Raw genomic sequence first — 144,179 nt, 5'->3', positions numbered from 1 at the left:
TATGTGAAACACAAGTTTGACGAGTAATGTAGAGCAAAAGCAGCCATTAAATTCTACAATGCTACAGGAAGGCTCCAGTGGACCTTTGTAGAATGAATGTGGTGTTCTTTCAAATGCTATAGTATCTTTAAACAGAATTCACAATCAACCTTTGTTGAAATAAAGTAACCGTGTGAAAGAAACAGTATTACATAAAGCAATCTAACAGTCACGGTTAATTAGTTCACCTGTTCCAGTCGTTAAATGTTAGCTCACACCCCTAAAGTCGACACATACAATTAATGCACGGATTAGGAAAAACAGCAGTTAGATGTAATGAGAGGAATGAATTCACTGCTGCTATGAGTATATTAAAACCAAAGTGGTGCTTGAAAAAGGCGTGCCAAGCCCAGAGTTAAACAGTAACTTGAACAGAAATAAAAAAAAAATTAATCTTATACAATGATGAGCAAAACTTAAATATTTTTCATTGATAATAATTAAGCATTTGCAAGCTTAGAGAAAGGTTTTGACCGAGTTGACTCGAGTATTCTCTTTGAAATTCTGAAGGAAGCGAAACTCTATTTAATAATTGTACAGAAACCAAAAGGCAGTTATAAGGGCCCAGGGGCATGAGAGGGGGACTTGGAAGAGCAGTTGAACAGAATAGACAGTGTCTTGACAGGAGGGTATAAAATTAATTTTAACAAAAGCAAGACATGGATAATCGAATGAAGTCGAAATCAATCGAGTGGTGCTGATGGAATTAGATTGGGAAACGAGACACTGAAAGTAGACGATAAGTTTTGTTATTCAGGCAGCAAAATAAATGTTGATGGCTATAGTAGAGAGTATATAAAAAGTATACTGATAATGGCAAAAAAGCGTTTATAAAGAAGAGTATATAGATTTAAGTGTTTGGAAGCTTCTTCTGGACGTATTTGTACGGAGTGTAGCTATGTGACGATAAACAGCTATAAGCTTTCTATATAGAAGCTTACGAAATGTACTACAGAAGACTGCCGAAGGTTAAATAGATAGATCTCGTAACCAGTTACGAGGTACCGAATACAACTGCGGAGAAAAGAAATTTGTGGTTCAGCTAGACTAAAAAAAGGGACCTGTTGTTAGGCCACATTCTGAGACATCAAGGGGTATCCAGTTTAGCGGTGGGGTGGAGGGGGGGGGGAGGAGTAAAAGTCGTAGGATGAGACCAAGAAATGAATATAACAAGCTGATTCAGAAGGATATAGGCCGCAGCAGTTATTCAGAGTTGAAGAGGCTTGCACAAGGTAGAATAGCACGGAGAACTACAACAAACCAGTCTTCAGAGTGAAGACCACAATAGCAACAACAATAATTTCGGCTCTTGAAATGTTCAACATTCTAAAAAGATTTCCTAACTTTATCTTACGATTCAGGGTAAAGAAATGCAGAAATTGAGATGAGAGCATTGGGATAGTCGTTTATTTTCTGAGTCATTCGAAGTAAAGTCTTTTAATGCTGTTACCGCTGCTTTAAGCACAATGATAAATCCATTATTGTGTACATTACGTCCAATAGCTCTTCTCAGGTACAATTATGCATAGAAGTCCACAGGATGAGTCATCACAATGCTATGAGCAAATGTGGGTTGGATAACTCTTTAGAAAAACTCAGCGACATACGAAACTATAATACCTGTTAAACTACACATTTAAGAAGAAACACCTTTAATTTAATGAAGTGTTTGTAAAACTTAACATTATTGCAGAGCTCCTATAGAAGTGGATGAGCAGAGAATTTTATAACAAATTAACAATCGAGTCAGCAGCAGAATTACAGAAGAAAATTACTCAAGTTCTGTGTAGTAAAGTATTATGCAATTAATACGGAACTACAAGTCAAAACTAGATGGAGTTTGTTTAACATCCAAAACTGCAATGCTTAACGTTTATTAACAGTGAAATTCTGTCGCAAAATAGTGCCTTATATGACCCATCTAGGCAAAATTATAGTTTAATAAATGAATAAAAATAATGCTTTCCATGCTACAGGAAAAACTTCTGTCAAATACCAGAGTAGTAGAATAAGAAACTAAACCGAGTGGTCTCAATCACAGAACATCCAATAAGCACTCAGTAAGTCATAGCTGCTAATAAATTTGTGACTTTAAGTAACGAAACCATAAGTTCTATCTAACATTGTTCTAATTTGTTATTTCATCTCTTAATTAACTGAATGTTGCTTTAATTATAGTTATTAATCAACAAATCTGAAAACAGGTCACAAGTGGTAAACTTTCTGCAGATACGAAGTACACAAGAAACATGAAAACGTTGCACCCTATTCCCAGTGGCAATCCCCTTGGGGATCCTCAATAAACAGACACAGAAATGTATGTGGTATAGAGTCGATCCCTAGTGCATGTCTAACACATCTGTATAGGGAACCCTTTGAAAGATAGCAGAGGCAAACACAAACACAGACGGTAAAATAAGCTATTGCTGTAACTCACCTCGTAGATTCATGTCGGAAACGCGTCGGAGATTTCGTCGGTTCTAAGCGAATGCGCCTACTATGGATAACCAGTGGCGGCTAGAGCTTATATATCACAGCGCGTATGGAATTATCACAGTGAAACGAGTTATCTTGATCTTATCTCGCAAAGTGCAACAGGTGGTATGCCACGAACGGGAAATGCCAAATTTCGGAAGGTTACAGTGCGAAAGCAATACGCCCATTCTTTGACACGCTCTTTAGATTGTATCTCACGTCATCTCATTACGTACGGAGATACGGGGATATATTTGGCTGGGAAATGCACTATGCGCTTAGTTACAGCAGTTGACCCCACCACAAGCACGTATTGATTGCGCATGACGGAAATAAAGATTGCTGTTCTTCACGCATATCAGATATTTCTGTTATTATGTAACATTTCAACATTTTGATATGTACCTGGAAGTCGGTTATGATTCAAAGGAATAATGGATATGCAGTTAACTTATTGGATGTTGGAAAGAGGAATAACATGCAGCTGCATGGGTTTATGCAATGTACGATCATACTTTTTTATAAAACGTACCTATTTTTTATAAAATGTAACAATAATTGTCGGGATGATTTTTTAATATTCACAGTAGTTTAACAACGTGTCTAGCTTAAAGACGCCATTGACTTAAGTTATTCTCCACACTAATTGTTCCTTCATCAGACGTATTAAGGTAGATAACTATTCTCATAAATCTTTTAGTAGACGTGACGGTCTAGCAAGTTGAGTTCTGGACTCCATTCCGAGATATCTCGGGTTCAATCCTGAGTGGGAGTGGGGATTTCTTCTCGTTCCTGTCCGTCCAGGATGAACACCTGTCCACTCGCCCTGTTATCAGTTTGAGTTAAGGGAGATCATTCCAGCGGATGAGGGGCCATTATACAATCAAGTTTGTTAGACAAAAAAATCCAATCAAATACTGGACAAAGATGTTTCACGCGGAGCAAAAGGGTGGAATTACACTCTCATCCAATATTTCGTCAGAGTTTCAGAATGATGGACAATGACTTTTTATTGTGGCCTGGAACTGTGTATTACGATTGGATTATGTTTGCATTTGGAAGAGAAACAGAGTCGTTTCACGGGGAGATAATAAAAGCCTCCAACAAAATTTGTTCACGGAAGCTGCAAGTCAAGAATGTAAAGTCGTATGAAACTTACTTGCGAATAAACGAGAGTACATTTCAATACGTGCTCAAGAAAGTGGCTTATCTATATCAGCAGATACACCGTAACATCGCTATTTCTTGCAGCAAGAGAGAGGTACTCTACAATACAGCGCTCGAATACCGCTGTGCACATTGACAAAAAGGAATACCAGAAATGTTTGAAGCTGAAGGCAAATACCTATTTAGTACTTACTAAGGCCATTAAAATATTTTTATTTCTACAAAAGTTGTAGATTTTCTGTTTTATACCCTGTGGATACATCCTGAACGTACTCTATGGTTAATGGCCATAACAATTTTCTTACAGCTCTCGTTTCTTCATATTGTGTTTTTGTATTCGGGATACAGTGCTTCATCTGCCCCGTACACCTCTATCAATTTCGTCGTAGATGCGACACACCATGTTAATTTCGAAGACATGTTAATAAACATCGGATGTCAGACAGCTACAGCGATGCAAGCGCTCCTAGTGGTTACATTTCTCATTGAGGGAAACAGAAGAGGAACAATTTCTTTGATCAGATCTAAGGCGAAGCGCTGGATTTGAGCAAATAAACTGGACGTTAGGCGACATTTGACGAAAGTTCCTTGTCACACTGAGTCCCATATACTGTACGAAACAACATCGTCCAGTACATTTTATAGTGTAACATCGCCCTAAAAGGTGGAATGACGGTCGACTAACCACCCTACCCCACATAATGCCGCTGCAGATGGAACTGGTGCACTCTACCTTCAGTCAGGCCAGAACCCAGTTTACGGATTGAGTGCCACGGACTTTACCGCAAATGTTTTATCAACGTACCTCAGCAGTGCCAATTTTTGAAACTTTGCGACGAAACGCAAAGGAAAAAATGCATAATCCGTGTACGAACAGACCGGAGCATACGAACTCCATTTTTCCAAAACAGAGTAGCGCATTGGACACTACATTACGCTGTAGCCTCAGGCACTGAGGGCTCTAAGTAATGTGGAAGGGAAAAAAAAATACAAGACACTATCGGCACCATTTTACCTTCAAAGAAGGTGAAGTTTACGAATCACGCAAAAGATCTACTGAAAACACTCCCAGGTTCACGGCTGTGTAGGGAGAATTAGAGAAGGGAAATACTTCGGGGATTTTCTTCTTTCAGCCTAACACGTTAAGCATGAAATCGCATTTGATTCGATCGTTCGGAGTTTTTCAGTAGGACATAACGAAACAGCCGTTTTTGCTGCAAATGCTTTAACGAGAGAGTTTGAGTCTCAGCTATCTACAAGTTGCACATACACAAACGTACATACACAAACTGTTATTCATCATAATTTATGCTTTGCTAGATTTTAGGAGTTTTCGAAAGATTCCTGTACGTATCTTGGTCTTCGACAAGTCAATTTTCACAGTTTCTTTTCCTAGAGCAAACATCTCGCAATATTAAATTTGAAACTTTTAGTGCACAGGAGCATAATTCTAATTGATACGCAAAATTAGCTGCCCTTGATGATGACCTCTGATATAAGAAAGCTTGTAGATACCTCGTAGCAGTTTCAACGCGGGATCTGATTCGAAATCCATCTGCACTACATGTGACTATCAACGAAAGTCAACTATAAGCACAATTATCGGTTGTTGAGATGACAGGAAACTGCATTACGGTTAAGAATCAAAGCTCCATTATAAGGTGCCCATATGATAACAACTAACTTGCTGGTAAAAGACTTTTCGTTGACGATGAGTTAACTGATTCGCCTCAACATAAACGTGATTCGTGTGGTCAACGACATCCTCATTAAAAAATAAATAAAAAAAACAATTATTTAATAACCTGATCCATCATACCGTATTATCAACATTTTCTAGTGAGCCCCGATAAAGAACTTACTTTTGTAGAAAACTGCCATACTCTATCGTAACTACCACGTATTTAAAAACGATGAAATATCCCAGAAATTGACGTGCGTTTAAACCTGTTACTTGTTTTAATAATTTGCACTATTAGTGGAGTTCTTTCCAGAAAATTACTAATAGGGCTACAATATACATTCCCGAAAGGAGAATAGTAAATAAACGTGTCACTGGTTTTGACCGTTGGATATCCACTAGTGCACATTCGGTGTGTCTTAGGGAACACAGTATGATACTGAACAGATTTACTACATAACTGTTGTATAACATTTCTGCTGATGGTCAAAATGATGCTTCTTTTGTTAATTTGATTCCGAAATTTATTTGTGTCTATGTATCTGATGTCTACATCTACATTACATTTACGTGATTACTCTTCAATTCACAACAAAATTCCTGGCAGAGGGTTCATAGAACCACCTTCAAACAATTTCTCTACCTCTCCACTCTCCAACGGCGTAAGCGAAAAACGAGAACTTAAACCTTTCATTGCGAGCTCTGATTTCTCTTGTTCTGTCGTGACAATCATGTCCCCCGTTGTAGGTAGGCACCAAGAGAATATTTTCGCAACCAGAAGATAAAGTCAGTGATTGAAATCTCCCAAGAAGATCCAGCCGTAACGAACAAATCTTTTGTTGTAAGAATTGTCATCTCAGTTCACGTATCATGTCCGTGGTACTCCCTCCCCTATTTTATAAAATGAGATTCCCTTCTTTGAACTTTTTCATTGTCCGAGGGCAGACAGGCCTGGTGCAAGCAGTCCCTTTAGTAGACTTGTTGCGCTCTCTAATGTTCTGGCAATAAATCAAAGTCTTTGACCTGCTTTATCCACAACATCAGCTACGTGGTAGTTCCAATTTAAGTTATTTGTAATTGTAATTCCTAAATGTGTAGTTGAATTTTCAGATCTACAGTCTTTAGATTTGTGTCATCTCTCGTGTAACCGAAATGTAATGGATTTCTTGTAGTACTCATGCGGATGATTTCATATTTTTCATTATTTACAGTTAATTGACACTTTCCGCACCATACAGACATCTTGTCTACATCATTTTGTAATTGGTCTTGATCATGTGATGACTTAAAAGACAATAATTGACTGCTTCATCTGCAAACAATCTAAGAGGGTTGCTCAGATTGTCTCCTATATCGTTTATGTACATCAGAAACACTAGCGGAGCGTGTAATACTGTCTTCGGGACTGCCAGATATTACTTCTGTTTTATTCGATGACAGTCCGACATCTGCAGTCGATATTACTCATTATTTCGCGAGAATAATAAGCTAGTTTTGTTTAACAAGAACGATATTTTCTGAATCTGTGCTGACAGTACGTCAATAAATCGTCTCCTTTGAAATAATTGATAAGGTTCGAACACAGTATATGTTTCATTAATCCTACTGCAAATCGACGTTAGTAATGTGGGTCTGTAGTTCAATGGATAACATCTACTGCCTTTCTTGAGTATTGGTGTGACTTGTGTAACTTGCAGGCTTTAGGTACGGATATTTTAACGAGCGAGCGGTTGTACATGATTGGTACGCATGGAGCTATTGAATCAACATATTCTGAAATGAACTTGATTCACGTACAATCTAAACCGGAGGTCTTGCCTTTATCAAATGATTCCAGCTGCTTCGTTACACAGAGGATATCTAGTAAGTGACTCATATTGTCAGTTGTTCATGATTCGAATTCTGGAATGTTTACTTCGTCTTCTTTCGTGGAGAAGTTCTGGAAAACCATATTTAGTAACTTTTCTTTACTGTCACTGTTATCAGTGAGGGAGCCATTGTTATCGTGCAGTATAGGTGTTGATTGCGTCTTGGTTCTGGTGTACTTTGTGTATGACGAGAATCTATTAGCGTTTTCTGCCAGATGTCGTTGTAGAAACTGTTCGAAGCATCTCGCACTGAAATTGACTATAAATTTAGAGCTTCTATAAAGTTGATCAATTTTGAGGATTTCGCGTTCTTTTAAATGTCGCATGCTTTTTTCGTTGCTTCTGCAACAGTGTTCTGCCCTGTTTCGCGTACTATGGGGGATAAGTACCATCTCTCATTAATTTAAGTGGTATGTATCTCTCGCCTGACATCGATAATATTTTTTCGCATGCCTATGCTTACATTAGCAGATCGGAAGACATGCAAGTGGTCAGTTACAAAGGCGTCCAATCAGCTTTAAACACGTATTTTTGCCATGTGGTTTAAATATTAAAAAAATAGCATGTTTTAAGGACAGTGCCACGTATTTCTTACAGTTGCAGTACACTACTAATATCCGTTACAAATAATTCATCAGACGGCCTTTAGAAACTTCTTCTGAATCGACTGGAGAGAATGGAAATACGTTGTGAAGCAGTGCACTATTTGGGACATCACGTTTTTCTCGGTGACAAACTTCTTTTGTTCATTCACATCACCCGTACTTTGAAGCAGTAGCAAACACATCATCTTGGAGGGAGCACTATATCGGTAGAGCAAGACGGGAACGCAGTGGCATTCTTCCGTCTTTGTGGAGCTAGACGCAAGGGACATCCTATTTCGGAAATCGCCAGGGAATTTAATATTCTGAGATCCTTAGTGTCAAAAGTTTCTCGAGAATATCAAATTTCAGTCAATACCTCTCACTACGGACAACGCATTGACCGACGGCCTTTGCTTAACGTACGAGAGCAGCGGCGTTAGCGTAACGTTGTCAAAGTTGACAGACAAGCAGTACTGGGTGAAATAATCGCAGATTTCAATGTTGAACGTATAATGAACGTATCCGTTAGGACAATGCGGCAACATCTGGAGTTAATGCCCTACGCCAGCACATGACCGACGTGAGTGGTTTTGCTAACAGCACGACATCGCTTCAGCTTCACTCCAGGGCTCGTGACCTTATCGATTGGACCCTACACGACTCGAAAACTGTGGCCTGGTCAGATGAGTCCCGATTTAAGTTGGTAAGAGACTGTAATTTTTTAAAAAAGTCGTGATTATCCCTCCATGTACATCTACCCCCAACGGAGTGTGTCGGAGGGCACTTTACGTGCCACTGTCATTACCTCCCTTTCCTGTTCCAGTCGCGTATGGTTCGCGGAGAAAACGACTGCCGGAAAGCCTCCGTGCGTGCTCGAATCTCTCTAATTTTACATTCGTGATCTCCTCGGGAGGTATAAGTACCGGGAAGCAATATATTCGAGACCTCATCCAGAAACGCACCCTCTCGAAACCTGGACAGCAAGCTACACCGCGATGCAGAGCGCCTCTCTTGCAGAGTCTGCCACTTGAGTTTGCTTAACATCTCCGTAACGCTATCAAGCTTACCAAATAACCTTATGACGAAACGCGCCGCTCTTCTTTGGATCTTCTCTATCTCCTCTGTCAGCCCGACCTGGTCCGGATCCCACACTGATGAGCAATACTCAAGTATAGGTCGAACGAGTGTTTTGTGAGCCACCTTCTTTGTTGATGGACTACATTTTCTAACGCCTCTCCCAATTAATCTCAGCCTGGCACCCGCCTTACCAACAAATAATTTTATATGATCATTCCACTTCAAATCGTTCCGTACGCATACTCCCACATATTTTACAGAAGTAACTGCTGCCAGTGTTAGTTCTGCTATTATATAAATCATACAATAAAGGATCCTTCTTTCTATGTATTCGCAATACATTACATTTGTCTATGTTAAAGGTCAGTTGCCACTCCCTGCACCAAGTGCCTATCCGCTGCAGATCTTCCTGCATTTCCCTGCAATTTACTAATGCTACAACTTCTCTGTATACTACAGCATCATCCGCGAAAAGCCGCATGGAACTTCCGACACTATCTACTAGGTCATTTATATATATTGTGAAAAGCAATGGTCCCACAACACTCCCCTGTGGCACGCCAGAGGTTACTTTAACGTCTGTAGACGTCTCTCCATTGAGAACAACATGCTGTGTTCTGTTCGCTAAAAACTCTTCAATCCAGCCACACAGCTGGTCTGATATTCAGTACGCTCTTACTTTGTTTATCAGGCGACAGTGCGGAACTGTACCGAACGCCTTCCGGAAGTCAAGGAAAATGGCATCTACCTGGGAGCCTGTATCTAACATTTTCTGGATCTCATGAACAAATAAAGCGAGTTGTGTCTCACACGATCGCTGTTTCCGGAATCCATATTGATTCCTACAGAGTAGATTCTGGGTTTCCAGAAATGACATGATACGCGAGCAAAAAACAAGTTCTAAACAGATCGATGTCAGAGATACAGGCCTATAGTTTTGCGAATCTGCTCGACGACCCTTCTTGAAAACTGTAACTACCTGTGCTCTTTTCCAATTATTTGGAACCTTCCGTTCCTCTAGAGACTTGCAGTACACGGCTGTTAGAAGGGGGGCAAGTTCTTTCGCGTACTGTGTGTAGAATCGAATTGGTATCCCGTCAAGTCCAGTGGACTTTCCTCTGTTGAGTGATTTCAGTTGCTTTTCTATTCCTTGGACACACATTTTGATGTCAGCCATTTTTTTCGTTCGTGAGAGTATTTAGAGAAGGAACTGCAGTGCGGTCTTCCTCTGTGAAACAGCTTTGGAAAAAGGTGTTTAATATTTCAGCTTTCCGCGTGTCATTCTCTGTTTCAATGCCATTATCAGCCCAGAGTGTCTGGATAAGCTGTATCGATCCACTTACTGACTTAACGTAAGACCAGAACTTCCTAAGATTTTTTGTCCATTGGGAAAATATTACCGAATCATCACCCATTCGGATCTCCAGGAGGGTACTACCTACGGAGAAGTGGCCATGAGAAAAAGACTGAATAACCAACGACAGGATAACGTTCTGCGAGTCAGGGCGTGGAATGTCAGTAGCTTGAACGTGATATGGAAGTTAGAAAGTCTGAAAAGGGAAATACAGAGGCTCGATCTGAGTTTTTGAGGGTCAGTGAAGTTAAATGGAAAGAAGACAATGATTTATGGTCAGCTGAGTATAGCGTAATATCAACAGCTGCAGAAAATCTTATAATGGGAGTAGGATTCGTTATGAATAGGAAGGAAGAGGAGACTGTGTGTTACTGTGAACAGTTCAGTGAGCCAGCCCGGGTGGCCGAGCGGTTCTAGGCGCTACAGTTTGGAACCGCGCGACCGCTACGGTCCTGCCCCGAGCATGGGTGTGTGTGATGTCCTTAGGTTAGTTAGGTTTAAATAGGTCTAAGTTCTAGGGGACTGATGACCTTAGAAGTTAGCCATTTGAACCATTTTGAGTTCAGTGATAGGATTGTTCTAGCCAGAATCGTCAGCAAATCAACATCGATAATGATAGTTCGGGTATACGTGCCGACATGGCAAGCTGAACATGAAGAGATAGAGAAAGGATATGATGATATTGAAAGGGTAACAAAGTACGTAAAGGGATACGAAAACATAATAGTCATGGGGAATTGGAATGCATTTGTAGGGGAAGGAGTAGAAGAAACGGTTACAGGAGAATAAGGGCTTGGGAGAAGGAATGGGAGAGAGGAGAAAGACTAATTCAGTTACAGACTCAGATCACAGTGTAGTAGAGATGAAAATTGGGCTGAAGTTAAAGAGATTAGTCAGGAAAGAAAGGCGAAAGTAATGAGAAGTAGCAGGAATGAGAACATCGAGATACTTAACATCAGAATTCATGGTCACGAAGTAGGTGAAGTTAAGGAATTCTACTACTGAGGCAGCAAAATAATCAATGGCGTACGGAGCAAGGACATCAACAGGAGACTAGGATTGGCTAAAAGGGCATTCCTGGTCCAGAGAAATCTACTAGTATTAAACATAGGCCTTAATTTGAGGAAGAAATTTCTGAGAACGTACGTTTGGAGCACAGGATTGTATGGTAGTGAAATATGGACTGTGGGAATACCGGAACAGAAGAGAATCGAAGGATTTGAGTGTGGTGTTACAAACGAATATTAAAAATTAGGTGGACAGATAAGATAAGGAATGAGGAGGTTCTTGCGTAATTGGTGAGGAAAGGAATATGTGGAAAACACTGACAAGGGGAACGGACAGGATGATAGGACATCTTTGAAGAAATCAGGGATGACTTCCATGGTACTAGAGTGAGCTGTAGAGGGCAAAAAGTGTAGAGGAAGTCAGAGATAGGAATATATCTAGCAAATAATTGAGGACGTTGGCGGTCGCAGGTTCGAATCCTGCCTCGGGCATGGACGTGTGTGATGTCCTTAGGTTAGTTAGGTTTAAGTAGTTGTAAGTTCTAGGGGACTGGTGGCCTCAGATGTTAAGTCCTATAGTGCTCAGACCCATTTGAACCATTTTTTTTGAGGACGTTGGTTGCGAGTGCTACTCCAAGATGAAGAAGTTGCCACAGAAGCCGAATTGGTGTTGGGCCACATCAAATCAGGCAGAAGACTGATGACTCAAAAAGAAAGAGGGCTGACGTTACGGTTCGAGTGTGGTGCAGACTCCACGAAGCCATGGACCCAGGTCGTGAAAAATCCACTATCCAAATGGTGATACGTCCATAATTGTGTTTACATGGAGTGGACTCGCTCCTATCATCCAAGTGATCCGACCATTGCTTGGAAATGATTACGTTCGGCTACTTGACGGCCGTTTGCAGCCATTCATGGACTTCAACGAGGATGGAACATTTATGGATGATAACGCGCCATGTAACCGGATCAAAACTGTTCGCGATTGGTTTGAAGAACATTCTGGACAATTCGAGCGAATAATTTGGCCAGCCAGATAGCCCCACACGAATCCCATCGAACATTTATCAGACATATCGAGAGATCAGTTCGTGCGCAAAACCTGCACCTGTGACACTTTCGCAGCCCTCGACGGCTGTAGAGGCAGCATGGATCAAAATTTCTGCAGAAGTCTCCCAGCGCCTTGTTGAGTCCATGCCACGTCGAACTGCTGCACTTCGCCAGACAAAAGTAGAGATTAGGAGGTGTCCCATGCATTTTTGTCGTCTCATTGTATATGTAAACTGCATATATTGCAATGGCGTGGAAATTATAACAGTGGTAGTGCCAGAAAACAGAAAAAGAATATTCAGCTTTTCTTTTTGCGGCGTAAGTGTTAAGTGGCGGTAAAATTCCATTCACATAATCCGTAAATGGGACCGAGGCTCACCACGAAATTACTGAAATAATTTTCTTTTAATTCCACACTTTCTAATTTGAACTTCTCTGTGACGACCATATAGCTCACAAATCTTTGCTTATTTCTTGCATAAATCTTGATAAAGTTACGTTAATAACATAATCCGTCTGTTACTAGTCCATTAAAATACCCACAGTTAACAAAGAACTCTACGACTCACTGCCTCTGGGGTATAACACTGACTACTGTCATGTAGTGACATCTAATAACAAAGGACTATCATGTTCAAACAAGTATCTTCAGGGAAATTGTATTGATCGATTCTGTGACATTAATATGGTAAATTTGAAAAATAGGAATTCATGTGTTATTGCAGTATGTAACTTGTAATGCCATTAATAATTATTTTTGTCAGTATTCGTTTTAAACTGAGATTCAAAATGCTGGATGACTAATTTTTCAGAAAGTACGTACTTTTGGGTAAAATGCATGTAGAACAGTCTCGTGATTACCCAGTAGAATAAAAGAAGGGAACAAATGAATAAATACAACAAAAAGCACACTCCCAGCAAAAGCTGAGAATTACGTGAATATCGAGAAAAAGTAGTTACCGTAATTCATTAACAATGAGACGGGTGTCGATAGAGTCAATTTGGAAAAGAAAAATCACTCTGGGGTTGTAACAGTAGGCAACCGCAACATTTCCCCATGGAGTACTGACTTTCTGGTCTTGCAGAGAGATAAATGTGTTGACACTTATAGCGATTACTTTTGAAATAATAAACAGTTTACTTACTTTTTCCGCCTGTCTCGTTTTCATTTGACTCCTCCAGGAAGATTGACTGTTAGCAGCGGCGAGTCTATTTCAATTCTTGTATAGTCTACAACCATCACGGCTGAAAGATTAACGGAGTATGATTAATCTGGTACCACATAATCGCTACTGTTTCTCACGACCAGTATGCCTTGGTCTCTGAAACATCACGATAACCATAATCAAAATATTCCACGAAATACACTTCCTTTCTAACTCTTACCCACAGTATTCTAAATTAGTACTCCACGCGTTAGCTTCCAGTACACCGAATTGGTGTACCGTAATAGAGAGTACTGTTATTGTCAGTTCAGCTACTCTATGCCCCCAGCTGGTCAATTTACAAAATCATCAAATGGCTCCGAGCACTATAGGACTTAACTTCTGAGGTCATCAGTTCCCTAGAACTTAGAACTACTTAAACATAACTAACCTAAGGACGTCACACACATCCATGCCCGAGGCAGTATTCGAACCTGCGACCGTAGCGGTCGCGCGGTTCCAAACTGTAGCGCCTAGAACCTCTTGGGCACTCCGGCCCGCTGGTAAATTTACATATGTTGAGGTTCCGCAATGGTGCGAACTGCTCAAGGCTGCCACGACGCTTTTAAGAAGAAACCTTTCATTCATGTATTCACGTATGCTGTAATAAAACGCCGCTTACTATTACAAAAATGCGTTTGTACGTTATCTTCCTTCCGTTTGGTACGACTATGGTACGGTTTCTTATCCTCTGTGCACCACAAAGGAAAACGGGACAGGAGAAAGTCCTGGCAGTGAAATGGCGTAAGGGGGCTTGTAGTTGTGCGACATGATAAACACGGCCCTTGTTCCACGAAGTAGCTGATAGTAGTGCATGAGAAAAATTTTTCCGGTTTCTATGCTGTAAACAATAAAAGACCTTTAAATTGTAACAAAAAAAAATACTGCATCTAAATTAAGGAAAGCTATATCAACTCTAGGAGTTAGTTTTTCGGTAAAGGTTCGTCTTTTGCTTTAACACACTAAAAGTGACTTGTTCGGAATTTACGCGTTTTCCTCACTACTATAAATAACACCTTCCATTTGATACTAAGGACCTTAGTTAGTGCACGAAGCCCATTTCTTTCGTTTCTTATAGTTTCTCATCACAACTCGATAATGAAGTGACTCTTTTTTCGACATTCGTCGTAGTTACTGTGATAATTTATTTTCTAGACTCTGCAGCATTAAATTTGCATGGCTTTCAATGAAAAATGTGATCCCTGGCTCCTTTAAGTTTTGTTCATTTTAGGTGGTACGATGCTGTGATCAAAATGTAGTTAACATATTGCAACTGTTTTTAAGTTGGAAGCAAATCCACATCTCACCACCGTATGGAGGAAACAGAAGTTTGTTTCAGAGTGCTAGCTGGCGGCGCCACTTACATGTACCCAGCAGCTCAGGCGTGAATAGATCGTGCTTGTAGACGCACATTTTTAAAATAAGTGACCGCGATTTATTGTTGTACTTACAGCTAGACCAAAATACTGAAGAAGGAGAAGAAATTCCACACCAACAGTTAGATAATAGAGACCTCAGACACATATCATATTTTGAACAAAGCTGCCAAAAGTTTTTCTGCGATACTTATAAACTGTCACCTACACACATCACACATCCAAGAACTCCAAAAGATAGACGTTGACTGTGGATATATCACAGATATAGTCCCTTTGACTGTTTAGAGATGTGACTAAACCCGCCCAAAGATGTAAACAAAGATGCATGAGCCTATTACACTGAGGGGATCCCACAGCCGATCAGTTCCAGTCATTCCACCAGGAATGAGGTACACGGCTCGTGTTGTCTGGAGTTCAACCGAGTCAATACCGCAGTTCGATCGCGTCAGCATTGTTACTTAGTGCCAGGAAAGCTCTCAACAAGGGAAATGTCAGGCGTCTCAGAGTGAACCAAAATGATGTTGTTCGGACATGGAATAGATACAGAGAGACAGGAACTGTCGATGACATGCCTCGCTCAGAACGCCCAAGGGCTACTACTGCAGCGAATGACCGCTACCTATGGATTATGGCTCGGAGGAACCCTGGCAGCAACGCCACAATGTTGAGTAAAGCTTTTCTTGCAGCCACAGGACGTCGTGTTACGACTTAGACTGTGCACAATACGCTGCATGACGCCAGATTCACTGCCCACGTCAATGGCGAGGTTCATCTTTGCAACCACGACACCATGCAGCACGGTACAGATGGGCCCAAGAATATGCCGAGTGGACCGCTCAGGATTGGCATCACGTTCTCTTCACAGATGAGTGTGTATATGCCTTCAAGCAGCCAATAGTCGGAGACGTGTTTGGAGGCAACCTGGTCAGGCTGAACACCTTAGGCATGCTGTCCAGAGAGTGCAGCATGGTGGAGCTTCGTTGATGTTTTAGGGTGACATTACGTGGTGCTGATGTACGCCGCTGGTGATCATGGAAGGCGACGTAACGTCTGCACGATACGTGAATGTCATCTCCCGACCGATAGTGAAATCATATCGGCAGCAAAAAATTGTTCAAATGGCTCTGAGCACTATGGGACTTAACATCTATGGTCATCAGTCCTCTAGAACTTAGAACTACTTAAACCTAACTAACCTAAGGACAACACACAACACCCAGTCATCACGAGGCAGAGAAAATCCCTGACCCCGCCGGGAATCGAACCCGGGAACCCGGGCGTGGGAAACGAGAACGCTACCGGACGACCACGAGCTGCGGACTATCGGCAGCATATTGTCTAGGCATTCGTCTTCATGGACCACAATTCGCGCCCTTATCGTGCACATCTTGTGAATGACTTCCTTCAGGATAACGACATCGCTCTACTGGAGTGGCCAGCATGTTCTTTAGAATGAACCCTGTCGAAGATGCTTGCGATAGATTGAAAACGGCTGTTAATGGGCGATGTTACCCACCAACCACTATGAGGGATCTACTCCGAATCGCCATTGAGGAGTGGAACAATCTGGACCAACAGTGTCTTGGTGAACTTGTGGATAGTATGTCATGACGAATACTGGCATGAATCAATGCAAGAGGACGTGCTACTGGGTATAAGAGGTACCGGTGTGTACAGCAATTTGGAGATCTCGCTGTATGGTGGTACAACATGCAATGTGTCGTTTTCATGAGCAATAAAAAGGGCGGAAATGATTTTTGTGTTGATCTCTATTCCAGTTTTCTGTACGAAAACGTTTTCTCATGTGTGTATTAAAAGAAATTAATTCATATTACAGATTACGTGAGAGTGTACATATCTATTTGACCCTATATCAAAACGTTTCTCTAAATTAAATTTTAATGCTGCCTAAGGTATTCTCTTAAAGTAATACCAATATTAATCAGAAATAAACTCGCTGGCTGCGAGTATCTAGGAGGCAGCTGTGCTAGGGATAGTGACATTACATTCGTCTTCAGATAAAACAGCACAGCTTGAGCTACTAGAGATATGACGTTCATATTCACCGGAATGGTACGTTAATATGTTCTGCAGAATTTATAGCACTTAAACTATGTATTCTCATGGGTTCAAGGTCAACACTGAAATCGCGGCGCAGCACCACCTATCGATAAAATGTACCGGCCGCTCTCGTTGTCACTATAATCCGAAGGTAATTTTCAGTGTGACTTGCGCAATCGTGCAGGTTGCCTCGCAAACGTAAGCGTGAAAAGTACTGTCAAATCAGTGAGTTTCAAAGAGGGCACATAATTAGCATGGAAGAATGTGATGCATCCATCCGGGAAATTGCTGCTCGTGTGGAACCAAGTGTTTCGGCATTATCACGGATGTGTGCAGAATAGTTCACGGAAGGCCGTAGAATAAGGCGAGATGGATCAGGTCGCACCACACAGACCACTCCCCGAGAAAATCAGCACCTCATCCAATGGGATTGCAGGACAGATCTGCGTCCTCCTCGGCTCTGGCGCAACAGTGGAACAGTGCAACACATCGTACACCATCAGGGATGCCAGTCCGTCGCCGTTTACTATGGCGTGGGTTACGCGCGCGTCGTCCACGTGTCCGCCCGTCTCTGACGAATGTACAGAACCATGCTAGACGCAAAGGTATAAAGAATGAGTTCACTGACCTCAGTGTTGTTAGACGAATCCAGGTTCTGTTTGTTTTCAAAATTATGGCCGCATTTTAGTTCACCGCAGACAGGATGATGCGGCATCACAGTGAGAGCATTCGCACAAGGCATACAGCGCCAACTCAAGGCCTCATGGAGTATTATGCTACTGGGTACAACCACACAATACAGTCGGTGCGTGTCCAGGGCACTGTGACCAGTGTGACCAACGTGAATGACATCCTGTGACTCGTAGCCATACCCTTTCTGCACATCACCACAGACGCCATTTTTCAGCAAGACAATGCACGACCACATGTAAATGCACGAACACGTGCCTTCTTGGTGTCACAGGAGTCACCCTTTTGCCCTGGCTCGCCAAATCGCCACACTTGTCGCCAATCGAAAATGTGTGGTTTGCGGTGAAACGACGGGTGCAGTGCTGTGTCACCGTGCCAACCACCACAGATGAACTTTGAAACCAGGTGAATGCCACATGGATGGCTATACCACAGGACACCATTCGCGCCTCATACGCGTCGATGCCAGCACGCACGCAACAAGTTATCAGAGCCCGTGGCGGACTCTGTGCCTAAGAGGCAACAGGACTCATGCTGAACCGAGGTGACTGAAATACTAACAGCTTCTGCGGAACATACTAAAGTACATGTCCTGTGAATATGAACGTCCTGTCACTAGTCGTTCAAGGTGTTCTGTTTCTTCTGAACACGAGACTAAAAATTTGTGCCAGACCTGGACTCGATTCCAGATTTCCCACTTCACACAAGCGGTCGCCTTAACCATTGCGGCTCTCCGTGTACGCAAATTAGAATTAATTTCGGACTCCTGTCAATCGTCGTTTATGAATGTTCATCCAGACACAGAAAAAAATAATACGTAAGTCTTAATTTCACGTCGAGAACATGAATGAAAGTTCCTGTACCGATACTAACACTGAGACTCTTGCAGTGTGTCTTATAACAGCTGTTCCTGTCGGAAATGAAGTTAATTTACTGGCTAAAAGCCCACGAAAAGAAAAATTAAGAAGCAAAATACAGTTGCTTCTAGGAAAAAAGCTATCTTTATTAACCATAGTTGTGTGAAACTAAAGACAGTGGCAAACCGCAACTTGCACATCTGAAGAGTAATTCATTTAAATACTTATAAGTTTAACTTATAGTTTATCACAACTTGTTACATTAGCGTTTCGTTATGTAAAAGTTTTAGTTTAGATGGTTAGATTACTTTCGTTATCTAATTACGTCCATTTCAAGCCATAGCAGTAAGCAGCTATCGTTTCGCGTTTTCTCTGTTTCAATATGGCATCGAGCGAAGTGTTCTACTTCAAGCAAATCAAAGAAACCGCCCACTGCTTCCATTTCTGTATACTGTTTATTATGTCGTATGGTTATAGAAGCACCCGATCTGATGACAGTTGCGCTTGTAGTAGGTGTAGCATCTACAGTGAACATAATACATCACTTAACACGTGTTATACAACGTTAAACAAGACAACATTACCAGCAAATGTATGTGACACGCTAAATATGCGATGTAATGTAGCGGTTTTCAAATGAAAGAAATAGAAAACATTGTGTTTTTTGCAAATGACAAGCCGTATATCATACATTAAAAATGCAATCACCAGCACGAAATAATTGGTCACGTTGTAAGGGGCAAAAATATGAGTATAACTGTCTTCTTTTGAAAGCAGTACTGTAGGGCTAATTTTTACTAAATAATGGGCAATTAATATTTCATATATCTACTGTGTAATATTTGTCACAGGCCTTACATATAATACATTTTTGAACTCTTGTAAATTAAAATCCATTTATCACTTCGTTTTCCATAGAAATCGCTTGAAAAAAAAATGGTTCAAATGGCTCTGAGCACTATGGGACTCAACTGCTGTGGTCATAAGTCCCCTAGACCTTAGAACTACTTAAACCTAACTAACCTAAGGACAGCACACAACACCCAGCCATCACGAGGCAGAGAAAATCCCTGACCCCGCCGGGAATCGAACCCGGGAACCCGGGCGTGGGAAGCGAGAACGCTACCGCACGACCACGAGATGCGGGCAAATCGCTTGAAGCCGAAATAATATTAATCTCCAGAACAATTTGTTTAGGCTGAATAATAAACGCAGTTGATGATATAAAAAGAACTGAAATATGTGTGAGTGAAAGTATAATAAATGAATTATGTCTTGCATAAGGCGGAAATTCTCTCCAACTTACCTCGCACTCATGAGCGAAATGTGCGTAAAGAAAATTGAAAATGAGAGAAAAACCAGAAAATAAATATAAGATCGCCATATCGTTGTCCTTCTGAAACCGGGTAGAGTAGTGAAAACATACAGCAGTATGTTTATCGGGTCGAAATGATCCATTTTAGCGCTATTATTATTACCCTTTTTAGATAATCTTTATACATGAAAGGAAATGTCTTGACTGACTTACATACTCATCATCGTCCATCCCTAACCGCAAAGGGCAGAAATTTCAAATATGGAGAGAGTATTGACTTTATACTGTGGGCATCGTTTAAGAAAGGAGTTTTCGAAGTTTCACATCTGAAGGGGTGAAGCAGGGAATGAAAAAAGTTCTAAAAAAAAGTATGTTACTACTCTGGCAGTTTTTAAGCTGGTCCTACGACGAAAATTGGTATTTAACTACTCGATTACAAATAAAAAAATACTTATCTCAGTGTTTCTGGAAATTCAACCCCTGAGAGCTTGAAATATGGTGAGACTGGTTCAATGGTTCATCATCGCTCAGCGGAAACCGATAAGGATAGAAACTTCATGTTGGAGAGGGTTTGATCTTAAACTGTAGCTACCGTTTAGTGAGCACTCCATCTTTAGGCCACAAGTGGCCCATCGGGACCATCTGACCGCCGTATCATCCTCAGATGAGGACGCGGACAGGAGGGGCATGTGGTCAGCACACCGCACTCCTGGTCGTTATGATGGTTTTCTTTGACCGCAGCCGCTACCATTCGGTCGAGTAGCTCCTCAGTTGGCATCACGAGGCTGAGTGCACCCAGCAAAATGGCAACAGCGCATGGCGGCCCGGATGGTCATCCATCGAAGTGCCGGCCACGCCCGACAGTACCGCTGAGTAAGGGATTGTTCGAAATCCCTCCCTAAGAAGTTAAACTAAGGGATGAAAAATATTTTCATATTATGTCGCTCTTTGGGCAATTTTGAAGCCAGAACTACGAAAATTGTTACTTGTTTCCTGGGTCACAAATAAAGTAATACTTGTTACAGAGTTTTGGTAAATTTTACTACTATGAGAATTAAATAATGGGTGAAAGTATTTTTTTTTAAATGAGTCATTATTAAACCATTACTAACGCATTTTTAAGCTTCATCTATGGAAATTGGTATTTGACTTCTCCGTTGGAAATAAAAAAAAAGTATGTGTTACAGTGTTTCTGGAAATTCAGCTCATAAGAGAATGAAATAGTGAATTAAAATTTTTAGGGAAATATTTAGTTCATTAAACATTTTTAAAAGTAAATGTATGAATATTCGAGTTTCACTCTTTCGTTTGCAATGAAGAAATACGTTAGGTGATGAAAGTTTCTTTAGAAATGTCATCATAAAACCATAAAACGTAAGCTTAACGAAAAGCTCCGACTCCGTCTTTCAGAATCGCCCTTTGGTAACAAGTTCATTCGGAAAGGACTATACATCTACGGCCATAATAAGCGAGAATAGCTTAGAAGACGAGGCAGTTTGTGAACAACGTAAAAATTCCACTCAAGAAAAATAAAAAAGTCTGCTCAGGCGTTAACACACTACGCGAGTTAAGTAGCGGGCGCTAAGCTAGTAAGTAATACGTTTCTAGAGCCCGAATATTGAAACTGCAAACACGCAGTCGTGTGTGACTAATCAAATTACTTTCTTTTATCTCTGTACAAGAGATATACATTTCATATCAAAGACGGAAAATACCGCTAAACTTCCAACCAGCATTAATTAAATAGGAAGGACCGTACGAACATTGTTTTCACTGCATGTGACCGCTACAACTGACGCAAGTTCGCTGACGTGCGCAGAGTGTTACATACATATCATTCCTTCATCACATAGGCATGTGTGGTGGTGTAGATGGAACAGTCAGACAATAATATTGCGCCACAAAAGAATCTTACACTGTTCACCGCATCCAGTCTGAACCATCTGGCTCCCTGTAGAATGAAATGTCGAGTCAGGGGACTTCTCCTGAGTTCTTACCCGTAACATTGAACTGCCTCCTTTTTACTCCATGGTACCAAATACGTAGCACAGCAATACGTCCCATAAAGTCTGACCTGCATATTGTAAATGTATCACTCGTAAATGTATCACTTAAATATCCCTTGTCTTTTGGAGAAAGCCATTGCATAATGTTTCAATAAATGTGCGAGTTGTTGTCGCTGTCTGCCATAGAGATAACTCAATCCGATCACCTTTGCACCTTCACTATGTGATCAAAAGTATCCGGACACCCCCAAAAAGATATGTTTCTCATATTAGGTGCATTGTACTGCCACCTACTGCCAGGTACTCCACTCAGCGACCTCAATAGTCTTATGACTGAGAAGCAGGATGGGGCGCTCCGCGGAATTAGCGGACTTCGAACATGGTCAGGTGATTGGGTGTCACTTGTGCCATACTTCTGTACTCCAGATTTACACACTCCTAAAGATCCCTAGGTCCACTGTTTCCCATGTGACAGTGAAGTGGAAACGTGAAGGGACACTCACAGCACAAAAGAGTACAGGCCGACCTCGTCGGTTGGGTTACAGAGGCCGCCGACAGTTGAAGAGGGTCGTAATGTGTAATAGGCAGACATGTATTTAGACCATCACACGGGAACTCCAAACTGCCTCAGGACCAACTGCAAGTATTATGACAGTTAGGCGGGAGGTGAGAAAACTTGGATTTCACGGTCGAGCGCCTGCTCATAAGCCACACATCACGCCGGTAAATGCCAAACGACGCCTCGCTTGTTGTAAGGAGCGTAAACATTGGACGACTGAACAGTGGAAAAACGTTGTGTGCAGTGACGACTCACGGTACACATTGTGGCGATCCGATGGCAGGGCGTGGATACGGCGAATGCCCGTTGAATGTCATCTGCCAGCGTGTGTAGTGCCAACAGTAAAATTCGGAGGCGGTGGTATTATGGTGTGGTTGTGTTTTTTATGAAGGGGGCTTGCACCCCTGCTTGTTTTGCGTGGCACTATCACATCACAGGCCTTCATTGATGTTTTAAGCACCTTCTTGCTTCCCACTGTTGGAGAGCAATTCTGGGATGGCGATTGCATCTTTCAACACGATCTAGCACCTGTTTATAATGCGCGACCTGTGGCGCAGTGATTACACGACAATAACATCCCTGTAATGGACTATCCTGCACAGAGTCCTGACCTGAATCCTATAGAACACCTTTCGAATGTTTCGGAACGCCGACTTCGCAACAGGCCTCACCGACCGACATCGATACCTCTCTTCAGTGCAGCACTCCGTGAAAAATTGGCTGCCATTCCCCAAGAAACCTTCCAACATCTGACTGAACGTATGCCTGTGAGAGTGGAAGCAATCATCAAGGATAAGGGTGGACCAACACCATACTGAATTCCAGCATCAACGATGGAGGGCGCCACCAACTTGTAAGTCATTTTCAGCCAGGTGACCGGATACTTTTGATCACATAGTGTACGTTTCTAGCGCCTGAAGAGTGTAACTGCAAACACGCAATCGTCTGTGTCTAATCAAATCACATTCTTTTATCTCTGTACAAGAGATATACATTTCAGATCAAAGACATAAAATACCGCTAAACAGCCCAATCAGCATTAATTGAATACGGAGTACCGTACGAACACTGTTTTCCATGTATGTGACCAGTACTGATGTGCGTAACGTGAAAATCATCGCTAAACTGACACAATATTTTTAGCGTAACGCAGTCTGACTCAATAATACGTACAAAAGAATGGGCATGACTAACAATAAACTATACCTTTCATGAATCTCTTACCTCACAAAAATCTTCGTTACTCGAACTACTGCAATACAGCAAGCGCCAATACTGCCAGCTAAATAAAAGATTCTAAATACTGAAGGGGATCAATACTAATAGGCATAGTTAGCAAATGAAAGATTTTGATACAGAGCAAACAATGTATTTGTCTTAATAGTGTTCAAAAGTCATTTTATATATCAGTTCATGACATCCAGTCTCACAGATTACCTTTTTCTGACGGACACCTGTCAAGATCGTCCGTTCTCAAAACTCTGGAATCACTCTCCCTACATCCACCGCTGCTCGCGGCTCACCTCCAACTGCACAACGCTATGCTCCGTTCACATCGAACTGCCCAACACTACACAAGCGAATATTCCAACAATGACTCCAACCAGCCACAGACTGCACGCAGCAGTCAGTGATTTTCATACAGAGCGCTACGTGGCGTTACCAACACAAAAACCTAAACAGCCTACTTACAACGAAATGGTCGGACCATAATTTGGCTGCACAAAAAAGAATATTACACTCTTCACCGTATCCGGTTCGATACGTCTGCCTCCCTGCAGAATGAAATATCGAGCCACGCGGGGTCTCCTGCGTTCAAAATGGTTCAAATGGCTCTGAGAACTATGGGACTTAACATCGGAGGTCATGAATCCCCTTGACTTAGAACTACTTAATCCGAACTAACCTAAGGACATCACACACATCCATGCCCGAGGAAGGATTCGAACGTGCGACCGTAGCTGTAGCGCGGTTTCGGACTAAAGCGCCTACAACCTTTCGGCCACAACGGCCGGGTCTCATGAGTTCCGACCTGTAGTAACTCTACAAGGTGAACCGAAATTCATACAGACACACGTCACGGCTTGTTTCTTTGCATACCAGCAGTACAAAAATTCTCTTATAAAATTTCGTCCTGTGCATATTTCCGTTAGGAACAGTGTGACAGGACAATAGTCATACGCACGGCAAGTACTGTATCTTCACACAGTAGTGTTGTCAAGTTTTTGGAAAACGAAAATAGAGTGACGACTAATTATTTGTCTAGAGCGACATTTTCCTAAATAACCTATATAGCGCACAAAAGATTACATAGCCCTTATATACATTTATGAGTGTGCACAAAACACTAACAGTGCGGAAGTACATATCTAAAGATATCACTTTCAATGGCCAGTCAGTCAAATTCAGATTGACTGTAATTTACTATAACGGACTTTTGGTACTTTTTAATAACTGAAAATCACTCTTTTGCGGAGCAGCCTTCGATGGATCTTCTTCGCCATCAAACATTTTTTAGCGTGAGACTAATTATTTTAGCAAAGGCTAACGGATCAATAACACGCTAGAGATAGCAATGTAAAGTACCATCGTTGATTATTCCTTCGGTTTGGAAGCTCAGCCGTTGACAACATTCACGAAATTCAACATAACTAAAAAATTACAACAAAGTCATTTATCAGGAAGATAAGTTTTAAGATTCTAATTATTCCATGAAATATAATTCTAATAGACCTGAATAAAAAGCAGGAGAGTTAGTCACTCCGTGTAAGAGAAATGAACGGAGGAATCTCTTAATAATACAGTGTTCGGTGATTACATCACTCAGTACGCAATTGCATCGCTCCCCACTTAATCCAGTGTATAGACTTTTTGTCAGCATACTCGAGTTCGTAAAAGGAAGGAAGGAAAGAAGGTTAATGTTTAACGTCAATCGATGACGAGGTCATTTGAGACGAAGGACAACCTCGGATTAATGAAGAATGGGGACCCGGCTTTTACCTTCTGATTTGCGAAAATAATGCAAAACTTAAAACTGAATGGTTGCACGGGGCCCGCCGGTGTGGCCGAGCGGTTCTAGGCGCTTCAGTCTTGAATCGCGCCACCGCTACGGTCGCAGGTTCGAATCCCGCCTCGGGCATGGATGTCTGTGATGTCCTTAGGTTAGTTAGGTTTAAGTCGTTCTAAATTCTAGGGGACTGATGACCTCAGATGTTAAGTCCCATAGTGCTCAGAGCCATTTGAACCATCTGAACCATTTGGTTGCACGGGGCTCTGAACCGCAGCCCTCCCGAATGCTAGTCTGTGGTTCCAATCATAGCGCCACCTAGCCCGTTTCAAGTTCGTTAATTCGATTCTGAGACTAGGTATAACTATTTTCCGTTTCCTTATTGAAGACTGCATCTGACCCTTTCATCGCTATACACTGACGTGATGCAAGTCCTGGATAGCAATAGGTTCATGTACGTAGTACCTTGTTCGTAATGTACTCAAGGACAGCACATTGGGGGAGCAGTCTTTTGTACACAGGTGATTCATGTCAAAAGATTTCCGATGAGGTTATGGCAGCACTTTCTGAATTAATAGATGCTGAACGCGAAAAAGAATAGGAGCTATACACATATGGCCGTCCATTATGGAAACCGTTGGGAAATCAACATTACGCGATCCACAGTGTCAAGAGTGTGCCAAGAATACCAAATTTCAGGCTTCACTTCCTACTACAGACAACGCAGTGGCCGACGGCCTTCACCGAGGGAGAGAGAGCAGCAGCGTTTTCGTAAAATTGTCAGCGTTAACAGAAAGTCGACAGTCAAACAGTGGCCAGGTTAGGTGGATTTCAGGTGGTAAGAGCTAATGGCAGAGTTCAAGCGTGGCATAGACCACACAAAGCCATCGACCCATGTTGTCAACAAGGCACTATGCAACTTGGCGGTGACTCTATAATGCGGGCTGCGTTTACATGTAATGCACTGAGTCCTCTGGTCCAAGTGACCGGACCATTGGTTGGAAATGGTTTATGTTCGGCTACTTGGAGACCATCTCCAGCCATCCATTCGTGTTCCAATTGTGGAATTTTTATGGATGACAACGCGCCATGTTACCGGCCACAATTGTTTGCATTTGGTTGAGGAACATTCAAGACAATTCGAGTGAACGATCTGGCCCCAAAGATCGACCGACATATATCCCATCGAACATTCGTTAGTTTTCACTTTGTTGATATATTCTTGAAATTATTTCACAAACTTTAAATAACGCTTTTTCTTTGTGGTTCACAATTATATAAAACACTCTTTTGAGCATTGTATTTACACATAACGGGCAACTTTCGCCCAAGTTTGTCGACATACGGCCATGCACAACTTCTCTCAGCAAACTACTTCTCAGCGACTATCTTATTTTATTCTCTGATAATCCATAGATTGTCAGAAGCAAAAATTACAACACACTGGTCAAATATTATTATATTTCTCCAATCTTACATACCTCTCTAACATTTACAGGCATCAAAGTAATCAAGACATTTTTATAAGCAATAATAATCAAAAAAGCGTATCCCAAAATGAGTGATAAAACACCTTGTATTGGAAGTTACACTTGCTAAGTGGGATGTAGCCAGACCAGTTTCATTACACTGCGCAGGTCGCACTTCCGTTCTTCCTCGGGTTGGTCCGCCAATCGCTCTTAATATAAAATTAATTATTTTGTTAACATTTGCTGGTCGTTTTTTTAATAACTGAAAGTGTAATTTCAGTAGGGAAGAAGTCGTCAGCATTATCAGATTGGTTCCTTAATCACTTTACATTAAAAATTAACATTAGAAGTTATGAACTTTGGGCCAAAACTGATATGATATCTGTTGCTATATCGTCGCTCGAGGACCATGCAGCCTCTTCTCATCGCTTTTCCAAATTCCCTGCTCGTACGGCTTGATTATTTATCTGGAATGGCTGACCTATATTTCGTACTCGCTCTAACAGCTACAGCAGCGTATCGATGTAATAAATCATGACCCACAGTGTGACATAAAAGTAACTCATTCACAAAATGTAATAGAAATTTGGTACATCGGCGATGTGTTGACATTAGACTTGGCCACTGTTTCTATGTTTCGGTACAGTGTATCGATACGTGGAACTGTTTCAATGTTTCGGAACGGCTGTAGTTCACTGTTTCGAAACAGTAGTGTTTCATTCCGCCCCTGTCTCGGATAACCGGACCAGATTCGATCTCGAGCCAGACACAGAAACTGTATCGTTGTTTCAAAATAAGGCTGTTCAGTCCACCTGTGCTTCGAACGGACTAATTGTATCGAAACAGTGATGTTTCATTCCACTCTGTGTCGGACGAGATTGGGGCTCGGCACAGGTATTGAAACACAACATACCACTTCGTGAAACACTTTCAAAAGTGTCGAAATCTTTTTGACAACCAATAGCATGAAGCTTAAGATATCCGAAAATAAAGCTTCATTTCTAGCTGACTGTCTTATTCCGAAATGACGTAACATCTGCTTTATAAACACTAACCAAACAATAAAACAACGCATACTATTCACATTCAAAATAATAAATACGAGAAAATCATTCAGTTAAATTACACTTTTTTTTATAACATACGCTTCTCTGTTCACGTACAGTAATCATATTAAGAAACGCAATAAGCCTACAACATTTTGAACAAAGAAAAGGTGTAGAGTGACAGTTATTAGACATATATACAAATTTGATGTAGGTATAAATTGCAAGCAATCTGTTTGACATATCACTGATAGTGTAATGGTGAACGGGAAGGGATGGTGCATTTATAGTAACGGTTCGAAACACCTTGAAAGACAAAATTTTTTCTGTTATATTTTGTTATTTATTCGAATTATTTGGCATTATTTGTGAGTCTATAGTCACTGTGCCTATTATCCACAATGATTCCCTTTGTGTGCATGGAAATTAACAGGATGAGTATATTACCCATACTAACGGAATGTGGGAATCCCAGTACCATGTCCGTTGTTCTGCAGTTTGCTCCCACCTCCAGTTCCGTTCGTGGTGGTTCTTCTGTCTTCAGCTATGGCTGTCCTCAGCCAATTGCAAAGTATGAAAGTGACACGACACGAAAGCAGCACATTTGTTGCATGAAATACAGAACTGCCGAAACGCCTAAGTGATAGTTTCATACTTTCTGCGATATGATTAGCGCTCTCGCGCCTCATTTGTGTTTATATGGACATACTTACACAGTAGGCATTCAAGATGATAAAATGTGTAGGTTTATTAAATTATAAAACACAAACTGTTTCACTGTTTCGAAACAGCGTATCGAAACATGACATTGTACTGTTTCATTTGTTTCGAAACAGTTACGTGTTTCAGTTTGCCCATCTCTAGTTGACATACTTTCACAGCGACGGGAACACAATATTTCTTTGTCGGTCCGAGTGTTGTTGTATTGTTGTCTGTTTCATGTTGTACGCCTTGTCAATTATACGTTACAGGCTCAGGCGTTTTACTCTATAGGAAATTATTTTCACGGAAGGTAAGGGGCATAACAGCCCTCACTCACCCGTCAATGATAAGTAAATACTCAATAATATATCCCTCATTTATGACTCTTGTCTGTTACACGGTACTCTATCTTTGAATTTTTCACTCATTACATTATCCATAAAAACTGATTGCACGGAAATGCAGAGTTTCGCTGATTAATGATCCACATATTTCGAAGAAAAGACGCGTTTAAAGCTAATCATTCAGTTTCAACCCTTGGAACATTCTTTCTGAGAATAGATTCCTTATAGAGTAGCTGAAGTACACTGATAGGGGAAAACGTTATCATGCTCTTTTCTCATAAACTGACATTTTGAGACTGTGACTGTGTACAAAATATAGATTGCTTCTTTCAAAGAACCTTACACACAAACCCCAAACTTCAGCAGCTAGTCATTCACAATTTAAGGAACAGCAGCTTCCCACACAAAAGTCCGGGTAGGGCTATATATAAACTCAGCTGCAAAAATTGCCCCTCCTGTTATGTAAGACGAAGTGGGAGAATCTTTGAGATCCGGCTCAGAGAAAGTTTACATGCCATACATTTAAACAATCCATCAAAATCTGGATTCAGAATGCACACAAATGTCAACAGACAGTAGTAAAAAGCAGTGAAGAATATATCCAGATATTACATCGTGCTGATTTTGCATATTGTTGTTCCCTGTTGCTATGGGTTTATTTATCGATTGTAATTATTTATTTGTAGTTTACTGTTGCTATTTGAGTTTACATCTTGTTATTCTGTTATTTGGAGATACTAAGAGGGGCTGTGGACGCTGAAAAATGTAGTTCTAAGAGGAGAAATCGTAACATAGATTAGTTGATCTACTTGTAGAAAATGTAAGGGGGGCCACATGCACACAAGACAAAATACCTGTGATTACTGTCGTCAGAGGGACACAATTTTTAGGTTAGAGTCAGGTTCAGACAGAGAGTATTGAAAGAGATTAAAATAGAACAGTGCCATAATGTCTGTAGCAGTATCCAAAGAATTAAAATTTTTGTATTTCTTCAGAACATTAGAGGACTGAAAAATAAGACAGATAACCTTCTTGTATGCCTAGAAAATGGGGTAAATTCTGAAGGTATAGATGTTTTGTGTCTCTCTCAACACCATGTAACCGCAGGGATGGAGAGGTTAAATTTAAGGGATTACATATTAGCATCTTATTCATGTAGAGCCGACATGGAAAAAGGAGGAGTTGCTACTTACATAAAATCTGGACATAAAGTCAAAAATATTGAAACAAATAGTTTTTGTGTAGATCAGATCCTTGAAGCATGTGCTTGTGAGTTGCTACTGCAACATACTTCCATAGTAATTGTAACAATTTACAGATCCCCTCAAGGTAACTTTCAGCTATTCATGAAAAATATTGAGGCATTATTGAGCTACCTGTCGGACAAAAAGAAGCAGTTAGTGGTTTGTGGTGATTTTAACGTAGATTTCTTAAAAGATACGGATAGGAAAAATGATCTAGAATCTTTGTTTGGTTGTTTCAATCTAGTATCTGTTGTAAATTATCCAACTCGTGTGCAGCAGGATAGGAGGTCGCATATCGATAATATTTTCATAGACAGTGCTCAGGCAGAAAGAATTAATGTGTACTCAGTTGTTAATGAGCTATCTGATCATGATGCACCGTTAATGGAAACAACACATATAGCACCTTATATGATTCAGGCAGGTTCATACAAGGCAGGGAGGCTTACTAATGCGAACAGGATTTAAGTGCAGCCTGGAAGATGTAGAATGGGGTGAAGTATACACAGAAAATGATGCTGATGCCAAATTCAATTTAGTCCACCGTAAATATGTCTCAATGTTTGAGAGTGGCTTTCCTGAAACGTTATCCAAACAAGCTATTACAAAGTTAAAAGTACGCCATGGATTACGAAGGGAATTAAGATATCGTAAGAGGAAGAGAGAAATATATAGACAGGCCAGAATAAGTCAGGATCCGACGTTACTTGCATACTACAAAAGATACTGTAATATTTTAAGGAAAGTCATTAAGAAGTCGAGAAGCTTATGTGTTCTGACAGAAATTAATAATGTGGATAATAAGATTAAAACTATATGGGATATAGTGAAACGGGAGACGGGGCAGCCTGACAGTGCACAGCATACCATGGCAATAAAACTAAATGATGATGTTGTGAGTGGTAATTCAGAAGTTGCAAGTTTTTTTAACAATCACTTTCAGAATGTGGCAGCAAAAATAGGGTTAAATGGTTCAGCTAAAGAAGCAAAAAAGTATATTAAAATATAATTCTCTAGGACTCCTGCAAATCCAAATATTTTGTCAACATTCTACAGGAAATCGCAAAAGAAGACTCCTATACGTGAACTACGAGAAACAACGAAGAAGAATTTTACTGGCTAAGTACCATCAACATTTCTGAACTTCCCACCCTGTTTGCTCAGTGTGCTGTTACGAAGAACGAAGTAATTACGGGGTGTGGGGGCGGAGGGGGGGGAGCTTCAGAGAGGGCAGGCGGGAAACAGTAAGGCACTGACTAACTGAGTCGAACAGTGTTTTTCATACAGGCAACATGCGTGCACTATGAGTGGCTATTTCATTTGACTAAAATTAATTCAAAATTTAACTTTGTCTCAGAAGTCGTTTGTACCGTACCCAATTTATTGCTGCAATCGAGATTGTCAACACGTACTGATCACGTGTGGCACATTTCATTTAAGGAAATAATTCAAAATTTTGTTCTGCGACAAGGCAACGGAATGATATGGTGCCTAGAGGGGTATAATCAGGCTTCACGATCCCCGCGATGATTATCAGTTTAGACTGGCTGTTATGAAGGGTTGGTTGACTAAGACAATGCACTTTGCTAAATTCGGTTTGCATTCATAAATGAGGTGCCATTTCAGGCTCGAGATTTTACTGCAGCATTGTGGTGGTATTTCCGAAAGCCTCTCCGAAATACACTGACTTTAAATCATATGCTAGGAGCCCGGCTAACGGAGGAGAAATTCATTGGAGAGATCGAGATAGCTATATAAGAGTTGTGGTAAGAAAGCCTGCACCTGATTATCTTGGGAATAAACGAGTGCAGTTTGCTAGAATTTACCTTGCCAGTACATTCAAAGTAGCCCTCCACATACAACCTTCCGAAAACCTTCACCGTAGCTTCTTTTCAATTTTAAGAGGAGAAACGCAACAGATACACAAACGGTGTGCTTATCGGCTAACTCTTCATGAGTAATCTTATCTACTGTGTATATCGCTCTTAACGTACAACTAACACTGCAGGAAAAACAAGCCCATGACAATCCCAGCAGTGCAGAATGCAGGTTTTCACGATGAAGAGTCAAATAACAGGAGGGAATGCAACAAATAAGACCCACAGCAACATTTGCATTGATGTGAAAACATTTTCAGTGCAACACACTATTCGCGTTGAAAAGTACTTTTTATCCTTTTCCCAGTCAAGAACTTATGATGACGATTGCCACAATTGCCTGTCACATACTGCTCTTTCTTCAGTGGCTTCTACTTCTTACTCTGCAAACTATGACTGCATACAAATGCAGAGCTGTGCAGCTAAATGATCTTGATAGACGACAGCACAGACAAACGTCAGTATTTTAAAACAATTTTTATCAGTGATTCCACTGAATGAATCCACTGGCTTTTTGCAGACAACTCCAAGGAAATTTAACGGTGAATCGTCGATCTATTCGTAACACAGTTCCTGATTTTACTGCCCCGTAGCAAGGTTTTAGTGGTAAAGTTATTATCGGGACACACAGTTGAAACCCGAAGTATAAAGGTCCGAAATACGTAGTGACGCATGGGAGGTACACTAAAAGACAGGCCACTGTTCATTGCATTCCACAAAAATATTGAAGTTGAATCTAGATGTGAAGTAATCTGGAGGCCACCAGATTGCACTACAACACTTTCAGAACCATTCAAAGAAGGTCTACGCTCAGCAGTGCGGAAATACCCTGTTCGTGCTACGTTAATTGGAGGCGAGTTTAATCTACCGAGCATAGACGTCATTCGGAGCACAGACTGTTACATCTATGCATTTGTTGCAGGGGGGAACGAACAGGCAATCTTGTGAAGTAAGTTTGAACATGTTTTGCGAAAACACTCTTGAGCAGCTACTTTGAGAGCCCACATGAATCGGAAACATTTTAGACCTTGCAGCTACAAAGAGGGGTGATCTTATTGACAGGGTGATCACGATGTCATCATAACGATGAAGATTTCTAAAGTTAATAAAACCATCAACAAGGGTGGAAGAGCATTTATGCGAGAAAGAGTAGACAAGCAATTTCTAACGATGTAGGTAATAAATGGTCATAATTTTGTTCCAATACGATGGATGCCGAGGAGGAATTGTGGGCGTTAAACGGACTGTAAAACTCCAAACTGAGCAAGCAGTCACTAGATCGCGCCGATCACTGTCACCTAAAGACTGCCTGACTGGCGTCAGCAAGCGTGTCTCACACTCGGCAGCACGACCAGAGGCCTTTCTTCTTCCCTAGGAGGAGTGCAAGTTGAAACGACCCCTTTCGAAAATTATAAATTACTGTGCTGGTAATCTTCTACGATATTTGATAAAACTGTACGTACTCAGACATTTGTCTCTTTACTTTCTGATCATCACTAAACTAACACACAATATTTCTAGCGCAACGCAATCTGACTTTCAATAATACCTACAAAAGAATGGCTCTGACTAACAATAACCTATTCCTTTCATGAATCGCCTACCTCACAAAAATCTTCGTTACTCGACTACTGCAGTACAGCGAGCGCCAATACTGCCAGCTAAATAAAAGAGTCTAACTACTGAGGTCACTAACTACTGATAGGCATAGTTGGCAAATGAAATATTCTGACACAGAACAAACAATGCATTTTCCTTAATAGCGTTCAAAAGTCACAATATGGATAATTTTGTGACATCCAATTAAACAAATGTCCTTTTTATGATGGACACACGTCCAGATCGTGCTCACATAGTAATCTCTCAAAACTCTGGCATCCCTCTCTCCATATCCACCATTGCTGGTGGCTCACCTCCAACTGCCCAACGCTGCGTGCTGTCCACATTCAACTGCCCAAGACTACACAAGCGAATATACCAACAAAGAGTTCAACCTGCCACAGACTGCACACAGCGCATTCAGTGATTTTCATACAGAGTGCTATGTGGCGTTACCAACATAAAAACCCAAACAGCCTATAACACTACCGCCTGCTACTGCTATACCATAACCCTAAAGTACGAGGCAGGTCGTGAGATACAACTATCTAGTTAAAACAATTATGGTATAAAGCAACAGAGCAGTGTTACCCTCTGAGAGGAATTTTGTTGTGTTAACCATGTTGTACCTAACGGAAATGGCTTATCGGAAATGAAAGTCAGAATTACATAAATATTTGAACAGTAACAAACAATATTTTTGCCTAGCTATAGTGTTTAAAGAATAAGGAAAACGGTCGCCAGCCTAATTAGGAAAGAGAAAGATTAACATCCTCTTTTAAGAAAGTATGTATGAGTAACTTTAATGGACAAACACAACCTAGACTTGACCACACGCGAGTGCAATGAACTCTGACACAAACATATGTTTACGGTAAGATTGAAGCTAACAGCTAGAACAGCACAAACAATTTGCATAAATATAACAAATAACGAAACACACTATTACTTTCAGTGCTTATTCAAACTGAACGGTTTTTATAATGTTATCATTACTATTCACTGCAGAATCATTAATTGAAAATAGGTTCAGTATTATTGTTCAAATATTTTCCTAGCTGACATAAAATTCTAAATGCAGTTTACTGCATTTTTATGAACTGGTCACAGGTTAAATATCTCTCAACTAAATACTTTTCTATTTAGAATGAAAGTTAAATGGAATTCACTAACAGGTTACTTCTCACTGTCTTTTGAATAAAGAAATTATGGTTTTCATAAATAGTGGTCTTCCCATTACTTGTTACCTAGCATTAACACAGTAGACGAACTATGGATCCTGTTACTATTAATATGCACTTCAAATACACAAGAGAGACAAACACTTAGCACTCATGAACATATAATTTTCTACTATTGCAGTTTTCCACTTTTACTACAGTGAAACACAATGTTGACAAAATTGCAAGAAGCTGACTCACCTTTTAGAATTTACTACAGGCAGAAATGTGATCATTCACCAAGCAAAACTTATAAGAATTTTAGTCTTTAAAAGAAAGTGCAAATTGTCTTTATTACCACAATCTTCTACTTTCAAGTAAATGATTAAATACGAGACTTTGAAACTCCACTAAACTTTAATTAGACTGTTTCCATCCCTGGGAGGCTTTCACAAGACTGCATTTACTACCTCCCACAATTTCACAAAATCCATAGTAAATCTGAACACTCCCTTCTTACCAAAGGCAAACAACATTATTTAATGTTCTGAGGCTTTCATTTTTTCCACAAACTAGGACACTCGGTAATCATAGTTTAAATGGAGAGGAACCTGAAAGGTGTTGTGATAGGGAAAAATCAAGGTAGGTACATGAATTTAATTATAAGTTACCTTATATTTGAGCACACTAACACATCCAATAAATTGATCCTTCACTGTGCATTATTATAGCATTCCGTTTCAGTGATTGCGCAATGTGGTGGCAACTGCATGTTGGTAGGTGGATTTGCAGGCAGAATTGCTGGACTCTGTCCCTTCTTGGTGGCGATGATGGATACCAATTCCAGAATCGTTCCAGCTATTTATCCATCCATCCGAGGCATTGGGAAGCGGCAGAAAAAGCCTCTCTCGGAACCAGCAGGATATACAACTTTTACATGGCAGTGCACAGTTTGGTAGCTTGTCCCCGACTGACTCTTGGTTCCACCTTTTCTATCTAGGCCATCACAATTTGCGCAAGCTACACAGTTCCGTTCCCGAGGGGAACCACTACACCTTTTACACGCAGAATAACTAAGAATCCTAAGTGAAGGTCAGCAGTTGACATAACAGCAAACAAATACAACAAATAAAACAGAACATTTGCACATATTGACATTTCTACCAAAAATTATTCACACAAAATTACAATTACATACAGTAAGTTTTGTTCCCTCCAAACGGGACAAAGAATTTAAATAACAGATACATTACTTTGCATAGAACCAAACCATGACATCAAAGTTTGTACAAAGAAAGGAGTACACAATTTTGCGTTATCTATTCAATCAAACACATTTACAGAAGCTTAACGATGTAATATTAAATGAAACAAAAGCAAAATAAATCAGTAGAGCACTACAAGCCTACGTACATATCCCTCATGCTCCCCACAAAAAAAATTTTTTGGGCAGTGCTCAATAATTATTTGCTAATTTTTTTATATTAACGATAACACATATATCACATGCACACAATTATTGATACAATGTTGGTCAAAAGCAAAAATTGCTCTCATAAAGACAGTCCTGATCATTCATCACAGTAGTAATTGCAGTTTTTTTTTCAAAGTCGGAGGAGTAAAAGAAAATGCACACAGAATTAGTAGATTTCCATGCAGTCTTGAAGAAGTAGTGTTGTCCATCCAACGGATAGACAGTGCTGACTCTCGATATGCAGACAGGTAATAGGCCACAACGGAGCAAACCCACAGCAGAGTCAGTCGAAGTTTTGAAGAATATTGGTAGGTAGGTCATCACAGAACAGACCCACAGTATTTCCAGTAAAGTTAATGGTAATGGTGGGCCACCACAGTTCCAGACACACTGTAGTCCTTGTAGAGAGTATGGTATTGGTGGGCCATCGAAGGTGCACACCCAATGTAGTCCTTGTAGAGGTGATGGTATTGGTGGGCCACCAAAGATGCAGACCCATTGTAGTCCTTGTAGAGATGGCCAGTAGCCATTTGTTGCAACTGTGCAGGTGCACAATCACCATCAAAGAGTCTTGTGGATAATATAGCAAGTCCATAAACCACCACTTGTGCACTCATAAACTTTTTGGAATGTCCTTAGAACCAGCAATGCTGTTAACCAGTCCCTTGCTGAATTATCAACACACATTCGAGTACTAACTGTCCCCTTTTCTTTCTTCTCACATATTATGCTGATATTATGACTAATAGAAATGTGTGCACTGAAATGAATCCCTACAAGTTACTTAATTTGATGAACTGGTGTCAATTACAATTTTATGACATGAGAATACAGTTACAAAGATACAGAAAACACCATTAAAGAACATAATAATACAGATAACTTGTACTGTAATACAGGCTTTACAATAGAATAGAAATAAACATATACATCAGAGTAACAGGAATTATGACATAAGTAAATAAATAAAAAAGTGAGAAGAGCTTTTGAAACATTAACTCCAAACATGAGTATAAAAACAGAACAGAATAAATAATGTCTAAACATCTTTACAAAGTAAATAACATATTATTAATGCAAATTATATTTGAGGATAACAGTATTCCTCATTATAGTGAATCTAGCTTATTATTCGAAGAGAAAAATAAATTTAATGAAACAGCACACAGAGACAGGAAGAACACAAATACACAAGGGTACACAAACACATAGCCAAATAACACAAAAGAAAAGGACAGGGTTTGTTTTCAGTGTAACATTTGGTACTGCAGTATTTATACCAAGTATTTGATTTGCAAACAACATTTTCTTTACTTCTCGGAGATTTCCCTTAGATCATCATTATTCCAAGAAAATCCTACCTAAGCCCATTGCCCCTAAACCCTACTTTTTGTTCATATCCTCTTCCAAAATAATTATTCTTAATTATAAAATACTTGTTTGGCCAAGTCTTTTCCTTACAGCTTCTTACTGCTTTTCTTCCAGTTCATCATAACTCATTCTCTTATATAGCCTACCCCTCTTAAGCTCAGATGCATAAAATAAGGGATGAGGCAAGGCAGCAGCACATAACAATTAACACAAACAGCAATGACAAAAAAATTCAAATTAGCAAAGCAAGCAGCAGTATATCTAAATTAGCAGAGCAAATGCAACATTACAACTAATATGAGCCAATGTGCAGCAACAAGAAAAATAAATAAGTAGTAAAACTGGTTTAATACAACTCAAAATTCAGTAGGACAATGCCTGACAAACAGCTGCAGCAGATGCAATAACTTGTACCTAAACCCGACAAAGCTCAAGCAGAAAAAATGTTACAGTAAAGATAGGAAATGTTTAATACCTATGTCACATCTTAACACCAGAGTGATACATCGCGCTAACTTACTCTATGAAACAAGTTACTAAGTCCTTGAAAAAATTATATACGCAATTCCTGTGAAGGGAAGTGTCTATTTGTGCTCCCTTTTTAAAGAAAGTAGTTCATAAAATTATAATTAAATTTTATTTTAACCAATGCAGCAGTGCAGCTAGAAGCTAGATATTGAACGACATAAGCAAATATATACATAAAGCAAGACATGAAATGACATTCACTAGCCGTATGGCATTTCAGTAAATATTAGCAATTACGAGCTCCCAAGTGTAATTATATGTCTTGAAGTATGAGCGAGTCGTGTTTGCGATGATTTTAACAAAGAAATGTCAATAGCGAGGTTAATGGCCTGTTTTTCTCCACCTAATGGCATTTATACAGGCGACTGTCGCCCAACTGGGAACCCACAACACATTCCGTCAAGGCCACTTACCTTCCTTGCGGAAATATTTATGACAGTAGCTTGTGCTTCAGTGACAGACTCATATATATAATAAATTTCACAGGTTGAGAATTTGCATTAAAAATGTGTAGAAACTAAATCCCATAAATATAACAGGTCCAAAAATTTCCGCCAGCATTGTGATACATTCATGCATGTACATGTATTTCATAACTCTTAAAGTATGATTCTTAGTTTCCAACATCCTTTTCACAAACCAGTGTTCCTAACCTCTTCTCATTATTTGTGTACATATAAACATGTAATCACATTCCTCATATAGCATAATCTTATTGATCATAAACATATCTCAACAGCATAATAGACATTGTCATCCCAATAATAACATCATAACATCTCAGTCAAATCTCAAAATCTTTGTAGCCTTCTTCAATAATTTCAAAACCTAAAAAAAATCTCTGCTCATTCCAGTAGTGTCATCTACCTCAAATGTACTTCAAAAATCATGATGCCATACCAAATACACCATTCAAAGCTCTCATAGTATGACAAAGGCTCTGTAAAAATATGAAGAGTTCACAAAGTACAGACTAAATACAACTTCATAAGTGTGGAGTTATCCAACTGTGTAATTGCATAAACATGTGTCACTGAACTAGTAAAAAAAAGTTTGTTTCTCCGTTAAATAATCAGATAGCTGTGTAGTTCTGTGTTAGAGAAATATGGTACCGATCTGTAAAGTTGTATAAGCAAATACCATATTAGCTAGGGTTCCGAACGCTTGCCACACCCTTAATACACAAAGTAAACGTATACCCCCTTAGGATTAACATAATTATAATCTCTGGTGTTACAGATTACAGAAATGGAATGAAATGTATCACTGAAAACATTCTTTGTATCTTTGTAATTCAAAAATCTTTAAGAAAATGTTTTAAGTACAAAAATTAATCACACAAATGCGTGTCCCCTGTCATTTCTGGTTCCTGAGGCGAGCTGTTGCCAACCGATCGATCGACAACACTACCCTGTTCACTAGCTGTTTCAGAGTCTACATGATTATTTATTGGCTGGTCCACTCTCCTATTACCTAATTACTATATTGAACATTAGTTAATTCATTACATGGTGGTGCTAACACACTACTCTCGTCTTCACTATCATTTCTCAGTTTACTTTGGAGCCTAGTATTACGTTTTTCACACGCCATAATTGCTACAATATTACACACGATAACACAGAGTACCACAATTTGAAGAGTAAAATAAGAAAACACATTACCAGAGCCCTGAAAATAATATATAATTAATTGCAAACACAGTTGCGAAATATTTGGTGCAAATCTACATGCATGCCAAAACTGTTATAAAGTGCAATAAAGTAAAGCAACTACTACTAAGGAGATTCTCTCTACACTTACGTGCTAGCAATAAACAATAACAACACTAATTACACAAACCTACAAGAAAAATCAGAAGATTCCAGTGAAATATCCTCAGCTAAGGGTCGACATATTTAACGTCCCCTTTGAAAAATTATGAATTACTGTGCTGGTAATCTTCTACGTAATTTGATACAGAGACAGCTGAGTAAAACTGTACTCAGACATTTCTCTCTTTACTTATTCTGATCATCACTAAACTGACACACAATATTTCTAGCGCAACACAATCTGACTTTCAATAATCCCTACAAAAGAATGGCCCTGACTAACAATAACCTATACCTTTCATGAATCATTTGCCTCACAAAAATCTTTGTTACTCGAACTACTGCAATAAAGCGATCGCCAATACTGCCAGCTAAATAAAAGAGTCTAACTACTGAAGGCACTAACTACTGATAGGCATAGTTAGCAAATGAAATATTTTGATACAGAACAAACAATGTATTTACCTTAATAGCGTTCAAAAGTCTATATATATATATATTAAACAAATGTCTTTTTTCTGACAGAAACACGTCCAGATTGTGCTCACGTAGTAATCTCTCAAAACTCTGGTATCTCTCTCTCCACATCCACCACTGCTGGCGGCTCACCTCCAACTGCCCAAGGCTACGTGATGTCCACATCCATCTGCCCAAGACTACACAAGCGAGTGTTCCAACAATGAGTCCAACCAGCCACAGGCTGCACACAGTACAGTCAGTGATTTTCATACAGAGGGCTAAGTGGCGTTACCAACATAAAAACGTAAAACGCCTACTTCAAAGTGTCCAAAACTATTCTCTTTGAAACCTGACTCCATACTTTTTTAAAATACCACGTGAAAGGGTTAACTCAATACTAATGCTAACATAACCACCAAAGTGTTGCTTCACTTAAGCGGATGCAGGGGAAGCTTGCAGAAATTTTCCATTCTCGGCTTACAGAATGCATCTTAACACGCAAGAGGGTGGTATCGACTGCTAGCCACACTCCACTACTGGCCGATCTCTCCGCGCCGAGGCACAGTGGCTGGTAAGGCGTAGTTGACTGGATAACAATATCTGGAGTCTAAGTCTACGAATTTTCCCACAGTGGACAAAGACAGCAATGACTACCTGTTCTTTGATCTGAGTGGAGCGAGGTGAATTTGTCATGCTCAGTTATACGCTAGGCACATTCAATGGCTTAGTAGCAGACTAGCTTCAAAGTATCAAACTCCGTTTGCTGACAAAGCACGGAGCAGAAGGTTACCACATCTGTCTTCTGCAAACTGCAGTGCCATATTGAACCATATCCTTTCTCTAAGGCTACTATAACTATCCGCCAACGATCATTCCCAGGCCACAGAATGAACCTGCTCTTTTCTAAAAATAAAATATGAAGCCTTCTCACCGAGTTAGTAAATCCATGTTATCTCCTCAAAACCAGCCGAGAAATAAGCAGAAAAATAATGAAATATCGCACAACGAAAAGTGACTGCAATGTGAGATCAGTCTGTCATTTCGTTTTTGAAAAGAATAAAACTCCCGTTACAGAAATGGTAGATCGTCACTTCTATTCTTCATCTAAATGATCTAACAAGCATGGGATCCACAGCTAAATAATTATTCGCACTGAAAGATACACTCAAACAATTTAAAATATTCCGAGGTGTTAAAATGCTGGTAGAAATGATTGAAAGTTAATTTCCGTGATGAAATGTTTTATTGTAATTCTGGCATAACCGGTTACGTATCACGCAGGTACATCCTAAGGTGTATTTATGTGTAAAAAATCTCTATAGAACATTATAAAAAACTTATTAATCACTAGGTCCAGAATACCTAAATACTGAAAATTAAGATCCTGAAACAGCAATGATAACAAAAGAGATGATGCGCTGTCACAAAGTTACTTACGAGGTCTAATGTCCACTGTTATAAATAAATGTCTTAATGTGTGTAACAAGGTGCAATGAGGAGCACCACTATCGCAACCACCAACAGAAGTCAAACTTAGTAAAGCCAGCTGCCACGTTTAATTTACGTTCAGAGAGCACCAGACGTCCATAAAATAAAAGTGTCATAAAAGTAATGATGAGGAAGGCACAACAGAGGCTATAAGTATACCTCATATGCACCTTGAAACACGCATTAAGCCTTTTCGATAACACGGGGCATTAGATCTTGTAAGCAATTTTATGATACCGGCTCATGATTTTGTTATTAATTTTTGTACCATGAATTTAATTTTTATTGATAAGAACTCTGGATTCAGTGGTACAGTTCTTATAAAGTATTGTATAAAGAATTCGCAGAAATACACCTGAGAATGTACTTGCATGGAATGAAACTGGTTGCACCAGTCTCTGAGCTGCTACAACAAAGCAGCTAACGTGGCAAATCGGACTCTGAATCAATTTTACCAGCATTTCAACGCCTCAGTATATTTTAATTTTTGAGTATTCCATTCAGTCGTATTTTCATTCCAAAAAGAAAAAAAAGAAAGAAAAACGAAGAGAAAAGAAATTCACCTGCTTCAACCAACAATCAGAAGCCAAAAAACCAAACTTCAAAAACTCTTCCATCAGATCACATTGCACTATAGTGAGGCATTATTGTCTGGTTAGTTAAAATGACAGTGTAATGTAAAAAATAATTAGGATACCTCCAAATTAGTACATGTAAAATGTCTAAATAGTATTTACATATGAAATAGGGAAACTTCGATCTACATAGCATAGATGTAAGATTACAAAATTAGCTCGTGACTGTGTAAACTTTGCAGGTATCATTCAAGGCGCATGGTTTCATATCATACAAAATGTGTGTGCTGTTCCTAATTAGGTTGCTGACGAGTATGTTTCTTAAAATGTAAATTTACTGTAGCCTAATTTTGCATGACTTTACATTTTCGTTAGTTTAATTAATATCAGATTTGAGTAATATTGTAAAAGATCAGTGTGGATAATTTGTATCTAAATCCTATGTCAACGTTTTCCTCAACAACGAATCTCACTTAAAATTTACTTTTTTTAATTTTCTTTAAAAGATGAAGTAATGTTGCCTCACATCGAAAATCTTACAAACGGCTGTAGTTTTCAAAATATTTGTGTTACATTCATGTTATGACCGTGATGGTTCATAGGACTTCCTTTTTACTTCGTTTCTAAGTGATTGATGTTTCTGTATTCCTGTCTTTGTCCTCTTTTGTAGTTGTCTTGTCACCGCGGCTGACTACTGTAGTGGAAGACATAGGGGATCGAATATTAGAATTTAAAAGCTCACCGGAAGAGTTGAAATCAAATAAGGTAAAAGGTACTGACAACTTTTCGCCGGAAATTCTGAAATCAATGGGGGAGGTGCCAACAAAACATAGATTGAAATTGGTGTGTAGATTCTAAGAGACAAGTGACGTATCGTGAGACCTTCTGAAAAATATCAACCACACACTTCGAAAGGCAGCAAGGGCAGGTGAGTGCAATAACTATCGCATAATCTGCGTAACAGCTCATGCATCCAAGATGCTGGCAAGAATTATGTACAGAATAATGGAAGAGAAAATTGAAAAATTGTGAATCTGTTAGACAATGATAAGTTTGGCTTTTGCAAAGGTAAGTGTCCTATAGACTCAGTTCTGTCTTTGTGCTTGATAATGGAAGCAAGACTGTATAAAATGAAGGCACGCACATAGGATTTGTCGACCAAGGAATGGCAACTGATAATATAAGCTGTTCTAAGTTCAGATGAAATGGGGAGTAGGCTACATGCAAAGAAGGGTGGTGCAAATACGTAGAAGAGCAAAGAGAGTACAATGTGATAGGAAAACTAAGTACGAAGAGCTTGGATGAAAAAGGGTGTAAGGTATGTGGCCTTTCGCTTATACTGTTCAGTCTATACATCGAAGAAAGCGTGACTGAAATTAAAGAAAGTTTCAGTGGTGGGATTAAAATTCAGGGTGATAGGTTACCAGTGCTAACATTCGCTAATGACACTGCTATACTGAGTGGGAGTGAGTACAGAATATGGATTGAGAGCAAACAGGAAACAGACGAAAGTAATTACGAGTAACACAAATGAGAATAGCAAGGTGCTTAACATCAGAATCGGTGATCACGAAACGGATGTTTAGGAATTTTGTTGTCTCGGAAGCAAAACAACCCAGGACGCACAAAGCAGGGAGGACAGAAAAAGCAGACCGACACAGACAGAGAGGTGGGCCCGGAGAAGAGAAATCTACTGGTATCATTCATAGGCCTTAATTTGAGCAGCAGAATTAATTAATGCTTTGTGAGATATTGTTGTTATTTTTTAAACACTCGAAAAATAGTATTAGTCTTCACCTTTGTATTTTTTAATTTTATACAAACGATCTACACAATCTTAGGTAGACTAAAATGAAATTGTCAAACATAACATACAAAATATGAGGTCTGCATTACTTATACCTAATAATGTGTTATAGATATCTTGAGACTTCGAGTATGGGCCAAGGTGGAAACGCATAAAGCAGTATTAAATCAATAAGTACACTTGTCACGACTAATATCCGTTTTTGAAGTCTTGAGGAAGAAATTTCTGAGAATGTACGTTTAGAGCACACGGACTGAAGGAAAACCGGAACAGGAGAGTATCGAAGAGTTTGAGACGAGGTGCTGCAGAAGAATGCTGTTAATTAGGTGCAGTGGTAAGGTAAGGGGTGAGACTCTCCACGGAATTGGGGAAGAAAGAAAGATATGGAAAACACTGACGAGAAGGGATAGGATAATTGGACAAGTGTTAAGGCATAGGGAACAACCCTCATGGAGCTAAAGGGATCTATAGCTGGTAGTAACTGTAGGAGAATGCAGGAATTGGAAACATGCGGCAAATAATTGAGGACGTAAGGTGCGAGTCCTACTCTGAGATGGATAGGTCAGTGCAGGAGAGGAATTCTTGTTGGGCCGCATCAATCCAGTGACAAGACTGATGCCTCAAAAATGAAAATGCCATGTAGGAATTACTTTTACGTTATTTTGTCAAATATATCTCTTTCGGTTCATGCTCATTAAATCTACATGTACGTATTAGGTACAATTGTTTAGTGCTAGCCGGCCGGAGTGGCCCAGCGGTTCTAGGCGCTACAATCTGGGACCGCGCGAAACATCTGCGACACGTGCTGCTATTGATACAGATGAGGTGCTTGGCTCTATTATTGATTTGTTTTCCAATATAGACGACGAACCACAAGAGCCACGAAACGTTATTCAAGAAACGTCTGATAGTAGTGAATTAAACACTCCACCTATTGAGCAAACAGATAAACATTTTGGGATAAAACGGAAAGCGGAAGAAGATCTTCGGCCTGATTCGGCAGAACATAAGCAACCACGAGAGGAAACTTCAGGTAACGAAATAGAAATGGCTGAAGAATATTCTGCACAAATTCGTTCTGTAAATAGTGACAATGGTACTGATGGTGGTACTAGTAGTGTGGATCAGTCATCAAAGTTTTTTATGTGGAAAAGTGTAGATGCTATTAAAAATGGTGATATACATTTTATTAATACTCATTTGTTCCAAGTATGGGGCTATGGACACAGCTGGCAAGATGTTAAAGATACTCAAGGTAATATTCATGGTAAACGTTATGTAACGTCTGCAGCTCAATGGTATTCTAATCAATTATGCATCCATGCCCATCGGGCATGGATGTGTGGGATGTCCTTAGGTTAGTTAGGTTAAAGTAGTTCTAAGTTCTAGGGGACTGATGACCTCAGCAGTTAAGTCCCATAGTGCTCAGAGCCATTTGAACAATTTGTTTACTGCTATTCCAGTAGTGACCTTTCATAGTCACCATCTCTACAACCGACGTTTTCTTTTAGTCAAGTTGTATCATAAACTTCTTATCTTCCCAATTCGATTCAGAACCTGCTCATTAGTTATCCGATCTATACATCTCACCTACAGCAGTCATCAACAGTACCACATTTAAAAAAAATAATTATTCTGCTCTAATCTGTATATCGTCAACGGTTTGCTTTCCTATAACATTACACTTCAGGCAGATAATCTCAGAATAGATCTTCTGACACTTTAATTTGCATTCAATATTAGCAAAAGTATATAGTTTTACAAACGTCTTTCTTTGTTATGGCCCGTCTTCATCTTCTCTACATCAGCTAGCGTCGTCAGGAAGCCAATCATAATCTTTAAGCGCAGTACTTGGCCGCGTCGAGGGCTTCTTTCTTGTGAAACCACAAAACGTCGAGGCTGTATCTGCAGGGGTAATTTGGACAGGCAAGAAGGTGTTCCATATCTTGCACAGCGCCACAATCGCTCTTGTCGTTATCCATGTAACAATGTCCCCATCTGATTATGTTTGTTTTTACTGGGACCATACATGTTCTTATGCGTTCAGTGTCCTCCATGTCTTCCAGTTTGTTGCGGAGCCGCCCGTGCTAGTAGACAGGTGGTAGTTCTTCAATGCCTGCTTCCGAATCGTCGGAAGCTTTCACAACGACTTCAGATTCGTAAGTAATTCAGCATGTCTAGCAATAATTTCTCTTACGTCCAAAAGCATCAGCTAGTGTCATTGTTCCGAATTCTTGTATCTGTTCTAATAGATTTTAACCCTCCCCTCCCGCTCCGAATCTCTCCCCCATCTTTCCCCATAATCGTGGATCTTTCCGACGGGGAACATTCTCAGCATAGTTTGCACAAAAGTTGCAAGATACTAAGAATGACCAGTAATGCATCTCAGGTCCGCTTTCTACTTTGTTCAAAGAAATTAAGGACAGAATATGGTGCGTGTAGAATAGGTCACACACTGGTTTCATCTTACTTAAAGCCAGTGAAAAATACGTACATGTGCGGACACTTACATAATAACTCAACTCTGTAGCACAGGAAACGGAAGACAGGCTGCAACTGAGCTAGCACTCAAAACCTAAAAAGAAAAATACAAAGAAAGTGTAAGTACTATTGCATTTTCTTGCTCTAGCAAAAGAATAATACATATCTTTGACTTTCTACAAGGTTCTGGTTTGAAAAACAGACCACTGGTATCTTTAGGAAGGCATCTGAATTTTACAGTATCGATTGAAACGAAGTTTGTGTATAATTCATTAAAGAAGGGAAGGTACACGTACCCCCTAGAGCTACCTTCTGCCCTTAACATTAATAAGAAAAACAAGTGTATTTCGCGTAGAGACATCTCATCCCCCCCTTCAAGCCTTGGACTAATCCCATAGTGCGAGCTATGCTAGATATTTGCATTTTCGTGTTTGTTCAGGAAACAGTGGCAAAAAACTAAAAAATATTGTAGAAGACTGCTTGCAAATAATTTAAGTATCATATCCATGATTACTGTGGCTTCCAAGTGTTTAAATAAATCCTGGCGTGTTCATAAATAACAGATGGTTACTAGTGGATCCGTTTTTGCTCATGATTTGCTCAAGACATCGTGACAGGCTACTAGTGATTGGATTTTCACTTCAAATTGATTGACTATGACTGATGGAGCTTTTTATCAGTGGTGCAAATTGATTTTCAGTCGTAGTATGTTTTTCAGTAGTTTTTATCATCTTTTACTATAAGGTAGATTCTTGGTACTGTTGTGGTTGCTTGATGATAGATTTAAAATTTTGACTTGGCGGAATGTCTTTGACTGTGGCACCATGCACAATCATTAATAATGCGGGGGTGGAGTGATAGGATGGCTGAGTTCTAGCAGGGACCCAATCCTGTGGGATATAAAACGGAACCTATGCTCAGGGTTACGGATGAAGACCTTAATGGCAGCGGAGAAGAAAGACTTCGGCATGGCGAAGCTGGCAGATGAACCAACCCTCCTTTCTGGAGATTAAATGAGACGGTAAGCACTGACTTTTGGTGGAGGAGAAACTCCAAAGGCTAATCCTTTCTTGTGTTAGGCGTAGCAAGCCAGTAGGAATGTCTTCATATCCTATCACTTTCAAACCACAGACGAGACTCGGAACGAACCACTCAGGATTTAACCCTACTGTTTCTTCATGTATCGTTGCGAATCATGGGAGATCTGATGATATTCTTCAGTACAAGAAGATGAAACCAAATGGACTAAAAAATAACCTAAATATTGGCACCCTTAATATATTTCTTTCAATGGAAAAATGGAAGAAATGACAAATGTACTAACAGAGAGAAAGTTAGATATTTTGGGATTTAGCGAAACGAAGTGGAAGGGAAAAGGTGAGAAGAATTTGCCGGCCGTTATGTCCGAGCGGTTCTAGGCGCTTCAGTCCGGAACCGCACTGCTGCTACGGTCGCAGGTTTGAATCCTGCCTCGGGCATGGATGTGTGTGATGTCCTTAGGTTAGTTAGGTTTAAGTAGTTCTATGTCTGGGGGACTGATGACCTCAGATGTGGAGTCCCATAGTGCACAGAGCCGTTTGAACCATTTTTGAGAAGAATTTGAGAGGAGGAGGGAAACTGTACTGGAGTGGGAATAACAGGTTTGGAAGAAACGGCGTGGAAATGATGGTGAATAAGAATGTACTAAGCTGTATTGAAAGTGTGTGATGTATATATCACACAGGATGATAATCTTAAACTTAAAATTGTAAAACTAAACACTAAAAGTTAACCAGATTTATGCACCTCAAGTGGGATGTGGGGAAGAAGAAAAATGGACTTAGAAAATGAGTTAGAGAACAATATAGAGAGTGCTAATATAGTGATGGGAGATTTTAATGCACAGGTAGGCAGAGGCATAAAGGGATTTGAGCAAGTATTGGGTTGTTTTGGATATGAAGGCAGAAATGAAGAAGGGGAAAGACTCATGGATTTGTGCAAGAGGAATGGAATGAAAATAGCAAACAGTTGGTTAATGAAGAGAGAAAGTCATGTCATCACCAGATACAGTTGAAATGTAAGAATCAAGAGAGTAATTTATTATATTCTAGTAGATAAGGAATGGGGAGAGAAAGTAACAAATGTGAAGGTAATTCCAAGTGCCAGTGCAGATGGAGACCATAGATTATTGGTGGGTCAATGGAAAATGACTCATTGTGTGATTAGGAAACAGAAGAAAGTAATGACTATACACGATTGGAAACTGAAGGAGAGTGAAAGTGCTGAGAAGTACAGAGAATTAATCACACAAAAATTTCCAAAAGAAGTTTTCTGCGATGTAGAAAAAGAATGGAGTTTATTAGAAGACACTTTAGTCAAAGCAGCACAAAAAGTATGTGGTAGAACCTCTGGAAAGGAAAAAAGTAAGACAAACAAGTTGAGGGGAAGATACCATAATCCAAACAGTTAGAAGAAAAAAGGGAGCATAGAGAAAGTGATGGAAAACTAAAAATGATGAGGACCATAAAAGATATATAGAGGAAAAGAAGAAGTGCAAAGAAATAGTGGAAACAGCAAAGAAAAAGGCATGGGAAGAGTTTGCAAAAAAACTTTAAGAAGATGGGTAGAGCAATAAAAAACGTTTTGCAAAATGATGAAAAATAAAAGGAAGGCTGCTGAAGTACCAGTAAAGATGGAAACAGGGGATGGTACTGTTATTGAAGATCCAGGGAATATAAAAGATCTCTGGAGAGAACATTTTAAGAAAACGTTAAACGCTGAGGAGCAGGTACACGAGTAAACAACAAATAATCGAGAAATTAAGAGAAATTGGGAAAAAGAATTAGGACAAATTACACAGGAAGAAATGGAAATAGCTGTGAAGAAGATAAGTGGGGGAAAGCCCCATGACCTGATGAAGTAACAGTGGAAATAATGGGAACAGCAGGTCCAGTGGGAATGCTGTGGCTGTGTAGAGTACTGTCAAGTGTGTGGAGAAATAGAACAATATCTGACAATTGGAGAAGAGGAGACATTGTTCCCATCTTTAAAAAAGTCAATAAAGGACTTTGTAAAAACTACAGAGGAATAACCCTTTTGGGTCACACAGCCAAGATTTTTGAAAGAATTTTACTAAATCGAATAAGTGAGAAGATAGAATAGGAGCTGAGTGAAGAAGAGCGTGGGTTTAGGAAAGAAAGAAGCATGATAGACTTGATATTTTCTATCCGTCAACTAATGGAAAAAAGTTGGGAATATAACAAAAGTGTGATAATGGTTTTTATAGACATAGAACAGGCATATGACTCAGTTAACAGGGAAAGACTCTGGGAAGAAATGAGGAAGACACGTGTAGGAGTTGGATACATTAATGTAATAAAGGCAGTGCACAGAGGACACAATGGTAGAACTAGAACACCACTGGTGAACTCTAAATACTTCGAAATAACACAAGGACATAGACAAGGAAGTATTCTATCTCTTGCGCTTTTTAATGTTGTGATGGAGGGAATGAATAGGGCAGTTAAAGATATAGTAAAAGAAAAAGGCAAAAAGATGAGTTTTGCAGATGATATGGTAATATGGGGGATAAAGAGGTAGATGTACAGTAACAACTTGATGCGTGGAAGGAAATAATGAAAATGTATGAATTAGAAATAAATAAAGACAAGAGTGAAGCAACAGTATATGGAAGAGACAAAGGGATCAAGGGGAATAGTACATTGAATGGCGAATCCCTCAAAGTGGTAGACAGTTTGGCTTATTTAGGGAGTGATGGAAGAATAACCAACGAAATTAATAGGAGGTTACAGAAGGGAAGCAATTTCTACCAAACAATAAAACATCTGATTTGGAACAAAGATGTTTCAGAAATAGCAAAACTCCTTATGTATAAGAGTTATTACTCCCCTATTGTCATCTATGGAGGAGAAGCATGGACAATGACAGAAAGGGACTGGAGCAAACTGCAAGCAGGGGAAACGAAATGTCTCAGAGCAGTTAAGGGAAAAACAAGAACGGACAGAGTAAGGAATGTAGTTATTAGAAAGGACCTTAATCAAGAAAGTATGTGAGAAGAAATCGAAAAAAAGAGATTAATATGGTACGGGCATGTTACGAGTGTGCATGGGCGGAGACTTCCCAGAAGTATGGAAGAACTAAAGATGGATGGAAAAAGACCTAGAGGGCTCCCAAGAAAACGGTGGAAAACGGAAGTGGGAATATCTGTGGAAAAGAGAGGTGTGACCTGGCAGCAAGTGGAGGAAAAAAAGTAGTGCGAGGACCGAGGCAAATGGAGAGGACTTGTCAGCACCCAGACCCGGATACAACAATGCTAAGTATCTAAATCTACATCCATACTCCGCAAGCCACCTGACGGTGTGTGGCGGAGGGTACCTTGAGTACATCTATCGGTTCTCCCTTCTATTCCAATCTCGTATTGTTCGTGGAAAGAAAGATTGTCGGTATGCATTTGTGTGGGCTCTAATCTCTCTGATTTTATCCTCATGGTCTCTTCGCAAGATATACGTAGGAGGATGTAATATACTGCTTGACTCCTCGGTGAAGGTATATTCTCGAAACTTCAACAAAAGCCCGTACCGAGCTACTGAGCGTCTCTCTTGCAGAGTCTTCTACCGGAGTTTATCTATCATCTCCGTAACGCTTTCGCGATTACTAAATGATTCTGTAACGAAGCGCACTGCTCTCCGTTGGGACATCTCTATCTCTTCTATCAACCTTATTTGGTACGAATCCCACACTGATGAGCAGTATTCAAGCAGTGGGCGAACAAGTGTACAGTAACGAACTTCCTTTGTTTTCGGATTGCATTTCCTTAGGATTCTTCCAATGAGTTCAGTCTGGCATCTGCTTTACGGACGATTAACTTTATATGATCATTCCATTTTAAATCACTCCTAATGCCTACTCCCAGATAATTTATGGAATTAATTGCTTCCAGTTGCTGACCTGCTATATTGTAGCTAAATGATAAGGGATCTTTCTTTCTATGTATTCGCAGCACATTACACTTGTCTGCATTGAGATTTTAGACTTTTAGATTTAGATTTACTTTCATTCCAATTGATCCGTAGTGAGGAGGTCCTCCAGGATGTGGAACATGTCAGAAAAACAACAATACATGACAAATATTTACAACACATGACAAATATTTACAACTCAATTGCCATTCCCCGCACCATGCGTCAATTCGCTGCAGATCCTCCTGCATTTCAGTACAATTTTCCATCGTTACAACCTTTCGACATACCACAGCATCATTCGCAAAAAGCCTCAGTGAACTTCCGATGTTATCCACAAGGTCATTTATGTATACTGTGAATAGTAACGGTCCTACAACACTCCCCTGCGGCTCACTTGAAATCACTCTTACTTCGGAAGACTTCTCTTCATTGAGAATGACATGCTGCGTTCTGTTATCTAGGAACTCCTCAATCCGATCACACAATTGGTCTGATAGTCCTTATGCTCTTACTTTGTTCATTAAACGACTGTGGGGAGCTGTATCGAAGTCAAGAAACACAGCATCTACCTGGGAACCCTTGTCTATAGCCCTCTGAGTCTCGTGGACGAATAGTGCGAGCTGGGTTTCACACGATCGTCTTTTTCGAAACCCATGCTGATTCCTACAGAGTAGATTTCTAGTCTCCAGAAAAGTCATTATACTCGAACATAATACGTGTTCCAAAATTCTACAACTGATGGACGTTAGAGATATAGGTCTACAGTTCTGCACATCTGTTCGACGTCCCTTCTTGAAATCGGGGATGACCAGAGTGCCATTTTCCAATCCTTTGGAACGCTACGCTCTTCTAGAGAGTAGACTCGGTGTCTTCATGTTGTGTATGATGGGGAATAGGTTGCAAAATTTTGACTCGGCACAGTACTATTCACTCAAGATCTTCGGTACCCAGTCGTGTGGGAGTGAATGATCGGCTTGGAGATGCGGTGCGTTGCCCTCCCCTCTCCCTCCCTCTACAGTTCGCTGACCTCAGCCAAGCTCCACAGCGAGATCAGTCCAGTCGCAGCGGCCGTCGTAAAAAACCTGCCGACCACTTGTATGCCTGGCCGGAGTTGCAAGAGTATTGCTATCTCTTCCCATCACACGCGACAGTTACCGTGGAACAGATGAGAAAGCAGCATAAGTTTTATACAAGGTGTCCAGATACGGAAAAATGCCAAGAACATGAGCCCCGAATAAACTGTCTACCCTTCTAACATAACTCTCGATTAAGTAAAGCCCTCGTGGTCCATAACGGTGGCGACTTGACTTTTCACCGTATTTAGGTTGGTAGTGATCCGCTGACTACTGATATTTAAAAGTAAACAGACTCATGTTATTCTTAGCAAAGTTTGTAATTCAATTCCCCCTTACTTATAGTAATAATTTCGCCACATACTGTACGGGAGTGTCTATTTATGACACTTAGCTACACCCCACGCACAGCAAGAATTTTTTAACTTCGTACACGCCCTAAACTACGCATCGCATATTGGGTCCGTAGCAAGGCCTAACATTGTCGGCTGCCATATTGAGAGATGACTCTTCGCAGCAATCGCTACACAGTTCTTCCGCGCGTATGATTTTAGAAGCATTCATGTTGTTCACTTCCTGCAGATTCACAGGATTTTCAGTGTTTATCGTATTTGTTACACGTATCCACCCGATTTCCAGCTGGACGAAGGTGAGTACATCGCTTCTGTGCGCTCTCATATGTTTCACTCGCATTTTGTTTCACTCTGGTGATACATACGTGCTTTCTTCAGGAGGTTTTTGATAAGTTTAACAACGTTTTTTATCTTCAGTAATGTTACTTAGCGTCTTTGTTACCAGTTTTGAAACGTAGCCCAATGGTTTGAACAACGGAACTACTTTGTATGAATACAGAAAAGGACATGAAACTATGTTTCCTTGACCAGTACGTAAGTGAGATCCTAGGCGCCTAAACGTTTCGAAATGATTTAGAAAGAGTAATTAATTACACGTACACGAGTGACACACGCTTTAATGCACAAGGGAAGACTTCCTGATCTATCGCTTTCTCAAATATCTCCTCCTTATCAAATATCTTCTGCGTCTTAGTACCGTGAAATGACACACACACAAATTAATGACTGTGTCAGAAATACATATAACAAAAATACACCATTCACTTAAATCTAATGCAGGATCATGAAAATAATAACACATTTGTCTAATAACTAATATTATAATTCTCGTGGTGTGTAAATTAAGTAAAGTACTACGCGTGTGCATGTTACGCACTGTTGTTTGTATGGGCAAAGATCTGTATGCTTTCGCAACCATTTACGCTTAGAGTAAGCTCATGAACTAATTGTTCAAAATAACTTTCTGAGAAAGCATTCAATACAATTTCGGATGATATTTTATGCCTGCCGCCGGCTTTAAACGTATAATTTTTCCAGCATATCGAGGGTAGTTTGAAGTCACCACCGGCTATAATTGCATGAGCGGGGTACTTATTTGAATTGAGACTCAAATGTTCTTTGAACTGTTCAGCAACTATGTCTTCTGAGTCAGGGGTCGGTAAAACGATCCTATTAATAGTTTAGTCCGATTGTCAGGTATAAGCTCTACCCATACTATTTCACATGAACTATGTACTTCAATTTCGCTACAGGGTAAACTACCGCTGACAGCAATAAATACTCCACCACCAACTGTATTTAATCTATCCTTTCTGAACACTGTTAGATCGTTTGAAAACAAGTCGGCTGAACTTATTTCTGGCTTTAGCCATCTCTCTGTACCTACAACTATTTGAGCTTGGAGCTCCAGCACAGCTACGACAATTTACAACTGCAATACCAATCGTTTGTACAACTATCGTACTGTGTTTTACCCGCCTACTTTCTGGCGGACGCCCCTTCTGTGGTTCCCTGAGACCCTCTAACCTAAAAAACCACCCAGTCCCTTCCACACAGCCCCCGCTACCCGTGTAGCCGCCTCCTGTGTGTAGTGGACTCCTGACCTATTAAGCGGAACCCGGAAACCCACCACCAGATGGCGCAAGTCAAGGAATCTGCAGCCTACACGGTCACAGAACCGCTTGAGCCTCTGATTCAGACCCTCCACTCGGCTCTGCACCAAAGGACCACAGTCGATTCTATCGACGGTGCTGCAGATGGTGAGCTCCGCCTTAATCTCGGAAGCAAGACTGGCAATCTTTACCATTTCCGCTAGCCTCCCGAAACCATACAGAATCTGCTCCGATCCAAAGCGACACACGTCATTGGTACCGACATGAGCCACCACCTGCAGTTGGCTGCACCCTGTACTCTTCATGGCATCGGGAAGCACCCTATCCACATCCGGAATGACTCCCCCCCGGAATGCACGCAGAGTGCACACTGTCTTCCTTCCCCACCTTGGTAGCCATGTTCCTGAGGGGCCCCATTAAGCGCCTAACATTGGAGCTCCCAACTACCTCTGTGAATGCCCAGACCTTGCGGGCCGAGAAGCTTCCTCTGGAATGGGGTGGACGAATGCATCCGGCTCAGAGACATAGTCAGCCACAGATATCGCCCGAAACCTGTTCGTCAAACGAACCGGGGAGGCCCTTCGATCGGCCCCACGGAAAGTTTTTCGCTGCCTGGCAGACTTTGGAATGATCTCCCACTCGACCACGGGTGAGGGGTCAACCTCAGTGCAGGCAGTGCCCGCGGAGGTCACAGCAGTGGACCGATCGGAGGACACGTGGGACGTGCTCGAAGTCCCTCGAATCCCCGCGTCCGATCCTCCACAGTGACGCCCCTTGGCAGCAGCCTCAAGCTGTGTGACGGAAGCCAACGCAGGCTGAAATTGTGAGCGAAGGGTCGCCAGTTCAGCTCACATCTGTACACAACTATCACAGTTCCTATCCATTACTGCACTCATCCTGTTTGAAGCTCGTAATAATATGTAACAAGTGAACGGTGTACTCGCCTTAGTAGTAGCAGCAACTAGCCATGCGCTCTCGCTGATGGTCTAACTGACACTGATCCTCCCAAGAGGATCAATGATCTTTGTTACTAATTTCTACACATATATTTACAACACATAGAGTTCGCGAAGAAAATACTGTCTTGTCTATTTGCTACGCTTGTTACTTCTCTCAGACACACGTAAAAAAAGTTTTGCATCACCCGGCTTCCCAGAACTCCTGAAGACAGACGGTGACTGTGGATATTGTATTACAGACAAATCCCTTTGACTGTTCAGAGATGTCACCAAACCCACCCAAAGATGTAAACAACCATGCATGAGCAATGCCTATGAGACGGAGGGGTCCGACAGCTGATCAGTTCCAGTCATTCCACCAGGAAGGAGGTACACGGCTCGTGTTTCTGTAGTTCAACCATGCCTAGACGGTCAGTACCGCGGTTCCAACGCGTCCGCATTGTTACTTTGTGCCAGGAAGGGCTCTCAACAAGGAAGTGTCCAGGCGACTCGGAGTGAACCAAAACGATGTTGTTCGGACATGGAGGAGACACAGAGAGACAGAAACTGTCGATGACATACCTCGCTCAGGCCGCCCAGGGGCTACTACTGCAGTGGATGACCGCTACCTACAGATTATGGCTTGGAGGAACCCTGACAGCAACACCATCATTTTGAATAATGCTTTTCGTGCAGCCACAGGACGTTGTGTTACGACTGAAACTGTGCACAATAGGCTGCACGATGCGCAACTTCACGCCCGATGTCCATGGCGAGGTCCATCTTTGCAACCACGACACCATGCAGCGCGGTACAGATGGGCCCAACAACATGCCGAATGAACCGCTCAGGATTGGAATCACGGTATCTTCACCGATGTCGCATATGCCTTCAACCAGACAATCGTCGGAGGCGTGTTTGGAGGCACCCCGGTCAGGCTGAAAACTCCTTAGACACACTGTCCAACAAGTGCAGCAAGGTGGAGGTTCCCTGCTGATTTGGGGTGGCATTATGTGGGGCCGAAGTACTCCGCTGGTGGTCATGGAAGGCGCCGTAACGGCTGTACGAGACGTGAATGCCATCCTCCGACCATATTGGCAGCTTACTGGCGAGGCATTCGTCTTCATAGACGACAATACGCGTCCCCATCGTGCACGTCTTGTGAATGACTTCCTTCAGAGTGGTCAGCATGTTCTCTAGACATGAAGGCTATCGAACATGCCTGGATAGATTGAAAAGGGCTGTTTATGGACGACGTGACCCATCAACCACTCTGATGGATCTACGCCGTTTAGGAGTAGAACAATCTGGACGAACAGTACCTTGATGAACTTGCGGATAGCATGCCACAAAGAATACAGGCATGCATCAGTGCAAGAGAACGTGCTACTGGGTATTAGAAGTACCGGTGTGTACGGCGATCTGGACCACCACCTCTGAAGGTCTCGCTGTATGGTGGTACTACATGCAATGTGTGGTTTTCATGAGCAATAAAAAGGGCGGAAATGTTGTTTATGTTGATCTCTATTCTAATTTTGCTCAACACGTGGGGCGTGAGGTCTCCACAGTACATCGATGTTGTCGCCAGTGGTCGGCGGAAGGTGCACGTGCCCGTCGACCTGGGACCGGACCGCAGCGACGCACTGATGCACGCCAAGACCGTAGAATCCTACGCAGTGCCGTAGGGGACCGCACCGCCACTTCCCAGCAAATTAGGGACACTGTTGCTCCTGGGGTATCGGCGAGGACCATTCGCAACCGTCTCCATGAAGCTGGGCTACGGTCCCGCACACCGTTAGGCCGTCTTCCGCTCACGCCCCAACATCGTGCAGCCCGCCTCCAGTGGTGTCGCGACAGGCGTGAATGGAGGGACGAATGGAGACGTGTCGTCCTCAGCGATGAGAGTCGCTTCTGCCTTGGTGCCAATGATGGTCGTATGCGTGTTTGGCGCCGTGCAGGTGAGCGCCACAATCAGGACTGCATACGACCGAGGCACACAGGGCCAACACCCGGCATCATGGTGTGGGGAGCGATCTCCTACACTGGCCGTACACCACTGGTGATCGTCGAGGGGACACTGAATAGTGCACGGTACATCCAAACCGTCATCGAACCCATCGTTCTACCATTCCTAGACCGGCAAGGGAACTTGCTGTTCCAACAGGACAATGCACGTCCGCATGTATCCCGTGCCACCCAACGTGCTCTAGAAGGTGTACGTCAACTACCCTGGCCAGCAAGATCTCCGGATCTGTCCCCCATTGAGCATGTTTGGGACTGGATGAAGCGTCGTCTCACGCGGTCTGCACGTCCAGCACGAACGCTGGTCCAACTGAGGCGCCAGGTGGAAATGGCATGGCAAGCCGTTCCACAGGACTACATCCAGCATCTCTACGATCGTCTCCATGGGAGAATAGCAGCCTGCATTGCTGCGAAAGGTGGATATACACTGTACTAGTGCCGACATTGTGCATGCTCTGTTGCCTGTGTCTATGTGCCTGTGGTTCTGTCAATGTGATCATGTGATGTATCTGACCCCAGGAATGTGTCAATAAAGTTTCACCTTCCTGGGACAATGAATTCACGGTGTTCTTATTTCAATTTCCAGGAGTGTATATTGGTCTGATTTTCCGTTTCGGTTTCCATGTTGTACGGTTTCCCAAATTTTCTCATCACTGAGAGTTCAAAAATATTGTAACAGTAAAAAGAAAGTGATTTACTGCGTCACACACATATATTTTCAACACGTGAGCGCTGCAGTAATTATGAAGTAAGGTTTAAGACAAGGTGGATGCTAATGTACCAAAATATAAGAACGTCAAAATATGCTACCATGCCGATATGCAGTAGGAAAGCGGCCATGTTTTACAACTTTAATTAATAATGTACACTATTGCGCAAATAAAAATTATCATTAAAATTCAGGATGTGTCATGAGTTTTTCTTTAAAATTTTGAAAAGTTGTCGAGCACGTAAAACACGCAAATAATGATGGTACACCTTACCTTTCTATCTGTGTATCTGTGTGTTGCATTATGTCGTGGTAACAAAAGGTTTTTCCTTTCCCGGATCCAGTAGAGATTTTAATAAAATTACTTCAAGACAGATATCTTCCCTTTTTTCCTTTTGCAGTTATTGATTTCCAAGTTTGCTCTCAGACATTTGACATGAAGCAGAAACGATTTATAATACACACATAAAAAAACATTTCGCGTCCTTACGCTGGGCGTCAGCATGAATTGTTTCCCCCTCCTCTTTCTCTGAAGTAGTGAAAGCTTTCAGAGAAGCGAGTCAACTGCATTAAATTAATGACACGTATTAACAGAGACAGATCACAATAGCCACGAGACGACAACAATTAATATGACTGTGATAAGTGATTCTGCTACCGCATAGGGTTCCTGCTTCTAAAAGAAAGTGCATATCTTCAGTAGAGAGTGCTGGATGAGAATACTTGACATTTTTTCTACTAGCATTGGAAAAAATAGGGTAGCTGGGTCTATGTCTGACTGGTATTGAAGATCATTCTCAGCACAGTTTGCACAAAAGTTACTGCAAGATACTTTAAATATCAGTTATCCAGGGCGGTTTTGTACTTGGTTCAAAGAAGTATTAATAACTGAACACGGGGTATGTTCAGCCATTACGACTCGTAACAATTCGTTGCTGAATTCGCTGTTCCAGCCGTAGAATATTTCGAAAAATAATGACTGAATACATATGCAAGTCAAAGTTCAAGGAGAGGAAAGTGCTCCATAAATGAAATAGTGGCATAGATCAGACACATTAGTTTCATTCTTATTGAAAGCAGGCGAAAACTATGTACACGGGCAGACGCTTACAGAATAATTCAACTCGGCAACGCAGGAAACGGAAGACGAATTGGAAGTGTGTTAGCGCACAAGGAAATAATAGAAGTACAATTACACTTTTCTGTTTCAGCAGATGAATATTGAATGTCTCTGACTTTTTACAAGATTCTTACCTGAGGTACAAATCGCTGGGGCCATTCATACTATATCTGCGCTTTACAATGTCGATTTAAACGAAAAGAAAGGTGCACATACGCCCTAGAGTTAGGCTCTGTCCTCAACATCAATAAGGAAGCATGTATTTTTATAAAGAAGTATCTCAATGAAATAATCAAACTACCTGAAAACATTAAATTTTTAGTCACTAGTGGCAACTTCAGACGATTTAGAAGCTCGACGAGAAAATCGCTGTGCGATTTCTATATCTTTTCTTGCATTTTATTCACATCACACTATCTGATGATCGTCAGGCGGTTAACCGAGTCTCTCCTTCAGCGCATCATTTTTCGTGTCATTACCACGACGTCATACAACACCTCACATTGCTACATCTATGTAAAACATGAAAATTTTGACATGAGAAATTGAGAAGCATTTGAATATTATCGTCTGAAAACACATCTCCAGCTTCGTGACCACCTAAGTGCTTTCTGTATTCCTTCCATTCTAACCAAGAAATGAAATATCAAGTGCAGAGAACATTCTGCGAGCATCGTATCAGCTATGTGATGCATTCAGCCAGGTTTCAGTTAACGACCGTATAAAAATGTAAAACAAGAAATGAAATGCTTCCTCTTACTATCAAAACATGTACTCAAACATTCGTCAGCACAATACGCACTACACCGTACAATTTGAAGTGTGTACCGCAATATAATAAGATATTTTAAATTTTAAATAGTGCTAATGAAAATACTTGCATCGTTTATTTACGAATAGCAACATCACAGAGTCGTTCGTGCCCACTCTATCATTTTACTATAGTTTGTCATATACGTCATTTTGAAGCATCGTACAAGATAACTGCATACATGGAGCCTAACATTTTCTGGATGGAGTCGCGGCCATAATGTGATTTACGAAATAAAAAAAAATTATTAAAAAATTTAAATACCTAGACCGAAGGTTTTTTTCCTTTAGCAAATTGAAGGACAATAACTAATTTCGGTTGCTATCTACAAACGTCTTCCGATCGTCGCAACCGTAAAAAAGCGGTGAATATTCCATGAAAACTATCATCGTTACCTGTAATCATGCAATTATAAACATTCATGTTGTGGGCCAACAAGATTACTGTGATGAACAGAGCTCCTTATCATTAACAGTAAAGTGAAGTTGCTACTAGAACTTTGTTAAGAACAGCAATTAGGAGGAAAATCATATTAATGGTTTATTGCTTTTCCTTATGTCTCTTGACAATGCAGCTGTCAGCCACACATTACTGTCGCATTTTTATGCAGATTCTGCAGAACAGCCTACGTCACTTTTCATCCATTTTCATTTTCGATAATGTGATTGACATTCTGCTGGGAAGCTAATGCTGATTCATTAGTTTGTGGTGCTTGACGGAAAAAGTTTCAACAGCGCGGTACTTTTGAAATCACCGACACCTGTCAATCGAGCTCCGATTACTGTGGCCTATATACGTCAAGCTAAACACGTTTGACCATCTATTTTACGCTTATCAAACGGCCGATAAGTGGAGAAAGCATACGTGCAATCCAAATGTGGTCGTTGGCTGTCTTCTGACAATAGTTGCCTCCTACTCAGCTTACGTATCTCGTGATTTTACTGACAACTATTCCGAAATAGGTGTGTCTAATACCTTTGTGTTTTTTTCTTGCGTTATAGATCTCCGCAATAGCTATCCATATAAAGCTATAATTTAGTGCATGTTTAACTAACGCCGGCGCTCCTTATATACTTTACGAATCACGCTTTATTTCTAGGACATCCATTGTTAGCAAATTTCTCCTAGATGATCAGCCAAATGGCCACACTAGAATTTGATTTGACTAGCAAATATCCACATGATTACCGCTTATGCGTGATAAATCAGTCGGTTGTTGAATTTGCACTTCAATAATCTACAACATATACATGTAAATAGTTTTCATCCACAGAAGCACTCTGCATCTACATCTCTTTGATTACTCTGCCGTTGACACTGAAGTGACTGAAAAACTATTCATAGAACCACTTTTGAATCTCACATCCATCTACAATATCTTCAGTAAACTGCAACAGCAAAGCTTGCGCAAGACCTTTATTTAAGAAGTGTCCGCGTCACATCTTCCTCGGTCCAGAACTTGCTCTGACAAAGCGCATGAGACGCAAAAAAGTACCTTTCAAGCATTTTGGATATGAGACTCGATTTGTAGAGTAGGGAATTTTATATGTTGCTCTATAAATACGAGGGGCTGTTGAAAAGTTTTTAGCCCGACATAGTTACAGTAATGTCTTGCACAAATAACACCACCTACTTTTATGGTGACCCTTGTGGGTATGAAAGTCAAATATCGCGGCTCCAGCTTCGTTAGTGTTGCCTATAGCAAGCGTTGTGTACCGTAGTGTAAGCACAATGGCGAATATCGAGAGAATGAAGAACCGTGCTGTGATTGAATAAGTTCCTTTAAAGAGAATGACGACCAAGGAAATTGCGGAGAACGTGCAGAACACCCTTAAGGATAGTGCTCCGTGTTATACAACAATGAAAAACTTGGCGTCCCACTTGAAACGTAGAAGAACGAGTATGTAAGATGAGCCAAGGAGCGGAAGGCCTATCACCATTGCCACTGATGAAACAGTGACTGCAATTCACGATACGATTTTGTAGAATCGTCGAACAACGTTGCAGCACATTTAAACTACATTTGGAATCTCCCATGGGCGTGCTCGCGACATTGTTGGGGATATTTTGAGGATGCGGAAAGTTTCAATTCGGCGGGCCCTGAAAGACTTGTATGAAAAGATCAGAGACGGTAGCGTGTGCAGTTTTGTGAAGCAATCGTCCGCCAATTTTAAGCGGACGAAGGCGGCTTTCTTGCAAACTATGTGACAATGCATAACACGTGCGTTCACCACTTTGATCCCGATATAAAACAACAGTCACAACCATGGAAACATCCTTCATTCGCTGCGCGGGACTAGCCGAGCGGTCTTGGGCGCTGCAGTCATGGACTGTGCGGCTGGTCCCGGCGGAGGTTCGAGTCCTCCCTCGGGCATGGGTGTGTGTGGTTGTCCTTAGGATGATTGAGGTTAAGTAGTGTGTAAGCTTAGGGACTGATGACCTTAGCAGTTAACTCCCATAAGATTCCACACACATTTTTGAACATCTTTCATTCCATATCCCCAAAAAAAACCGGGTGCAAAAATCAGCCGTTAGAGTGATGGCATCGGTCTTCTGGGATGCAGAAGGGGTAATTATGGTGGTTTAATTGCAAAAGGCGTAATTATCGATGCATCATGCTATTGAACCCTCTTGCGCTGTTTGAGAGAAGGGATGAAGAAAGCCGCGCCGGGTAGCCACGCGGTCTCAGGCGTCTTGACACGGTCCGCGCGGCTCCACCCGTCGGAGGTTCGAGTCCTCCCTGGGGCATGGGGTTGTGTGTCGTCCTTAGACTAATTTAGATTAAATAGTGTGTAAGCTTAGGGACCGATGACCTCAGCAGTTTGGTACCATAAGACCACACCACAAATTTCCAAATTTCCAGAAAAAGAAAAACAGGTGCGGAAAACTGGCGCCGCGGAGTTCTCTTGCATCGGGACAAACGCACCGGCACACAAAATTCTCGTAACACTGGAAACTCTTTCTGAATGCGGATTCGAATTGTTACTTCATCCACTGTATTCTCCAGATTTCGCTCCACCGCACTTTTTTCTTTTCCCACACCTACAAAAAGACTCAAAAGACGACGATTTGACGTTGGAGATGCAGTGACTGATACTGTGAACGCTTGGTAGGACTCGAAATCGAAGACCTCTTACTTCAATGGTTTGCAGAAGTTATCTGAGCGTGCCCGCAACCCTATTAGTGTACACCATTATTACATTGGCAAATAAATTGGTATTATGAAATTTGTGCCATTCTTTATGTATTAGGCTAGAAATTTTTCGACCTCCCCTCGTAATCTCTTCACAACAATACTGTCCAATGCAACATTGATGGGCATAGACTTATTCTTACTGTCGGAGAGATTTGGTTAGGCTGGATGCAACCTCAGTGAAAGAGCGGAAAACTCAAAAGTTTCGTCTATTATCCGATCCGAGAACGATGACGTTATCCAGAGACAAGCTTATTGAGCTCTCATTTGAAAGGAACTGCGCTCGAATCCCCAAGTTTTCATTCTGCTACGTTTTCCATAGTGCATGCTGTCCATAATTAAAGTACCAATTTGGAAACTCTGTAGAAAGAAGAACACTGCCCAGAATGACGTCAAATTTGAACAGTATATTATTAACGCAGGGGAAACGTCATGGAACTAAAAAAGATTTAATGGAAACTTCACTATCAAATGGCTCTGTAAGCGTCTTAACGTAAATGGTGTGGGCTAAAAATGAGAGATGAATCGTATTACGACGGCTAGGGTTTGAGTTACACAATATTCCATTCGTAGTGCTTGATTGCACAAGGTCGGCAGTTGACAGTTGTGGCAGTGTTAGTTAAAAAAGCCCATTCACCACGACAGAGTCCTATCACATCGGGTGGGAAAATCGCTTTTTAATTTTCTTGAGGCCAAAAACCGCGTAAAAAGCAATGTGGCATCGGTTTCTAACTGCCGTGAGACTGGTGCAAGACATGTTTAATACGTTGTCCACCGTTTTCTATCACAAACTGAAATCGAGAAGCAGCATGTTTCAGAGCAGACCAGGAGCATCTCGGGAGTCACGTTCAGAATGTACTGCGCAATGCTTTGCCTTCACTTCTGATTCGTGCGTAGTTGGAGCACTGGACATATCTTTCAGATAATCTCACATCCACAATCACGCGGATTAAGATCAGGCGACCTGGACTGCCAGACTGTACAGTAACGATGGCAGATATGTCTGGCAGTTCGAAAATGCCTTTGCAGCTGCCGATTCACTGTCTGCGCGATGTGCGGAGGGGCGACATCTTGCAAAAAAAAAAAAAAAATGGTCCTACCTACATCTCGAGGCTGCTGGAGGGTTGGATGAAGTTGGTGCGCAAAAAAGTCTCATAGCGTTTATCAGTGAGTGTACAGATAACAGGACCCGCAGGACTCATGTGCTCGAAAAAATACGGCCTTACGATAAACAATGCCGTCAACTCGCACCACACAGGCAGCTCTGCAGAATGAAGTGGTTCTGGTTGATGTGTGTAGGGATTTTCCGTTGCCCCTATTCTGCATTTCTGCTTATTGACATGTGTCTGGAAATGAACATGGGCTTCGTCTGCACACGAAATGTTCCACGGCCATTCATTGTCAACTTCCATACGAGCAAGAAATTCCAGAGCGTAGGTTTGCTTGGTGGAACGTCAACAGGAAGTAACTCCTGAACCTGGGTGATTTTGTATGGACAGTAGTGCGGGAATTTGTGCACCGTACTCTCAGGCATGACCAGTGTTCGGGCAGTTCCCGGGCACTGCATGTTTGCACATCACCGCTCGACCCCTCCTGCATTGCTTTGGCCACATTTTGACTGACGTCTGATCAACTGCTTTCCTCTCTCTGTCAGACTGCACTTCTAAAGAACCTGACTTCTAAAATTTTGTAATTATTTGCTCCATACTCTTAGTAGACCACGGACCACTGCCTTTTTTTGTAACCTTCGGTGTCTGGAACTTCTGCAGAGTTACTGGTGACAGTCATCGTTCTTGTAAAGGATCTTTACCAGCAGCCCAGTTGTATTGCACGCATCGGGCGCAAACTGATGAACAGTGGTGCGCATATTCTGACGCTTACACCGCCATCTATTGGCCAAATTTTCGAAAAAATTTTATATTCCATGACTTTTCTCCCTGCGTCAATAATGTCAATAAAATGGTTCAGATGGCTCTGAGCACTATGGGACTTAACATCTGAGGTCATCAGTCCCCTAGAACTTAAACCTAACTAACCTAAGGACATCACACACATCCATGCCCGAGCCAGGATTCGAACCTGCGACCGTAGCGGTCGCGTGGTTCCAGACTGAAGTGCCTAGAACCGCTCAGCCACAACGGCCGGCTATTGTCAATAATATGCTGTTCAGATTCGAAGTCATTCCCCGCAATACCTCTCTTTTGCAGCGTTCTCAAACTGGTATTTTAATTATGGACTCCACTAACTCTAAATCAATGAACATAAATGCCGGCACGATCCCTTTGGGAAGGATACCACTGACTGCTTCGCCCTCGATGGGACGATAACCATCTTCTAGTCCAGGCACGGTTCGCTCTTCTACCTGGCTATTGGATCACTCGTATGACTCTGAAAAATTTCTTTCCTTTGCGACGGTATTACTAAGAGACTCAAAGTCACTGTAAAGGTCTGACAATATAGCATTCATAACTTCAAAAGAGAATTACGAAATCAATATACAGGAGCAGGGTGGTTTTCTATTGATTGAAGCGGTTTTCTGTTGTTTCATGGAGGAAAAGTAACATCTTCGTTGGGTTCTTCCTTCTTCAGACCGTGGACACGGCGGACGCATAAGTTACTGTTGTCGGCGAGAGACAGAAAATGAGATGTTAATACTAGTCAGTTGTTCTTGCAGCATTTGTTATTATGGTTATTTGGTTTCGTACACAGTCTACACGATCTTCAGCACTCAGCAAGTAAGCTGAACAGTTCAAAGAAAACTTAAGTCTCCTTTAAAATATGTACCCCACTCACACAATTGTAGTCGGTGGTGACTTCGATCTACCCTCGATATGCTGAAAAAACTATAAGTTTAAAGCTGGCGGCAGGCATAAAACGTTATCCGAATATGTACTGAATGCTTTCTCAGAAAATTATTTTGAACAATTAGTTCATTAGGCCACTCGAAACGTAGGTGGTTGCGAAAGCATACTTCACCTCTTAGCATCAAATAATCCTAGACAAATAGTGAGTATCGTGACGAATACAGGAATTAGTGACCACAAGGCAGTTGCTGCTAGATTGAATACCCGTAACACCTACAACCATCAAAAAGCAAGTCAAAGTACTATCTATTTAAAGAAGCTGATAAAAATGCTCTTAACGCCTTTTTAAGCGACAGTCTTCACTCCTTCCCATCTGATCATGTAAGCGTAGAAAAGTTGTGGAATGACTTCAGAAAGATAGTATCGTCAGCAATTGAGAGATATATACCACATAAATTATTACGTAAGGGTACTGATCCCCCATGGCACACAAATCGGGTCAGATCGGTGTTGCTGACGCAGCGAAAATTAGCATGCCAAATTAAAAAAAAGCGCAAAATCTCGAAGACTGGAAAAGTTTTGCAGAAGTTCGGAACATAGAGCGTACTTCACCGCGAGATCCTTTTAATAATTCCCATAACGAAATTCTCTCTCGAAATCTGGCAGAAAACCCAAAAGAGATTCTGGTCATACATAAAGCACACCAGTGGCACGACGCAGTCAATACCTTTACTGCGCGATAGCAACGGTGAAGTCACTGATGACAGTGCTACTAAAGCAGAGTTATTAAACACGGTTTTCCAAAACTCCTTTACCAAAGAAGACTATCTAAATATTCCTGAATTCCAATCAAGAAAAACTGCCAAGATGAGAAACATAGAAGTAGATATCCTCGGTGTAACAAAGCAGTTTCAATCACTTAATAAAGCTAAGGCCTCCGGTCCAGATTATATACCAGTAAGGTTCATCTCAGAGTATGCTGATACAATAGCTCCATATTTAGCAATTACACTCCTGGAAATGGAAAAAAGAACACATTGACACCGGTGTGTCAGACCCACCATACTTGCTCCGGACACTGCGAGAGGGCTGTACAAGCAATGATCACACGCACGGCACAGCGGACACACCAGGAACCGCGGTGTTGGCCGTCGAATGGCGCTAGCTGCGCAGCATTTGTGCACCGCCGCCGTCAGTGTCAGCCAGTTTGCCGTGGCATACGGAGCTCCATCGCAGTCTTTAACACTGGTAGCATGCCGCGACAGCGTGGACGTGAACCGTATGTGCAGTTGACGGACTTTGAGCGAGGGCGTATAGCGGGCATGCGGGAGGCCGGGTGGACGTACCGCCGAATTGCTCAACACGTGGGGCGTGAGGTCTCCACAGTACATCGATGTTGTCGCCAGTGGTCGGCGGAAGGTGCACGTGCTCGTCGACCTGGGACCGGACCGCAGCGACGCACGGATGCACGCCAAGACCGTAGGATCCTACGCAGTGCCGTAGGGGACCGCACCGCCACTTCCCAGCAAATTAGGGACACTGTTGCTCCTGGGGTATCGGCGAGGACCATTCGCAACCGTCTCCATGAAGCTGGGCTACGGTCCCGCACACCGTTAGGCCGTCTTCCGCTCACGCCCCAACATCGTGCAGCCCGCCTCCAGTGGTGTCGCGACAGGCGTGAATGGAGGGACGAATGGAGACGTGTCGTCTTCAGCGATGAGAGTCGCTTCTGCCTTGGTGCCAATGATGGTCGTATGCGTGTTTGGCGCCGTGCAGGTGAGCACCACAATCACGACTGCATACGACCGAGGCACACAGGGCCAACACCAGGCATCATGGTGTGGGGAGCGACCTCCTACACTGGCCGTACACCACTGGTGATCGTCGAGGGAACACTGAATAGTGCACGGTACATCCAAACCGTCATCGAACCCATCGTTCTACCATTCCTAGACCGGCAAGGGAACTTGCTGTTCCAACAGGACACTGCACGTCCGCATGTATCCCGTGCCACCCAACGTTCTCTAGAAGGTGTAAGTCAACTACCCTGGCCAGCAAGATCTCCGGATCTGTCCCCCATTGAGCATGTTTGGGACTGGATGAAGCGTCGTCTCACGCGGTCTGCACGTCCAGCACGAACGCTGGTCCAACTGAGGCGCCAGGTGGAAATGGCATGGCAAGCCGTTCTACAGGACTACATCCAGCATCTCTACGATCGTCTCCATGGGAGAATAGCAGCCTGCATTGCTGCGAAAGGTGGATATACACTGTACTAATGCCGACTTGTGCATGCTCTGTTGCCTGTGTCTATGTGCCTGTGGTTCTGTCAGTGTGATCATGTGATGTATCTGACCCCAGGAATGTGTCAATAAAGTTTCCCCTTCCTGGGACAATGAATTCACGGTGTTCTTATTTCAATTTCCAGGAGTGTATATACAACCGCTCGCTCATAGAACAATCCGAACCTAAAGACTGGAAAATTGCTCAAGTGTCACCAATAGCCAAAAAGGGATGTAGGAGTAATCCGTTGAAGTGCAGGGCCATATCACTAACGTCGATTTGCAGTAGGAGTTTGGAACATATACTGTATTCGAACTTTATGAAGTACCTCGAAGAAAACGCTTTATTGACAAGCATGGATACAGAAAAATATTGTTCTTGCGAAACACAACTAGGTCTTTATACTCATTAAGTAATGAGTGCTTTCGACAGGGGATGTCAAACGGAATCCACATTTTTAGCTTTATAGAAGGCTTTCGACACTATTAATTACAAGCGCCTTCTAACCAAACTGCGTGCCTATGGAATATTGCCTCAGTTGTGCGAATGGATTCGTGATTTCCTATCAGAAAGGTCACAGTTCTTGGTAGTAGACGGAAAGCCATCTAGTAAAACAGAAGTAATATCTGGCGTTCCCCAAGGAAGTGTTATAGGCCTTCTATTCTTCCTGACCTATGTAAATGACATTGGAGACAATCTGAGTAGCCGTCTTAGATAGTTTTCAGAGAATGCTCTCATTTACCGTCTTGTAAAGTCATCAGATGATCAAAATGAAGTGCAAAATTATTTAGATAAGGCACCTGTATGGTGCCAAAGTTGCAGTTGGCCCTGAATAAAGAAAAGTGTGAAGTTATTCACATAAGTACTAAAAGAAATCCGCTAAATTTCGATGACGCGATAAGTCACACAAATATGAAGGCTGTAAATTCAACTAAATACTTAGAGATTACTATTACAAATAACGAAAATTGTAACAGTCACATAGATAATGTTGTGGGTAGAGCAAACCAAAGACACATTCACTGGTAGAACATTTAGGAGGCGCAACAGGTCTACTAAAGAAAACTGCTTACATCACGCTTGTCCGCCCTATTCTGTAGAATTGATGTGCGGTGGGGGATTCGCATCAGATAGGACTGACGGATGACATCGGAAAAGTTCAAAGACGAGCGGCTCGGTTTGTACTAGGGGAGATAGCACCACAGACAAGATACGTGAATTGGAGTGGCAGTCATAAAACAAAGGAATTCTTCGTTGTGACGGGATCTTCTCATGAAATTTCAATCACCAGTTTCCTCCTCCGATTGGGAAAACATTCTGTTGGGATCCACCTACATAGAGAGAAGTGATCGTCTCGATACAATAAGAGAAATCGCACAGAAAAATTTAAGTGTTCGTTTTTCCCATGCGCCGTTCGAGAGTGGAACGGTAGAGAGACACCTTGAAGGTGGTTCATTTAACCGTCTGCCAGACACTTTATTGTGAACAGCAGAGTAGTCACGTAAATGTAGCTGTAGAAGATGAATTGAGTACTGAGTACTTTGTTATTACGACAACTGTAATGACTGACTTAAGCAGACAAGAGGGAAACAATAGAAACGACCGATCAACTTTGAGAGATGAAATAGTGAAGGCAGAGGAGGAACAAATAGACAAAAAGACGAGGCCCAGTAGAAACCCTCGGCTAACACCCGAAATATTGAATTTCCCGAATTTCATTTGATAAAGAAGAAAATATAATAATTATACGAATGAAACAGGCGAAAGGAAAAAAAATGTGGCTCAGCAGGAGTGTTCAGTATTCAGTGATTCGAATCAAAAAAGTCTAGTAAACATGGCCTCTAAGCTGCATTCCTGGAGAGCTATGACCACTTCTCAAAGTTCCATACTGTATAACGAATCTCTTCTAATGCAAGGTCCTTGCTTTTCATAATTTGAGAGGAGGTAGTACTGACCAAAACAAGTATAAGTTGCTAACAAACATGGGCTCTAAAGTGCATGCCTTAAGAGCTATAAGCAGTTGTCTTGGAAGAGGTGTTTTTCATGCTAGCGAAGAAGAACAAGTACTCATATCGCTTAAGGTATACACTTTAAGGACCATGTTTATTGGACTTTTGTTCTTTTTTTTCCCATAGTAGCACATCTCAAGATATGGGAAGCAAAGGTCTGGCAGATGAAAACGTTTGTCTCACAATGTCGAAGATCTTAAGCTACATATTTTAGAGCCCATAATAACAAGACTATTTTTTCATTCTAATTTTCGTTGCCGTCATATCCCTAAATATAGACCATTCCTCCTGGGACACCCTGTATAGACTTCTATAAAGGATATTGGTGTAATACACGAAACAGCTAAGGATATATTCCTAGATGACAATTGCAAGACAGTAGGCGAAAGGAGACTTTGAATAGGGGTAATCAGGTCAGTCTGGCTGGACATGAAAGCATTTTATTTCTTTGTCGATGAGTTATGTGATGTAACGATGACCTTTTTATATTTCATGAGTGACTACAATTTTATCACTAAGAGCATAGAACCAGTCTTAATTCTTGTGCTATTGCGTGAAAGATTTTTCGCTGAACTTGCTTTTCATACGTTCGGGTATGCCGGGTGCTGTCGTCAAGCGGGCTGCACTCAGCCCTTGTGAGGCCAATTGAGGAGCTACTTATGGGGAAGTAGCGGTACCGTCACGAAAACTGACAACGAGTGGGAGAGCGGTCTGCTGACTACACGCTCCTCCGTATCCGTATCCGCTGACTCCTCAGGGTTAAGGATACACGGCGGCAGGTCGGTACCGTTGGACCTTCAAAGCCTGTTCAGACGGTGTCTGTTTGCTTGTGTACAGCTGCTAGTTAACAATAGACGTGGTTTATACTAGTACAGTCAATTTTTTCAACCTGAGTCTCGTAGGAGTATGGTGTTGGTTGGTTGATTTGGGCGAGGTCATTAGTCCCATCGGATTAGGGAAGGATGGACAAGGAAGTCGGCCGTGCCTTTTCAAAGAAGCCATCTCGGCATTTTCCTGAACCGACTTAGGAAATCACGGAAAACCTAAATCAGAATGCCTGGACGCGGGTTTGAACCGTCGTCCTTCCGAATGCGAGTCCAGTGTGCTAACCACTGCGCCACCTCGCTCGCTGAGTATGGTGTAGAACGAGGCCCAGTTTTGTTATTGCTGTTACCCCAGATTTCTTATTCTTGTTCCTCTCTACACAAATGCATGTCACTACATGATGATTATTACACCTGGCCGAGGTGGCCGGGCGGTTCTAGGCGCTACAGTCTGGAACAGCGCGACCGCTACTGTCGCAGGTTCGAATCCTGCCTTGGGCATGGATGTGTGTGACGACCCTAGGTTAGTTAGGTTTAAGTAGTTCTAAGTTCTAGGGGACTGATGACCTCAGACGTTAAGTCCCATAGTGCTCAGAGCGATTTGATTATTACAGATACATCCAGTTTCTGTTCTACCTGATGTTAATATGGGAATTAACTGAAGATCTAGCTAGTAGTCGTACTTTAAGTGTTTCACGGAAATGCGATCTAGGTAGTAAAAGATTTTTGTAAAAAAAATTAAAACTTAACAAACCATCTTGGAAGATATGTTGAAGAAATGTGAACCTACTTTCATAGCATTTACAGATTTAGAAAAAGGCATTGAGAGTATTGACTGAATACACTCTCTCAATTTTTAAAGGCATCAGTGGTGAAGATATGAGGAGAGAACCATAAAAGATTACGGTTATATGCTGAAGCACACGAAAAGTAGGCAGTTGTTGAGAAAAGAATGACACACGGTTGTAGCTTATCTCCTATATTATCCAGTCTGCATACAGCTGTAAAGAAAATCCAGTCAGGAAGAAGAAACAAAATCTGTGAAAATATGTTTCTTTAATGTCAGTTCATTATCACATTGATTTTTAGCATAGACTGTAGTTAAAGAAACGAATTCTATATATCCTGGAATATGGTTTTTATATGGGTCTCTGTCGCAGCTTGTCAGATCGTTGCTGATGACTCTGTAATTCTGTCAGAGACGGCAAATGACTGTGCGCAGCTGTTCAACGAAATGGTCACTGTATTGAAAAGAGATTATGAAATGAACATCAACAAACTTGAACAAGCGTGCAGGAATGTCACCATCACAAGTCGTTTTGCTCACTGCCGAGTGTCGTGACCACTAACGCCCCTCCCGCCGCCCGTAAATCTGATAGAGGGTGACTTGAAGCTCCGCACAATTTAGAAAAATGCAAAGCCACGGGGTTGTCATGGAAAATATTTCTATCGTGGCTTCCTCATGCGTTCCACTGACTTTAGTGGTAAGATGTTCCGCGTTATATGGGAACTTCAACCTACTTTATACACTACATATGCTGTGTCTTTTTTACCCCATGGGTATTACGACGAGTCACTAATATTGAACGGATTTTCATCTTTCAACTCAAATGACGAAACAAAATCGCGAATGACACAAACACACACACACACACACACACACACACACGTAAATGCAACAAAACCGCGAATGACACACACACACACACACACACACACACACACACACACACACACACAAAAACACACACACACAAACATACAAACGCACGTATAAAAAGGCAGTAAGAGGGAGGGGTTGGGGAGAGAGGAAGCAAGGGATGAGAGCGAATAGCTACAGCTAGGGTATAATACAATTAAATTATAAACCCTCACTGTGATACTTGCTGCAAGGTATGTACGTGGAGAAAAGTATTTCATCCTCAAGTAACGATAAGATAATCACGTCACCACTGCCATCAGGAACATGTTATTGTTCTCACACGTTTCCGACACGTCTTTTTAGGGACGCGCCCTGCTAAACAAGTTAATTAACTTGTCGGTTGCTTATGATATGGCTAATGGCAAATTCGTGCTGTCTAAGTGTTTCCACATCTCGTACAACGATAGCGGGACAATGAAATTTCTCTTCGTTATCTAAGAAACTGACTATGCTGACACAATGTGTTATCAGTCGAGTGTCTTTGGACGTCAAACAACATGCAGAATACGGTTTTCAGATAGTTTTATATAAGGACGAGAAGACTTCGCACCCAATAAATAAGCCAAACACAGACAGCGTGAAACTAATCTGCGGATAGTGACCTGATGGCTGAATTGCTATTGTGTCTGGACAGTCATCCACATGATTTTTTTTTGTGCTTGCGGTCCACTTGTCATAATTTCGCGGCCCATAACGTTTACTATAAGTCAACAATGTCAATTTCTGCTGCGGTCTGAATCGCAGTTTACGTGGACTGTCAACGCGTAACCTGTCTACGTTTACCCAATGTTCCTATAAAGTTGCCAGTTATGAGGTCAGTAGAATCACACCTAGTATAACAACGTGAATTTGTATTTGATGTTATCTAAGTTTACCTTTGAAAATTCAACATTTCTCTTTTTGTTTGTTTTAGGGCGCAAATGACAACTACGTTCATAAGATTCCCCGTCATAACCTTTGATCATCGAGCAGTAAAAGAACGTATAGTGAAGCCCAATCAACAGGAGGAAAGCGAGTTAAGGACAAGGAGTTCCTTGTGGAGAAAGGTCCACACAATACGCTGTAGGGCCAGCGGGGGTCCCGAACCTAAGATTAAAAATCCCTGGTCATACTGCTAAGACGGATAAAATGTAAAACACCACCGACAGCCCGCGCGTCGTTCGTTAAAACAACCGATAACTCAGACGGCTAACATACATGAGAACATAAGCGGTTAAAAAAGGGGAATTCGGTCAGGAAACGGAAAACCGTTAAATGTCGACTACAATGAGCACAAAGTGGCGCGAGTCACCACTTAAGAAATGGCGGTGGCCAAAACGACAAGCCCAATACGCAACCTAAGTAATATGACCTCCTCGCGGCGAGATGGCCGAGATGAGGTCGGGCAAGCCTCTGGACGAGGTTTAATTCCTCAGAGCTGGTTCCTGCAAAGAGAAGACCAGTGGCGATGCCAGAGTGATACCACCTGACGACAGAGTGCAACACGGAGATCATCCGAAGGCGTGGAGGAGCTAGGGGACCGAGGTAGGAGGACTGCAGCCTTGGCAGCACAGTCTGCAGCCTCATTTCCCGTCAGACTGATGTGACCAGGAACCCACATGAACATCACAGTGGCTCCCTCAACAGGGAGAGCACTTGGAAGCTTTCTTAGACCCGTTGCACTAGGGGATGGACTGTGTACAGCACACAGAGGTTCTGAAGTGCACTGAGAGAATCGGAACACATGAGACAATTAAGAAGCTTGTGTCGCCGGATGTACTGGGTGGCCTGGTAGAAGGCGAAGAGCTCTGCTGTAAATGTTGAGCAGTGTTCCGGAAGCCCATACCGAAAGTGGTCGGTGCCAATGACAAAGGCACATCCACCATCGAGGTCGGTCTTAGAGCCATCAGTGTACACGAACGTGCTGTCACTAACTTGTGTGCGGAGGTCGAGAAACTTACTGCGACAGATAGAATCCGGAGTAGTTTCCTTAGGAAACCATACCGCAAGAGAGAGCAGCCACGCACAGATAATCTCTCATTTTTTGGAGTCACTGTAACAATGGGTGACGCACCATGTTTCCTTTTTCTGGGAATATTCAACATGTCAGCAACTTAATAATTTAGACCTAAGTTTTTATTGTTCGGTATGTAAGGCTTATGACACTGTTCATGACATTTTTGTGTGTCACTGAAGTTAACAGAATTATAAAAGTTTTCAAAAGCCAGAACTCATAAGATGTTGATAGAATTACAAACAGAATTCGAAGAGTTGTTGTAACTTAATAAGCATTGTCCTGAGTGATGCACGTAAAGCAAATGCAGTACAGGGAATTATTCTAGACTCCTTGTAATATACTCCCTTGTTAAAAGTAATTGTATTAAGTATTGCAAGAAAGACTTAAATAATTATCGTTGAAGTTTCCTTATTGACGTATTTTTCCAAAATATTTGGAAACATAATGTCCTTATGAGTAGTCTAACAATTAAGTAGAAAGAGTTTTTAGTTAGGATATTACAGTTTGGGTTCCAATAGGGTTGCTCGACAGAGAATATTACACTCCTGGAATTTGAAAAAAGAACACCGTGAATTCATTGTCCCAGGAAGAGGAAACTTTATTGACACATTCCTGGGGTCAGATACATCACATGATCACACTGACAGAACCACAGGCACACAGACACAGGCAACAGAGCATGCACAATGTCGGCACTAGTACAGTGTATATCCACCTTTCGCAGCAATGCAGGCTGCTATTCTCCCATGGAGACGATCGTAGAGATGCTGGATGTAGTCCTGTGGAACGGCTTGCCATGCCATTTCCACCTGGTGCCTCAGTTGGACCAGCGTCCGTGCTGGACGTGCAGACCGCGTGAGACGACGCTTCATCCAGTCCCAAACATGCTCAATGGGGGACAGATCCGGAGATCTTGCTGGCCAGGGTAGTTGACTTACACCTTCTAGAGCACGTTGGGTGGCACGGGATACATGCGGACGTGCATTGTCCTGTTGGAACAGCAAGTTCCCTTGCCGGTCTAGGAATGGTAGACCGATGGGTTCGATGACGGTTTGGATGTACCGTGCACTATTCAGTGTCCCCTCGACGATCACCAGTGGTGTACGGCCAGTGTAGGAGATCGCTCCCCACACCATGATGCCGGGTGTTGGCCCTGTGTGCCTCGGTCGTACGCAGTCCTGATTGTGGCGCTCACCTTCACGGCGCCAAACACGCATACGACCATCATTGGCACCAAGGCAGAAGCGACTCTCATCGCTGAAGACGACACGTCTCCATTCGTCCCTCCATTCACGCCTGTCGCGACACCACTGGAGGCGGGCTGCACGATGTTGGGGCGTGAGCGGAAGACGGCCTAACGGTGTGCGGGACCGTAGCCTAGCTTCATGGAGACGGTTGCGAATGGTCCTCGCCGATACCCCAGGAGCAACAGTGTCCCTAATTTGCTGGGAAGTGGCGGTGCGGTCCCCTACGGCACTGCGTAGGATCCTACGGTCTTGGCGTGCATCCGTGCGTCGCTGCGGTCCGGTCCCAGGTCGACGGGCACGTGCACCTTCCGCCGACCACTGGCGACAACATCGATGTACTGTGGAGACCTCACGCCCCACGTGTTGAGCAATTCGGCGGTACGTCCACCCGGCCTCCCGCATGCCCACTATACGCCCTCGCTCAAAGTCCGTCAACTGCACATACGGTTCACGTCCACGCTGTCGCGGCATGCTACCAGTGTTAAAGACTGCGATGGAGCTCCGTATGCCACGGCAAACTGGCTGACACTGACGGCGGCGGTGCACAAATGCTGCGTAGCTAGCGCTATTCGACGGCCAACACCGCGGTTCCTGATGTGTCCGCTGTGCCGTGCGTGTGATCATTGCCTGTACAGCCCTCTCGCAGTGTCCGGAGCAAGTATGGTGGGTCTGACACACCGGTGTCAATGTGTTCTTTTTTCCATTTCCAGGAGTGTATTTACACGTTCACCCACCAAATGTTAAATGCGTTAAATACACCTATTATATAGCGCCAGTTGAGCTTTTGATTGCGTATATCATGTTTATATCTTAGAAGAACAACAGTTTTATTGAGCTGAAGACTTTACAAACACTTAGTTTGACTCGTAACTAACAAACAGGACGCAAAAATTTGTCCTGTGGAAATCAAACGATATTAGAAGGAGAAAAAATTTTATTGACACCTGGGAGCAATCACGGAGGCAATAACAGAAGATTCTATCTTGGATCCACTACTATTCCTTATACAGGGAGTATCACAATTACTGGTGTAAACATATGCAGTCGAAAGCACATTGTACGAGAAACAAAAAAAATGTCTCGGTAAACATGGACTCTAAAATACACACATGGACTCTAAAATACATATCTCAAGAACTGTGAACAGTTCGTCATCTTTACTATCGTCAAGCAATCTCTTCTAATGGAGGCTCTCTACTTTCCATGTTTTAGGTCGATGTAGCATGGACCAAAACAAGCAAATAATATTCAATAAATATGGGCTCTAAAGTGCATACTTTTAGAGCCATCAGCAACTGTTCTGTAGAAGAAGTGTGCGTAACAGAAGCGGAGACGGGCAAGTGCTCATAGCTCGTAAGATATGCACTTTTGAGCCCAGGATTACTGGGCATTCCTTTTTTGGTTTGGTCCATATTATCTCCTCCTAAAATATGTACAGCAAAGAGCATGCAGCACACGAGATTTGTTTCACAGTATCGAAGATATGCACTTTATAGGCAACGTGTGCTGAAGCTTTTCCGCTTCTGGTATCGTGTGGTTACAGCTGTGTTAGTTTATGCCATTAGTTATGACACACCATGTACTCAGGGTGTCTTAACCCTTTTGAGTCAAATTGGAACAGGTGACATTGGGTTTACAACCGATTATACTGAGATTGGGAAGAAATGGTCAGAAATGTATATTTATTGTGTTACGAACATACACAACGCGCACCACGTAACAAAGTGGCTTATAATAATTGTTCAAAGCGACGACCGCGTCTCTCTCTATGTATTATAACTGCTCTTACAGTTCTGCCGCTCTCTCGCAAAGATCTGGGTGTCAGCTGTACTTTGGAAAAGGCAGCGTGTGACAAACAGAATACGCCTCTGACCGCCAAACAGATATACTGTACCCAGATGAGCTCATAGAATGTTTGTCCTGTGACGACCGCCTGTATCACACTGGTGCATTAACCTATGCCACAAATACATCGCTATTCCTGGTGTCAATTGTCCATTGCATCAGACAGCTTGTGCTGTGTCCATGGGGAGGTGTATTACAGTGTAAATTGCATGAAGTGTAGTCAAATATGGAACGTTACTCGTCACGAGAGTTGGCAGACACGCTTTTAATGTATGATGTGGCAGGATATAGTGCCTGTAACGAAACACGAAAGTACAGAGAACGCTTTCCCAACAGGCCTCGTCCTAAGTGGAAGACGCATACCTCCCTTCCACACAACCTGACGAGAGACGGGGTCGTTGATGTCGCAGAAAGCAGGCCATTTCCCCACCAAAGACTTGTCCGAACACCCGACTTTGAGAAGATGAGCCGGCCGCGGTGGTCTCGCGGTTCTAGGCGCTCAGTTCGGAACCGCGTGACTACTACGGTCGCAGGTTCGAATCCTGCCTCGGGCATGGATGTGTGTGATGTCCTTAGGTTAGTTAAGTTTAAGTAGTTCTAAGTTCTAGGGGACTGATGACCACAGATGTTAAGTCCCATAGTGCTCAGAGCCATTTGAACCAATTTGAGAAGATGATTTTGGATCACGTGGCCGACCACCCAAGAATAAGCACCAGTCCCCTTATCCATGGAACGCACATTTTAAACGGATACGGTATAGAGAGTAATTATGGAACAGAACTAGTGCAAGCATTGGAACCAATGGATTTTGAGCCCCGTTTTCACTTCTGTCAATGGATTACCCCCTCTGTGCTTTAGTGCCAATCTCTGTACAGTTTGTATTGCTCATGGATGAGGTCCCATTCACTTGTGGTGCTGTTTTCAACAGCCGCAACAGCTATGTCTGGAGTGAGGACAATCCCCAAGCCACCCACATCAGTGTTCACTAGCAACGATTCTCTATCAACGTATGGGCGAGCAACGTCGAAGATCACCTAAAAGGAATATATGTGTTGCCTCCCTGTTTGACTGGTCCACATTATCGGTTGTTCCTGCGAGTTGTGCTGCAACAGTTCTTGGAGACCATACACCTCGTTGTCAAAAAAGTATGTGGTTTGGACACGACAGTTCTCCAGCCCCCTTCGATGTTAATGTCAACGACAAACTGAACAACAGGTGCCTCATTGTTGGATTATAAAGGGAGGTCCTGTCCCAGGGACAGCGCGACTGCCGGATCTCACGCCTCTGGACTTTTTCCTCTCGGGTTAGTCAAGATGATGGTGTATGAAACACCTGTAGAAACGGATGAGGACCTTATTGTTAGCGTTGCCACGTAAGCACTGAGACTGGCGGCCGTTACTTGAAGAATTATAATGAGTTATGACAAGAAGAGAATAGAGGCTTTCGAAATATGGTGCTGCAGAAGAATGCTGGAAATTAGATGCATAGATCACGTAACTAATGAGGAGGTACTGCATAGAACTGGGGAGGAGAGTAATTTGTGGCACAATTTGACTAGCAGAAGGGATCGATTGGCAGGACATGTTCTGCGGCATCAAGGGATCACCAATTTAGTATTGGAAGGCAGTGTGGAGAGTAAAAATCGTAGAGCGAGACCAAGAGATGAACACACTAAGCAGATTCAGAAGGAAATAGGCCGCAGTAGGTACTTCGAGATGAAGAAGTTTGCACACAATAGAGTAGCATGGAAAGCTGCATCAAACCATTCGCTAGACTGAAGACCACAACAACAGTAACAACGTTATTGTTATGTGGTATACGCTGCGTATGTACACAATAATTATGCTTTTCCGACGATTGGTTCCCTAGCTCAACACAGTGGTAGCGGACGCAGTATCACCAGTTTCATTTTGACCATATAAATTTCTGACATGCTTTATTTGAATTACTTTGCACTTAACATTCACCGAAGTGAACTGGCACATTTTTCAGACGATACTAGTGTTGTAATAAACCTCATTCGATATGAAACAATAGAAGGAACTGTTAATATGTCTTAAGAAATTATGCCCGCATCTCGTGGTCGTGCGGTAGCGTTCTCGCTTCCCACGCCCGGGTTCCCGGGTTCGATTCCCGGCGGGGTCAGGGATTTTCTCTGCCTCGTGATGGCTGGGTGTTGTGTGATGTCCTTAGGTTAGTTAGGTTTAAGTAGTTCTAAGTTCTAGGGGACTGATGACCATAGATGTTAAGTCCCATAGTGCTCAGAGCCATTTGAACCATTTTTTTCTTAAGAAATTATTTGTTCTTATCTGAATACATGCTCTTCCCAAATTAAAAAAAAATAGACAGTTATGTAGAGCAAACAAAGTCGTACCAACAACTGATGTCACATATGAAAGAGTCCGTTAACAGGGTAGAATGCTCCAAATTATCGGGTATACGTATTGACGAAAACTTCACTGGAAGAAGCAAATTACTGAGCCACACAAACAAGGTCAGTTACTGTTGTCGTCCCCCCCCCCCCTTTTCATGGTTCATGTACCTTCTCGTTGGTGGGGAGGCCTTCGTGTCTCAGCGACATAGATAGCCATACTGTTGGTGCAACCACATCGGTCCGGTATCTGTCGAGACGCCAGACACACATGTGGTTCCTGAAGAGGGGCAGAGTCTTTTAGCAGTTGCAGGGGCAACAGTCTGGATGACTGGCTGATCTGGCCTTGTAACATCAACCAAAACGACCAGACTGTGCTGGTACTGAAAACGGCTGAAAGCAAGGTGGAACTACAGCCGTAATTTTTCCCGAAGGTAAGCTGCTCTATCTTATGGTTAAATGATGAAGGCATGCTCTTGGGTAAAATAATTCGGAGTTGAAATAGTGCCCCATTCGGATTTTTGGGCGGGGACTACTCAGGAGGAAGTCGTCATCAGGAGAAAGGAAACTGGGGTGGAAGTTTAGAGAATTTAAAAAGTAAATGGACAGGTTCAAGTTCGGGATAATGGGAGTTAGTGAAGATAGGTGGCAGGAGGAGCTGGACCTCTGGTGAGGTGAATGCGGGCTTATAAATACAAAATCAAGTAGGGGTAATGCAAAAGTAGGTTTAATAATGAGTAAAATTGTAGGAACGCGGATAAGCTACTGTGAACAGCATAGTTAACACATTACTTTAGTCAAGATAGACACGAAGGTCTCACCCACCACAGTAGTACAAGTTGATATGCTAACTAGCTGCACATATGATGAAGAGACTGAAGAAATATATGATGATATAAAAGAAATTATTTAGATAGTTAAGAGAGACGACAATTTAACAGTAAAGGGGGACTGAAATTCGATAGTAGGAAAAGGAATAGGAGGAAAAATAGTAGGTCAATATGGACTGGGAGAAAGAAATGAAAGAGGAAACTGCCTGGTAGAACTTTGCACAGAGCATAAATTAATCAGCGCTAACGCTTGGCTTAAGAACCATGAAAGAAATTTGTATACTTAGAAGAGACCTAAACACACCGAAAAGGTTCAGACTAATAATATAATGGTAAGAGAGTGGTTTCGGAACCAGATTTTAAATTGTAAGACATTTCCAGGGACAGATACAGACTCTGACCACAATTTATTGGTTATGAGCTGTAGGCTAAAACTGAAGAAACTGCAAAAAATAGGAATTTATGGACATGGGACCTAGATAAACTGAAAGAACCAGAGGTTGTAGAGAGTTTCAGAGGGAGCATTAAGGAACTATTAACAAGAACAGGGAAAAGGAATACAGTACAAGTAGAATGGGTAGCTTTGAGAGATGCAATAGTGAAAGCAGCAGAGGATCAAGTGATAAAAAGACGAGGACTTGTAGAAATCCGTGTATAACACGAGAGATACTGAATTTATTTGATGAAAGGAGATAACATATAAACGAAGCAGACGAAAGAGAATACAAACGTCGATTACATGAGACTGCGAAGTGCGAAATGGCTAAGCAGGAATGGCTAGAGGACAAATATAAGGATTTAGAAACATGTATCACTAGGAGGAAGATAAATGCTACCGACAGGAAAATTAAGGAGATCTTTGGAGAAAAGAGAACCACCCGTATGAGTATCAGGAGCTCAGATGGAGAACCAATCCTGAGGGTCTATGCAAGGCAGATGTGCTTGACAGCAATGTTATGGAAAGGAAGAGGACGTAGATGAAGACGAGATGGCAGATAAGAGACTGCGAGAAGAATTTGACAGAGCACTGAAAGTCTTATATCGAAACAAGGAGTACATAACATTCCGTTAGAGCTACTGATAGCCTTGCCAGGGCCGGTCATGACAAAACACTTCCATCTGGTGAGCAAGATGTATGAAACGGGCGAAACACCCTCAGACTTCAAGAAGAAAGCAGTTGCTGAGAGATGTGAAAAATACCGAACTACCAATTTAAAAAGTTGCGGTTGCAAAGCACTAACACGACCTGCGTACAAAAGAATGGAATAACTAGTAGAAGCCAACTTCGGGAAAGATCATTTTTGATTCCGGAGAAATGTAGGAACACGCGAGGCAATACTGACCCTACGACTTGTCATAGAAATTGGTTAAGTAAAGGCAAACCTACGTTCATAGCGTTTGTAGAAAGCTTTTGACAATGTTGACTGGAATACTCTCTTTCAAATTCAAAAGGTGGCAAGGGTAAAATACAGCGAGCAAAAGGCTATATACAATTTATACAGAAACCAGAATGGCAGTTAAGAGTCGAGAGGCATGAAAGGGAAGCAGTGGTTGAGAATGGAGTGAGGCAGGGGTGTAACATGTCCCCGACGTTATTCAATCTGTATACTGTGCAAGCAGTAAAGGAAAGAAAAGAAAAAATTTGTTGTAGGAATTAAAGTCCAGGGAGAAGAAATAAAAACTATGAGGTTTGTCGATGACATTGTACTCGTAATTCTGTCAGCGACGGCAAAGGACTTTGAACAACAGTTGAACGAAATGGACAGTGTTTTGAAAGGAGGATATAAGATGAACGTCAATAAAAGCAAAACAAGGATAATGGAATGTTGTCGAATTAATTCAATTGATACTGAGGGAATTAGATTAGCAACTGAGACACTTAAGGTAGTAGGTAAGTTTTGCTATTTGGGGAGCAAATTAACTGATAGTGGTCGAAGTGGAGAGCATATAAAATGTAGACTGTCATTGGAAAGAAAGGCGTTTCTGAAAAAGAGAAATTTGTTAACATCGAGTATAGATTTAAGTGTCATAAAGTTTTCGTTGAAAGTATTTGTATGGAGTGTAGCCATGTATGAAAGTGAACCTTGGATGATAAACAGTTCAGAGAATAAAAGAACAGAAGGTTTTGAAATGTGGTGCTACAGAAGAATGTTGAAGGCTAGATGGGTAGATCATGTAACTAATGAGGAGTTACTGAATAGAATTGGGGATTAAAGAAATCTGTGGCACAACCAGATTAGAAGAGGGTATCGGTTGGTAGGACTTATTCTGAAACATGAAGGAATCACCAATTTAGTACTGGAGGGAAGCGTGGGGTGATGCAAAAGTCGTAGAGGGAGGTCAAGAGATGAATACCGTAAGCAGGTTCAGAAGGATGTAGGTTACAGCAGTTACTCGGAGATGAAGAGGTTAGCACGGGACAGAGCAGCACGGAGAGCTGCTGAGTCCGCCGCTCGTGGTCTCGCGGTAGCGTTCTCGCTTCCCGAGCACGGGGTCCCGGGTTCGATTCCCGGCGGGGTCAGGGCTTTTCACCTGCCTCGAGATGACTGGGTGTTTGTGTTGTCCTCATCATTTCATCATCATCCAGGAAAGTGGCGAAATTGGACTGAGCAAAGGTTGGGAAATTGTACGGGCGCTGATAACCACGCAGTTGAGCGCCCCTCAAACCAAACATCATCATCATCATGGAGAGCTGCATCAAACGTCTTCGGACTGAAGAACACAACAACAACGCTTTTGTCGTTCGTGAATTTGCTACTTGGTAACATAGGAGTCAACCTTCTAACATATTATATTTTCAACATTTCCTCTCAACAATGTCTGGGATAGCTTGTCATTTAGAATATTCATATGTCAGCAGTAAAGGGAATATGTGGGGTTCACCTGCAGTTATCTTGCGTTCAAGTTTCAGCACATTCCGAAAGATTTGATCGATACATAAGGGAAACCAATGTGGACAAAATAGATAATCACAACGAGCGGCAATACTATGTTTCTGAAATGTCTGATTTTTACAGGTGAAGTGACATTTACCTATCGCTGTCAATCGAAGATGGAGATATAACTTTGCATTATCCTAAGGTCTTGTGTAACCACACTTTTCTGGCTTCGTTAGGTGCAGCAGCAACAAAAGTGGTCTGTAAACTTAACAGAGTGGCATGACAATAATTGAACTGTAGGGCCTTAATTTACGCCAGGCGAGTTAAATGGAAGGACATACGTAGAGTGCTGTGAGGAAGTGTGAGTACGCGTTCTCACACTATTCTGCCTCTTGGATCGAGAAAAGATATGACTAAACAATCAACAATGTTCATGGTTCCTTATCGACTGTCCAGATAACTCTACCTATCCTGCAATGCAACATTTGACCGTTACACACTCAACCTACCACGTAGCTCTATTCTGCGAATGAGACCGTCTAGATCACCTAATGTCTGTCTTTATTTATTACGTAGTTTCGGCTACTGCCACCCTCAAATCAAAACTAACGACGTGTAAAACAACATTCAGTGGAAGTGACAATAAAAACCTACGCTCCGATTTACACATAGATTTTATTCATACCTTGCCGTTGCGCATAGCGTTTATTGGCCAGACGATTCGTACCGTTCACGACATTTGTACGGTACCCGTAACCATCGCCACACACGATTGCTATTATTACAATATACGAAATGTATAGTGATGGAGCGCTGCCTAACCGAGGAACACAGAGTGATGTTTGAAGAGACGCAGGCTCTTGTTCCTACATCTCGCTACTGGTTCTGTGTATAATAGAAATCAACTGAATTTAGCCTGCCATATGATATTATAAATCGTAACAAGGAATGTGCTTTAAGTTAAATGTAGAATCCTGTTTTATCGGATATTTAAAACAAAAAGGTCTTTGACTGGAGCGGCAGAGTCACGCTCTCGTTTGAAATTTATCTTTCCTCTTGAGTTTCACCACTGGAGCGCTGCACCTTCTCTTATCGTTAGAGGGCTGCAGAGACAATTTCTAGCGAACACGTTGTTGGTTTTCTGTAGCGTACAAACTGCCGCCATTCACGGCAGGAATCTGTTTCGGCCATATTTAGCAAACAGCGTTCTCGCCTGAAGATGGCGGCCGGATGGACCGCTCAAGTACTGTGTAAGGATGATTGTATAATACGGCTGCCGACCCGACAAGAAAAGTTGTAATTTTACATGTCGTTCTGGCTGATGTCTTCAGTTTAGATACTGTTGTTGTTGTTGTTGTTGTGGCGATCTTCAGTCCGCTTCCTGCAACTCTCTCCATTAGCCTACCCTGTGCGAGCCTTTTCATTTCTGCGTATAATGTAAATTCATTTTAGCCTGGATACCATAATCGGTCTTAGACTCCTTCTACAATTTTATCCTGCACATTTTCCTCCACTATGAAGTTGACCATTCCCTAGTGCCTCAGGAAGTGTCCAATCAACTAATCCCTCCTCTCAGCCTCGTTGTGCTATAATTTTCTCATTCCTCAATTCGTTTCAGTTCCTTTTCATTACTTATGCGATCTCCCCATCTAATATCTGACATTCTCGTACAGCACCACATTTAATAAGCTATTATTCTCTCCTGGTAGGAACTGATTATCGTTCGCGTTTCAGTACCCTGAATATAAAGGGTGCTAAGGGAATAAGTAAAGATATTGTGCTAATTGGTACCCACTTCACAGTGTTAATAGTTTTTCCATGCTTTCTGCACGGTGGTAATGCACCACAGAGTGGAATACAACTGTCAGTACTTACAAACAGCTTTGCGTCCATGAATCCCTACTTCAAAGTTTGAACTGCTGCCTATTGGGAAATAAGCATTAATAGCTCGCTCTTCCCACACGTAGTTGAACGTTCTAACCAACCTAAAAAATATTACTCGTTATAGCTGTAATTATGAGTCTGCAAATGAAGTAAATATCGATGTAAAGTTGTTCAGTACACTGTTCTCAGTCACCAACAAAAATAGGGCACTTACACCCCTACCACTCTGGTCACCCTGATTATATATCTCGTACATATCAGATATAAAATAAAAATTGTGGGAGGTAAGAACACTCTTGGAATCTGAACAGCTAACTACAATCCAAGACGCTTCCCTTATAGCGTCTACCACTGATCTTCTCCTTGCACTCACGAAACTAACATGTGAGGCTGCTTTTCTTTTGTTGCCTTTATTTTCTGTATCAACCCTAACTGACAAGGTTCGAGTCTTAGATACAGTAATCAGGCATCGGCTGAACGAGGGTGCTGTACGCCACCTCCTTTGTGGGCTGATTATACGTTCTAGGCACTTTTTGCTCCATTTATATGCAGTTCGTGAAAAATATACGAAGAAACTTGCAGGCCACGTTGCTCACACTTCGGAGACCGTCTTCCAGATGGAAACGTCCACTTCTTCTTCGTCCCCGTCGTCATCATCATCATCATCATCGTTATCATCGTCTCGTCATCATCATCATTTCATCATCGTTATCATCCTCTTCTCCTTCTTCTTTTTCTTCACCTTCTGCTTTCGTAAATACAATGTCTCCTTCTTCGTCTTTGTCTGTCTCCTTTCGGAATAGCTGAACTTCTCGAACGAAACTCCGAGAAACAGGTGTATGGGAAGTTGTAGTGAATGCTTCTTGAATTACATCTACTCGTCTGACAAAACTCGGGTACATATACATATTTTTTGCCTCTAACATTAGGCACAGCTGGATTAGTGTCTGAGATAACGTCCTCTTCCATACCGATGTGTATGTCATCACTTCCTAGAATGTACCTATCAGTTTTATATAATGCCGGGCTGAGAATTTTGCTGTAATTTCGAAGAGCCCTCGTAACTCTTTTGGGGAGCTCTAATTTTAAACAAAAACAAACAAATACCATCCGAGAAGATCTTGAAGGCCCAGTGGTACCGTCCGGCCGCCGTGTCATCCTCAGGCCCTACTCATCACCACATACAGCACACATGTGGTCAGCACACTGTTCTTCCGGCCGTTGTCAGTTTCTGTGACTGGTGTCGCTACTTCTCAATCAAGTAGCTCCTCAACAGGCCTCACAAAGACTGAGTGCAACCCGCTTGCCAACAAGACTCGACAGACCCAGGCGGTGACCGATCCAAGTACTGGCCAAGCCCGACTTCTCTTAACTTCAGTGATCCGGCGGGAACCGTTGTTACCACTGTGGCAAGGCATTTGATTAATTTTAAACAATAGATTACATAATCCTAGTATTAAAATGAATTACCAGTCATCAATACCTTTGCTATCCAATCTAATGCCATATTGAGTATCAGGTCTGTCGGTTCAACGAGAAATCGTGATTCCAGTTTCCCTTCTTTCTCTGCTATAATTTTCTTTTGTGATTCTTGATCATCATTCTACATCACCTTTATCTACTTCTACTTTCAGAAATCGATTATTTTCTTTGTTTTAACTTTCTTTTTCTTGGTCTGTCTCCTTTTGGAACAGCAGTTCCAATGTCTGTAGCACTTGAGAAATGGGCTCAAATACACTTTCCCATATAGCTTGGCTTTTTTGCAAGAACACCGAATATTTGGTCTAGATTTCAATACCCAAACTTAGGACTACTCTCGCGTACAATGGAATTCAGAGTTATATTAACAACCGAAATGCTGAATCAACAACTGCAAATGGTTAGTTCTTAGCAGTCAACACCCAGCAACCAGTGGCCAACAGCCAACAGCTAACAGTCAATGGGAAACGGCAAGCAGGAAACAGCAAACAGCAAATGGCAAATGAAAAATGGTAAAACGATTGTCATGTACCATCTAGTGAAATCATCAATACATATTAACAAATGAAATAGTAATTTCATATGTTTCGTATCGCTTACCAGGGACATCATAAGCTGGTTCTGTGCTGTCAGTGATACGAGAATCCTGACGAGCAATGGAACACAAATGGATGTGAATCTGGATGCAGTCCACTTACGTTCGTCTACCGAGAGCACTCGTAGTCTAGATTCTATGGCTTTTTAGAATCTGGACACTGAGTAAGCTTCGTCCTCTGGAATTCTTTGTGGGGGTCGGATTTCATTCAATAATACAAATAAATGTTGGTGTTTTGAAACTGGCTTCTTATGTTAGTTTTTCAAATGGATTTCATGTGATTTGTATATAATACAAATAAATGTTGATGTTTTGATCTGTCTGTCACGACTATTTTCAGATTTAACACACAAAGCTATATCCTTCTGGCTAGGGCTCGGAGATAATGTGTGTGTGTGTGGGGGGGGGGGGGGGGGGCGGGCATACAAGCATTTGAGATCATGTTTCTCGGAAACGAAAGAAAGAGGACGAGGAGTACTCACCTGTTGGGATAGTCATGATGAATGGGGAAACTCGAGATTTTAGAAATGTGCTTGTGTAGCATCCGATTCAGCAGTAATTGATAAAAGAGGTCTGTGAGGAGGAGTCACCCTCATCGCAACCCTCCTATCGCAGCATGCTTGGAAACTCATGGGAATTTGTTGCGTAGGCATTTCTCATGAGATAAGCGATTGTGAGTAATCCATTCTGCACATTTTGTAGAGTATGAAAAGCAGAAATTCAGCTTACAGAAGGCGTTTATGGTGCATAATCGTAGCTGTCAGTACTGCGAGCATTTGGAGTGTGCATCATACCTGAAATCTGAAGAACCCGAGATGAGGAGTTCATATTTTCTCTATGAATATGGGTTTAACTTAGCTAAGCAGAAGGGAACTGTCCCATATGAATATTACAAGCAACGAATAGACTGTACTGGATGATCGCCTGCTGTCAGTTAAAAAGTACAAAAACCTAATTAACAGCCATACAGTAACATGGACCATGTATGAAAGAACTTGCTGTATGTAATATATTCAAGTGTAAAACCCTGGGAGACAGTATTCAGATTTATGTTAGAAAACTGACTTGCTGCTCCTTGCCAACGAGTCTGAAATCTCTCGCTGTGTTTGCCGTAAGTCATATGAACTGGATCGAAGAAATTATATTACTTCGCCTGACTTGGGGTGGGATGCTCTGTGAAAATTATTTAAGATGAACTGCAGTTCATTACTGATATCGAACAACTCCAGTTAGCTGAGGGTGATATTGGACGAGGAATTTTCCACGGTACCTGCAGAAATGCATTTGCCAGAAACAGATTCGTGACTGATTATCATAACCAAATTGGTGCATTTCACATCATTTATCTTGATGTAAATAGCCCATACAATTTGGTGACACTGCAGCACCTTCTGGTGCACAATTCTGATTAGCTTACTGAAGAGAATGTGTAAAGTATTGTGATGAAAGACCAACGATTCGAACATAGGATACATATTAGAAGTGGATCTTGAATAACCCAAGAGTATTCGCGATTGATTCGAATTTGCCCCTATGTCTGGAAAAAATGACACCACCATGCAAAAGCTAGAATTGGAAGAAATTGTTTTCGTCCGTAAATGTCATGAAAAACTATGTAGTTCATTATAGAAATACTAAACAGTATTTGAAATATGCTGCATGTAGTGATTAATGCACAAAAGCACATGCGTTCGATAAAAACTTTTCCGGTATGACGCTTTATTGTGTGTATGGAAAAACGTGGTATATGTTTTAAAGGCAATGGACAGAGGACGAGCAGCAAGCTGGGAAGGCAGATTGGAGACAGCTACAGTAAATGCCGCACCAGTTTTCAAAGATGTGTTACCTTCAACGAAAATTTAGTCGTCATTGCAGTGGGAAGGGCAATTTTCGATCTTTCAAAGACGCTTATTTTTAACTTCTACTTAGGATATGTATTAAACATGTTGCTGCCAGTATGATGTAAAATTTAGCTGCACAGACCCTGATACGCTAATCTGTAACATTAAATATCCCAATATTCTTGAGGATATCAGGAGTGATGTTCGCAAACAGTCCAGCATGTCACCTTACCCTGATAATAATATTTACAATATCTCACATCTCAGGAAAAAAGTATCTTGGCTTGATCATAAGTGAACTTAATTGTGAACTGCAGAATTTGGTGGCCTGATGACAAGACGCTATGCTCTCAAGATCAAATCTGGGTATATAATGTGGAGAGCAAAAGTCATAAACCATTCTTCTGTAAATAGGTTAACCACTATCAATAAATTATGGACAGTTTTTCTTGGATTCAGAAATGAAAAACACTGTGCAACATGAAATTCAATCTAAACAACATATTGTTTCAACTGTTAAAAAAGATAAACTTACTTCATTGGTACAGGACGACAAGCATCATATTATTCAGATAATGTAACTACAACGTGTCGGGGTCGTACTGTATGAAAATGGTGACTGAAAATAATGTGAATTTCTATAAGAATGTAAATACCTGTAAATATATAAACAACATAAATTGTAGTTTGTAGCTTTATGTGAATACCACCTTGCCGACTACACTCATGTTCTCATTATATTAATACAAATCTAGTGATCCATTGTAACTGGTCAGATGGTGAGAAAACGCACATAAAAATTTAAATACCTATAAAAATCTGAGTAACATAGGTGCCTGAGAAGGTGTATTGTAAACTTTTCGATAGAAATTACACAATCCTTTGTAATTGATCAGACAGAGAATAAACATTGCATGTCAAAGCAAATCTCTCTCTCTCTCTTAATAGAACCAGCTGAGTGAGTGAGTGTGAGTTTTCAAGACAGCTGAGATGTGCAGAGATGACTACTCCCACTGCGCTCTCTCTGTCTAGCAGAAGTGCTGTCCTGCACTCCTGCACTGGAGCCCATTGAATGAGTATCATATGCATGCGTGTGTTACCAGCGAAAAAGCTCAAGAGTTCAAGTCTTTGTATTTTTTTAAAAATTCCATTAAAAGTTAAGGATTTTTATTGTTCTGTGATGAGATTTTAATATAGAGGCAGAGACAGAAGAAAAAATATTTTAATATAAATTAAAAGAGATTAGAGAGGACAGTTTATTACAATGTCACTGAACAATTTGTTACAGATTTGAGCCAATTTGTTACCGAGTTGGGGGAAATTTTTTACAATATCCGTGATGTTTGTTACAGTTTAGTGCAATTTGTTACTATTTGTGGGAAATCTGTTACAGTTTGAGGGAATGTTTCACAGTCTGGGGTAATTTCTTACAACGTTGGGATAATTTGTTGTAAATGTTTTGGGGAATTTGTTAGAATTATAAGACAATTTGTTACAGCTATAGAGCAATTATTACATTGATGGTAAAAATCTTTTATTATTTACTGTAACTCATTAGACATTTTCCATCACCTGTTTTTCATTACCCATTTCCCGTAACCAATTTATTGTTACCCCTTCACTGTTACCAGTTTACCACCACCTATTTGCTGTTTACTGTTGCGCATTACCCATTACATTCTTCGCGTTCTTTCGTTTCCCATCCTCTCTGCAATATATTACAAAGACGCAAATGAAATTTACTGATGAGTAGCCAGTACAGTATTTGACATAAGAAGAGAGAGACATGAAATACCGTGATGATAAGGCAATACAGTATTTGACATAAACATTTGTGGAGGGTGAAAAGTGAGAAATCGGGAAAGAGATGGATGTTTATATCACCGACGAGGCAGATTTGAGATTCAGTTGTCAAGACAATACAGTATTTCACATATAAATGAAGTATGATGTAAGACATATGCTTTGCCGGCGATGGGCGAGGCATGACAGAGTCTCTGACCAGAGAGTAGTTTGTCGTCAGTTGTTGCTTCGCTAGTCTGCGCTTGTCTGTGCGAGTCGACTGTAGTAGTCTGGTGTAGTCTGCGTGAGTCGGCGGGAGTCGGCATGTGTCGGCTGTGTGCTCTGCTCGGTACTCTAGTCAGGACTCTGGAGGATGAGTATTGTTGTAGAAGGTAAAGAAGCAGAATAGCGCGTATTTAATAATGTATGTTAATTGTAATTTAATTTGTTCCAAAAAAATGCCCCAATAATAATTTTTATAATATAAAATAACTCTTTTAAAGAAAAGCATTCATTTCAATTTAAAGAATATTTCCAATGCATGACCATTCCTTCCAAGAATAAAAAAAAATATACGCCAGCATTGCACGAAGCTGTGTCGAAAAATATCTAATTAAGAGCAGATATAATTGCAGTTTTTATTGAGGTAAGAATTTTTGCTTTTTTTATTCAGAATACAGGGCCAGAGGGCAGCGCTGCTGTCCTCATAAAATTTATCAGGGTACTAAACTTTTTTATTATTTTGGTGTTTAGGAATTTCTCTGTTTCCAACTTGACATTAAATGAGAAAAGAATTTTGTGGGAACATTAAATGTGAATGCATTTCTGCACACGTGTAACCCCCCACAAAAAATGTAAAAATGAAAATGAGCCAAGTGTAGCCTGCCCAAAGAATTGTTTATATTTAAAATATGAACCATGCGTAAACTCCCCACAAAATAATAATTAAATGAATTTTTTTTAAATATTGTAACCTCTGAACAAAATTGGCTCCCATTTTATAATCTGTGTGCAGAAATGCATTCACATTTAATGTTCCCACAAAATCCTTTTCTCATTTAATGTCAAGTTGGAAACAGAAAAATTTTCTTTAAAAGTGTTACTTTATATTATAAAAATTATTATTGGGGCATTTTTTGGAACAAATTAAATTATAATTAACATACATTATTAAATATGCGCAAGGCTGCTTCTTTACCTTCTATAACAATACTCATCCTCCAGAGTCCTGACCAGAGTCGCGAGCAGAGCACACAGCCGACACATGCCGACTCCCGCCGACTCACGCAGACTACACCAGACTACTACTGTCAACTCGCGCAGACTAGCACAGACTAGCGAAGCAACAACTAACGACAAATTACTCTCTGGTCAGAGACTCTGTCATGCCTTGCCCATCGCCGGCAAAGCATACGTCTTACATAACCCTCCACTGGGGGGGGGGGGGGGGGCAAAAATTTGACAGCGATGGTGAGTCAATTGGACTTGCCATGAGCAACAAATTTTTCTTAATGAACTAACTTTACAATCACAGAATATATACATATATATAGGTGCAGAACATGAAATAAAATATAGTGCACATCCACTGGGTACAGAACATATCAGCAATGAAAAATGTATACACAATGAGTACAAAACATATTAAGAAATGGCAAAAGTGCACACGCACTGTAAAACTCGTTAGCATTTTTACATCAAATAAACATAATGAGTACAAATCATATTGACAAATGACAAAAGTGCACACGCACTGTAGTTCAGAACATATCAGCAAATCACAAAATGTATACGTAATGAATACAAATCATGTTAACAAATGGTATAAAGTGCACACGCACTGTAAAACTCTTTAGCATTTTTACAACTAATAAACATTTCAAGGAGTGAAATAAAGTGCACACGCACTGTATAAGTCTTTAGGATTTTTACATATCATGGAGTAAAATAAAGTGCACACGCACTGTATAAGTTTTTAGCATATTTAGGACAACTGATCTTGTTAATAAATGAAATGAAGTGCACACACACTGTATATGTCTTTATCATTTTACAACAATTTAAACGCATTGTATAAGTGTTTACCATATTACAAGAACTAGGAAAAGAATGGGAAGGATTGCGTCATGGTTGTAGCACTTGAGGTTGCACGCAGCTGCACTGAAAGTCCATATCTTTCTATAGAAGCACAACACCAAGTGAGACAATCTCAAGTTCTTTTCCTTGAAGAATTAATCAGTGTAGCCAAGACACTGAAATGTCGTAATAATATTCCATGCTGTCATTTTGGTAGTGCACTAGGTACACCAAACAGTGGGACCATAATAACATCTCCATTGCTCAAGGTGGTGGACAGCATGTCGTGTCAACACCACGTTCTTGTAAAGTACACCAACGTAGAATTAATGCAAAAACCAAATATAGTGCTCCATGATCATGAGGATAGACAGGACAAACGGATATTGCAGTAATTTCTGGTAATTAGGTCAGAAGGTAAAGGACATTAAGTCACATACTAGTCTTCATTGAGAATTACACTAGTCAAACAACTGATTTGAGTAATTGGTGGCACTCATCGCCCAGTTACTGAACATTTCTGTACCATGTATGTAGTATTACAGAATAATGTTCATAAATTATCTGAATATAGTAATTGTTGGCACTCATTGGCCAGATACAAAGCATTGTTTTATGCATTATTCAGAAGTCATCATTCAAAATGAGTTAATTATTGGCATAGAATTTATACATAATTCATCTAATTATAGTAATCATTGGCATCATAGGTCATCTCATTACAGTAATCAGTGGCATTCATTGGCCAGTTACAAAGCATTTTTAATGCATTATTCAGAAGTGATCATTCAAAACGTGAGTTAATTATTGGCATAGCATTTATAGAGTATAACAAAAATATTATTTACAGAAATTATGCACATAGTATTTATGCATTATTACAAAGCATCATTCAGTATTACTCAGAATTCATTATTCAAGTGACATACTACTCAGAGCTGATCAGTATTACTCAGAACCCTCTTAAACTGGTAGCATTATTTGGGACTGGTAATACATTTTTTTTTGTGCTAGCAATGCATTGCGTTGGGATCGATAATTAATTACTGGGGCGTAACAATATTTGCTTTTGAGTTATTGCTGCAAATGAAGATGTGTAACGTCATTCGTCGTGAGTCAGCTGTAGCAAGGTTATGAAACCAGTAGAGTATATGTGATCACATTCATAAATGACATAAGTTTAATGAACAACTGCTTATAGCACATTAATTTCATGAATAATTTCTCCTGCAAAATATACAAAAATGGATTATTAAACTGAAAGAAGAAACGCATATTATGCTGAAACGTAGTGAACTTCGAATTAACAGGTAGCGAAATGTGTATAAAAATGTATATATGTTCTCTAGCTGTCCTTTCCAAAACCTTCAGTCATCATACCATGCGTTATAAGACATACTGTCAAAACGAACTGCAACAAATACTTAAATAACTACATAGCATTTCTTAACTAACAGTAAATATATAAACTTCATCATTATCCTCATCTGTAAAGAAAGAACTTCATTATCTATATTATCATAACTCCATTATTATCATAACCTGTAAAGAAAAACTTCATTATCCATAGTAGCATGTTCTTCATCATTATTCATCACCATTCATTATCATCTGCAAAAAAAGTCACTTCATTATTCATTATACAACTATTCCTTATTTCTAGCATATTTCATCACTGAAACTAAGATTTGTAGTTTTGTCTGACAGCCTGCATCAATCGCCTCGTATTCTGAAAGAAAAAATTAGTTAATACTGCTATTCTACGATGTGTATAGTATATTATTGTTAATGCTTGTTAATTCTGATCCATTTACTCTTCGTCACGAGGTATTGCATCTTCTTTCGTTCATTCCGAAGGTGAAATTCCCATTTATGTTTAATTTATTTCTTTTACACGTTATATCTTTCTGAAAATGACGAACAAAGATTAATGTCTTGCATTTAAATCATATACCCATTAAATAAAAACTGGTTTATAGTAACATAATTGAGCATACAGCATAGCATGACAGAAAACGTAATATGTCAAAAACATAGACAGTGTTCAGAGGCAAAAATGTACACAGTGTACCACAATGTAGCAGCAAAAAAAAAAAAAAGTAAAGTAGTCACGATGTTGAGATATCATAAGGCAAAATGTTAAAGTCAACTGGTGTTTGTTCTATCTTAAATATTTAATAGACCATACAAACAAAATAGGAAAACAATCATGCATACATGAAAAATGGAAAGTATGCATGGTCTGATGTGTAACGACAAGAAGAGCGACCTGCTAACTTGACCTTGCCGGGCACTTGCCAAGAAAAAATACGATAATCATCAGTAAGTGTTCATGTGAATATAATTGCATAAGTGGTCATAAAAAATTAGGAAATGGCATTACAGTGTGATAAATCATAAAGTATGTTCATTCAATAAAAGGTTTGATGTTGGAGACGTGATGGTTCCGTTTGGTTTTTCTGGTTCTCAAAGTTTCGACGTGTACTACAATGGAGTGAGGAATGCTGCGAATTCGATATGGACCTGCGTATAGAAGCTCAAATTTACTGCATCTACTCTTTCCTCTGTTGGATGAATAGTGTGTACGTACTAATATCTTCTGTCCAATGTGAAAGTCACGGCGTGTACAAACCAGTTTTTGCTGTCTTCTCCGGCGCTCTGCGGCACGTTTGATGTTATTCAGCGCAATGTCAATTATTTCATGGTGTCGTAGTCGACGAGATGTAGGAAAGGTTACTAATTCTTTAATTTTGTTAGGTGGTTCAACATTTTTCAGTATAACAGACGGAGATAGCATAGTAGATTCATTTGGTATGGAGTTAATTACATCCTGGAATGAGAGTATGTATGTGTCCCAATCAATATGTTTTTTATGGCAGTATATTCTACACAGTTTACCAATTTCTTTCATTAATCGTTCAAAAGGGTTCGAAGAAGCATGGTACCTGGATATGTATATCGGAGAAATGTTTCTAGCTCGTAACATTCGTGTCCATATAGCAAATCGAAACTGTGATCCATTGTCGGAAATTACTGTCAACACATGCCCTACATGAAATAGAAAATGTTTTACAAATGCTTTCGAAACAGTTTTAGCAGTAGCTTTGCGTAACGGAGTGAAGGTAACAAATTTTGAAGTGAGTTCAACAGCGACAAAGATGTAGCAAAAACCTCTATTAGTTCTGGGAATCGGACCAAAAATGTCTACAGCGGCCATATGTCTCAATTTAACCGGTACAATGGGATGTAATGGAGGAACATGTGAAGTCGTGTCTGATTTAGCTTTCTGGCAGATTTTACATGACGCTAAAACTCGTCGTATACGTTTCTCCATGTTGACAAAATACCAGTTCTGTCTCAGTATAAGAAAACATTTTCTGGCTCCGTAATGTGTGTAACTTAAATGAGTAGACCAGATTAATTTGTTAACAAGTTCGTCAGGAATGCATAATAACCAATTGTTGCTGTCAGGATGAGAGTGGCGAAACAGAATGTCATTGCGTACAGTTTAATGGTTTCTAATGGTAACATTATTCCTATGTTGCCAAAGGTGTTTAATTTCTTTCCATACGTTGTCTTTACTCTGCTCTTGCGCTATGTCTTGTAATGACGACGAAATGAAATTTTCAAATGAAACTTGTTGAGTGTATATGACGCTGAAATTAGCTTTGCAGAAGTTGGTTGCGATGTCTTTCTGATTGTTGTTAAGAGAACGGGATAGTGCGTCTGCTACAATATTTTGTGTACCGGGAATGTGAACAATTGTAAAATTAAATTCCTGCAAATAAAGTTTCCATCTATTTAATCTATCGTGTATAAATTTAGCCGAAAGTAAAAATTGTATAGCTCTATGATCTGTGTAAACGGTAGTGTGTCTTCCATAAAGAAAATGCCTAAATCTGGTAAAAGCCAATATAACACATAATGTTCCAAGTTCTGTAACAGAATAATTTCGTTCAGCAGGTGACAGAATGCGACTTGCAAAAGCGATGTTTTTAATTACTGTACAACCATCTTCTTCAATTTCCTGAAAATATGTACGCCTAAAGCGGTGTTAGAACTGTCAGTGGCAATGGAAAAATGTCTGGTAAGATCTGGGTGCGATAAAAGTGGTGCATTCAACAAAGCATGTTTCAAATAACATTCTCGTGAACAAGATTCTGTGTGTCAAAAGTATTGCTTTCGTTACTGGAAGATGCAACCTATACTGTATCTAGTCAAATTCTATCTGACGTGTTATTATTTTCAGGAGGATGCTGTGGCATTTCCACTATTTGTACTGTTCTATTATTTCTTCCTGACGTATTACGTTCTGGATGATACCTACAGTCTGGTTCATTCATGATAATATGTTGTTGCTGATGTTTTTGCTGCTGATAAGATCGATTGTCATTAAATGTACGCTGAAAATTGTGCTCATTATTTTTTGCGTCTGTCATGATAGTCATTTCTATACGGTGCAGTGCGATAGGAGCTGAAATAGTGTGTTTTCTGTACTTACTGATTCCCTTGTTGCTGTGCGTTACTATTTGTTGGAGCTGATGCTATGCGTGCACGCGGCGAAACATTAAGGCTTGGTTGACCTTGTACATTACATTGTTGGTTAGGTATGCTAACTGGTTGGCTTTCATGCTGTTGCGGTGAAAAACGTCTATTGTTACCAAAATGTGGTTCCTGTTGCTGATAATTTTACACATACTGATGATTGAATTTTGTCTGTTATTGAAGTTCTCGTGGTTGTCTTTTGTGGAGCGTCTAATGAAAACTGTCACTTTCGGATAAAACTTGTCGTATCAGGTTTTCTTTACTCACTCTTAATCCTAGATAGAGCGATAGTTGAAGAGCTGTTTTGATAGATACAATGGATAGTAGAAGAGAAGGCAGTAGTGCAGAAAACTAAAGATGAAATAGCACTACTACGGCTCGGGGCCCTGTGCACGCTACGGCACATATTCATCGAAGCGTAATGAATCTCCTGAGGTCAATTACGCGCTGCAAATAAACTTTAGCTTTTGCGTTACAGGCAATGGCGGTAAAAATCCAGAAGCAAGTTGCTGTGTCCATGCTAATTCTAGTTTCTGCATTACAGGCAATGGCGGTGAAAGTACAAAAATAAACTGTCGTATCCAGTCCAAAGCGTGTACCTGTGCTCTATCATTTTTAAATACCTTAGATTTTCTCACTGATAGAAAATGTTTGTAATCAAAATTATCGTCTCTGAATGTGTGAACAGGTTCACGATTGCATAGGAATCTGTTTGTCTGTGTCTTTTCGGATTCTAAGTCGCGTAGTCTCTGTATATTACCTAAGGTACACTAGCTGTGTAAGTGTGACAAATGTTCGGAATGTGGCGTATGCTGTGACGTGTTAGTGACTGAAACATTTTTCATTTGTGTCACTTTAATACGTTCGTCAATGTGGCTGATCTGTTGTTCAAATTTCTTATCGACTTCCGCATCAAGAGTGTTTGAAACTTCTGCTGACATTAAATTAAACTCGTCGCGTATCAGTGTTGCGTTTTCAGAACATTGTTCAGTGGCTGCACTACTTTCATCTCTAACTGATTCTGTTGTGGCTGCATGTGTATTATTTAATTCTTGTGCAACAGATCTAATTTCTTCACTACTGTTACTAGCACAAGCCTTAATTTCCTCACATAATTGTTCTTTAGTATCAGAGCGTTGCACGGTAACGGCTGCAATCTGTTCACTAAGTTGTTCATTCTGTTCATTAAGGTTGTCGTGTTTTTCATTTGACTGTTTGAAACTTTCATTAAATTGTTTGATCGACCTGTCATATTTTTCATTGAGTTGTTTGAAATGGTTGTCGAAACTTTCATTAAGTTGTTTGAGACTGTTGTTTAGTTCTTCACTGAATCATTTGAATTTTTCATTACGTTGTTTGTATGTTTCATTAATTTGTTTGTAATGGTCGTTTTGTTCCTTCTTAAACTGTAGCAATACTGCCATAATTTGATCCAAGCTAACATTAGCAAGTCTATTCTCTGTGCTGTGTGATGGTGTATCTGCAATTGTCACGTTTTGTGTATCCACTTGGATATTCTGTGATTCTTGAAAATGTTTGCTAATCGGATGTGCACTGTTGGTCACTACACCGGAATTAAATAAATCTGTCGTACTCTGATTACACTGTTCATTTTCATTAGAAAAATTTGTCTGTTGATTACGTAAATTTTGCAAACCGGGTGTGTAAAGCTGGGCAGCGTTCATTGTAACAGAACGTCCCACGTCATCAATTGTCGTTAAATTAACAGACGACACAATTGAATTGATTTGTTCATCATTAGGATTAAAATCATTACTAGCGGTCGGTACGCATTGATTGTCTGTAAATGGAGGATTGTCATCATTACACTGCGTGTCGCAAGTACTATCGGTCAAATTATTTGAGTCGGCTATTTCACTCATTACACATCGCGATGTACTGTTAACAGTTTTTCGCGGCATTTTTCGCAAAACAAAATTAAGCACAAATGAAACAAGCACAATGCAAAAATGCAACAAACACAATTACAACAAAGAGCAACAAATTGCCGATGATCTGTGAAAGAAAGAGTGACAAATTAGTAAATGCGTTGCGCCAGATGCAAACTACATTTAAGTAAATAAGAGCAGATATATGACTACTTATCAGAAGATTAAAAAAACAATACGATCCTGGCCGGATGTCGCCAAGTGTAACCTCCCCACACAAAAATATTTTTAAAAATTGAAAATGAAAATGAACCAAGTGTAACCTTCCCACAAAAAATATAATTTATAATTAAATGAATTTTTAATATTGTAACCTCTGAACAAAATTGGCCCCCATTTTATAATCTGTGTGCAGAAATGCATTCACATGTAATGTTCCCTCAAAATCCTTTTCTCATTTAATGTTAAGTTCGAAACAGAAAAATTCCTAAACACCAAAATAACGAAAAAGTTTTGTAACCTGATGAATTTTATGAGGACAGCACCGCTGCCCTTCGGCCCTGTATTCTGAATAAAAAAAGCAAAAATTCTTACCTCAATAAAAACTGCAATTATATCTGCTCTTAATTAGATATTTTTCGACACAGCTTCGTGCAATGCTGGCGTACATTTTTTTTTTTATTCTTGGAAGGAATGATCATGCATCGGAAGATTCTTTAAATTGAAATGAATGCTTTTCTTTAAAAGAGTGACTTTATATTATAAAAATTATTATTGGGGCATTTTTTTGAACAAATTAAATTACAATTAACATACATTATTACATATGCGCAAGGCTGCTTCTTTACCTTCTACAACAATACTCATCCTCCAGAGTCCTGACCAGAGTCGCGAGCAGAGCACACAGCCGACACATTCCGACTCCCGCCGACTTACGCAGACTACACCAGACTACTACTGTCGACTCGAGCAGACTAGCGAAGCAACAACGAACGACAAACTACTCTATGGTCAGAGACTCTGTTATGCCTCGCCCATCGCCGGCAAAGCATACATCTTACAAGGAAAGTTAGTATACATAAAAGTAATGATACACATTGATGTGTGTGTATTCAGCTCAGTACACAGTTTTATATGAATAATGCATATTTTTGAAGCTGGCATGATTTTACACATCTTTTTAATACTACACTGATTGAGTACAGAGGTATGCAAGATAGAAACGGTTGAAAATGAAGCAGAATGTTCATTACATTACCATGTTTCAACTATGTCTGACATTATTAAGTGTTATATTAATTGTCAAAGTTCAGTATGATTTTTATAGTCTCTTTTTATATGTTTCGTTTGTTTTTATTTTCGTTCTCACAGTATGTTGTACTGATGAGACATATGTGAAACGGGAGAGATCAAATGGGTAAGGAATACAGTACTGACAGGTGAAATACACAGATGTGGGCCTCTGTGTGTGTGTTTTTGTGTACTTTACTCAGTACGCCATTTTAAGTAAATAATGCATATATCTTTTTGAACTTGGCGTCATTTGTGCACATCCTTATTACATAACGTTGATTAAATGCACACTTATGCTAATACCTTTGAGATTCAAGTGAAGTAGCACAGCTTGGTGAAGACATATGTGTGAGTAGACACCTTTGTGTAAATATTACAGAAATAATGCACACGTTCGGCTTTGACACCTTTTTTTATAGATAATTCCAGTATTAGTCCAGAAGTTTGCATGTGTTCAATATATCTTGACACTATTTTGCACATCATTTTATTACTTCACTTTGACTGGATGGAAAGAATAGGAGAAGGGGGGTATCAACCACAACTGAACAAATTCTACCAACTTGGATTTTTGTTAACTGTTTCATTTTAATGTTACTCTGTAATTTGCTGTAATTTGGAAATAGAAGGGGCAATGGCACCTGTCTGAAGGACGACACTGAAAAGAGGGTCAGGATTTGATGATATCATGTGTTCAAAGCCATTGCCCCTACTCCTGGATGTATGCAACCCATACTTACATTTGTACTTTTCAAGGTCATTTAAGTGCAAAGCTTCCCAGATTGTATCTTCATATAGTGCTGTACTGATATGCTACTGTACTGAACACACATTGATGTCTAGGTCACCAAATTCGCTTGATCTGAATCCAGTGAAATTCACCTAGGTCACTTTTGGACTCCAGCTCCAATGCTGAGAAACAACTGGGCCATAATTGCGTGATCTCTCACTAGCCCTAACTGCCTGCTACCATGCAGAATCTTTGCCTTATGGCATCCAAACTTGGATCAACACTTTAATAATCAAGTGTTCGTAGTTTTGGCTCATAAATGTATGCTGACTGTAAGAACTTACAATATAATCAAGATGAAATGGTGCCTCATCAGTGAAAGCCACTATTCAACAAAGAAAATGTCTGACACATCGCTGATTACATCATTCATAGAACTGTACACTTTGATGAAACACAGCTGCTGATATTTCTTTCTCCAAGTATTTGATGGTACAGAAATAGCATTTTATTATGAGACTGCTCAGAAAGCCACAATTATCAACATAATTTGGTGCAACGTATTGTCTTACGCTAGGGCGGCCGTCATGAGGAGTTTACTTCCCATGTGTCCTGGGAATCTGTATTTCTATATTTTTCTCTTTTGCAAATAGGAGACGTCAACGTCACACAGAAGGTAAGACAAGGATCAGTTGCTTCAAACATCCTCTTGTCCAGAAATGGCATTCTATAAATCTCTCAAAATACAAATTAAGAGTAGCAAGTCCTCTAGCATATGCTAATGAAAATATCTTACTGGTATCTGCTAATTCCTCACTTTTACATGCTTCCAATGATTGTGAGGAGAACAAGTCCATTATGGACACTCGTCCATAACTGTTACATATACTGGGAATGGTACATGGAAAGGCAATGAAGTGAGTCCCTCGCTGAGGCAATTTTCATGCTACCACAGTTCAGTATCTATTGAAATAAAAAAAAGCAACCAAAAACTTGCAGTAAACCTACGAAATATAGCTAGTCATACCATATTGTACATTTTGAACATTTTCTCTACCAAAGAATCTCAAGTGGTATTCTGATATGTTCTGTTCCTATGTATTTTTCGTGATTAATATACTTCTGATAGGTGAAGAACATTAGTTCTGAGTTTATATGTAAATTACGGGTAGTATAGCACATTCTGATTCCCTCGTGTAGACTGTATGGCCTGCAGACATCCTTCACTGTTTTTATTTAATTTAATTTTTATGTTTTTCACAAAGTGCAACACATAATAAGCTTTTTACGCTAATTAAGAGCATATAGGCATGGTCTTTTACGAATGTACTTCCGACCAAAAAGTGGTTCTGGTAGCTGGAGTCCAAAGTTCTTGTTAGTGATACCTTTTGCGTTCTTGTGAAGGTATTTCCATAGCAACTTTCATCCAGTAACAAATATTTCTTTATGTCTAACCGAGAAGTGAACTACTAGTTTTCATAAATTTAGATTAAAAATCTTTTTAACGTAACGAAATATTTTCAAAAATTTTTAATCTCCTATTTTTCAATTTCCAGAAACATCGAAAAACCTTTTTTTTATCGCTAACAGAGAAATCAAATACCAGTTGTCATAGATGTACCCTTAGAAACCTTTAGTAGTTCTTCAGCAATTATTTATTTTCAGAAACACGTTCACCCACTATTTTACCCCCAGAGTGACTGAATTTCCAAAAACACTGAAAAAAGTATTTTTTCATTTTCTGAGTGAGAAACCAAATACCAGTTTTCGAAGTCTAGCTTATAATTTCCCTTAATAAAGACATACTTTCAATAGCCTTTGATCCCCTGTTTCAGCCCATGTGGAGTTGAATTTCGGAGAATCGTTTCGTAAACGATGCCTACAATATAAGTTATTCACCCTCTCCAGACCTCAAGTTTCTATTCTCGCAGTATAGGCAGGCCGATGATGAGTCAGTGATTCAGTCTGACTCTATTTCACCCCCTTAGGGGCTGAATTTCTACAAACGGTGAAGCACGTATTTTTTCATCCATAATCGAGAAGCCAAACAACAGTTTTCAAAGATTTAGCTTTAAAAAATGCTTTCGCAATTAAATATTTTCATAAGACGTTGCACCCCCTATTTCACCTCCTTATGGTTTGAATTTCCAAAAACAGTGACAAGCGTATATTTTATTTCTAACAGAGATGCCTAATACAAAGTGTCATGGATTTAGCCTCAAAAATGCTTTCACAATGAAATATTTCCATACAAACTTTCATCCTGCGTTTCATCCCACAGGGGTTAAATTTCTAAAAACCAGTGGAAAAGTTTTCTTTTTATTTCTACCTGAGAAGTCAGATCTAAATTTTCGTAGATACAGCTTTAAAAATGCTTCCATAATTAAGTATTTTCTTAAAATATCTGATCACCTGTTTCACCACCTTATAGGTCCATTTTCTAAAAGCTCTCAAACACGTATATTTTTTTTTAAATTTGTAACCTAGAAGTCAAATTCCAGTGTTTGTAGATGTATCTTTAAAAATACTTTAGTAGTTCTTTTATAGTTACATATTTTGAAACAAAACCTTCAACTCACTATTTCACCCTCATAGGGTTAAATTTCCAGAAAGGTGAAAAGCGTAGTTCCTTATTTCTGACCGAGAAAGCAGATACCAATTTTCGTAGGTCTAGCTTCAAAATAGCTTTAATAGAGATATTTTTTAAAAGCCCTTCATTTCCTATTTCATTTCCTTAGCGTTGGAATTTAGAAAAATGTCTTATTCGACGCCTACACGATGATATCGACATTCAAATTTCAAGTTTTTATCCTTAGAGGTTTTGGCTGGGTGATGATGATTCAGCCAGTCAGTCAGTCAGGACATTGCCTTTTATATATAGAGATTCCATCTCTTGCCAAAGATGCAGTGCGTAACAGTGCCTAGAAATGCAGAGTGACAGTGGTGGGAGCCCAAATACTGACCAGGTCTGCTTTATACGATGGACTCTCTTTATATGCAGCTGTACCTAGTAACGTCCTCTTGGAATTTGATCTGGGCTCAGAAGCACGTGATCGGCTACTGCTTCTGCATGCAAGTATGTAGCATTTTGGTTCGTCATACATCTAGGCATAAGACTTCGTGTCTTGGTCTCAGTAATTGTTGATGTGTATTCCTTCTCCAATGAAAGGTCTTTTTTTTACAGAGGTTTAAAATGAAGTCAATGAACACACAAACCTGTGCCAATAATATGCGTTACACCTCTCACAGACGACAACAGCAGCATGTGAAACAAGCTATAGCTCTGATAATAAGCCCTTTGTCGACCAGTGACAAAAGACACAACAGTCAACAGTTATCACGAATACAAATGATCCAGAATGCCTTACGAATGGAAGTGCCTGGACTTTTATGAAATCTGTAGACTGTAAGTCTGATCAGTATGAAATCACCTGCACGGTGATTTTATCGTCCCCTGTTTCCTTACATTTGACAACTGGTCAACCATTATTTTATTGAATTATCTCAAACTGAAATCTGCTGTTCGCTTTCAAATGCAAAACTGCTAAATCAGAATTTAAATTCATTTCTCCCACAGACTCTCAATATATAAACCAACAAACTGAAATTTCATAGGAACATCAACATATTGGTATTAGAATTTTGCAACTTCAGACATTGTTGTACATCAAACACTGTTGCACACGTAAAAGTCTTCCTTCCCAAGGACGACTATCAACCAAAAAATCCAACATCAATAGCAGAATGTTTACTGGTACGTCGAAGATATAGGTTCTGTAACTTATACATATAAGAACTACCCCTTGGTAGAGGAACTGTTACGTGACGAGGACTCTGAAGAGCTATTTGATAACGTGTAGCCTTTGAACAGTTAGAAGCGGATGGGAATTCTTATATTCTGTATAGTACGTTTGAAACGTCACTAGAATTGTTTTTAAATTGTTAACAGTTACATACTTTGGCCGCGAAGGAATGATTGCAAAATCTTGATAATGCTGATTTCCTTTCGGTTAGTGCACAGAACTGGCAAAGTTACTGCAGGTAAGTACAAGAGCTGGGACGAGAGTATTGGACCATAGATGGAAATGGTGATCGATTAGGTTATCATAAATACCACGCACTCGAGCTATGATAATAATGATAATCTTGAATCAAACACAAATGATAGTGATCTTTAGTGAACATCGTTTTGACAGTTATTTCAGGCACGGTTGATTACACTTCGTAAACATTACTCGTGTGCTATTTTTAATAAATACAATATGCAAACAGATTCCAAAATAAGTTTTTGACTTTCGATCCGTTTTATCCAAATTGTACATTCATTTACAGGTTGATAATTACTGAACTATACAAAAAAAGTAAATCAGTTACAAAGTACTGAGTGCACACACTTTATTCAACAAGCAAACGTCACTACAGATATTCGGATTATTACGGTACACCTTGTCTTTAATATAGCCCCACAAAAAGGAGAAGCATGTGTTCCGATCTGGAAAATATGGCAGCCAATCAAGGCCCATGGCAATAGCCTCTGGGTAAGCCCGAGACAGAATGCGCTCCCCAAAGTGCTTTCCTTTTGAATGGGGTCGAGCTCCGTCTTTCATGAACTACGTCTCGTAGAAATCTAAGTCATTTTGGACAATGGAGATGAAATAAACTTCTAAAATCTTCACGTATCGTTCGGTAGTCACCGCGCCATCAAGGAATATCGCACCAATTATTCCGTGACTAGACATTGGACACAACACAGTCGCCCGTTAAGGTTTAAGAGACTTCTCGATGGCGAAAAGCGCATTCTCAGTCCCCCAAATCCGCCAATTTTCCTTATTGATGAACCCATCAAACTGAAAGTGGCTCGGTCGCTAAACCAAACTATACTAATTCCCATCATGCCCCGTGACCAACCGCGCAATTTGAACGTCCTAACGCAAACCGTTCAGAAATTATTACGTTTTTATTTCGTATAACTGTCAGTCTGTACTTTTATTTTTCATTGTTTGTAGCAAATAAATAATACATAAGTTACAGGTAAAACTGTCGAGCATGACTCTGTCAACAAATTAGATGACTTCCGGTCCGTCGGACGTGTCACATAATCGGGCAATATTTCCGTTAGCGACGCCTCCGATTTCGTGTTACACACAAAACGCGGGTAGTGGTGCCACCTCTCCCGACTCCTCTCCACACGGCAAACCGATATCTTGCCAGTATCAATGTCGATAACACGAAAGAACTGTCGAAATTTTTGATCCATGGGATGGATGAACTGTTAATATACATAATTATATTCGTACAGGATTCTCAGAGATGTAAGTAGATACAAATATCGATGATATTCTTAATTACTTTTGAGCTTAGTAGAATCACAATAATACTACACAAAATATTCCAGAATACTTAGTTTCTTAATCGCAACGTCACTGCGTCACTAATGTGTTGCATTTCTTCTGATTCCGAATTTATTGTTTGAGTCTTTCCGGGTCTGTAAATGTATAGCGTGGGAGACGGGGCTCTACAACAACGAATGTAGGTTAAATGAATTCGCGTTAGAATCACTGCCTACTTTAGCATCTGTCAGTAAGTCATATGTCTCATTATGTTCTTGGGAACGGCTTCTACATAAAGATCCTCGAAACGATAACTACCCGCAATACTATGTCAGAGTAGCAAAAGTCGGCATTGTTCGCACTGGAATAAAAGACTTAGTTGTGCATAGTACGCTCTAGCACACTATCTGCCTTTTGGGACAATATCGGTTAGCGATCATATCTGCAAGCAAAGCTAATCAAATTTATAGCAGTTGCTGTCAACTCTTTTTACAGTCAAAGGAAAGTGGTTTGCTTTATATCGGAGCAGTGCATTAAGATAATGATTTCAGAAGATTGTTCCTCGGATACGGCAAACACTTCTCTCGCTTTAACAGATGAGTAAGTTAGCAAACACTTGCGGTAAACTGATTTTCGCAAGTAGTTGAAGGAAAATACTTCAGGAGGAAGACATCAGATTGCTTATGACATTTACAGATTTCAGATACGGAAATATCAAGCCTAGAAAATTACCTGCGCAACAACCATTTTTCTCAAACTAAGGGTGTAGTTCAGTATGCAGGGCTGATGTTGTGCCCAATAGTGATAGCCTATGGAGTAGTCTGGTGTACCATGAAGAAATATTCCACAGGAATGGATATACAAAACATCAAATTAAGAGAGTTTTGCATGCGGAAACACCAGACCAGAGAAAAGGAGAGGAAGACGAAAGAAATGTTAAGTCTACGATTTTTCTACAAAATGTGGGAAATATTTCTTCAAAAATTGCAAAAATAATGAAGAAGAATAAAGTGGGTATGATTTTCCTTCTACCGGCCAAGATGGCAGCTCTTCTGGGATCTGTGGAGATTATCTGCCATTACGAAAGGCAGGTACACACAGAAAACGGGTACGCGCTATAAAAGAAACTCGCATTGAACACCAGCGATACGTTCGCCCATGCAGCTAAACAAATCAGCCGTGGCTGAGCAGCGTATTTCCACTGGCCAATCTATGAATTGCGGGAAAATTAACGCTTAAATGTATAATTTTTCTATTTTCATTTAAAAAAATAATTTTTAAGTTTTTAAGGAGTTCACAGAAAGGGAAAACAGAGAAATAACTCTTGGGTTGATAATTTTCTAGAAAAGGTCACCGTCCAGATGTTACATACATGGAACAACAAGTGTAAACATACGGTTGCCAGAGAATAAGCCACACAACTGAATATGGAAATACATCATTTCTATTATTTTTCTAACATGTTTCCTGAAATCTACTCACATAGAGACTCTATCATCCTTGTGACAAGTATAAGAATCTGGAATTAGCACAGTCTGCCACGTAACATCATGTCCGATTTGTGATCAGTGCTAGTTTAGCAGAGCACGGAGAGAAATTTTCCTGCAATTGATGGAAACTGATATACCAGTTCTTGTATTTTGTTGAAACAAATATACTCATCACATTTAATGCTGAAAACTAGTGTATACTCACCACATTTAGGATACTTGCTTCGATTTATTTTGGCTTTCCACTTAGGCCAGTGGTCCGTAGAGTCTGTTCGTAAATTTTGTGGCGACATAAGCCACGGCACAGTTCTTTTTTCTCGTCTCTAGTTGTTTCAGAATATTATTGTGAGGTGTACACCTCTTACGCCCAGCTCTTCCTATGCCAAACAGATATTGCACCACAGCAATCCTGAATTGCTTCAGATTGAAGGAAGTAAACGGTAAAACAACGTGATATCATTTTATCTTATCAAAATAATCTACGTTTCCTTTAAATTTATTTTGTTGATCAGAGAGGGAAAGGTTCTTTCTTTTCCGTGTACACTGACTGTGTTCTGTCACTTACTTCGATGCTTTTGGGTTCATCATTCTTGTACGACTGTTTGTGAGTACAGTTAACGGTTTTGCTGTTATGCTGATTGATAAATGGTATAACATAACAAGAAACATTACGAGGAACTTCCGGAAAAATGAAATAACTCAACAGTTTATTTTTATCTTCTGCTGTGGAATCATTTTCAAAACTGGTGTAACTATGTAACTCATTTGGATTTAGTGGAGAATCATCATCACTGCTAGACTTTAACTCTGTGAGATCATCATTACTCTAGAAGGTAAGCCTAATAGCCGTCCTACGTACCCTGCAACAACGTCGGTCTTCCAAAGATCATTGTAACTGAATAATCGATCCATAAACTAGAACTCAACCTTAAATAATAATAATTAACTACCATGATAACTGTAACACAACATAAAATAACATCCAACGTAAAAGCAAACCACAGATTGACAACATTTGTGCATAAATGGTGAAACCGCAAAATAAACTCGCGATTGCTGTGTGTCAGTATTCACGCAGTTTTGAACATGTGCAACACACACAAACTGTGATGTAAAATCCAAAGTTGAATGATTTGACAATTTTCTTAATTCTAAATAGTTGCTTTTATTTGTGTGATTTTTTCCCCTTCTTCTTACACCGACTCTTAATAAGGGCAACACAATGTGAAATTAAGCAAAATTCACACTGCAGTCATCCAAAGAGTTTATCAGAAGTCTGTTGTGAACCAACTACTACACATGCAGTATCAGAAATTCTCTCCAAGAACTGAGGTGCGCCCGCATCTCGTGGTCGTGCGGTAGCGTTCTCGCTTCCCACGCCCGGGTTCCCGGGTTCGATTCCCGGCGGGGTCAGGGATTTTCTCTGCCTCGTGATGGCTGGGTGTTGTGTGCTGTCCTTAGGTTAGTTAGGTTTAAGTAGTTCTAAGTTCTAGGGGACTGATGACCACAGCAGTTGAGTCCCATAGTGCTCAGAGCCAACCCTATATTTATTCCATACTGAATTTTTCTTTCCCCTTAAAAGATCTGTTATACGCCACACTCGAATTCGACGTCAGGAGAGACAGTATTCTGGTCAGCTGCAATGGATACACTCCTACCTATGGCATATAATCTGTCTTCTCGATATACATTCCACGAGTCGCTAGATATCTCCGACCTTTCTTGTTCATGTGTCAGACACCTCTCAGTAGTAAGAATATTTTGAGTGTGAGAAATTATCTGGATAGAAGCAAATTCGGAAACATTGTTAGGAATACTTCGACAATTTACTGATAAGATTTTGGCAGTCACAGTGTCTTCGAACATTCTGTGATTTCGCTATCTACGGGTCGTCAGGCAAGTGTTCACCAGAAAACCTCGTCCTACCACTTAGCCTTAAAAAAAAAAAAAAAAAAAAAAAAAACCATTTTCATTCAACAGGTACACTGCCAATCCGAGTATTTGCTTCCTTTATACACCACTGACTTGTCAAGGGGAATTCTACAATTCCCCATACAATAATATGGGACCAGAAATTTGCAATGAAGACCATCACAGAGTGGACGAAGCCTTTGGTTGTCACCCTCCACTAGACTCCAACCAAAAGGACCCCGACTGACCCTGGGAAAAATGATGCAATATTGGACATCTGGTTTCACTCCACATGGGAGGCCAGCACCCTTCACCACATCTGCCAGCCGCCCCTATGGCCTCAGAAACTAAGTGACAGCTGTCGTTGGTGCCCCAGAATGAGCCACAACTTGCAGCCGACTGCACCCTGCACGCTCGATAGCCAGATACAACGCCTCCTTCGCATCTCAGATGAGGCCCCCCCCCTCCCCCAACCCTGTCGGCGGACGTAGCGAGTGCACAATTGCTTTCTTTCGGGCTCTCAACGCTATCTGCATAAGGGGATTCATAACGCACCTAACGTTGGAGATCCCGATTACTAGTAAACAACTCCTCCCGTGTATCTGCTTGGACCCTGCTGAAGGGTCGGAGATCTGTTCACTCACAGGGTGAATGAGCGAGGCCACATGGTCAGCTTCCTCGCTGGCCCACGGCCTCGAGCGACATGAACGCGTTACCACCTGCCGCTCATCCTCCTGTGAGGGTGGATCCACCGCGTCGGGCACACTGGGAGGTTCCTTTTGCAGCAGAGGTCTTGGCTGAAACAAGCGGCACCTGAAGTATCTCATGCAACTCGCCAAATTCACTGTTACATCCAGATCCAACAACCTGAAGACGATTGACCGTAGCCGAAAGCATATTCAGATGTTCGCGAACTGCTGCTAACTCCCCTATGTGTCCGCACACAGCAAGCACACTCGGTATTACTAACTTAAGAATTGACTATAAAAGCGCAGAGAGAAACCTAGATATGCAACGTTCTAATCTACTGACGTGTCGCCTACGAAGGCTGGTGCCTTTTGAGCTGTGAAGCTGGCTGTTTGACAGAAACAAAAACTACACTACAGATTGCCTGAAAACACTTTAAAGTTACAAAAACATGAGATTAGACACGCATGAAATTTAATAAATATACTACTAAGAAAACACAGAGGAAGGGAAATACGTGTCTTGTAGCTTTCCAAGTGACTACCAGACGGCAGTAGTAATCTGACTGAAATCAGGTTGGTTATGATCTTCTTAAGCCAATCAGAGGACAGTACGTTCTTGTGTATTTTGTGGGCTGTAAAGAATTGCTTTGTGAAGTCCTCAAATTAGCTCAGTCATCATCACATTAGGAGCTCCGAATAGATATTATAATTTAGCGGAATAATGAGTAAAACTTGACCGTGGAGTGCTTTAAAGTGAACGCGAACGTATGAGAAGGGCGAAGAAGCAAAATTCCCCCTTTTGTGTGTAAACTGTGAGTTTTGGATTCACTGAAATCCGCGTGGCGCAGTGTGCAAGGCGGGACCATGAACTGAAGATTCAAACGGATCGAGCTGTGTAATACTTCAACAAGCATTCCGTCACAGTCTATCTGTTTTTGTGACTTTTTTGGAAACTGGTTCTGTTAAGCACCGTAAGCGAACTATTTACGAGTGACTGATCTCGTGTGAGTGTTGAAACTGTAACTTAAGACGTAATACGGGCTTGGCGTTGCTTTGGATTAAACAGCTAATAATATATTGAAGTTTTCTCTCCCAGACTATCTATCGTTTAATAGCTCAGTAACTTGATACCAGAAAACATTTTATGCAACTTATAGATGCGTTTAGTGCGTCTAGTTCAACAAAAGCTCACCCCGTCGAGAAACATGATCCGTTTTCTAACAAGGCAGGTGTGTGTTCGAGCTGAGGAATATAAGATCGCGGGATGGTGAGTGGACATTTTCCGTAGGTGGGACATGTCATAATAGCTCCGTTGCAAGCTGCCAGAACATCTGCTTCCTTCGTTCTGTTTGTTGCAGGCTTGCCCCTTACCTTTTGCCTAGTGCTCCATTGCCAATCCAATGACAAGTTTTAGTACATTCATTGTATTGTCATTCATGAAAGACACCATCTGTTGTAATACCTGTGTATGTACAGCTCAACTCCTCTCTTCGGGATTCTTGGACTTTCTCTGTAAAGAAGTAGCATATCTTATTTTGTCCGTACTTGAAATTTATTTTTGCAAACACCAGTGAACGATACGCTGGCCGAGAGATGTTTACTGGCTTAATTCTTGCCAGTATGAGATGGAGGATAAACCTTTCGATTGTTCCTCTGATTTTCTCGTTATCCGTTGTGTCAGTTCATGTTCCTCTGTCACTTTAGTTCTCCTTGTAACTAGTTGGTGGCCTTGTGGTTAGCGTTGCTGACACACGACCACGGGCTGCAGTGTTCGATTTCCGGTCGGGTAAGGGATTTTCTCGGCTCGGTATTGTGTGTGTGTGTGTGTGTGTGTGTGTGTGTGTGTGTGTGTGTCTTCATCGTCATCGACGCCTACTCACCGAAGTAGCTTGAAATAAAAGAATTTCACCAGGCACTCGAACTCCCTAGGAGGGGACATCCGGTAAAAATGCCAATTTCACTTTCCAAGTTCTTTTTTTAGAATGAAAATTACATTTGCTCCGTGCCACTTTTATACCGGTATATTGGCAGGGTAAACTATTGTTTCATCCTTATATCGTTATTTGAGTATGAAAACATCAATTTCCCGCAGAAAATAACGAAAGTTTTCATATTCAAAATATATAAATGCTAAATTATAAATATTGTAATTACTCCGAGACTAGTAATCAGACTGTAATGAGTCAAACGCCCCTGAATTTATCTCGTTTAGAAGCGCTACTAGCAGCAATAATTACCGCGTTTCCGTCTAAAAAACCGAAGTCGATATCAATATGATACCTTTACTTTACTTTTCCGTGTCCAGATCAAATTTTATTTTTCCAATAGTTAGCCACCGCTACGGCTTTGTCGTTGGCTTGTAGCAGGTCACTAAAACTGCAGGGCTCCGGCAGTAGTCGGCACATGAGCAGATGTGCCTCGTGTTGTACCTCTCCGCATACGCAAAGAACGTCGTCATCGTTAGTCAGCAGTCCTCACTTGCACAGATTAGTTCTGCATCTGGGTACAACAGCCCTCAGCCTGTTTAGTGCTCTCCTCACTGTATAAGGAAGTTTGTTTCCAGGTGCCATTTGCTCTTTTGGTATTATCTGCAGTGCGGTTTGTTCATTCTCCCATTTACGGACTCTATTATCTTCCTGTGAACCGTCAAGGATCTTGGTTCTTGCAATAAAGCTATTTCTAGACTTAAGCCTCCGAGCCTGAGTGACGCACCAATTCAGTGGGTGCCGAGAATCTGTTTCTTTCTTTGTTCTCTCAGCGTCTGCTGCCACCTGCCTTCTGATCTTGGATGGGGCAATTCCGGCAAGTAGGTACAAATTACCCGTTGGTGTGGCTCTGAGACAGCCTGTAACAATTCGCATTGTCTCATTCACACTTACATCAACCTGTTTAGCATGTGCAGATGTTTCCCATACTGGCGCTGCATAGTCTGCTGCAGAAACACACAGAGCAATTGCTGATGTTCTCAGTTCTGATGGTAGAGCTCCCCATTCATAGTTTGTCAGCGTGCGGATGATGTTACTCCTGAGCAGACAAGCCTTGGTGTTTTGGCAATGCTGCTTGAAGGAAAGCGTTCTGTCAAGTACAACCCCAAGGTATTTAGGTGTTGGACAGTGCTTTAGCTTCTTACCTTGCCATGTAACGTTGAGCTCAACTCCAGCATCTGTATTGCGCAGATGAAAAGCACATACTTGGGTTTTGTCAGGGTTTGGCTTGAGGTGAGTGGCGTCATAGTATTGAGCCAGTTCTTCAAGCGCTCTAGAGAGATTTCCAGATGTTGCATCAAAATTGGACCCCTGGACCACCACAGCTGTGTCATCAGCATATACGAACAGTCTTACATCTCGAGGTATAGGTTGGTCATTAGTGAACACATTATAAAGGATGGGAGAGAGTACACTTCATTGTGGTAAGCCATTCTTCTGCAGTCGCTATCTACTGTTCTTACCATTTAAGGAGACATAAAATCTTCGATTCTGCAGAAGACTACCAATAACCATCGTCAACCTACAGTCCCCTGTGAGGTGATATAACTGGCGCAATAGCTTTCTGTGGTTTACCGTGTCGTATGCGGCAGTAAGATCTATGAAAGCTGCTCCAGTTATTAATGTTTTTTTCAAACCCATCTTCTATATGTTGCGTCAGATTAAGTATTTGCCCACAACAAGATCTTCCTGGTCTGAAACCGGCTTGTTCCTTTATGAGCTTTCCATCTATAGTTTCTGCCACCCGGTTGAAAATCATCCGCTCCAGTATCTTATACAGATGGCATAGAAGTGACACTGGTCTGTAACTTTTGGGGTCCTTTATCTCCTTGCCAGGTTTTAGTAAAGCCACCACTCTCGCCTGCCGCCATAGTTTTGGAATATTCAGCTCTTTAATACAGGTGTTCATCATTTTAGTAACCAGTTTCGACCCTTGGGCCCAAACTGTTTTATCTGCTCCGTTCTAAGGTCATCAGTTCCAGCGGCCATTTTCAGTTTCATACTCTGAATGGCGTCTTCCAGTTCGGTTGCTGGGAATGAAGCATTGAGGAGTAAGTAATCTTTTTGTTCTTGGGGTATAACTCTTTCCCTTTCTCTTTTCCCTTTGGTTTTCCCATTCTTCAGAAGTTGGCTAGCAATCTGATTTGCTGTTACCCCGTTGTTCTTCTGCTGGTGGTCAGTTGGGTCCCCACTTAAGTTTTTCAGTAATTTCCATGCACGTCCGCTGTTTTGTTTCATGTCAAGATTCTCGACTAGTTTGCACCACCGTGATCTCTTATCCTCAGCAATAGCCTGCATTAGTTCCTCCCCAGCCTCCATCGTATCTTCGCTGAAGGGGTCCTGAGTGAACAGCTTTTGGTACCTGTCAAGTAAGACCTTGCTGCTGCCGGTCAGACCCTGGATGTACTGGGTACGGCAACCCCTTGGGATGTTTTTCCTTGAGATCCCTTTCACAAGATCGATAAATGTACCATACTCATCTGGTCGAGGAGGGATTTTCTCAATCTCTTCGTCCAATTGCTCTTTAAATTTCTACCAGTCTGCCTTTTTGAAATTAAACCGTCTTCGGAAAGGCACCTCCTCTGGTTTAACCATGGCATTCACAACACAAATGATGGGTCTGTGTTGTGTACTTGGGATAGGGTCTTCAACAAGCTTCATGCACTGTGCATGAAGCTTGTTGTTCCTACTCACAAAGATGTTGTCAGGATTATATCCCCTTCTCCATCTTCTGCTGTTGAACGATGCTGGCTGTTTTGGGTCATGAATGAGTTGTAGGTAATTAGTGTCAGCCCAGGATTCAAGCTGTACACCATTCTCATCAGTCTCATTGTATCCCCATGTTTCACAATGGCAGCTGAAATCGCCCATGACAAAATTAATATGGTCATATGTAAAATTGTTTGTTTCATGGAAAACAAAGCCCACATCTGGTGGTTTGTACACAGACGTCACAGAGAACTTCTGGGCGCGAAAGGTAAGTACTTCAATGTTATTTACTTCTGTCATTGCGGCTGACGTTACGTTGAGCCCGGGTCTGATGAAAATCGCACTCCCATCTTGTCGTGAGGTCTTTCAATAGTCAAATCCATTCCTGCTATTTTAGGTCTGTGGCTGGTGGCTCCCCGGTGTGTTTCCTGCACCAACAATACGTCGCATTTATGCTTATAGCTTATGTCTGCTAATAAAATATTCTTATGACTAGAGAATCCCTCAATATTTATCGAGATCGTCACAAGGGTTGGTCTTGATAAAGGCCATTGCATCTTGATGTTAATTTGGTTTTGGACTTTAACTTGATCTGGTGTTAGAAGGATTAGCCGGTGAAATCTTTCACCGTTTCCAGGGTACGCCCGATTGTGCCTGTCTTCAGTCTTTAGGCTCACAATCTTCTAGGAGGCTCCTTCTTTGTACCGCAATATGATACCGATACGAGCTGAGTAGCTTAGCTGAATCATCCTGTATTAAGGAAAACATATGTGCAGATATGATACCGATACGAGCTGAATAGCTTAGCTGAATCACCCTGTATTAAGGAAAACATCTGTTCAGATGCAACTGTTTATCAATGAAGAGGCCTACAGCCACATCCTCAGGTGTACATAATGGTTTAAGTCATTAAAGATATCGACGTTAGAAAGAAGCAAAGCCAGACCTTCAGTACTAAAACGACATTGTCCGCCAAATGCGGATAGTCAGCTAAGGGCCGAATGGTGCGCACTGTAATGAATGGTTCGCAGCACACAGACAGCACAAATCTGCCGTTTATATTACATGCAGTAATAAAATAAAATAAATTATGACGGGAAACTTAGGTATAATTTAAACATATATCTACATCTCTGTAGATTGACGATACAATGCTATTGCCCTTTTCTTCTTGCTGATCAAACTACCATCGTCTTTCACAATGCACCAGTAGAAGAAGAAATTGAATATTCAAAACTGTCATGAAATGAGGCATTGTAAAAACACCTACACCATCTTGCAGATTAAAACACTTCCAATTTCTGGGTAGCATATGTGAAGAAGTCCTCACAAACATAATGTTGGTAATTTATAACACCTTTTAAATGAAGCAAGTATTGAAAAATTGCCTCTTAACTTTTATGTCTATGTCAGATAAAATAGACTCTCAAATAGGCTCTCAAACAGAATCATTAAAACATAACATACTTGCAATGTAGATATTAAGAGCGCCTACATTTAGATATTACCAAACATTCACGTAGGGGAAGCAATGAATATAGCATAGTGAAATAGACATGTCATAGAGCCAGTGGAACTACATACATTAAACAGTGAAAAATCCAGGATGGAATTATGGCAATATTATGATAGGTATAGACCGCTACTCACCATATGGAAGGGAATGTCGAGTCACATGCAGGCAGAACAAAAAGCTGCTAACATATGAAATTTGGGTCAGAAGGGCTTCTTCTAATCTTCTAAAGTAGACCCTGCCCCCCCCCCCCCACACACACACACATTCACACAAACTCTACTCATACAAACGCATGACCACTGTCTCCAGCCACCACTGAGGGTGCCCAGTGGGCAACAGTGCATTATGGGAGAGGCGGTCTGGGTGGTAGTGGTGATGACGAGGCTATGGCGATACCATTCAGGGCTAGAGAAACTAAAATCACATTCTTCACCAGTGTTTTGGCTACCTCTCATTGTGCCTTATGATGATGAATATCCTACCCATTATCCTCCCCATCCCACCCACAGTAGTATTCTGCCACCCCTGAAGTCTGTGCGATATCCTTGTCCATCCCTACTCCACCCCTGCTCCCAACCCCTAGCTACACCACTGATCCCAGCCCCTTGCCTCATGGCTCATATCCCTGTAATGTGATTCAATCCTAAAACTACCACCACGAGCATCACCTATCCCACCAAAGACAGGGCTACCTGTGAAATCAGTCACGTGATATACAGGCTAAGTTGCAACCATTGTGCTGCATTCTACACGGGCACGACAACCAACAAGTTGTCTGGCTGCATAAATGGTTACTGTCAAACTGTGTCAAAGAGAGAGCTGGACCACGCAGTTGCCGAGCATGCTGCCCAACAAAACGTTGTTCACCTCAATTACTGCTTCACAGTCTGTGCCATCTAGATCCTTCGTAACAACACCAGCGTTTCTGAAACGCGCAGGTGAGAACTCTCCCTCCAGTATATCCTATGTTTCCACAGACCAACTTGGCCTCAATCTTGATAGTCCCTGCCATTCACACACCAATCCCATTCCATGCTCCTACTCCTGCACTTCACAGCCTTCTGTTCCACCAAATCACCCAAAGTCTCCTTTCGCCTCTCCTCTACTTCTCCTACCCCATCCCCTACCCAGCTAAACTTCTATCCATACTGACCTGCACTACCCTATTCCTATTACTTCCCTGCATGCTCCCACAAGCAGCACTTTCAGTCCCCAACTTCTAACCTGCTACTATCACTCCCCCTCTCCACCATAGTTTCCTCCTTACCCCACTATCCAGACTGTTTCTGCCATACACTGTTGCTCCCATACACTGGCCTCAGTGGCCAGAAAAAATGGTTCAAATGGCTCTGAGCACTATGGGTCTTAACATCTATGGTCATCAGTCCCTTAGAACTTAGAACTACTTAGACCTAACTAACCTAAGGACATCACAGACATCCATGGCCGAGGCAGGATTCGAAGCTGCGACCGTAGCGGTCACGCGATTCCACAGTGGCCAGAGACAGTGGTCATGTGCGTGTGTGAGTTGCCCACTTCAGAAGAAGGCCTTTTGGTCGAAAGCTCAAGTGTTCAGCATTTTGGTTGCACGTGACTGCGACTCAACATCTCCTCTACACCGTGAGTAGCAATGTATCCTTTTAATAATACGTACATACACCACAAACGCCAAGTTATAGCACTGGAATACGATTCAGGAGAGACAAAAGGAAAAGTCTCATTATGTTAAATACAATAAAACGTTGTTGCAGTCGCAATTGTGTTAATAAGCTGAGGTACCATACATAATGTGAACTGAAAATAAAAATGTTTTATTACTTTACGATTCACTGAATTACCTGTTGCCATTTTTAATGAATATGGTGAAACTGGAGTCTCATCTGCTCACAACTTTTTTCATGAACGCTATATAGCCCGCCAAAGGCCGAGCGCCGAGAATTTGAATTGACTGTGCAAGTGTATAGAGAGAGTGAGACAATGGAAGAGACGGAACGAATATAATTATTTGAAACGGAGGCGTCATATCGTCCGTCGTCTCGTAAATCAACTCATCACTGTCTGTTAAAACAGATTGGTAATTACTGATGAAGCTACCCTTACAAATCACGGATAGCTGAATGTAAGAAATATGCATTATTGGACCGGCGAGAACCCTGACTGGCTGAGCCAGTTTCGACATAACAGGTAGTGGGAAAGGATTTGTGCAGTATTTGTAACTGCTGCTCACTTCACTGAAGAAAGCTTAACAGGTAAGAGACAGGCGTAGTTTCTTGCCGAAGTCCTGCCCTACCCCTCACTTGATACACGTAGCTGTATGTGATACCCAGCAGGATGGATGTCTAGGTCACTACTCGCTTGTAGCTAGGAAAGAGCTCAGCCATCTCCATCCTGGTCGCTGGACAGAGCGTGAAGGACGCTGATAACCTCGACGGTGAGCGCCCGTAAGCTCCAACACGTGAAGACATTATTAGCTGAGATACTAGTTCACATGATTTGACGCCACTGGACTTCCTTCTCTGTTGCAAGCACACAGGATCCGACAACCCAAGAGCATTTAAAATACCGCAAACACAGTGATGTCAATGGAACCCCTTTACTCCGTCCAGAAGTCCATACTCCAGCGATTGCAAACAGGGAACGCAATAGCGGTGGGCGTTTCGAAAACTTGGTGACATAAATGTAATTTGAAGGAAGTGGTTATGACCACATTCTCTTAGAATTTACTTCGTTGCCATTGCTGATATAATTTACAACGTGAGTGAGTATCTTCACATTGCATTACTACGCGAAATTACTATTTAGCAATGAAATGAAATAATCGAATGGCATTGTAGGCCCGGTGGCACCATCCGGGAAAGTTCGGCCGCCGAGAGCAAGTCTTATTTCAGTCGACGCGACACTGGGCGACTTGCGTGCCGGTGAGAGGATGAAATGAATGATGATGAGGACAACACAACACCCAGTCCACGAGAGGAGAACAACTCCAACACGGCCGGGAATCTAACCCGAGCCTGCTGCATGGGCGGCAAGCACGTTACCACTCAGATAAGCGGGCGGACTACTATTTAACAATGTTTATACGTCAGTACCCTGTTTTACAAATGCGTTCAATTTTTTAGTTACCTTTGCTTCAAGGCTCTGACAGCAAAAAGGGGCAGAACGTTCACTGTAGTTACACTACGTGATCAGAAGTATCAGGACACCGGGCTGGAAACGACATACAAGTTCGCGGCGCCCTCCATCGGTAATGCTGGAATTCAGTATGGTGTCGGCCCACCCTTAGCCTTGATGACAGCTTCCACGCTCACAGGCATACGTTCAATCAGGTGTTGGAATGTTTCTTGGAGAATGGAAGATCATCCTTCACCGAGTGCTGCACTGAAGAGAGATACCGATGTCGGTCGGTGAGACCTGGCACGAAGCCGGCGTTCCAAAACATCCCAAAGGTGTTCTATAGGATTCAGGTCAGGACTCTGTGCAGACCAGTCCATTACAGGGATGTTACTCTCGTGTAACCACTCCGCTACAGGTCGTGCATTATGAACAGGTGCTCGATCGTGTTGAAAGATGCAATCGCCAGCCACGAGACGCTCTTCAAAAGTGAGAAGCGAGAAGGTGCCTAAAACATCAATGTAGGCCTGTGCTGTGATAGTGCCACGCAAAGCAACAAGATATGCAAGCCCCCTATATGATAAAAACGACCACACCATAACAGCACCGCCTCAGAACTTTACTGTTGGCCCTACACACGCTAGCAGATGACATTCACCGGGCATTCGCCATACCCACACCCCGCCATCGCATCACCACATTGTGTACCGTGATTCGTCACCCCACACAATGTTTTTCCACTTTTCATTTTCCTATGTTTACGCTCCTTACGCCAAGAGAGGCGTCGTTTGGCCTTTACCGGCGTGATTTGTGGCTTATGAGCAGCAGCTTGAACATGAAATCCAAGTTTTCTCACCACCCGTCTAACTGTCACAGTACTTGCAGTGGATCCTGCTGCAGTTTGGAATTCCTCTGTGATGGTCTGGATAGATGTCTGCCTATGACACATTACGATCCTCTTCAGCTGTCGGTTGTGTCTGTCAGTCAACAGACGAGTTCGTCATGTAATCTTTTGTGCTGTGCGTGTCCCTCACGTTTCCACTTCAGTATCACATCGAAAACAGTGGACCTAAGGATGTTCAGGAGTACGGAAATCTCGCGTGCAGATGTATGACACAAGTGACACCTGACCACATTCTAAGTCCGTGAGTTCCGCGTAGCGCACCATTCTGCTCTCTCACGATGTCTAATGACCACTGAGGTCGCTGATGTACAGTACCTGGCAGTAGGTAAGAGCACAGTGTACCTAATATAAAAAATATATGTTTTTGGGGGTGTTTGGATACTTTTGATCACATAGTGTAGATGCCACGTCCTTCATCTTCCAGTTGGTGTGTCGGTCCTATGAAGCATAGTGTAATATGCATCAGTTTTAAAAGAAACTTTTGGCCACTGTTCCGCTTGTGTATGTAGACTCTCCTAGGTATGACTAACTGGAGTACCCCATCAGATTGACGCCACAGTCCCCTGTAAATATAACAAATTCGGCGTAAGACAACAGTTTCATGTTCAGATCAGATAAACCTCACATTCTAAATATTGTAATTTCTCCGACACTACTAATCAGACTTTGTAGAGTGAAATGGTGCTGGATTTGTCGCTAAGGGCTAAGGTTGTATTTGAAATTAAGGGCTAAGGTTGTACTTGAGAAAGCGAAGTTGATACTGAGATCTCTGTGAAAAACTCATTTATGGAAGGAGAGTATAGTCATTTAGTGGGAACTTCTTCACAATTCGCTATGGTAATAACATAATTATGATATGTTAAGCGAGTATGGAGTCGTCTGAGGTGAGCAGATTAGCTTAATAATTCTGTGTACTTAATGCGTGAACATGCTAGTAAGTCTGGCGTGTTATTTCGACGGAACGGAGTTGGGTATTTACTACGGGTATTTAAAATTCTCTTTTGACCTATTCCTAATATTCTACCGTATATAAAATAATGGTGGTAATAGGCTGCGAGCTGCTCCACCACCTGCGGCGTCTAGAAGGTCACTCCAACAAACTATGCTCGCACGTGGAAGTTACGTCAGTTTCATGTATTTTGAGATTATGAAGAATATATGTGTTTTTAGTATCCAGTACCTGCTTGAATTCAGCAGCAGACACCTAGTGACTCATATGTACAAACGAAAAACAAAAACTAGCGTCTAACGGTAGCAGTTATAACAGTTAGAAGTCTACAAAATTACGTTGAATTCACTTTTTATATTAGAAATCCTTGTAGTGAAGCCCAAGAATGAGGTCCACCTTCTTTCATCTACGCCTAGAACAAACAACTTTAATTACTAGCTCCTTTTTGGGTTGTTTTGGTAAGCCAAGCAGGTTCCTTTCCGGGACGTAATTCTTAGTTTCGGAAACTATTTCTTCATCTTTAGATATCCCCCATTTGATGGCTTTGCAGCACAGCTCGTTTTCATTCAAACTAAAGGAATTTGCAAACTACGTAGGCAGGTGAGTGACAGTGGAAATTCTACATGTACATGACCCCTCTGCAGTAAAAACCAAAGTTCCTGATAGAGGGTTCATTGAACAACCACTTTCATACGATTTCTGTACAGCTTCAGTCTCGATCAGCGAGTGGGGAAAATGAACATGTTACATATTTCCTTGCATTTCGCGTATCATATCCGTGACACTGTCTCACCTATTTTGCGATAATACAAAACCAACTGCCCTCCTTTCAACTTTTTAGATATCCTCCGTCAATCCTATCTAGTAAGGACCCCATACTAAACAGAAACACTATAGCACAGGCCGGACAAGCGTAGTGTAGGCAGTCTATTCAGTAGATGTGTCGCATCTTCTAAGTGTTCTACCAGTGAAATGTAGTCTTTAGTTTGCCTTCTTCGTACGTTCCAATTTGTTTGTAATAGTAATCCTTAGGTATTTAGTTTGACTGACAACCTTTGTACCTGAGTGAATTAACGCGTAACGTAAATTTAAATGGGTCCTTATGGAAGTCATGTGGATGATCTCACGTTTTTCAATATCTATTGTCAACTGCCACTTTTCTGCTAGTCTGCTATTGATGTACTTGCTCGTTCCGTCATTGATTACTTTGCTGCCTAGGTAGCAGAATTCCTTAACTTCATCTACTTTGTGACCATCAATCCTAATGTAAAGTTCCTCACTGTTCTCATTTCTGTACTTCTCATTACTTTCGTCTTTCTTCGATTTACTCTTAGTCGATATTATGTACTGATTAGATTGTTCATACCATTTAGGAGACCATCTAATTCTTCTTCACTTTCACTCAGGATAGCAATGTCATCAGCTAATCGTATGATTGATATCCCTTCACCTTGAATGTTTACTCCACTCCTGAACCTTTTTTTTTAAATTTCCATCAGTACTTCTTCCATATAAAGATTGAGTAGTAGGGGAGCAAGACTACATTCTTGTTTTACACTCTTTTTAATCCGAGCACATCGTTCTTGATCGTTCACTCTTATTATTCCCTCTTGAATCTTGTACATAATGCATACTACCCATCTCTCCCTATAGCTTACCCCAATTTTCGTCACAATTTCGATCTTCTTGCACCATTTTACATTGTCGGGCGCTTTTTCCATTTCGACAAATCCTATCAATGTGTCTTGATTTTTCTTTACTCTTGTTTCAATTATCAGCTGCATCGTCAGAGTTGCCTCTCTGGTGTATTTGCCTTTCCTAAAGCCAAACTGACCGTCATCTAACACATGCTCAATTTTCTTTTCCTTTCTTCCGTATGTTATTCTTGTAAGTAACTTTGATGCATGAGCTGTTAAGCTGATTGTGTGACAATTCTCGCACTTGTGGGCTAGTGCGGTCTTCGGAATTGTGTGGATGATATTTTTCCGAAAGTCAGATTGTATGTCGCCATACTCATACATTCTACCCACCATCGTGAATACTCGTTTTGTTGCCACTTCCCCCAGTGATTTTAGAAATTCTGATGGGATGTTATCTATCCGTTCTGTCTAGTTTTATCTTGAGTGCTCCAAATTATGATTGTAGTACTGGATCCTCCATCTCTTCCAAATCAACTCCTGTTTCTTCTTCTATCACATGAGACAAATCTCCCCCCCCCCCTCTCCCCCCATAGAAACCTTAATATACTCCTTTTACCTACCCTCTCCCTCCTCCGCTTTAACAGTGGAATTCCCGTTACACTCTTAATGTTACCGCCGTTGCTTCTACTTTCGTCGAAGGTAGTTTTGACTTTCCTACATGCTGAATCAGTGTTTCCGACAACCTTTCGTTTTCGATTTCTTCATATTTTTCATACAGCCATTTTGTCTTTGCTTTGGTGCTCTACCTATTCATTTCATTTCTCAGCGACTTGTATTTCTGTACTCCTGAATTTCCCTGAACATTTTTGTACTTCCTTCTTTCATCTATCAACTGAAGTGTTTCTTCTGTTACCCACTGTTTCTTCGCACTTCTTCTTTGTACCTACGTTTCTCTTTCCAACTTACGTGATTGCCGTTTTTAGATATGTTCATTCGTCTTCAACTGTATTGCCTACTGACCTGCTGCTTATTGCTGTATCTATAGCCTTAGAGCAGTTCAAACATGTGTCGCCATTCCTTAGTACTTCCGTATCCCACCTCTTTGCGTCTTGATTCTTCCTGACTATTCTCCTAATGTTCAGCCTACTATTCATCACTACAACAGTTCAGTATCCGATTTCGGAATCTCTGTCTGGTCCAGCCTTTTCCATGTAAATCTTCTCCTCTTGTAAATCTTGAATAGAGTATTCGCTATCACTAGCTGAAATCTGTCACAGAACTTTCTCCTCTCTCATTCCTTGCCACAAGCTCATTTTATCCTGTAACAATTTCTTCTACTGCTTCCCCTGCTGCTGCATTCATAAGTTACGTAGATTAGAAACAGCAAAGGGTCTATAACACTTCCATATATCACTTCTGTTTTACTCGATGACTTTCCGTCAATTACTAGGAGTTGTAATTTTCTGACAGGGAAGCACGAATCCAGTGTCACAACTGAGGCGATACGCCGTAGGAATGCAGTTGCATCAGGAGCCGCTTGTGAATCACTGTATCAAAAGACTTTCTGAAATGTAGAAATATGGAAAGGATTTGGAAATGCCTTCGATAGCACTCATTACTTTATGAGAATAAAGAGCTGTGTTTCGCAAAAATATGTTCTGAATCCGTGCTGACTGTGTGTCAACAGATCGTTTTCCTTTAGGTAGTTCATAACGTTCACACACTGCGTATGTTCCAAAATCCTACTGTGAATCGACGTCATTGACATAGATCCGTAATTATTCAGATTACTCCTACTGCCTTTCTTGTGTTTTGGTGTGACTTGTGCAACTTTCCAGTCCTTAGGTACAGATCTTCCGTTGAGCGAGCCATTATGTTTGATTTTGAACTACAGGGCTATTACATCAGCAGAATCTGGAAGGAATCCAGCTGCTATTCAATCTGGACCGCAAGAGTTGATTTTCTCCAGTGATTTAAGCTTCTTTGCTGCACTTACTACTTCTAAATTACTCGTGCTGGAATCACTGTTCGATTAGAATTCTGACGTGCTTACTTCTTCCCCCTTGGCGAAGAAATTTCGGATAGCCTGTCGTCTGCAGCATTACCATCGCTAACACGAAGTGAACGTGTTGATTGTGTCTTGCCGCTGATTTACTTCACGTAAGACCAAGATTTCTTTGAATTTTTTGCTAGTTTCCGAGACAGAGTTTCGTTGAGGAAACCAATAAAATCATCTCGTATTGAAGTTCGCGTTAAATTACGAGCTCCTATAAAATTTCGCCAATATGAGCGATCTATACGTAGAGAGGGTAGTAGCCTGTTGTATACGCAGATAGCCAGAAGTTAGGTGAGGTATCCGATGTGGGGGAAACAGTGTGTTTCCCGAAAGTTTTCGACGTTTTGTGGTATTTGTTGACCATCTGTGTACGGGCGCCGACAGTAATGGCACACCATATCTATACTCTGCGAACCACTGTGAAGTATGTGGCAGATGGTACGGCTTTTTCCCATTCAGTTTACTTATGGAGGGCGACAAGAAAGATTACGTAAAGGCCTCTGTAATTACGGAAGCAAGACATAAGAGGTTGTAGTTTATTCCGAAATTCACCACTTAAATAAAAGCTATAAACATTCTTGCTAGCCTTCGATGTATATGTTCTATTTCCCCGTTAGTCTTATTTATTACGGGTCCCACAAACTTCTTCTGATGCGTCGCACATGTGTTTTGTGTGTAGTCTGTAACATACACCAATTGCATTGCCCTAATATTCCACCAATGAATCGCAGTCTGCCACCTGCTGTACCCACGACAAAGACTGTGTGACCGACGTAACTGCAAACTTTTACACCCTGATAGTTGTATTAGTAGACCGATTCCACCTGCGACTCTTTGATGTTGTAGTCATGGATAGTACGTTTTCTCTCTCGTTTCTTGAACTGCACAGTTTTCATTTCTGAATATTTGAAACAGGTTGCCGATCCTTGCACCACACTGAAATCTTATCAAGATCTGACAGAATATTTCCGCAACTTTTTGTCATACAGTCCTTCATTATAGATAACAGCATCAAGTGCGGAAAGTCTGAAGGGTAGTGTTAAGTCGTCTGCAAGTTAATTCTCCTGCGTACATCATTAACAGCAAGGGCCCGAAACACACTACCCTGACGCCCATCTTAAGTTACTTCTACACCTGTCGAAGCCATTCCTTCCAAGACAACATTCTGTAACTTCTCTGACAAATATACTCAGTCCATCCGTAGATTTCTCCTAATACCCCGTATGAGCGTATTATCTGCAATAGGCGTACTTGTAGTACTGCGTCAAATGCGTTTCAGAAATCAAGAAACACAGATTGTACCTAACTGCCCCGATCCATGGCTTTCAGGATTCCATGTGAGAAAAGGGCGAGTTGGATTTTTCTTTGCACGCCTGTATGTCATGTTTCGCTAAGGATAGCTTTAGTTATCCGAGACTGCCTTTGCACACGATGCATGTTCTCTGTCGCTTCGAACTAAGTTCAGAGGACGAGATGCAGTTTCTAAGCCGCTTAAGACGTGCGAATGGTGTTCAGTTGTATGTTAATACGTTGACTACAACTATCGTCTTCGATTTCAAAACAATAATTGTGGGAAGGAACAAATGACTTATTTTTCACACTTCGATGCATCTGTGCGTAGACGTCTTTGTTAGAGGAATCGTTTTCGATACAGAAATAATTCAGACTACAAAGAGCAACTCGCGTTATATGTTCTGAAATCACCCTCTTTTACGTTAATGTTTACGGCAATATGGAATATATTGATGACTGTGTGGTTGGTACATCTTTCCAGCATTTATGCTAAAAGAATAATCAGCTTCTTTCATAAATTCATTGTGACACCAATGTCTTACCGCTGAAAACAAAGGTGTGCTGGATGCTGCGATTTCTTGCTGAAGCTCGTTTCATGTTCAACGAGCTGGAAGTCATTTCACACATAGTGCTCGTCATTAATTAAGACACGAAAGTCACGTGGCTTGAATTAAGTGTTTCGGACAGAACTATACGGAGCTTCACTGGCACTGTCGAATTAATGTCATCCACAACGTCAAAATCTTTCTTGGTGTAATAATTTCTATACAAGAGAAGGTTTTCAAGCATTATAGATGTTACAGTTACTTTAAACAATCACCGTTAGCTTCGTTCAAAAACAGGAAACGTTATAATTCTATTAATAAAAGATATTGAAATTTATGAAAATGATTTATAGCTACCGATTCTAAAGTTCCTCGAGATGGAACGAGAACAAAAACTCAAATATCAAAATTCGTTATAAGATAGTAATCGTAACAAACATGGAAGACAGAGTTAGATAAAATTAGAAAGTAAAAATTTTTTAGGCTCAACCTAATCACACGTTTCTCCTTTCATTGCTCTGGCATCCATACACATAATACAATGGTTTCACTTCCTAGCAGACAATAAAAAGTTTTCTTTCTCCTGATGTCTCTAACAGTGATTTACTACCATTCAGTCAATTGTTACTGTTACATCTGCTTCCTTCGTCGAATTAAGTCATCTTAACGAAGTGGCACTGAAGGTTATAGCAGGCCATTGTTGATCCTGCGTTAAATATTGATCTCTATATAGTGACAACCGCTGAGCATTTTCTGACCACCAGACTGTATTCTAGTGTCAACAAAAGTCCGCATTTTACCGGTGTGTCAAATCAAATTAGTCAAGTCCCTCATACAACCCACATCAATTTGTTTTGTGTATAAAGATAAACAGCAGATACACTGTAAAAACATTACACAAGAAACTGTCACTGCTGTTGATACATATGTTGCAATAATGTCAGTCAAAAGCTAAAATACAGTCCTGCAATGAAACTAATTTTGAAGGTAGCCACCAATTAAAAATTCATATACGGCTGCTGAAGGCTTGCACCCAAGGTCCAGGGTCGAGTCTGCCGTCGACAGTGCTACCACGGTCACGAGCCAGCGCTTGGCTAGCGAAGAACATGTAGCGTGTTGTGTTTACTTCGGCTGCTGCTAAGTGCCGTCTTCCTTGCAGATCAACATGGCGCTCAGCTATCGTAAATGACCTCATTTTTTACCTTTCGTTCATACACCGTCTGCTCCAGGACGCTTGACTTCGATTTCTTCTCGACGACGTTAAAATACCACAACGAGATCTAATTAGAACCCACCTGTCCACAGATAGTAGTACCTTGTACGTCAAGATGATCAGCGACGAGGTTGCGACAGGGTACTGCAGGAGACCAAACGTGTACTAGGTTCCTGTCATTCCGGCGGCAACATAGCGCCCGTTAGATTCGATTAAGCCGATTTCAGTGTACGACGTATACCGCTCAAACTAACAGCGGACGCCGTCACTGCGACGTTCCTGTGGCAACGTCATGAAACGTGTCGTTAAACGATGGATAGACTTCCGAACGTATCCCGTTTTGAATGACGTCAGGAAGTTTCGTATGGATTTGCAGAGTCATGTGCCCTCATATTTTTGTATCGGAGGCTGTCAAGCCATTGTAATTTATGAGGGTCAGCCCCGCCCCCTTCCAACTGCAGGAAGGAGGGCCATTTGTTGTGTAGTTGCTTCCACAGACGTGTCGCACAGCTCCCATTGTCGTAAGCGTTCGTGCCGAAGTCATTGACTAGTAACTCACACGGTGGCCCTTCCTGCGCCCTGCGGCTTCGCCCACCCCTTCGCATGGTCTCTCCGACCGGCGCGGCCCGCCATCACACGGACCTTCGGACGGCGCAGTTGCTCCAGGCGACGACATGGCCGCCACCCGGACTTATGCGACGGGCGCCACGGAGACGGGTACATCTCCACAACAAACGCTCGACGCCTTCATTGTACCAACTGAGGCCTTCGAACCTAGTCGACGCTACTCCTTGCCGTCTTCCGACGCACACAGAAACATGTGCGCAAACGATTCTCACCGCGTGGGTGTAAACGTCTTCGCTACTCGCCCACAGGTCCTCACGAAACTCTTACCCAAATCGATGGAGAATCCGCTCAACCAACCAACGGTCCCTTGCAGGTGTCAGCGGATTACATTAGAGATGACCAACACGTTTTGCGATATGGGCAATCGTTGGAGGCCACCACAAGCATACGAGCGATATTCAGAAAGTAGGGAAAGTTTTGATATTAAAAAAAACTAAGTACAAGAAACACATTTTATTACATATATCTGAAAGAGCGACTGACATTCTACTTTTCCAGATAGTCACCTAAAACATTGAGGCACTTATCATAGCGATGGATAAGGTTTGAAATACCTTCGTCGTAAAATTCTGCCGCCTGAGACTTCAGGCCGTGAGCCACGCCCACCTGGAGTTCCACGTCGTCATCAAAGCGCTTCGTTGCAAGCCAGTTCTTCATCTTGGGAAACAAGTGGAAGTCGCTTGGTGCAAGATCGAAACTGTAGGGCGGTTGAGGGAAAATTAATATTTGAATGAATTAAGGAGTTCTTTAGTGAGGTTTGCCGTGTGAAGTCGGGCATTCTCGAGCAAATACAAAACTTTGGACGTGATCTTTCCTTGGCGTTTGTTTGGAACTGCTCTTCTAAGGCTGTGTCAAGTTTGACAGTACGGGTCAGAATTTATGGTTGCTCCACGTTCGAGAAAATCAATAAGAAGCACACCTTGCCTATCCCAAAACACTGTCGCCAACAACTTCCTTACTGTCAAGGTTTGCAAACATTTTCTTGGTTTTTGGGGGGACCTTGTGTGCCCCCACTGCATGGACTGTAATTTTTCCTCGCAGTTGACGTGTTTCGCCCAAGTCTCGACACCGGTTACGATTCGATCCAGTAATGAATCACCATGTTTGTGGTAGGCCTCCAGAAATGTCAACGTTGCCTCCATTCGCTGTTATTTATGGTGCTCTGTAAGCATTTTGGGCACCCATCGTGCACAAAATTTGTGGTAGCCTAGCTTCTAAGTGACAGTTTTAAACAAAAAAGTCCGTGAAGCTTGTGGAAAAGAAAGTGAAAGCTCTGTTATTGTGAAGCGACGGTTTTCACGAATCGTTTCATCAATTTGAGCGACACGATTGTCAGTCACAATGCTCGGACGTCCACTCTTTACTTCATCATGAACGTTGGTTCGACCAGTTTTAAACCGAATGCACCATTTCCGGACGGAACATTCACTCATTAAATTATTTCCGTACACTTCGTACAGTTCACGATAAATTTCGGTAAGTTTTAGGTTTTTTGCCCACAAAAACAGTATCACAAACCGCACCTCACAACTGGCTGGATTTTCGATTCCAGCGCACATTTCAAATTCGAATATCGAGAAAACCAGTCGCGCAGAGACCTTCCCGCTGTCACTGATGGATCCCGAAGGAGCTGCTGAGGACGCACATACCAAAATAAACGAGATCGACGCGCGCCTAACAGCGTCACATGGAAACGTTCCCTACTTTCCGAATAGCCCTCGTAGTACCGACTGGTGTGCAGGTTGGGACAGCTGTCTTCCTGCCGCGGCCTCATGATCTCTCTCAACGAGACGAAGTTCACATGGACATTAGACAGACACTCGGCACAGGGGCATGGGGTGACGATCTGCAGGGATGCATTGTCTTTTTCAGAACTACTGTGACCACAGATCTAAAAAAGGAGCTGTAACAGGGTGCTCTTAGCTATGAACCTGCCGTTGAGTCCGGTCAGTTCCACGAAGGAAGAACTGATCTTGGTTCAGCACCGACCAGTTCATCAACACGTGATCAACTCAAATCTCTTCTTGGGTAGATACTGAAGCGCCAAAGAAACTGGTATAGACATGCGTATTCAAATACGGAGAAATGTAAACGGGCAGAATACGGCACTGCAATCTTCAACGCCTATATAAGACAAGTGTCTGGAGCAGTTGTTAGACCGGTTACTTCTGCTCCAACGGCAGGTTATCGAGATTTAAATGAGTTTACATGTGGTGCTATAGCCAGCGCACGAGAGATGGGACGCAGCATCTCCGAGGTAGCGATGAAGTGGGGATTATCCCGTACTACCATTTCACGAGTGTACCGTGTATATCAGGCTCACGTAAGACATCAAATCTCCAACATCGCTGCTACCGGAAAAAGATCCTGCAAGAACGGGACCAACGACGACCGAAGGGAATCGTTCAACGTGACAGAAGTGCACCTTTTTCGCAAATTACTGCATATTTCATTGCTGGGTCATCAACAATTGTCAGTGTGCAAAACGTTCAACGAAACATCATCGCTAAGGGCTTTCGGAGCCGAAGGACCACTCATGTAACCTCGATGACTGCACGACAAAAAGCTTTACGCCTCGCATGATCGGGTCAACACCGACATTGGACCGTTGATGACTGGAAACATATTGCCTGGTCGGACTAACCTTGTTTCCAATAGTATAGAGTGGATGGACGTGTATGGGTTTCGAGACAGTCTCATTAATCCATGGATCCTACATCTCAGCAGGGGAATATTCAAATTTGTGGAGGTTCTGTAATGGTGTGGGGTGTGTGCAGTTGGAGTGACATGAGACCCCTGATACTTATAGATACGACTCTGACAGGTGACATGTACGAAAGCATCCCGTCTATCAGCTGGATTCATTCATGTCCGTGCATTCTGACGGACTCGGGCAGTTCCAGCAGGACAATGCGATAATTCTTCCACTCGTCGGCTCTTGCTGCCTTCGGAATTGTGTGGACGATATTTTTCCAAATTTCGCTGACACATCGCCATAATCATACATTCTTTACAGTAACGTTATTAGTCGATTTATTGCCACTTCACCCAATGATATTAGAAATTCTGATGGAATGTTATCTATCCCTCCTGTCTTATTTGATCTTAACATTTCTAAAGCCCTTTCCAATTATTGTTCTAATACTGGATCCCCTATCTCCTCTTCATAGATTCCTCTTTCTTCTCCTGTCGTTTCATCAGAGAAGTTCTTGGCTTTGTAGAGGCCTACAGTGTACTCTTTCCATCTATCCGCTCTCTGGCCTACATTTGACAGTGGAATTCCCATGCACTCTTAGTGTATTTCATTTGTACTTCATTTGTAATTCTGCATTCCCGTATTTCCCTGAATGTATTTGTACTTGCTTCGTTAGTCGATCAACTGAACTATTTCTTCTGTTACCCAAGAATTCATTGCAGTTACCTTCCTTGGACCTATGTTTCTGTATCCAACTGCTGTGACTGCCTTTTCTAGAGACGTCCATTCCCCTTTAACTGAACTACCTATTGAGCTTGTCCTTATCACAGTGCCTACAGCATCAGAGAACTTCAAGAGTATTTCTGCACTACTTACTGTTAACATATACTACATCTTTGTGCGTTCATTCTTCCTGACTAGTCTCTTAAACTTTAGTCAACTCTTCATCATTACAACATTGAGACCTGAGTACATATCAGCTCCTGGGTACGACTTACAAATACTTATCTGATTTAAAAATCGCTGCCTGACCATTATGTAATCTAACTGGAGTTTGCCCTGTATCTCATGGATTTTTTCCTCCTCTTGTGATTATTGAACAGATTATTCTCAATTACTAACTCAGATTTATTGTAGAACTTAATATGTCTTCTGTCTCATACCTAGTACCAAGCGCAATTTTCCCACAACATTTTCTTCCAGTTCTTCTCCTATTACCGCGTTCTAATTTCTCACGACTACTACATTTTAATCTCCCTTTACGTACTGAATCATCCGTTCAACAGCCCAACATATTTTCTGTGTCTCTTCATCTTCTGCTTGCGCCGTCGGCGTCTTTGCTTGAACTATTGCCGTCGATGATGGATTGCTCTTGATTCTGATGAAAATGACGCTGTCGCTATCACAATAACTCCCTCTCTGCTCTACCCTCCTTTTAATAACGAATACTACTCCCAGCATGCTGCTCTTGATACGAGTAATGCGGTATCCTTGTATGAACAGATATCCTTATATCCTTTTCTTATTACCATTTCACTTTACTGACCACAATATGGTATAGACTTAGCCTCCAAAGTTCACATTTCAGATTTTCTAGCTTTCCTGCACATTCAGACCCCTGAAATTCCACAACCATATTCGTAGAACTTTACCTTTTCGTTGATTACTCATTCCTCTTCTCCTAGTCACCTCCCACTTGGCAGCCACTCCTGGAGATCTGAATGAGAACCAGTCGAGAATATTTTACTAATGAAAAGGGTATGAAGACACATTTTCAATAATATACCACGTTTCCTCGGGATACAAACTATGGTTCTTCAATGCAGTGGTTTCCATTGCCTTCTACATCCTCACGCCGTCGACCACTGCTGATTCTTCCGCCTTTTGGATGCAGTTTCCCAACAAAGCGACAAGAGACTGCCCTGAAACTTTGACCACTTCTCCATCCTCCTTGACAAGGTCGTTGGCAGTAGGAGGGTGGCTTCCTGTCGCTGAAGTATTTGTCAGCCATTGATGATGATTTATATTGGAAATTTAAGTAATTTTTCCCGAGGGCATGCGGCTTTACTGTATGGTTACATGATGATGGCGTCCTCTTGAGTAAAATATTCCGGAGGTAAAACAGTCCCCCATTCGGATCTCCGGGCGGGGACTACTCAAGAGGACGTTGATACCAGGAGAAAGAAAACTGGCGTTCTACGGATCGGAGCGTGGAATGTCAGATCCCTTAATCGAGCAGGTAGGTTAGAAAATTTTGAAAAGGGAAATGGATAGGTTAAAGTTAGATATAGTGGGAATTAGTGAAGTTCGGTGGAAGGAGGAACAAGACTTTTGGTCAGGTGAATACAGGGTTATAAATACAAAATTAAATAGGGGTAATACAGGAGTAGAATTAATAATGAAAAAAAATATAGGAGTGCGGGTAAGCTACTACAAACAGCATAGCGAACGCATTAATGTGGCCAAGATAGACACGAAGCCCACACCTACTTCAGTAGTACAAGTTTATATGCCAACTAGCTCTGCAGATGATGAAGAAATTGATGAAATGTATGATGAGATAAAAGAAGTTATTCAGGCAGTAAAGCGAGACGAAAATTTAATAGTCATGGGTGCTGGAATTCAAGAGTAGGAAAAGGGAGAGAAGTAAACACAGTAGGTGAATATAGATTGGGGGTAAGAAATGAAAGAGGAAGCCGTCTGGTAGAATTTTGCACAGAGCATAACTTAATCATAGCTAACGCTTTGTTCAAGAACAATAAAATAAGTTTGTAGACATGAAAAACTCCTGGAGATACTAGAAGGTATGAGGTAGATTATATAATGGTAAGACAGAGATTTAGGAACCAGGTTTTAAATTGTAAGACATTTCCAAGGGCAGATGTGGACTCTGACCACAATCTATTGGTTATGAACTGTAGATTAAAACTGAAGGAACTGAAAAAAGGTGAGAATATAAGGAGATGGGACCTGGATAAACTGGAAGAACCAGAGGTTGTACAGAGTTTCAGGGAGAGCATAAGGGAACAATTGTCACGAATGGGGGAAAGAAATACAGTAGAAGAAGAATGGGTAGCTTTGAGGGATGAAGTAGTGAAGGCAGCAGAGGATCAAGTGGGTAAAAAGACGAGGGCTAGTAGAAATCCTTGGGTAACAGAAGAAATCTTGAATTTAACTGATGAAAGGAAAAATATAAAAATGCAGTAAATGAAGCAGGCAAAAAGAAATACAAACGTCTCAAAAACGAGATGGATAGGAAGTGGAAAATGGCTAAGCAGCCATGGCTAGAGGACAAATGTAAGCATGTAGAGGCTTATCCCACTAGGGGTAAGATAGATACTGCCTACAGGAAAATTAAAGAGGCCTTTGGAGAAAAGAGAACCACTTGTATGAATATCAACACCTCAGATGGGAACCCAGTCCTAAACAAAGAAGGGGAAAGCAGAAAGGTGGAAGGAGTATATAGAGGGTCTATACAAGGGCGTTGTACTTGAGGACAATATTATAGAAATGGACAAGAATGTAGATGAAGATGAAATGGGAGATACGATACTGCGTGAAGAGTTTGACAGAGCACTGAAAGACCTGAGCCGAAACAAGGCCCCGGGAGTAGACAACATTCCATTAGAACTACTGACATCCTTGGGAGAGCCAGTCCTGACGAAACTCTACCATCTGGTGAGCAAGATGTATGAGACAGGTGAAGTACCCTCAGACTTCAAGAAGAATATAATAATTCCAATCCCAAAGAAAGCAGGTGTTGACAGATGTGAAAATTACCGGACTATCAGTTTAATAAGTCACAGCTGCAAAATACTAACACGCATTCTTTACAGACGAATGGAAAAACTGGTATAAGCCGACCTCCGGGAAGATTAGTTTGGATTCCGCAGAAATATTGGAACACGTGAGGCAATACTGACCTTACGACTTATCTTAGAAGAAAGATTTAGGAAAGGCAAACCTACGTTTCTAGCATTTGTAGATTTAGAGAAAGCTTTTGACATTGTTGACTGGAATACTCTCTTTCAAATTCTAAAGGTGGCAGGGGTAAAATACAGGGAGCGAAAAGCTATTTACAATTTGTACAGAAACCAGATGGCAGTTATCAGAGTCGAGGGGCATGAAAAGGAAGCAGTGGTTGGAAAGGCAGTGAGACAGGTTTGTAGCCTCTCCCCAATGTTATTCAATCTGTATATTGAGCAAGCAGTAAAGGAAACAAAAGAACAATTCGGAGTAGGTATTAAAATCCATGGAGAAGAAATAAAAACTTTGAGGTTCGCCGATGACATTGTAATTCTGACAGAGACAGCAAAGGACTTGGAAGAGCAGTTGAACGGAGTGGACAGTGTCTTGAAAGGAGGATATAAGATGAATATCAACAAAATAAAACGAGGATAAAGGAATGTAGTCGAATTAAGTCAGGTGATGCTGAGGGAATTAGATTAGGAAATGAGAAACTTAAAGTAGTATAGAAGTTTTGCTATTTGGGGAGCAAAATAACTGATGATGGTCGAAGTAGAGAAGATATAAAATGTAAACTGGAAATGGCAAGGAAAGCGTTTCTGAAGAAAAGAAGAGAAAGGAAATGAGACACTTAGAGTAGTAAAGGAATTTTGCTATTTTGGGAGCAAGATAACTGATGAAGGTCGAAGTAGACGAGATATAAAATGTAGACTGGCAATGGCAAGGAAAGCGTTTCTGAAGAAGAGAAATTTGTTAACATCGAGCATAGATTTAAGTGTTAGGAAGTCACTTCTGAAAGTATTTGTATGGAGTGTAGCCATGTATGGAAGTGAAACATGGACGATAAACAGTTTGAACAGGAAGAGAATAGATGCTTTCAAAATGTGATGCTACAGAAGAATGCTGAATATTAGATGGATAAATCACATAACTAATGAGGAGGTATTGAATAGAATTGGGGAGAAGAGGAGTTTCTGGCACAACTTGACGAGGAGAAGGGACCGGTCGGTAGGACATGTTCTGAGGCATCAAGGGATTACAAATTTAGCATTGGAGGGTAGTGTGGAGGGTAAAAATCGTAGAGGGAGACCAAGAGATGAATACACTAAGCAGATTCAGTAGGATGTAGGTTGAAGTAGGTACTGGGAGATGAAGAAACTTGCACAGGGTAGGGTAGCGTGGAGAGCTGCATCAAACCAGTCTCAGAACTGAAGACCATAACAAAAATAACAAGTAATGGTGAGATTCGAACACTGGACCCATGGCGTTTTGATTACAAGTCATAGAACTTTTTAAGAAAACATAATAGCAGTAGTAACCCTATGGGACACTGCCACTTGTGACACGACAAAACAAAAATAAACTGGTCCCTCCTGAGGCGTTGCCGTCATGACTACACCTAAATCACATACTCCTACCTCCATCAAGATAAGGAACCCTAACAGAACTAAAAGAGGCAACCTTACGAGCGCCAGTACTTAAGGGCTATAGGAATGAGGGATAGTAGACCGTGATACCCACGAAGCAAGTTTATTTCTCGTTCATGTTATGTACATTCGAGGCGCAGTGTGCTACCTACGAGTGGAGAACTCTGCATTCGAAGGCAGCACACAGCGCCTCGTACACGTCTACCGCGGCGCTCGGGGGTCACAGCACAAAGTAACGACACCTGAAGATGGGCGTATAAGAGCCCGAAACCGGTGGTGTGATAATAAAGGAAATTTACAACTGAAGCGGTATTCTCAACCTCTGCTATAACGCTCAGTCGCAGATGTTCCTCCAACTAGATTGTTTGTAGTAAAGATGTATAATGCTGCAAAGTAGTACATGAATTAATACATTCCGTCGCCTCATCTGCTTCAGACAGTGGGACTGTTTGGAGCTCTTCCACATCGTCCTAGTCTTCTATATCTAAGTTGTCATCAATGTTGGAGCACGACCCTTCATAATGCTGGCAGGGTTTCGTGCAGAACATAACTGGTCGCTTACACCTACACCGACCTTGGCAATCTGTCCTGCATTTGCAAGATACACTGATCAGCCACAACATTATGACCGCCGACCTAATAACCGGTATGTCCGCCTTCGGCACGGAAAACAGCGGTGACGAATTGTGGCGTGGAAGTAATGAGGCCTTGACACATGGAGGTAGCTCGCACTACATCTGGACACACAAATCACCTCGTGGGTGTGAAGGTGGGGGAGGAGTGAGTACTGACTCCACGTTCAGTTACATCCCACATGTGCATGTGTTCGATGGGGTGCAGATCTGCCGAGTTGGCAAGCCAGAACATGAATTGGAACTCGCTGCTGTTCCAGCATGCTGGAGTAACTGCCGATCAGCATCTTCCGTTAATATGTACAACGAAAATTCTGTCCAAAGTTGGAAATATTACTTTTCTTTTATTCACTCGATGACTAATTTCGGTCCGAGACATAGTTACAGATCATTGTAACATAGTCAAAAATGGTACTTCCGAAGATTTGAAAATCGTGTCAAAATGTGCAACGAAAAGTTACAGCGAATACAGATAATTATTCGTTGCATATGGTTTTCAAATCTTCGGAAATACAATTTCTAACTATGTTAGGATAATTTGTAAACGGGTCTCGGCCCGAAACTAGTCATCGAGTGAACAAAAAAGTAAAATTTGCAAATTTGGAGTGGTTTTTCGTTGTGCTGACTCGCCACTGTGTTTCTCCGATGACTTGGCATTGTGACATGGCGCATTATCTGTTTAAAAACCCGACCGCCGTCGGGGAACACGATCGTCATGAAGAGATATAGGTGGTCAGCAACAGTGTACGATACCCCTTGGCCGTCGCGGTACCGTGCAGGAACCATTCCAATGTGAATGTTCCCCAGAGCATAATGCAGCCGCCATCAACTTGTCTCCTTGCCACACTACAGGTGTCAAGGTGCTGTTGCCCTGGAAGAAGACGGAATCGCACCTTCCCGTCGTCATGATGAAGAATGTATGAGGGCTCACCTGACCATGCAACGCTCTGCCACTGCTCCAAAGTCTAGTGCCGATGATCTCGTGCCCGTTTGAGTGGTTGTGGCCCATTTTATTCTGTCAATCACTAAGGTGTAATGTTAGTTGCGCCACAGTTCACTGCCTGTTATGTTTTACCACTCTGCTCAGCTTACGACGTGCGACATCTGTAATGAGGGGTGGCCGCCCAACCCCACGACGTGTGGACGTGGGATCACCTTAGTTTCAGCACGTGTTGAAGACACTCACCACTCCTCACCCAAGCCGCGGAGTTTCCGAAATTCTCTTGCCGAGCCTTCGGGCCACGACAATATACCCTCGGTCAATCTCAGTTAGATAGCGTTTTTTTTTTTTTTTTTTTCAATTCTACAGATGGACAGCACGCTCACTGATACTACATGCACCATGCGTGTTTCGGACTATCAGTAATTCCTAGCCGAGGGACGCTGCTATCGCCTGGACCGCTTTATATTGATAGCAGGTCGATGGTCATAATGTTGTGGGTGATCAGTGTATAAGCTGCTTTCACCTGGTGTAGGGTTTGTGCTGATAGTATGTACATTTTTCGAGCTCTTGTTGGGGAGGTATTCTTGACCTAAGAAGAGCCTAAAGTAGTTTCTCTTCAGCGGGCTCTAGCGCCTATAGAACTTGTGAAAACATGTAACCTGACTAATGCATTCTGTAAGAAATTCTGTCTGTTTTAGTTTTAGATAGGATGGTCAACTTCGAAGGAATTTTCGAGATTTAAGTGAAAAAGTAAAAAAGTGCGAAAATTTTAAAATTTTTTAGTGTTTTCCATTTTGTAGCCAACAAGGCAGTAAATATGAAATTCGTATTCAGTACCCCAAAAAACATACAGAAAAAACTTCAGCAATTTTATTACGGAAACTGCTAGAACAGCAACTGACCGTATGATTAATCTTTAACATGTAAATTAATAATCAAAATATCCACGGGTATGCTGCCGGTCTATAGTGTCCAACGGGCACAATATTTCGGCGATCAAACATGTCGCCATCATCAGGTGAACTGACGGACTGAGCTCCTGTGAACGTGCCGGCACGGAGATCCGTACGCTATGGCTGCTCAGAGGGAACTGGGTTTGGTCGCGGCGGCGGCCGATTTAAATACCCTCCGCCCGCGGCGCGCTCCCTCCGCCGTCCGCGCCCAGCGCCACGGTCGCGCGGTGGAACAGATTGCGACGGCGTCTGAGATGACGTCGGTGTGATGGCTCTGTCCGCCGTGGTCGTCACAACTATACGTCTGCTCGATTTACTCTTGATTAACCCGATCGCTGGTTCCCAAGCCTTGCTAAGATTATAGCCACAGTCCCGGTTTATGAGGTCGTCATTGGTGCGAATTTCGATGGCCTCTCTAACAACGCTGTCCCAGTATCTCGACGTCTGTACCAGAATCCTCGTGCGGTCATACTCCATGGCGTGATTTTCCGACAAACAATGTTCAGCGACCGCCGACTTGCTCGGATACATCAGTCGAGTGTGCCTCTGGTGTTCACGGCATCGATCCTCGACGGTACGCATCGTCTGACCAATATACGACTTGCCACATTGACACGGAATCTGGTACACGCCGGCCTTCCTCAAACCGAGGTCATCTTTGGCGCTCCCCACCAGTGCACGAGTTTTATTTGGAGGACAAAACACAGTTCCGACCCGGTGTTTCTTCAGAATGCGGGCGATTTTCCCCGAGAGTGCGCCTGTGTATGGAATAAATGCAATGCCTACCTCCTCCCTCGTGACTTCATCCATCTCAACTGGTTGTGCTGCAGTGGGTGGGCGGAGAGCACGTTGAATCTGCCACTCTGAGTACCCATTTTTTCGAAATACAGTTCTCAAATGTTCCAATTCCTGGGGTAGACTCTCTGCGTCAGAGATAGTGCGCGCCCTATGTACTAGAGTTTTAAGTACCCCATTCCTCTGTGAAGGGTGGTGGCAGCTGTCTGCATGCAAATACAGATCAGTGTGCGTAGCCTTCCGATACACCCCATGACCTAGGGTGCCGTCAGCCCTTCTCTTGACCAAGACGTCAAGGAAAGGTAATTTACCCTCCGTTTCAGTCTCCATAGTGAATTTGATGTTGGGGTGTATGGAGTTTAGATGTGTAAGGAAGTCAAGGAGTTTATCCATACCATGTGGCCAGATGACGAACGTGTCGTCCACGTAACGGAAAAAGCAAGTAGGTTTCCATACGGATGACGACAGGGCTTCCTCCTCGAAGTTCTCCATGTACAAATTCGCTACCACCGGTGAGAGTGGGCTACCCATGGCGACTCCCTCCGTTTGTTCGTAGTATTCTCCATTAAAAAGAAAATACGTGGAAGTCAAGACATGCCTAAAAAGTTCAGTGGTCTTCTCATCAAACTTCTGACTAATCAATTCTAGTGACTCTCGCAGGGGTACCCTCGTAAACAAGGAAACGACATCAAAACTCACCATGATATCTGACTCATCCAACCTGAAGCTATCAAGGCGTTTAACAAAATCCACGGAATTACGGATGTGATGAGGGCATTTACCCACATAAGGACTTAATATTCCCGTCAGGTATTTGGCCAACAAATATGTAGGTGCCCTGATGTTGCTGACAATGGGGCGTAATGGTACCCCCTCTTTGTGAACCTTCGGGAGTCCATATAGTCTAGGCGGTACCGGACCTTGGGGTAACAATTTCTTAGCGTCACCCTCCGGTAAATCTGCGTCTTTGAGAAGCGCCCTCGTCTTGTTCTCCACCTTCTTTGTAGGGTCAACGCTGATCTTCCGGTAGGAATCGTCATTTAGCAGGCTCTGCATCTTATCAGTGTAGTCCTTATGGGAGACAACAACTGTAGCATTGCCTTTGTCAGCTGGTAAGACAACAATTTCAGAGCGCTCCCTCAGATCACGAATGGCCGCCCTCTCTTTACTGCTGATATTTGACTTCATCGGCTTGGATTTCGTCAACGCACGACAAGTTTCACGACGTATTTCCTCGGCTGATTCTGGCGGAAGTCGAGCTGCATCCTGTTCAACAGCACTAACAATTTCTGCGACCGGAGTGAACTTGGGGGTGGGAGCGAAGTTGAGACCTCTCTGCAAAACCGAGACCGCATCATCACTCAACACCATGCCACTCAAATTGATGACAATCTGTTCCACCGCGCGACCGTGGCGCTGGGCGCGGACGGCGGAGGGAGCGCGCCGCGGGCGGAGGGTATTTAAATCGGCCGCCGCCGCGACCAAACCCAGTTCCCTCTGAGCAGCCATAGCGTACGGATCTCCGTGCCGGCACGTTCACAGGAGCTCAGTCCGTCAGTTCACCTGATGATGGCGACATGTTTGATCGCCGAAATATTGTGCCCGTTGGACACTATAGACCGGCAGCATACCCGTGGATATTTTGATTATCAAATACGCCGGGAGAAACTCAAGAATCATGTAAATTAATGTCTGAATGCACCCTTTGACTGAGTGCCCCTTTGATTCAATTCTTTGCTACGTAAGTATTGCGAAAGGAAGTATCGTTCAGAAAGGTATTGTGTTCTTTAGACAGACTAACACATGAGTAACGTATGTCTTGTTCTTGAATGGTGGCGTCGCGATCAGGCGTCTGCGTCCGTGGGGACAGGCTTCCTGCGCACTGGTGACTTATTTTGCAGTACTGCTGATTGCCGAGGTCCAGGTAACGCAAAATTTGGAAAAATATGTTCACCCCAGGACAGGAGACGCCTCGCAGTATCCCGATTTTTTGTCCTTCTCATGCTCTGTAAAGACAAACCAGCAAACAAAGAAAAATTCATATTCATAGTCAATGAAGAGACAACACCACAATCTGTGTACTTCCAACTTTTTAGTTTGGGTTCGGCTGTAATACTGATATAAGAACCTGTGCACGTTGCGCGATGCTGCTGCCCAGATGATATTTCGATGTCTCTTTGCACAGAAAGTATTAAATTTTCTTGCAGGCACTATTGTTATATAGTTATCGTATATGTAACGTTTCATGCACTAATTTAAAGAAATTTACTTTTTGTGTTGTAAGAAA

General features: G+C 41.4%; 1 protein-coding gene across 4 annotated transcripts in view; it reads right to left on the bottom strand.

Annotated features, from left to right (window-relative positions):
* The window catches only part of LOC126174763 (probable chitinase 10), a 7,857-nt gene extending 5,316 nt beyond the window's left edge, over positions 1–2,541 (bottom strand). For all 4 annotated transcript variants that reach the window (XM_049921093.1, XM_049921095.1, XM_049921094.1 and 1 more), the window contains exon 1: positions 2,477–2,541. In XM_049921093.1, coding sequence (XP_049777050.1) covers positions 2,477–2,489 — 13 coding nt within the window. In that variant the 5' untranslated portion in view covers positions 2,490–2,541. The remainder of the gene's footprint in view (positions 1–2,476) is intronic.
* Positions 2,542–144,179: the final 141,638 nt, after the last annotated feature.

The sequence above is a fragment of the Schistocerca cancellata genome, chromosome 3 (genome assembly GCF_023864275.1).
Source record: "Schistocerca cancellata isolate TAMUIC-IGC-003103 chromosome 3, iqSchCanc2.1, whole genome shotgun sequence".
NCBI lineage: Eukaryota > Metazoa > Arthropoda > Insecta > Orthoptera > Acrididae > Schistocerca > Schistocerca cancellata.
This window is presented reverse-complemented; position numbering and strand designations above follow the sequence as displayed.